Source organism: Ptychodera flava, chromosome 5, assembly GCF_041260155.1.
Source record: "Ptychodera flava strain L36383 chromosome 5, AS_Pfla_20210202, whole genome shotgun sequence".
Lineage (NCBI taxonomy): Eukaryota > Metazoa > Hemichordata > Enteropneusta > Ptychoderidae > Ptychodera > Ptychodera flava.
In genome coordinates, this window is record NC_091932.1 from 33,934,255 (window position 1) to 34,072,946 (window position 138,692).

Sequence of the window (138,692 nt, forward strand, 5' to 3'; positions counted from 1 at the left end):
TAGGATAACAAATTTATAATGCGAATTTAGCGAGTTTTGAACGATATTTCCAAAAATACCCTGACTTTCTAGATAAGTCACTACATGTAGGGAAGTTACAAAACTCTTTTTGTTACAACAATGCTGATTTACGAACAAGTCGGAAAACCAACTAAGTTGGACACATGTGATTCATTTTTTCACGTAGAATAAACTGATAAACAATTGCTGATTGGAGCACAAACCACAGGGTCCGGCGAGCAATATTCGTCTAGAAATATGAATATGATCAATAAATGTCTTGTATTAAACTATTTTTCATTGTACAAGCCTTAGCTATGTCAAGGGTGTGCCTATGACTTTACGCTAGCTATCTGTGTATAGTGTTTCAAAGAAACAAGTTTATATCTGTTAATTGCCCTCCCTAATCCCCTTCATTAATTTGTTCTGCCGATCACTGACGCGGGGGCTTATCGCCCTGACCAAATACCTCGTTAGCAGCTCAATAGGCACACACTAGACACAGTTAAGGCTTGTATAATGAAAAAAAAAGTTTAATACAAGACAATTATTGATCATATTCATAATTTCTAGACGAATATTGCTCGCCGGACCCTATCACAAACGTGCTACACACGTAATGTGCATGATAGGGTAATGTCGAAGGTTTTTTTGCGATCGTGTGTTTTATCACGTTTAATTGTTCAGTTTGTTTAATTTATAAGTCATTCGTCGTTTGTGGGCATACAAACTCAAATCAATGCTTTTATTATTGTGTCAATGTTCAAAGAAAGCCTTCATTCAGCGCGGCGCGTCCCCCGTCTTTTTAATGATACAAAGTTTGCCACAGTATAGTACATACTTCAATATGGATTTGGTAAGCGTCAAGGAGAGTGTACTGTAGTTGGATCTCATTGATGTAGTGTCGAGTCAAATAGCAACTTTTAGATTAGTATAAACACTTGCCAGGTATATGACAAAGTACATTTACATTTTGCCTTTTCAAAACCAAATTATAGTCTTGACGTAAAAGAATGGACTATGGTTATGATAACTTTAATTATACATGTTCGGTGAAACTTTAAGTCATAGGACAGCCTACCATGATGTAATGTATTGTGCATGCTCAACTCTCCATTTCTCACGAATTTCCCTATATCAACTGTGCACTTACAAGTACGAAAATACTATACTTGGCATTTAAGTAAATTACATTCTATTTGGACGATTTTTATACCTTTTACTAATCGGAAGCTCAACTTATACAGAATTCACATAATTTCTCTAATGTTGATTTGTATGAATGTTTTACATTACACATATATTCTAATCATGGTGAAAGGTACAGAAAATGACGACTTCGTAGATTCTAATGTACAAATGTTTTGCTTGATATTTTGTCGGCCCATCGCCTATCACAATGACTTGATTCGACATGAACATTTAAAGAAAGAAAGACGGAGGAACGTAAACCCGGATTTCAATTATGAACCCACATCGAGTGGAGATCGAGTGGACACATGATGGCAAAATATACATCTTGAAACATCATCACTAAAAATAACCACCTTTTCAATTGTCAACTTCATTTTTATGAGTGTCAGCATATATAGACAGTCGTTTCTCTAGTGTCTATGGGTACCAGCGACATCGTAAATATAACAAAGTTCAAATAATAGTTGCAGGAGGAACCGAATCTGAAATAACTTTCACTGCTGAAAGGAAGTAAAATATATCAATTGAGGAGTGTTTTTCGTAAGGAGTTGACGTGATGGAATGTCCTGCTACGATTTTGGCTGTAAAGGGGCGTACAGAGATTGCAAGTTGCATGTCAAAACAATCAACAGGAAACAGAAGTCAGTTGCATGTTGAACTCCGTCCACTATGCAGGTAGCACCGGAGCGTGTGGCTTACGATACACGGAACTCAGAGCTCACCTTTCAGGACAAACATAACAAATTGAAAGGCATACGTCGCAGAAGATGTTATGCTGTAGTGGCTGTAGTACTGGCTGTTGCTGTGGTTGCGGTTGGATCGGCCGTACTTGGTTACTTTCTGGCCAGCAGATCTGACGATGGTGGTAGGTGTACAAAAAGTTATTGAAGACAGATATTTGTTGCATTACTGTTACAAAGTTTCGTGAAAAGTCTCATGCTCAGAAATCTTTCAGTTCCCATGTGGCATGTACTTCAATAATATGCTTGCATTACGAGTATCATTTTGTTCGTTTTTAGATGTCGCACTCCTACAAGAATGTTTACGTTACATATGAATACAGTCGTCTTCGTATTAAAAAAAGACCTTCCGAAAACCAGTATCTGCGAGCAGTGTGCATTAAATCATGTAGAGGGAAAACGGAGAGGATAGTTAAGCATGCTTCGAAGCTGCGAAATCGCTGCCATCGACATACAAAGTCATCTCTAGAATTCAGACGTCTGTACGTGCCAATAGCACCGATCCCCATCGATCGTATATTCAGATATCAACGGAGTTTGTTTGATCAGTTACAACATAGTTTTCTGATGGAGGACTGCAAATATTTATCATAAATATGGCGAGCCGCACACAATGCGATTTCGGTACGGAGCCTGATAGAGTCTGGTTTGATGGAAAGTCACAAAATTGTGGGTCTGTTAACGTTCATTAGGGGTTATTACACGAAGTTTGGGCGATACCGCGTCGTATTCGAGTGACTGCTTTCCTACGGACGTGCCGAAATTAGCGACAAAATTAACTGAAATCGACCTTGCTTTCTACTCGCTATACTCACAAAACAAATTGGTTGCTAAGGAGTGATGACAAACGTATCACTTATTGATATTATTCTGCTGTTGGGCTATTCCACTTGAGGGGAGTGTTTATGTCACACTTTTAAACGAACAATTAGGATGTCGACACAGGTTTTCAAAATTTAAAGAAGATTTTTTTCGAGCTTAAAATGGCGGTGGGCGTAAAACATAAACTGGAGTGTGTAAACTGAGTGTGTTTTCGTGTTTTGAAACATCACCTCATCCCTTGGCGAAAGTTATTAGGCCCGCCAAAATCGGATCAAAATACCCGAACCGCGCCAGCATTCGATTTCAACGTCGATCGAGTAAGCTTATGAACAGATGATAGAGTTAGAGCAAGCAGGTCTGCGACATGAATGCACAGTGGATATAAAAGCCTTACCAGTCAGTTTATCCCTAACAATTATACATGTCCTCAGACGTCAAATATGCCGAATTTACCATCTTAGAAAGGAATTTGTGAGCGGATTAGGGAAAACGTGAAGTGAGTACACTGTAAGCTGTAGCGTCGTAACTCGATCGTGATTTTGTTGCTGTACGAATAAACATTTCAAAGGTATTTACATCGTCTGCTCGCATATTTTCGTTACTGGCTTGCCTAAATAGAACTAAACTTCTTTGAAGAACCTAAACGAAAGTTTGACTTTCCCTAGTATCTTACATTGTATCCGAAACCCGCACCGGACACGATCAAGCCCTGGGAATCTCACTGACAGGTACAAATCGGATAATATGTGCACCTTGTCTGTCGCGAGTATTTTCAGTGCGGTTGGATTTTTGTGGCTCATTTATGGCTGTAAACGATGTAATTCACCATCTAGATACTTAAACTCGTCAACAGGAAACTTGTCGTATAGCGGTTCTATCATGATGCACTGTCAAACGGGGACCGTAATCTTCAGCAGCGTAGACGACATGAAAACACTGCAGTGCACCGTATGGGACCGGCCGCGAACGATGACAGGTGTCGGCAAAACATACAAATTCGTTTGTATGTTTTTGGTACAACTGTTCTTGTACCTAAGTGCAATGCCCGTGAACTGACTGCAAACAACAAAATTTTGACCATGATCACAATGACATTTCGGAGTGTCACAAGTCTTATTCGCTCAGCTGTTTTACATGTATATGAACGTACCAACGAAGGTCACGCATACCAGCGAATGCGAAGGTCACGCGTACGGTTACAGTGAACATATAATTCGTATTTTAACATGTTAAAATTCGGGTTCATATCAATACCGTCTAAACAATAGGAGAATGGCAATACAGGCATAGCATGTATGTAAATATTTACTCCTAACGTGTACTTGACCTGTAAATATCTGTCTGTCAGTGGAAGACTATGAGTGCATCGAACAAAGCATTTTAATACTGAATTTTGCGAGAAACTCATGAAAAAAGCCTACTGACCATTTAGTGACACTTATACATGAAACACTACTGGGACTTTAGAAATATGAATCTAGCATGACGGACAATTAACATTTCTACCGAACCTGCCATAAATATTGTTACTTTACGCTTTTATGCAATTCAAATATGTCGAAACTATTCTTAATGTATGATATCTTTACATGCTTTATGTTATAGATGTTTTTCAACAGTGTATTGCAAAGCGAAAAGTTGAGTATGTATTCACAAAACTGAACTCCGTCTTTCGTGCAAATTAAGTATAAGATTCCTTAAAAATCTCTCATGAAATCTCTTTTTAGGCCATATTGCCATTTCAACTGGCCATTAGCAAAGGTAAAATGAGCGGAAGGTCAAAGCGTACATGATATCTGATTCTGATCCGGGTCTGTATTTTCTGAGGAAAAAAATTAACAAAGGGGATATAATATAAGGGCAAGTAGCGTCAGGAGAACTGGTTGTTATTCATCAATCATCCAAAATTCTCTACATACAATTATGAATAAGAATAAGTTATTGACTTTCTCATTAAATACTTATACTTATATTTACACTCAATTGCATCTCAGACTTTTTCTAGTATATTCACAACAAGTGCGTAAAGTTCGAATGGTTTGTAAATATGTTTGGTAAAAATACATTATGTAAATTGCGCCTCCGGACAAATATTTTGCTCGTGTGAATTAATTTGAATCTGGTTGAGTAAATTAAGTTTCCACCGTCTTGTTGCTGCCAAATTCGAGAATTAGATTTTTCACAATACAGTTAACACAAGATATTCTGCCATTGTGAATGTACAATGTAGGTAAATTTTACATAATTTGTTTCTTGAATTCCCAAAGTTGCATGGTGATCCTTGTGTTTTATAAATTTTGTTTGAAAAATATTGGTTTTAAGTTTCCTTAAGGAAGTTCGAGTCGGAGTAAAACTTTTAGAAAAGGTTTCGGTATTTGGGTGCATATTTCTTCAGGTAAATAGCTCACTCTTCTGAAGCATTCATTGTCTGAAGCTGTGAAATTTATTTAAGGCCTCTTTTTGGATGTTTAAAATTGTTTTGCCCTGACCAAGCTAAAGATACATTAGCTGTGGGTCCATAGCTGTGGTGTTTTCGGACGGAATTTCTGCATTTTACGGGCTGGTTTTGACTTTTACGTTTTTTCACCGCCACCAGACGTACACAAAAGTCAAAACCAGTCAGTAAAAGGCAGAAATCCCATCCAAAAACACCACAGCTATGGACCAAACAGCTAAAGATACATCAACACGATAGGAACTATTATGATGCGTGCGTAAAGTAAACAGTGACGTGTCTGCCAAAGAACACTGTGACAAAGTCTGAACGCCATAATTAGCATTAACTGAAAATTGAAAGAGCAGACACACGCACACGTGTAGAGTTTTTCTACCTTTCACGATTGTAGAAAATCAGTTCAAACTGAGTTGTTGTTAAACGTTGCCGCATTTCCTTAATAACAAAAATGAGTACTCACCTGCAAAAATTTTGAAACATTAGAGTCACGACTTCATGACAAGGATATAAATTATATAGGCCGAACTTTGCAGAAAGTGACAGCGGATTAGGTAAGGTTATTCGTAAGGATTAACTTTTAGCGTGATCAATCAGTGCTTGACTTTTTTTTGCCGGTATCCAAGATACAGGAAATCCATCAACAACTCTACAAGCATTCCTGAGATCAATCAAGTACCCTTGGACCCCTATAAACAGAGGACGTTAACAGTTTGAAGAAGGTGAGTAGTAAAGAAAGAGTGGTCAACTGTGATAAATAAGAATTTTTACACCCCATTTTATTCATTTATCTACATGAAGCGAAGGAAAAATTAACCATCCATGTAACTAAAGTATGACCCTGACCTATATACGAACTCACGCACGCGCAGCAGTGCATTGTCCTGAACTAAGCAGGGAAATTCCCTTCTGAGTCACACACAACATGTTTATACATGTACGGGAAATTCCGTGTGAGTCATCACCATCAAACTAGCCTATATAAAGGGACTTTTACACTCGTTGTCAGTCCGGCCGGCCGGTCGCGGAGTCTAGCTGATGTTGAACACGAGAGTTCCTATCGGTACGAACTAACTTTCATATCCATTCAATCCATAATATCGTAGATATCGCTCCAGAGGTGGACTAAATCCTTCTTGTTTTTGAATTTCTAGCGCCTGATGAAATATGTTCTGAATAAGTTCTGACCCCGGGGCCTCCTCGTTCCGAAGGGTTGCACCTTTTTCTTGTATTTGTGTAAGCAGCTGTTTATATTGAACATAATAATGTTTATATTTCTCTCGTCTCTTTGCTACACCAGTTTTCCCTTGTATCACATCAATAACAACACCTGGTATAGGAGTTAAGGCTAAAAGAACTGGAACTGTCGGAATTGCTGCTATGACAGCTGAACTTACAAGAATTCCCTTAGTAATATTGAGAGCCATATCAATTCGACCCATCAATTTGTAACTTCGTCGATATGCAGCGCTAGTTCTTTCGATATAGTCGGCCAATTGTTCAACGCTTTCAACAACTGAGATGTGCATTTTTACTGTATATGTAAGGGATGATAAAAAATAATTGTAGTAATATAGAAATACAATATGGCAGAAGGAGGAGAAGATATACCACTCCAGGATTTCGATGATGCAAATTTAAATGATGATGATGATGACGCTACTGCTGAAACATACTTCATAGACGATGATAATGCCCTTGCAGAAGTCGATCCTTTCCGGGATAGACCCCCAGGTGATTCGTTAATTAACCAGAGATTAAGAATTACAAAATCATTGGCTGAAGAATTCTTAGATGAGAATAATATTACTGATGAAGCAGCACGAAACGAATTAATTTTGAATGCAAATATTAGGGATGGAAAGCTGTATTATAAAAACCTCAAGCTATCAAAACTACAGGACGTGGATTTAGATCACTCGAGACAGTAAAAGAGAAGCGGGAGGATATGAATTTGTAAGTAAAGTATACAGTTTGAGGGGGAGCAGCGCAGAGCCCGAAAATGTGAGTCGTGAATTGCATTCTGAAGATGTGAAAAGGATAAAATACCGGCTGAGAAGATGACGCCAAAAGACATGGGTATATACAGAGATGAACTGACAGAGTTACGGAAAGATGCTTCTGGTAATGCAGATAAAATACGAGCTTTTGAAATAAAATCGACCAATGGAACAATCTAAACCTGAATATAGAGCTTTTGTTGATGAATTAAAGATGGCAAATATGCGTCTTGATGAGCTTTACAGTGAAAGAGAAAATCTGTTAGAGCAGACAGAACTTACACCCGAACTCAGAACAAGACTAGCTAAAATTGATGATCGAATTGAAGTACAACTTGATATGATCAGTGGGGCACGTGAAAGACTGGCGTCGACTAGGTCTCTTCGTGATGTAATTTCTGATCCAGAATTATCACTGAGACTGAAGCTGACAGATTATTTAAACGAAATGGTATAACAATCGCTGCAATACTGACTGCCCTTGGAATGACAATATCAACAATTGCCCTGGCTGTGACTAGAGGAGGAGCGGGAGCAGGGGGAGGAGGAGCAAACGCAGGAGGTTCAGGTCCGCCCAAAGTATATACAAAAGCGAAAGAAATTGTAAAGCAATTTGGCGAATGGTTAAAAACATTGGCCGCAAAAAGTGCTGCTGCAATACCAGGTTTAATCGGCTCCCTCGTCAGTTTTCTATTAAAAACAGCAGGATCGGTGGTTGGATTTGTTGGAGAACAGCTATGGATATTTTTAACTGGTTTAACATTAGTAATTATAAATAAAATTATGTATTAATATATGACACTCCCCTACGGCATCAACATGTTTGGTGAAAAGAATATTGCAAAGTTTCTTTCTAAAAATAAAGACCTGTTTGGTTTCTCCGTCGAATTGGAATGGTGCAAACTTCGGCGGGTAAATCGACATATACTTCGAGCAAATCCAGGTGTCCGACTCAAAGATGATAATCTATATCATAACATATTAGCTTTCGTGAAGGAATGTCAAAAGCTAACTTCTTTAAGCGACTAGAATTCATAGCTGTATTCCAGGATACTGAGGATGACCAAGAGGCTCATCATCTCCAAGAATATTGGGTTCTTCGATTGATTCGCGACACAGGCAATCGATTTATCTTTCAGTCAGACGGAAATATTTATGTAAAGATGTGATTTGAATTTTTTTCTTCTAAGTATTTATATACACGAAGTGAAACTTAAGATGTGATTAATTTTCTTTTCAACTGTAATTTCTTTTTTTCTTCTACTATATACATTACACGAAAATGGGGTACGATAGAACATTATCACCGACTTTCACCAACCGAATACCGAATGGAACGAAGTCAGAAAGAACTCATCACGTGATTGCTCATAATCCAAGTGAGGCAGATCCAGGCCAGACACTTATCATACGATGTCCGAAGTTAGAAAGCGGAGTACTCTTAGTTCCAGATACTTTCGACCTGGTTTTTGATCTCGAAGTAACGGGAGGTGGAACTACCCGTGTAGTACAAATGTTGCAAAAATTTTGGTGGAGAGTATGAAACTCACATTTGAGGGCCAGGCACTTTCCGATTTGAGTAAATATAACCTCATTGAATGCTATCGTGATCTCTTCAAACATAAAAAGGAGAGATCGAACATGACACTGTACGGAATTCAGAACGAAAATCTAAGAAAATTGAGAAGTGGCGCGGCCGATGCAGATGCCGCCGTCGTGGGCGATAATTTACTTTTGACACATATAAAACAAAATATGCTATTCGTCTCACTCATCCCCTCATAACAGGCCATGGAGTTGCATATCCATCAGCGTTAGGGAGTCATATTGAATGGGAAATTACGTTGGCACCCGCCCCCCAATTACTTGTCAGTAATAAACTGATTACAACCAATTATAAATTAAAAAACATTCAAATGGAATACGAGACAATTTCTGACCTCAATCTCGCGAGGTCAACTGCTGGTTATTACAACGGTGGAAAAAGTTACCTTTACGAGCATATACATTATTTTAGAACAATCCCATTCAAGAATCGGACACGGTTATCAATGAAAATATAAATGTACCACGACGTAGCATTAGAAGTATCGCTATACTCTTCACTAAAAATCAGAATCAGTCAGAACTGAACAGTGAACTTTTCTTTAACCCCTCCATTGAATCTGTGTCTGTAATGATTGAAGGCATTGCAAATAAAATATATGCTCAGAAGATGATACCAAGACAATTTTGGCGAGAGGCACGACGGTATTTTGCTGAAGATAAAGATTGGTGTGAAATTGATATAGATGAGGCCGATTATTTGAAGAATAAATTCTGTCTGTTTATCGATCTGCGTAGCTTTAAAGATATTGAGTTTCATGGAAATGGTTTAAAAGTAATGAACACAAAGGACGGAATTCAACTTGAGATCCTGAAGAAAGATACCGCGTGGGGTGGCGATGACGCTCACAATGATAATATATTTGCCCACATTTATGTTATCAGTGATGCCCTAGTCTCTATTGAAAATAGTAGATTAATGTCTTTACAATTTTAAACCGTAACCATGACCCGTCGTCCGTCCTATCGGCCATGTTTCTGCCAACCATTCGCCCGTGTCTGGATTATATAGCTGCACACGTTTGATATCATTTGGCGCCATCATAATTTTACTACGCTTTTCACTACGGATTTCTCCAGCCTTTTTCCGTACAAACTGTACAAACTGTGCCGGCTCCGGCTCCTTCCCAGTTTCAAATAGATCTTTATAATCTTCAAAGTTCAAATGTTTTCTAACACAAACATCTTTCACCCCTTTATTTTTTTTCGTCTCGGAAACGGGAGTTCGAAAAGCATACACTTTCGAGCGTATGCCGACAAAATCAAGAATAGGTTCACCATTCAACTCATCTTTAATTTACCTATCACTTTTTTATTAATCTTCGGAAAGTTGGGGGCCACCATGGGTCCACTCATCCCACTAGTATCATATATAGACTTCTCACCATTCTTTTCAACATCTTCCCGAACTATATCATTGAAAGTTACGTCCGGATCCGGGGAGGGTATTGGCACACTGTAAACAAAACTGTCAGTATCCATGTAGGCTAATCGTATTCCAGGGAACTGGGTCCGAAAGTAATTGTAATGCGTCTCATACATTAGCAGCTTAGAAAGTTCAAGCACTGCCGCGCCAATGAAAACTGGTTTTACATATCTATGCTCATCCGTTTTCAGTTCCAGTAGGGCACTGTCGCAGGAATCGCCATCCTCTTCGGAAGTTATGAAAGTTATATGTTTCATCTTTGGATTATACTTCTGAATCTTTTTACGTCCACTATCCGTGCCGTTCCAGTCCGAAACAAATTTAAAGTCTCTGTACTTTCGAACGTCTTCTATTGTCTTACCGAACATTGCATTATTCATCAGCTTATAGAAATTCTTTTCGAAATCTGTCCTCCCCTTTGCCCTCATTTTAGTGTTAAAGTCAATATATTTCGCGAGACATGGAGCTTCATCGAAAGCAAGCACCCGATAAATCTTTTTCAATCTCATTCCCATCCTAAGATAGAATTCCAGCAACTTGTAGTGTAAGACATAGGACTCTCTATCCATCACACTTGTAATCAGTCGACCGCCCTGCCTCGGAAATTCATAGTGATGCGGTGCTAATGGCAAATCGCTGTGTTCTTCATGTAATTCGGCTGGGTATTCTAAGTCTACTTCTAGAAAACTTGGTGGAAAGGTGGAACCAGGTCCCCACGCTCCGCCAGCTCGGGCCCCCACTCCGCCGGCTCCGCCTTCCCATTCCTCCCACTCTTCCATCGTCATCCAATGAAGTCCGCCCGTAGGCATTGCCTGACTCATTGCCCAGCCGTAGAGATTGTTTGCATCGAGATATTTTATTTCGGTCACCGGCTTCTCTGGATCGTAATTCCCGCCGGCGGAGCCAGCGTAAGCCGGATGATTTGTCTGTAAATAATGAATATTACACTGGCTGATACCTCCTCGTATTCCCCGTTGTACGAAAGTCATCTGCTCAGCATCTTGAATGAGCCCAAACTTATTACCCGTGTAAAGTAACATAGCATCCCATGTCAAGCCAGGCGCTGACATGTAATGGGCCGGATCTAACTTATATGCTTCTAAACATGTGTCACGGAAATTTTCAAATATATTTGCAAGAAGTAGAACGTCCGTCTCACAATAGAATTCCATATAATCACGAATCGTCTTACATCCAACTTCGTCCCATACTCTTAATGCATGTTCGTAATCAGACTCCGAAATCCCCTCTTCCGTCAATTCGCTATAAAATTCCCCCCTCTCCGGGAGCTGGTTCTCTCCCAGTCTGTCAACCGAGTCTAAATATTCGTAGGGGAAGAAACCTTTCGCCCTTTGAATGTTCGGGTACGAAAGTGGCGCCGCCGTCCACCCGTGGGTCTCCGGCACAGTTTTTGCCAACTTCGCCAATGACCCCATCATCAGCTGAGCACTGTCCATAAACTTTATAGAAAAGAAACGTCTCTTTATCTCCCTCTTCCCTCCGGCAACAACAATTGAGGCGTGAAAAATAAATGTTTTCGAGAGACCCATAATTCCTCCATTGCTCGTCTTAGCTATGATTTTAGGCTCTGGTCCGGAACCCCCTCCGGCGTCAGCATCTCCTTCGGTAACGATTTCATGTAACTTTTTCAAAATAAAAGAACCATCGTATCCCTTGAGGTTGTGAAAGTAGATAGGAATGGTTCTCGACGGCCGGCATCCTTCGCAATAGAAGGTCGCCTCCTCCTTCACTACTCGGTATCCTGCCGGCTCTCCACATGCAATACAGACTGGATCACATCCGTCGCGCCGGTAATTAGAAGGATCCCTCATCGGTATTATTTTCCAATAATACGATTTAGAATAATACTCGGCCCGTTCTTTCATATCCTTTAGAAAGTCTGTAACACAGGAGAGACCTGTGAATGTTCTTTTACCATAAACAGTGGGTGGTCGCCCGTTCCGAAGGCGCCCCACCGTTCCACCATAACATACGAAAGACAAATTGGAATGTCGACCGGTCCCCTTCTCAATAATTGCTTCAGTATCTGCATAGACGACGTAGGGGGCGGGGACCTTCTTCCGATGTCCTTCGAATTGACATACTTCCTTAGGAAAAACTGGCTGGGCGTCGTCTGTTCCACAGTACACCTGATGTATTTCTAATTCTTCTGTTGACTTAAAACCTCTTTTACAAACCATACAAATACACTTCTGTCTGGCGCTCATTCTTTCGATTAGTACGAGAATTACGAAGGCGATTTAACGCAGTAATTGGTACATAGTGGCACCTTCGGGCTTCACCGATTATCAGTAAGATATTTGCTATTTGATCCGTTCCGTCAGGGGCTCCGCTACTATATAACACAGTTTATGTCGGACGGGGGAGTGGATCATTTTCGTAGATCTGAAATACTTGAAGTTTGACCCCTGGATTTTGCTGCTCGAAGCGCCTGAATACAGTCATATCGGCGGGCGTGGGCGTGGGTATTCCCTCCCAACAGTAGTCAGCCATAAATGGGGCGTACGTATTCCATTTTCTCCTTACCTGACCACATTTCTTTTCACGAAACTCGGGGTCGGCCAACTTTAAACTTGCTACGATGGCGTATTGAAAACAGTTCTCGCTGCCCGAAGGTAGCACCAGATCGCTAACACAATGCTTATTTTTTAACCATCCGGGAAGTTGGACTGCGCCAGCCCCAGCCCCGAGTAAAACTTCTACTAGAATTACTTCAAAATTAAGTATCTCCTCGAGAACGAGACCAGAACCCTCAACATTTTCAATTGTATCAAGCGTAAGGTCGTAGCGATCTATTAATTGTTGCCCCACATCCGATCCCGATCCTCTTACATCTTTTGTGTATGTATCTTTCAATTTAACATACAATGTACGCGGTTGTGTATTACCAGTTTTCGGATCCGATAATTTGACTTCCATTTCGGTATAAACAGAGTACATCTTTCCCCCTTTGACCATACCTTCAATATCCACCAGCTCCCCGATATCCTCGACTCGCTTGACTTCAGGAAATTCTTTTCGTAAAACTGCTCCCTTGAATGCTTCATGTAATCGATGGGCCATAATAATCTTTATGATATATACTATCCTAAAATTTTTTAAAAATGAAAAATAATTATTTTATGATAGGTCATCAAAATCCACTATAATATTTTTGTCAGCATTTATTTGTTTATATATCTCACCTAATCTTTCTAAGTCGACTATTTCTTCCACATCTTGAATTTCTGGTTTATTAGGCGCAGCACAAAATATTAATCTCTCAACAGTGAAAGAAAGGGCACGTTTATTTAAGCGCGGTTTAAATGCTAAGAATTCTATCTTACTACCTTTCCGGATATTACGAGGTACAATAGCAGGATTTTCTCGGACTGGTAGTAACGGACTCACTGCTTTAAAAGCACAGTCAATTTCTTGAACCATATCAATACATGTAGCGAAATCGTGATTTCTCCCTCTCCCTCTCCCTCTTTTAAACTGAAATTTAAAATACCTCATGCCCGGCTGTGCCCCGCTCCCTCGCTTCTGATACACTTTAGATGGATTGTAAAATCCGATAGGATTCTTGGAGTGAGCGGCCAGGCTTAGAGCATAACTTTTAGCAGTAGATGCATCGAAACTTTCACCTAGGGTACGGAATATTATTAAATCAGTAAACTTTTGAAGACTCAGTTGCCAACTGACACACACCCCATCACATGTAGCTGGATCTCCTCCCGAACCGTACTTAGGTCCGATATTGAAAACCACTTCTAGCTCACTGTCTACATATATAATAGGATCTACATATTCACCAAATACTAATTTGCCTCCATCATCAATTTTGATGTTTTCTCCGGTTTCAAGTATTTTTATTGCATCTGAAATAGAAAGGATTGTCATTGTCTTATCGTATATATCTTAATAAAAAAAATTTTAAAAAAAATTTCTATGATATAGTATCCCCAAAATGTCATACATATTCATAAATGGACCAACTGGAAGTGGTAAGAGTTACGATGCAGTAAATTTGGCTGCGTCTCACGTACCAGAATTTGACACTAGTTTTTCCAGCAACATTGCCGACTTTTATAACGGGCGCCACGTTTCGATTGCCGATTTTCAGAATCAGTTTATAGAACATACTCTTAGTTTACAATGTCAGGCTGGGAGGAGGAGGGAGGGGGAGGGGGGCCTCCCTTCAGAACAATACATTATTTGTGACTCTTCCATAATTCAACATCTGACTTTTTCTCGAATCCGGGGCGTTTCCACGGAGTGGGAAGAAAAAAGATTGTTTCTAGAGCATTTGACCATTTACCCAGTTTCATTATCATATTCAAAGATATGCCCTGGGATTATTGCAGGCGGAATATTCTGACTCGAGCCAGGTCGTACGAAATCACCGGTACCGCCTTAGAAGAACTAGAAGAGATTCACAACAAGTTCAAACAGACTTTCTTAGAAATTTGCCACGACTACAGACTTCCATGTTGGTAATTCGGAACGCTCTTACCCCCCTCGTTCTCAAGAATATACTTAATCCAACAATTGATACAGAGACAGTCGGACCAGTAGAATATCCACAAGCTTTTGACTTTGGAATTGCATGGAGCGGCGGCAGCCAGGGATTTTTAATAGACGGTTTCAAGGAGGAGGAACTTGAAAAAGCGTACTTCCCACCTGGTCAAGAACAACTAGAACAACCTCGAGTCTCACTAAAGAACCTACACAAACTTCTTAACGCTTGTGAATCTGTGTGTGCTTATAATGCTTCGTTTGACCTACGAGCACTTGACATTATGAAAAGGGGGACTTTGAAGTTACTTGTCTATGGCTCATGTCAGTTGTGTACATTATACTTCAACCAGAACTTATAGATAAAGCTGAAAAAGGGGGACTCGAAAGAACGGACTATGGCAACATGAGAAGTCGTTTTGAAGATCTTGCAAACTTAATATGTTCAGGAACCGAGGGGCCCCACCTCATCCACATACGGCCGAAAAAGATGCAGTAAGTGAACATTACTTACGACAGTACATGATAAATACTTGGCCAGGTGGGGGGTGGAAGTGGGGTGGTAAACTGACACTTTCGGCTTTCAAGAAATTAAGACTTTTTCCATGGTACTTATTGAATAACTTTCGTAAATACTTACGTTAGTACTTACGTAGTACTTGACAAGTACCATGGACAGGAACTTACGTAGTACTTACGTTAGTACTTGACAAGTACCAGCACAGGAACTTACGAAGTTCTAATAACATTTTCCTCCGGCTCCCAACTATTGAAACTTTCTGGATAACCTTTCCATTTTATCAGATAATATTTCTTTCCTCTAATTTTTTTCGTCTTCAAAATTCGTTCTACTCTGTACAGCTCGTCGGCACCTTCCGAAAGGGCGCTCTGAAGTTCATCAGAATAGAAAGTGCCGAGTATTTCCTCTCCATTCAGATCTTTTATTTTGTAAACTGGTGGTGTTCCCAAGCCAGCTGCGTACACAACTTTTGAAACTACGAAAATCTCCTCTGTCCAATTTGGTAAATATCCTTTCTTAAAAGTGGTCTTGTATTTTGTAATTCGGACACGTTCTCCCGGCTTGAATTCAGGTTCCCTTGAATTCAGGGTTGGCTCCCCCGGCTGCCAACTCAGGACCGAATAGTGTATAAAATGCCTGCCAATCGTTCTCCTCTGTTACGTCCCTGGGTTTCATTTTGATACTTCCATGAACGGTGTTGTTGTAATTCTCGAGAAGTTGTGGTAGAATGGGGAGCCAGGAACGTGTCTGTTTATATGTAAAGTATTTCCACATCATCGTCTTAAGAGTCCGATTAAAACGTTCAACGACGCTAGCTTTTTTGTCACTGTAGGTGTGAAACCAATGAATTCCCGACTCCTCCAACCACCCCTGCATTTTTCGGTTCGTAAATTCCCGCCCCTCATCTGTCTGAAGTTTGTCGGGCCTTCTCCCGGATTTCTTAATCACGTCTTGTAGCGCCTGTAACGTATCATCACCGTTTTTGACTGTATCGGCCTGGCCCATGCGTATTTACTGAGCACATCGATTACTGTTAGCATGTATCGAATGTTTTTATTCTCTTTTGCGAATGATGAAGGGAATTCCACGAGATCAGCTTCCCACTGAGCGTCTATCGATGTTACGAAAACGCGCCGGCCCCTTCGGAACGCGCCACGAGTACGAGGGACCGGTTTATGAAGATTATAAGTTAGCTGAGTTTTTAACCAGTCCTGTACCTCTTTCTTAGTAACGTGGAGTCCACTGGCGCGTGCTGCGTCATACAATTTTTGTACACCTCCAAACCAGTTTTCGGGTTGTAATATAATTCTCTAAGAGTGCCTTCGGTGTTGTCACCTTCGGCTTCAGCTTCCATAATTGCTATATTATACGAAAAATTTTATGTCGTACGGATGCCGTAAATGAAATACTAGTTTACTGAATGGCCTACTTTTCAATTGTCTGACCAGGTCCGTGGCCTCCCGTTCTGACACCTCCATTCCATATTCTTTAATAATAGTTTTGTTGTCTGTCTTGCTCGGTGTGTAAAAAAGTACTAACATCTGTATGTTTTCCCTAAATGGTTTACTAATACTAGTATATTGTTGAGTCAGAACCCAGACAGATAGTCCGTCGTGTCTTGCGCTGAAACCAAGTTTGACTAAAACGTCACTGCGCTTCTTCATATCTTTGGACGCGGCGCAGTCGTCGAGTACTATTAAAGTGTTTGTACCGACCCATTCGTTCCGTACGAAGGCTAGTGTATCATCCACAGCATCGAGTCCGACTGGAAACACAAACACATTGTCATCGGTGAAAATGAATCTTTTATTATACGTTTTATTGTTCATGAATGTCGGACAAATGAAAACTATATATTCGAATTTTCCTAGGTACGGACCGGTGAGGAGATCCATTACATATTCCGTTTTGCCAGAATTTGTCGGTCCAGTTACAATCATGTTGAATGGTACAGTTGCATACATCGGATCTATATACTGTACATTAATGTAATGAATATTGCTAAAGATAACAAACCAATTTTACCATATTCATGAATAGGGTCTGCGCCGGTCACTGCTGCTGCCCGTTCCGAAGGCGCCTTCGGGGACCGAGTCGTGTCATTGTGAGGTGGTGGTCCTCCGGGCTCGTCCTGCCACTTCACAGGATCTCCCCCCTCCTCCCCTCCTCCTTCCATCTCATGTATAGCACTTTCTCGAACTTCCGTGTTTATATCACCATTCACCCGAAGGTCATAGATTCTGTTGCGTATTGCAATTCATTATTATAACCTGAGATTGCCGGGCCTGAAAGAATAACCATCTTAGACGGCAAGAGAAGTAAATTGGGCGAAACTGCCATATCAAGTTTGACACCAGTATTCATTATTGTGTCTTGATATCGCCGATAACTGATTACTTTGTCGGTATTACGAATTTCATCTTCGAGGAGAACGCCGAATTCTTTTCTTACTTGCACTGCACTGCCAGTATCGCCCACAATGGTACTGCGAATATTTGCTTGTGCGCCAAGTATGCAATATACGTAGGCTTCAAGGCTTTCATTGAGGCGAGCGAGACCGGCCTTTGTTAGTCCCGAGTCTCCCTTCAGAGGAATGAAACTATTGTATTGTCCCTCCGATCCATCATTTCGGAAGAAATAATAGTGTGGTCTGTCTTTGTCGGGCAGTACATGTTTTTTCTTTCCAAAAATGGTATGTGTATAGAAAACGCCTCCGTCGGCGGAGAGGAAAAAGTCCCGACCGTTGTATATCGCTTTTGGCTGTCGAACGGGACCACGATTAGTGTAATATTCATAACCATAACCAAGACCTGAGTTTTGTCCTTTTCGATATCGAAAGTCGGACTTCGTGGGGCTTATATTTCCAAATTCTGTACATAGAAGTTCATATTGAACGAGATTGTATGGATTGTCGCCAGCTTTGAAGGTGGGGGTATCGTCTGGAAGTGCAACGCCCATTTCATGAAGGATCCGACGTATTGTAAAGTATACATGAAAACGACAGAATGATCGTATTTGCGGCGGAAATTTCCCTTCGGAACCGAAGAGATGGGCGAATGATATACCACAACCAGTAGTGCTGCACCATACGGCGAAATTTAATTGCTGGTCCCAGTATTTCATGTTTGGCCCGCCCAGCCAGACATTACTTTCTTTAGCTGATCGATGAGTGATTACGTTATCTTTAAATATATTCCGAGGATGAAAAGTAAATTTATCTGTCGGCGTTACATATATTTCTAAGTCCATGAGAATAGGTTTTATTCCCCCATTCGGTTTGGGAGGGGGGGTATCAGCATGCTGTACTGTCGGTACGCTCGTCTTATTCAATTGAAAAGCAACTGGGAATAGGTCTGTACTCATTATTCGTGTTTCTATATACAGATAGATTTAAATGGAGGAGAATTTTCCATACTTCAGAATCGTACTAACATTCCAGACCATGTTAATATTATATTTCGGATTCAGGTTTAAACGAATTTTTTATTTTTTACTAAGAATAGATAACATACTGCAAACAATGGAGAATTTAATAAAGTCATCGGCAGCGGCAAATACGCGTTCCGAAGGGTCTTCGGTGCCTTCAGACGCTCGATCCATAATAGAAACAAAGCGTGAAAAAATACTCTGTGTCATCGCAAGTGGACAAGTAAGTTATTTTTTGGTAAGGAGATTTCAGTTGCTGACGTAGAAAAATGGGGAGATGAAACGGTGAATAAAGCATTTAAAGTCTATGAAGCGAAATACAGTTCTCTTATAAGTGATAATATCACTCAAAGTTTCATAGATCTAGGAGCCCGCGCAATAAGTCAGGTAGTTCCGATCAATGACCGAGATAACTATGCCACTGATCTTAAAAAGGATTTTATTCTAAACAGTGAAATAAAACGATTATCAGGACGGATAGCGTACACGTGGGGACCCATACTTGCTATAGTTTCCACCGGTTTAATTACAGGTAAACATTTAAATTTTAAAAAAATCGGGTTTAATATAGTACCTGAAATAAATGGATTCAACTTCGCAAACGGTTCCGACTCAGCAAACGGAAACGACCTCCACACCGCAAACGACGACCTTCCCGACTCCGTCACAGCGCAACATAGAGAAAGTTACAATGCCACCGAAGCATCCAGGGAGAGTTGCTGCGGGCAAGCGACTAGCGGAATGGAACAGGCAAAACAAGGAGAAGAAACGCCAAGCAATGGTGGGGAATGATAGCGATGTGGTAGCGGCAGACCTACCGCCTACAATGAAAGAACAGTGTGATAATAATTCACGCTGGTATAATAAATGTTATCTTGTTTTAGGAATTGTGGGAGTTTCATTGACTGCATTAGGGCTATATTGGGGGCGTGCTCGGCATACCCCCTGTCCTCCCCGGAAACCGCGGGAACCGCTTCAGAAAGCGAAAAAAACAGAGCCCGTAGCAGCTCCCTCCAGAACAGTTCCGACAGGGGTTCCGAGGGGAGGGGAGGGGGAGGGGGAGGGAGAGGGGGAGGGAGGACCCAGCTCCTCTACATTGTATGAGATGGATTAACTCCCCATATTTTTTATTTTTTTATTTTTCTATTTTATATACTAGTCAGCAATCATGGATATTAAAACAGTTGTAAACACAATGTACGATGGTATTGTAATCGCAGGACTTGCGATGGGATATCTTATGATCTCCAGCAAATTTCTGAAAATAGAGGTTGGCGATCCAAGTCGTCCAAATTTGACTCGATTGGAAAATTAGGCGGTGCGACTGCTGCCGCGGTTGCGACCAAAGATCTCCTTGAACAGAAAAATATTATTCCTGCAGAACCTTATACTTCGTAATAATAATATTCATCGAACATTTATACTTAGTAATATATACATACAACGTACAACGATGATCATTTGGATTGAAAGTCAAACAGGTGAACCTGTTACTGTTAATTTTTACCCTTGTATTGGCACGACACAGTTTACGAAGATAAGACTGCTAGAGTGCGGACTATATAATTCATGGCATAACATAACATCGACGAATAATGTAATAAAATATCAAGAAGGTGACCAACCAAAGAAGACTAAATCAATACGTCCAGGTAACTACAATATCGATACGTTAAACAAAGCAATCGGGTTGAAGCAAAAAATTAATTTGAAAAACATCTGCCGACAAACCACGTTCTTCTAACTTTGGCTAAAGATGTTAAAGTTTATTTCAATGCTACAGGTAGCTTTGCCAACGTAGTTGGTTTTTCAGATAAGCCAGAGGACAACCCAGTTATAAAAAGTACTATGAGTCCGAAGAAAGTGGATTTCTTAACAGTCACTAAATATATAGTTCATTCAGATGTAGTCGATGTTACTGGAAATTATGTTTCATTTGGTTCGGGTGCCTCCGGAGGATACATACAGGGGAAAGTATCGAACTGTTTACAAATACTTCCCATCCGGGATACGAGAGAAATAAGTGAAAAGGTTACTTACGATTTTAAAAACGGAGCAATTTCTATGCCATTGAGAAAAGGGGGAGATTACATGAATTCAATTCGTATCTGGATAACGGATCAGGATGGAAACATGATCGATTTCAATAACTGGCCAATTAGCTTTTGTATTGAATTATTGTAGTCCGAAGCGGGGCCGGTGCGTTCCGAAGGAACCCTATCGGAAGATAAACCATCCCACGACCAATCCTCCAGCAATATATATCATTTCATATTTCTTTTGCTCAGGACTGGGTTGATAATAATCTGAGAATTGAACTGCTTCGCCTTCGGAACGACCTGATGCATAGTTGGCTTGCGCCGCTGCTTCTTCAAGGATTTCTGCATCTGTATCTCTTAACTCAGCTGCAGCATGTGCGTCCTTTGCTTGATTTTCTCTTTCCCAATCAGCCTGTAGTAATCTTTTTTCTGACCAGACGTTGCGATCATGTTCAAATTTTTCTAATGCTTTATCATGTCGGACTTTCTCTTCAATAAGAGCGTCACCATTCCCGAAAGCTTTTGTCCGATAATATTTCCTCCTGTGAATGCCGTTGCATTTAATACAGCACCGAGAACTGTCATTCCTATAGCTGAAGCCATGACTGTGTATTGTATATTACAAGGTATTATTTTAATTTTCACTGTATATAGGTCCCTACGGAGTATGTCTGATCCAAGTGGCTTCGGTCTAGGTACAATTCGTATGCAAAATCTTGAGCTTGAAGATCTGAGTGATGTTAAAGTTAACAATAATACTAAGATGGCTGCTAATCATAATAAGGATTACGTCCTTCGTTATAAAGACCGCGAAAATATTTCGTTTTAGCCAATGCCGCGGCGCCACCCCACGAACATGCTGTAGAATTTTCCGAACTTAAAGACATTGATGAAACTGTAATTGACGCCACAAAGGCTTCGAATGATCCTACTCCTTTTGCTCTGACATGGGATGGGGATAGTCAGAAATTCATGCCTTATAATGTGCCGCGTAACATCTTAGATATATTGGATAGTGAAATTGCAGGAGGTGTTGCTGAACCACCAGGAACTCCGAATGTGATTTATTTTGATAGCAATGTAAACAAATATAAATTGTTAGATTTTCGTAGTTGGCTTACTCCTACAAATCCATACATTGCACTTCTTGGTATACCAATTCATCTTAAAATTAGTCCTCTTAATACAATAATGAAGGCAGATAATACACTAAGAAGGTGGATAAACGAGGGGGAGATTATTGCTCGTATACAGCTAGCGGAGTTCCAGTTAGATTATTTTGGGACACAACTTTAAAGAAACTGGGTCTTAAAAGTGTCGGTGATGAGGCAGCTGAATTAACTTTACAGACTGTAAATCAACAGATGACTGATAATATGAAAATACTTCAACATGGTACAGTTCTCATTAGATGTGTAAAGTTAGCTACTGGAGATGAATTTGACGATTTGGTTGGATATTATGCTATGAAAACAGATAACAGAACAACTTGTGATATTATCATAAGTATCGATAAAGATCGGGGAGGGGAAATGAGTATTGAATGTTTTGTTGGTGGGAATAGAATAGAGAACGACTTAGGAACTACATTTGTACGTAGAGATAAAAGAGTGAACACTTTAGATATCAGTACCATTCATCTGAAACGTCTCATATTATTTGAAGTAATGGTCTTCCGTCATATTTTAAGTTCAGAGGAATTACTAAAATTTTATCTATCGGGTGAACAAGTTCGCCCCGATAGGAACTCTCGTGTTCAACATCAGCTAGACTCCGCGACCGGCCGGACTGACAACGAGTGTAAAAGTCCCTTTATATAGGCTAGTTTGATGGTGATGACTCACACGGAATTTCCCGTACATGTATAAACATGCTGTGTGTGACTCAGAAGGGAATTTCCCTGCTTAGTTCAGGACAATGCACTGCTGCGCGTGCGTGAGTTCGTATATAGGTCAGGGTCATACTTTAGTTACATGGATGGTTAATTTTTCCTTCGCTTCATGTAGATAAATGAATAAAATGGGTGTAAAAATTCTTATTTATCACAGTTGACCACTCTTTCTTTACTACTAAGGTGTGTTTATGCCAAGTTTTACCCGATCGATCCGCGAAAGACAAACCTGAAAAGCGACCAACATGTTCAACATTTACGTTTTCGTATATTGTGTGAACATAATTACTTAATATTAGTCGTCGATATGAATCCATCTTAGGAACGACACGGTAATATCTGTACAAAGTAACAACACCCCAGATGTACTAAGGCACTTCTTTAAGCCAGCGTTAGTCGGTATGTCGCGATCCACATATTCTACTACTGTTGAGTCTCAGATTTAATACTGGATGTTTCGCACCTACACGATACTTGACCTAAACGCCAATAGATAACGATGTTTCCGTGCAGTAAACGGGCAACGATTCTTGTGACTCAAATAACAACTACGGACATCTGAAAGAGCCTGTGCAAATATTTAGCTAAAGAAGTAGGTCCGCTTGAGCTGACATAGGTCTTAGGGATGGATACTTTTTCTTTACAAGGTGATCCGAATGAAATCGTGCTTGTACATCTCGATTTGACGTATTTAGGAAGCTTTGAATTATTATGACCGGGGTTGAGGGTGGGCCGGCAAATTCTTCATGTGCATCAGTCAAAATAAGTGAACGTTCATCTTTTGCCCCCCCCCCACATTGATGGATCCCGTTTAAGAGGACGAAAATTTCATTACCCCCCCCCCCCCCCCATTTTGCTTGAGAGCGTATTGATCCAATTTTGAAAGGTAACATTGGCCATTACGGTGCACAGATACAATATAACATCAATGAAAAAGAGATGTTTTTCCAAGATGCTGCTCTTCTTCCCGATCTCCTATACATTGTATACTGTGTCTCGGAAGGTTCAAATAGTTAATGACTTGCGCTTCTACCGATTTCATGGATTACGACATCATCATCCTCTTCCCCGGAAAAAAGCTCAGAGTCTGATATGTCATTGTAACTGCACCATAATGCTACCTGAACCCGACTATATAAAATATACACATACTTATTACTTTTATCATACCTGCTATGCCTGTATTGCCATTCTCCTATTGTTTAGACGGTACTGATATGAACCCGTATTTTAACATGTTAAAATACAAATTATATTTTCACTGTAACCGAACTACTTACAGCTACGCGTACGCGTGACCTTCGCTGGTATGCATGACCTTCGTTGGTATGTTCATATACATGTAAAACAGCTGAGCGAATAAGACAAATGACAATCCGAAACGTCATTATGATTATGGTCAAAATTTGTTGTTTGCAGTCAGTTCATGGGCACTTAGGTACAAGTACAGTCGTACAAAAAACATACAAACGAACGCATTGAAAATTTGTATCATTTGTCGACACCGGCTCCTGTTATCGTTCACGGCCGGTCCCATACGGTGCAGTATTTTCATGTCATCTACGCTGCTGAAGATTAAGATACCGGTTAACAGTGCATCGTGGTAGAACCGTTTTACGACAAGTTTCCTGTTAATGAGCCTAGTATCTAGGTGGTGAATTACATCGTTTACAGCCATAAATGAGCCACAAAAATCCAACCGCACTGAAAATACTCGCGACAGACAAGGTGCACATATTATATTTCCGATTTGTACCTGTCAGTGAGATTCACAGGTCATGATCGTGTCCGGTGGCACCGGTGCGGGTTTCAGATACAATGTAAGATCTAGGGAAAGTCAAACTTTCGTTTAGGTTGTTAAAGGAAGTTTAGTTCTATTTAGGCAAGCCAGGAACGAAAATATACGAGCAGACGACGTAAATACCTTTGAAATGTTTTATTCGTACAGCAACAAAATCACGAACGAGTTACGACACTATACAGCTTACAGAGTACGCACTTCATGTTTTCTTTAATCCGCTCACAAATTCCTTTCTAAGATGGTAAATTCGGCATATTTGACGTCTGGGGACATGTATAATTCTTCAAGATAAACTGACTGGTACGGGTATTATATCCACTGTGCATTCATAGATGTCGCAGAGCTGCTTGCTCTATGCTCTCAGCTGTTCATACTCGATCGAGTTTGAAATCGAACGCTGGCGTGGCGCGAGTATTTTGACCCGATTTTGGCGGCCTCATAACTTTCACGCAGGGATGAGGTTATGTATCAAAACACGAAAACACACTCATTTTACACACTCCAGCCTATGTTTTACATCCACCGTCATTTTAAACTAAATAAATCTTCTTCAAATTGTGAAAACCTGTGTCGACATCGTAATATTTAAATTGTTCGCTTTAAAAGTGCTCCATAAACCCTCCCTTGAAGTGGAACGTGTCAATAATGTGGAATATTATAATATTACAATATCAAGACGTGTTACGGTTATCATCATTCCTTAGCAACCAGCTTTTTATAAGTACAGCGCGCAGCAAGGAGCAAGCAAGGTCGGTTTCAGTTGATTTCGTCGCTAATTTCGGAACGTCCGTAGGAAAACAATCATAACCAAAGCATGCATGTATGATAAAGGGGTTATTAACGAAGTTTGGGCGACACCGCGTCGTATTCTCGTGATGTGTCCGTATTTTGACGAGTCCCTAAATATTATTATACAATACAATAGTTATAATACAAAATATATGTTTATGTATTTCCACCTTATTGCTAATTGACATAACAAACAAAGCCATTGAAACTTTTCATCTATATTCCAGCCTTTGTGTTTATTTATCTTGATAAGTTTTGTTCATCTTTTCCCTAAAAACCGGCAGGATACTAACAATAGTGGTATGCAACAGCACAAGTCGAACCTTTCAATTTAAGCTAGGTTTCAGTTTAACATATAGCTTGCATCTACAATCATTGCCTTACCTCAGGCAAAGGTTGATAGGAATTGTTCATTTGCCCTCAGCGAGCTAAATTTACAAGAAGAGAAGCCTGAATAGAGTTGTCAATGTAATACACTATGTAAAAGACAATACATATTGTACTTTTATTCAGATAACATTGAAATGCCTTCAGAGAATAAAATCATGCAGAGAATTATTTTTATTCCCAAAATGTTTTTGTACACTGAAAATGTTTTTTGACGGGATGGATACTCATGAAGAATCAAGTAGCCCCCTCTGTGCTGTTTCAAAAATAAATGAACTCCTTTGCAGTTTTCATAGTTAAGGTGAACCCCGGATTTTGCCAGCCCCCGTGCCTTAATAACTAAAAGCTCTCTTACTGTGTTTACCGACTACCTGGATCTTTTAACGAATTTCACTGTTTTCTCTTTCAAGTCAAGTGAATATTTTTGCTCATGAAAGCGATAAATCTATATATTTGAACAATTTTAACTTTGTAGAAATGAACGGAAGTGCCAACGCTGCTTGTTATGTTGCTCCGATCTTTGTTGCCATTATCATGAGTAAAATAGTTCAAGCGAAAGGGGTTGAGCGAAAGGGAATAATATCATGGCCAGTGATTTCAATAGATCGGCTTGATATTCATTATCAACAGGAAATGCATAAACTTCTCATGCTCTGGAAATATGTTTTGTTAAAATCCATGTCAAATGCGAATAGTTTTTACTTTCCCCGCCAATTTTACCCTAAAAGTCTGTTTAATGCTATACTTACACAAAAAACACTGAAAACACCTTTTGTTAAAATTTCTATTGGCGTGTTGGCTGCCTCAAATAATAGTTAAAAGTTTCCTTGAGAAGAGTTCGAGCAAACGAGCTAGCAAAAATCTCTCAGCTTTTCGGTACATGCTACCGTAAAGTAGAAAGTTGATTTACTTTAAGCGTCCGTTATCTGAAGATGTGAGGCTACTTGTACTTTAGGCAGTTTTCAGTAAAAATGGGACTCTCCCCTTTTTGAATTTTCATAACATAAAGTTCACCCATTTCAAAATGTAAAAACTTAATATGCGTTTACGAGTTTACCAGAAACATTTGCTCACCGACTCTCATCCCTACCCTATGCTTACACCCCTTTGTTTGTGTCCCTTTTATTCGGTAATAATATGCAATTAAATTTTGTTATTTCATATTTACACTTATGCCTTACTCTTACCAAAAAGATGCTACTCTCAAAGATACCATTATGGGGCACATGTAACCTGTTTACATGTGCATTATGTATGCCCCTTTGACTCTCATAGGTAGTGAATGGATAGTTTTGGAAGAAATTCCAATATTTTTGTTTCACATATGCTCTTTTAATCTAGCTGCTCGAGCCATGTGCATTCATATCAATTGCACATGCAATTCTAACCACCCTACTCTAGTCAAGTGAATTAATTTTGATATCAGATATAAATGCACAGATATAGTTAATGTTTTATTGGAAAAATTGTGGATAGTTTTCCCCGTAAACTCCATGTCATGGTGAGTTGACATTTTTGGGTGAAATTCCAATATCACATTCGTTGGATACTAATGCCTTTCTGACAACCGTACCCTAGTCAAGAAGCCATAAATAAATTCAAAGATATAGCAAGTTTTGTATAGGTAAATGCAATTAATTTCTCCATCGACGCCTATGTATAATAAATAGACAATTTTGCCTGAAATTCCAGCCTCACACACTTTCACTAATACACTTCTAACCACCCTACTCTGGTCAAATACATTCATACAAACAATCAGGTACATATATATGCAAATATATATATAGAGTTGTGTATTTAAAATATGATTAGTTTTTCCTGTAGACAGTACAGTGAATTGACCTTGCATTTTTGATGAAATTCCAATATCACACTTGTTAAACATAAATACACATTCCTCTTTTTCCCCAGGTAAAGTGATGTATTCATTGCCCTGATAAAGTTTGTGTGCGATGTGTGGTAGCGAGTGTGTGGGTACTAGTGTTCATGAGCTCTACAGCGTGTGAAAGTTCACAGTAAGAAAATTTTTATGACAGGGATATAAATTATATAGGCTGACTTTTGCAGAAAGTGATAGCGGATTAGGTAAGGTCATTCGTAAGGAGTAACTTTTAGCGTGATCAATCAGTGCTCGACTTTTGTTTACCGGTATCTAAGATACGGAAAATCCATCAACAGCTCTACAAGCTTTCCTGAGATCAATCAAGTACCGTACCCTTGGACTCCCATAAACAGAGGACGTTAACAGTGTGAAGAAGGTGTGTTTATGCCAAGTTTTACGCGATCGATCCGCGGAGACAAACCTGAAAAGTGACCAACATGTTCAAATATACATTTACGTTTTCCCGATATTGTGTGAACATAATTACTTAATATTAGTCGTCGATATGAATCCATCTTAGGAACGACACGGTAATATGTGTACAAAGTAACAATACCCCAGATGTACTAAGGCACTTCTTTAAGCCAGCGTTAGTCGGTATGTCGCGATCCACACATTCTACTATTGTGAGTCGTAGAGTCAATACTGGAGGTTTCACACCCACACGATACTTGACCTAAATGCCAACAGAAGAACGATGTTTCCAGCAGTAAACGGCTTCTGATTCAAATAACAACTTCGGACACGTATACATCTGACAAAGCCTGTGCAAATATTCAGGTAAAGAAGTAGGTCCACTTGAGCTAACAAAGGTCTTAGGGATGTATACTTTCTCTTTACAGGGTGATCCAAATGAAATGATGCGTGTACATCTCGATTTGACGTATTCAGGAAGTGTTCAATTATTGTGGCCGGGTGAGGGTGGCCGGCAAATTCTTCATGTGCATCAGTCAAAATAAGTGAATACCTACCCTTTACTACCCAAAATTGATAAACCCTTTTAAGAGGACGAAAATTTCATGACTCCCCCCATATTGCTTGAGAGCGTATCGATCCAATTTTGAACGGTAACACTGGCCTTTAACGGTGCATAGGCACATCAGAGGAAAGGAGATTTTTTTCCAAGATTCTGCTCTTCCTCCCGATCTCCTTGTATACAGTGTCTCGGAAGGTTCAAATAGTTCATCACTTGTGCTGCTGCCAATTTCATGGACATCATCATCATCTTCCTCGGCAAATAGCTCAGAGTAAGATATGTCATTGTCATCGCACCATAACGCTACCTGAACTATAATATATAGTATATACACATAATTAATATTTATTTTAAGAGTTACAAAACAAAAATTATGTATTTCTTCTTATTGCTAATTGACGTAACAAACAAAGCCTTTGAAACTTTCATTTATATTCTGGCCTTTGTGTTATTTGTCAAGATAAGAGTTTTGTTCATCTCTTCCCTAAAACTGGTAATATATATATATATATATATATATATATATATATATATATATATATATATATATATATATATATATATATATCACTAACGCATATTACTTCAAGGACAAAGTAATAATATAATGATAACTCTTTTTATCCTTGCTTTAAGCATCGAGCACTGTAATTTCTCACGAGGACATTGCATATATATATATATATATATATATATATATATATATATATATATATATATATATATATATATATATATATATATATATATATATAATATCAAATGGACATATACGCACGCCATTTCAATGTCGTCCTAGTGACCAGGTGCATGTATTAAACCTATGAGATGCAGAAAATACAGCGTTGTTCGGATGTTTCCTTTTTTTGCATATTGAACATAGAAATGACCATTTCATCCATATCCAATTCATTCGGCGTAATCCTGCATTGCTAATTGATCTTAACGATAAAGCTGTAAGATCTTTTTTTCTTCCGTGTGATTAAATGTTGAATCAAAACTTGGTAATATGATTATCGGCCAGCGAGCGCACCGTCGTTCCTTATTTTTGTATCGCAGATATAAAAACAATTCAGGGCTTATCGTCAATATGAATCCACCTTAGGAAGGACACTTTAATATCTGAACAAGGTAATAATACCCAGGATGTACTAGGGTACACCTTTTTCAGCGGAGTTCGTCAGTTTCTCGCAATATTCGTTCTTCTTTTGCGGAGTCTCAAACTTCAATACCAGAGGTTTCACACCTACAAGATACTTGATCTGCATGCCGATAGAAGCAAGATGTTTTCCTGTAGTAAACTAACAACGATTCTTCTGACTCAAATAACGACCACGAACACTCATACTTTTGAAAAGCCTGTGCAGATATTCAATAAAAGAAGTAGGTTTCCATGGGCTGACACCTGTCACCTTTTTTTTTATCAAGATTTGACGTATTTTGCTTATTTATATCCTGTTCACGAATTACACTTCTTTTTCGTCTTCAATCAAGTGATATGTCTGCTCGTAAAAGCAACATACTAGCAATTGTTGAACAACTTTTGCATTTGTAGAACTGGACGGAAGCGCCAAACCTACTTCATATCTTGCTCCGGTAACATTGATGTCTTCATGAGCAAAGATTTTTAGAATATGCTAAGAATATGCATGTATTTTCTTTCGCAGTTACGACTCAATCGTTATTTCCCAATTTCGAGTTGGATTTTACTCTCTTGTCTTACGTTTGTTAAGACCCCAAAGGTGTCCTCACCTCAAAGGTACCCCTGACCTCAAAGGTGTCCTCGTGTTAAATGTGTAGTAAGATAGGGTGTTAAACGCAAGTCTGACAACACCCACCGCATAATCAGACGCTTTTGAAGTCATATGGACATTTTGAAGTAATAATAGCTGCCGTTTAATACTTGAAGTTGGATAAAATATATACAAAATTAGGGCTGAGGACAGAATTAACAGTGCGGAGGGCTAGTGTCGATGTCTTTATAAACATATAATATGTACATTCTCTGTAAAATGGCGCATTGAAGTCATATGGATATTTTTGAAGTCATACTAATCGCTGCTTTTAAATACAAGACTGGATATGAAAAGTGAAGGTCAAAATCAGCCCGTAAAAGACAGGAATCTTATTTGAAAACACCACAGCTATGGACCCACAGCTAATTGAACACATGATAACACCTGCTGAAACGAGAGTTTCCGCTCATTCCCTATTTTTATTTTTTGTGTACTGCCGCAGAGGTAAGGAAAAGAAATCGTACTATGTTTGTTTCAAGAAGAGTAGCCCTGGATTGTCTAAGTAAATGTCAAATACAGAAACAATTTCAATGCAAAATCCTTATTTCAATTCATTACAGAGTCAAAACCAAAGGACTTCACTCTATCGCCCGAGACAACGAGTAGAGGACCATCAGTCGCACCTCCATCGTATATAAAAGGTATAGTGCTCACTCACTTCTTCAGTCCTGGGTGTCAGCATAAAGCCTCGAGGGTCTATGGTTTCAGATGTTAAAGTGTAGGAAAATCGTTTGACTTAAAGACACCAGTTATTTATCAACTTTATCCAAGAACAAAATGATTAACTCGATAAACCTTTGAAGGGAGAGTATTCGACTAATAGTCATTTCATAGGCAATTTCAAACAGACGCTACAATAATAATAATAATAATAATAATAATTAATATAAGTATTATATAGAAATAATAACGCGAATAATAATAGGTTCAATTTCCGTGAAATTTTCCCATAGGGGTATTTTGGGTCGAAAAGACCAAATATGATATCGATTTCACTGCCCCATGTTTCCATGGTAACCATTTTAGGGGTTGAAAATTTCAGTTTTTCTAATATCCCATGAAAAGTTACTTTGATTTTATATGAAAATTATCTAGTAGGGGAGTTCGGGTCAGAGAACACAAAAACCAGAATTATTTTAATGTTTCGAGTTGCCATGGTAACTATTTTGGGATTGAAAATGTTACTTTTTCCCTAATTCCTATTAAAGAACGATTGATTGATGTAAAAATTTGATCATAAGGGTTTTTCTGGTTTGCACACCAAAAATATCACACTCATTTTAATGTGAGATGTTTCCATGGCAACCATTCAGGAGTAAAAATTACCAGTTTTTTAAAGATTTCACCTAAAATCCAGTAATCAACAGAATGTGTAATATCAAAGAGATATTTTGTGTTAGAAAGACCAAATATCAAGTGTAAAAATCCAGTAATCAACAGAAAATTATACCAAATAGTTATTTTGGGTTAGAGAGACAAAATATGATATCAATTTTTACTGCCCTGTGTTCCATAGTAACCTATTTGCATTTTAAAATTTCAATTTTTTTCCAAATTCCATTAAATGTAATCCCAGTTACTATGCAAATGCTCTCCTTAGTGTATTTATCACAGCATGAACTCCATGTACATTTTTTTTATGTTGCCTTGGTTACCATTTTGGTAACCACAGTTTTTTTATTTAAAACCATAGACCCTCGAGAGGATCTATGCTAAAACATAATTCACTGTTTTTTATTTATTTAATGGATTTCTAAGTAACAACTAAGAAATTTGTTCTATAATAATAATAATTGTAATTTCTTTGCCTTCATTCTAGGATGAATAGCAAACATAATGTATATTGGGGCCATTCTGGTCAAATTATATTTTCCGTTAATTTTAGTGTGTTAGAATTAATTGTATATAGACCAGAAATAATTTTTGAAGTATTTTTTATTTTTTTAATGCAGTCAACCAAATAGGCTAAGTGTTATATAGTACAGTACTAACTCATTATGCATTGAATTATGTTTATGCCTTCAAATTAATTTTATGTGCTTAAAATTAATTCTACTAGTATCTCAATTAATTTTATGAACCCAATCCCCTTATCACCAAGTGTACCATTATTTATCACAGGCAGTTACAGTAGCGCACAGTTTTTTATTTAAAACATAATTCACTGGTGCTTATTTATTTTATATATTATAATGAACAAGTATTAATATTCATGTTAGAATAATTTATTTTGATTTCTTTGCCTCATTCCAGGAAGAATAATGAAGACAAATTATTTCTGATTGTTTAACTAAAGTAAAATTATGACCATGTAGTGGTGCATTATTTTTGTGTGACCTGGCCTGGCCATAAACTTTATGATTAGCTAGATCTCCCCTTTCCATGGTAGCAACGGCTAAATTTGAACATGGTGCCTGTATACCTTTAAATATTTTTTTAAACCCAGCAGGCCAAGACAAGGGGGAAATATTACAAGTTAAATGTTTCATGTTTAATACTGCATCTAGTGCAAAGAAGCGATATACAAAGTTGTATGCAAATGAGAACAAGTGTAGCGAAGTGTAGCGAAGCTAAATTAACACTACAATTGAAAGCTTAATGTGTTAGAAGTGTTGGTTTATATTGTATAAAGCATTCTGTAAAATTTGAACATTCAGTTTCGTTGACGTATTGTCGAAATAAAGCTGAGAATGGCGTACTTGATTGCTTGTCATGGAAGGATATACATGTGTAAAGCGGACCTATGTTTCGCTGACTGCACACGGTCGGCGCGGTGACCGGTACTGTGGATGCAGAATGAAACCCTTGGCCTCGGCGATAACTCAACGCGGCGCCGTATAGGCTACATCGTACTCAAGCCAAGTCTCACCGTTGTAGGGTAACAGCTCTAATGATAACTTATTTGCTCGAGTTGTGAAGTCCATCCTCCCACGTAAGTACTTCTGTACTGCCAATTAAAATATGTTAGTAGCTGTGCGTGCGTGCCACGAGTCGACTGTGTGTTCAACACACCACCGCCCCTCCCTCGTGGGTGGAGGGACGGTGAACATAGCTGCAATAATTGTATCCCTTGGTTGGTGGGGATTGGGCTTCTGTCGTGCGGCTCGCGCCTTGCCCCAACCAGGGCTACAATTTCTCCCTATACCTGCTAGTGTAAAAGCTGCAGTGCGGATCTACACTGCATGGTCAAGGCACACACAGGGTCGCATTATTAGAGAATCTCGCCTTACCGTGTGCAAATTTCACTATAATCCTGCTCCCGGATAATGTTAGAGCCCTTGTAACTCCTATCGATGGTCAACTTTACTCCTTGCAGCTGAAAAATGACAGTTTAATGACTCAGGCGCGAAGTCAATTCGAACTGGACCGCCGTCGTTGAACTCTGTACCCAGCCGACTTGTACCATTACATTTTAGGGGTGGCCGACGGGTGTGAGGACTAATGAAAACGGTGGCACTAGCAGTACAGTAGCGCGCTAGTGGCAGTATAGTTGTTGTTATTTTAACGCTATCTTTTCGGAGGATTGAAAAAGGTCATAGGACTGTTTGCTCCTTTTCAATTACTGCTAGAATACCACTATCGCTGAAAGCCAAGAGACCAGTGACCATTGAAAACTTGCCATCTTTATTTCCTGAGAAGTGAAAGAGATATTCACGCCATGCAAAGTCTGTCGTCTCGTCTTTGCCATTTTATACAGATGCTGACAACAAGAGGACACCGCAATATAATTATAAAATATCCAATCGATATTTACGGCTACTATACTATACGATATAGATCTCTAAGGCTATAAAATCTTCGATATATATCGGATATTTACCCGCCTAATTAACAAACTCTAGTATCATCTAGTAGCGAAGTTCGAGCCAGACTAGCGCTTGGCCAGAGCTGTAAAGTGGTGAAATGTCTGACAAATATTCGCAACTCTTTTTAATCTTGAAGCTTATAGTGGTACATTTTCCGACTGTTTCAAATGTACTGAAATAGTTCCGATTCATAAGGGAGGCTCTAAAAGTGATGTTAACAACTATAGGCCTATCTCCCTTCTACCAGTTCTATCTAAAATACTAGAAAAACATGTTTATATTAGTTTTTACAGTTTTATGCATTTAATCTTTTTGTTACAACTCACAATCATCAGACAACATCACTCTTGTCACATTGCTTTAGTCAAGTTAACTGACCAGGGTCTATACTTTTACAGAATATAGATGAAGATAATTGTTTTTAGGTATACTTAAAGATTGTTTTCATCGTTGATCATAACATTTTGCTGAGCGAACTTTCTGTGTACATGTTTTCTGATTTGTCACTGAAGTGGTTTCGATCAGACCTTACAGGAAGAAGTCAATGTTAGCTATTTAGGTGTACACGCTCATGTTTTGTCGATTGGTGCGGTGTATCTCAGAAGTCCATTTTTGGTCCACTTCTGTTTTTGATCATGTTATGTATGTCATTTTCCCCCACACTCATCATGACATGAGTTTAATTAGTCTGGAACATTCTCAACTTTGTGTAAAAATGGGAAGCTTTAAATAGATACTACTACTACTGTGACTACTACTACTTCGGTGCTTCAAATTTTATCAGATTTATTCAAAAACTGCTGAGGTCAATATCAAAGCATGTATGTAAAACATGCTGATTACAAGGAATTTGTTACAAAAAGAAAGATGTATCCATGAAAAAGCACAGATGTGAAAATGATGTAAAGAAATCCTCATACAACCCGGCCTACTTCATTATTAAGATGTATGTTGACAGACAAGAAAATGACGAAATTTTAAATTGATAAACACTGCATTATTGAAGTAGTCATGAGCAAACGGATGGAGGAAGTCCATCTGATTAAAATCAGGTGTAGAGTACGGCGACATCTTCTTATGCGTACGCGGTATTCTCTCCCAGTCGCTGTCGCCTCTCACTACGCGACAGCGAGAGAATACCGCGTACGCATAAGAAGACGTCGCCGTACTCTACTTCTGATTTCAATCAGATTGGAGGAAGTCGTTCCTATATTAGGCTATTTCCATACTGAGTTCATCATGCACACTGTAAAGTTCACTATGGTTCGAAGCGAGACTACATAAATGTCATGTGAGAAAATTAACCTGGAATGTAATCAGCGTTTGTGTAATGAGTTAAGAAATGCTACGACCATACAAAAACAGTAAAATACCTACGTGTTGTATACAAATAGCAAAGTATTTGGCAAAGCTGCACTATAAGTAACTATAAATAAATATCGGCGATTTCACAGACCCGGCGTGCCGTGGCACAAGGCTAGTCATTGTAGTATCGTCTAGAGTCCGGAAATGCCGATAAATATTCTGTAAGTATAGGCGATTTCACAGACGCAGAGTGCTGAGTCCAGTGTCGATCGGCGATTTCACAGTAATCCCGAAATCGTCGATATGTCAAACTTTGATACTAGATGGAAAATATCCGATTTTAAAAAAAATGTTCAAAGTCACGCCGTCATGGACAAGAATGCCGTTTTGGCACCCCACTTCACACATTGTGACCTTTTTAGTCGAACAGATTTTTGCTTGGAACCACTCTTTCCACATTGAACAACAGCGGCATCTTGTAAATGTAGTTGTACCATGGAGGTGGATGGTTGAACTTAGTTGTGAAAGTTGAACTAGTTATGGAGTTTAACTTAGGCACACGCCTCTGAACAATGTGCATGGATACAAAGTTCTAACTGCTTCAAATGACCCGTTCCGTGTAGGATTATTGAACTAGTACGTAACATATTTGAGAAAGTTGGGAAGATAGAGCACAGGATTTATTGAACTAATTAAAATGCGTAGTTGAACTTCGGCAAAAGTATCTCTCTTTATTCACAAGAGTTATATATTGTCATGAAAATTACCCATCCCTTTCAATCCCATAAACTGGTCCTACGTGTATGGCAAGAGTGTCCGGCTTTGGCTCCGGAGGCAGTGAAAGGCTACCCGTAAGCATGCTCATTCAGCTCCCTCACACCTGTCGGCCACCCCTAAAATGTAATGGTACAAGTCGGCTGGGTACAGAGTTCAACGACGGGCGTCCAGTTCGAATTGACTTCGCGCCTGAGTCATTAAACTGTCATTTTTCAGCTGCAAGGAGTAAAGTTGACCATCGATAGGAGTTACAAGGGCTCTAACATTATCCGGGAGCAGGATTATAGTGAAATTTGCACACGGTAAGGCGAGATTCTCTAATAATGCGGCCCCGTGTGTGCCTTGACCATGCAGTGTAGATCCGCACTGCAGCTTTTACACTAGCAGGTATAGGGAGAAATTGTAGCCCTGGTTGGGGCAAGGCGCGAGCCGCACGACAGAAGCCAATCCCCATCAACCAAGGGCTACAATTATTGCGCTACGGTGAACACACTTACAGCCCTGCCACGCAGAGGTACGCTCGATCATATTATACTCGAATTGACTGAATTTGATATATTCATTGCACTGATTTCGGTGTATAGTCGATCATATGTGGTGTGACAGTTGTGTCAACATATGGTCATACGCTAGAACCGCGAGGATCGAAAGAGTGAACGTTGCACGAAACCGCAGGTTATTCACGGCATGGGTATATTAGCTGTGCGTGGCAGGACTGTGTTTTACCGGGGTTATACGGCCTCCCGCCGTATAACGCCGGTAAAACATTGCCCTGCTGCCACGCAGAGCTGGGGTTTTTACCCCTTTCGTCAGCTGGGGAAACCTGATGATTCACTGTATAAGTATCGCCATGCGTACAGGTCTCAGGCGTGGCGGAGGCCGTAACGCCGGGAATACAGACCTGTACGCAGGGCTACGTAGTGTACTTGCTTATAGTCACACACGTTCTTTTTTCGTGTTCGTGTCTTAGATTTTTTTCATATGTGGAACACGTACACGTACATACGTACGGGAGCTGAATTGCATTACATACGCTGGCGATTCAGTGTACTGTACAGAGATGTTTGATTAAAACGATATGGCATCAGCGGCCAGGAGGTATCATACGGATAGAGGTCACACTGTGAGATCATGGAGGTAGAAGGAGAGATTACCTCCATGGTGAGATCAAGCTTGTTCTCACGGGATCGGAAGCAGCTGTGCCGAGCCCGTATGCTTTATGTTCGGACAGTGCATGCACTGACGAAATTTTGTCAAGTAAAATGGTTTACATGCTGTACAGTATCATGGATCGTAAGCATGAGTGTGTGTTCACAGTTTCCTTACCTATACACTCATGGAGCTAGGAACAAATACACCATTTCTAGCTCCATGCTAAACTGGTGTATAAAAACTCCGGTGTGTGCATAGTTAATATTTAACTTTGCAAATTATTGCATATTTAACTTCATGGAGTCACAGATTTGATAATCATTTTCATTCTGAAGGTCTGAAAGTCCGCTCTACAATTATTGTTTACATGTAGCGTTCAGGGAAATCAATCGAACGGGACCTTGTAAACTTCCGGTTCAGGGGAAAGGCTGGCAGGTAAATGAACAGAGGCCACATATAATCCATGTAGTGCATTTGGTGAAATTCCAAAATTTAATTTCTTGTACATAAATGCCCTTATCACAGATATTTTAACAATATTAATTAATGATTAATGTAATTAATGTTATAGAAATAATGGGTGATGCTCTGACCATTATTATTCATTTATGGCCAAGGGCGAGAGGAAAGTCAAGAATTTACAAGGCTTAGCGAGCAAGCTTATTTTGGCTTTCAGTCTTGCCAAAGCCTATAGATAAACGTTAATGGTCGGGGCAGAGCCTGTTATTTCCATGATATTACCAACAAACCCTAGAAAATCATCAATATTTACAAAAATTTCCCATGTGAAAGACAACGGAGCCCCAGAACTTGTGCAATATTGCCTGAATACATGGGTTTATGTGCCAGAGAACAGGTGACAATTTGCCAGACACCAGGATGGCAAATCGTTTCCTGCTGCGAGGGCACATAAACCCATGTATTCAGGCAACAATATTTTATTACATGCCTCTGGTTATAAATGCTGTATGACATTTAGTTATATGCTGGACATTTTCAAACAGTTTTACCATTATTGACCAGCATCAAACGGATTTTAACGAAAGTCAAAATAGAAGTGTGCACATGTATATTTTACATCTATCATTCAGGGTCTACTTAGATGTCGAAAACATTGTAGGGCTTCACTGGCCTTGGTAACCATGGAACCAGTCAGTACGTCGTTCACCGACCCCCTAACTCCCCGGATGTTCCTTCAAATCAATTCATTGATTTGCACTCACATCAAGGCATGTAATAAGCAATGCACAGTCATGGCCACCCTAAAAATTTGTCAAATCTGGAGATTTTTAAAAAAATGTATAACTTGGGCCACAAGTGCTTCATTTTGTTTTTGTGATTGATTATGATCTTTGTACAATTGACAATTTACATTTTTGATGAAAAGTCACAATGTTAGCAGCATTATTTATATTCATGGACATCAAAACAAACCATTACTGTGTATTTGTGGTCAGTCACATGGTTTTGCTCCACCAATTAAATGAGATGTCTATAGCATGGTAATACATAATGAATGAGTGTATGATTTTACTGATCTTTTGACCCATATATCATAGATTCTATGATTAGAAAGTTGAGTATCCATTGTACAGACGGTGAGAAATAGGACTATCTGCAAGATTCTAATTCATTGTATTCGTTGACATTTGCCTACAGCTGTTAGTATACCTCGCGTAACCTGGTCGTAAAGCCTCAGAGGTACATGTATGTGAAACTTAGAAGGAACAAGAATCAAAAGATTGATAACTGCTCTTTGACAAAATCCTTCATCAGGTAAGATTTGATTTCAATTTCCTGCACATGTCTCGTTCGTTATCAGTTAAGCTTTCACATGCTCGGTTTTATTTGGCGGAATTGTAATACTTTCTTCAACATCAACTCCCTCAATGCTCTCTACGTAACTTTAATACATGTAAGTATTTCAGAATATGCGTCTGTAGTGTGATCTCCTTGGCAAAAAATTCAACAGGACAAATAGAGCAAGTGCAAATGAAATTCATGAAGTTCTTCTGTTTCAAACATAGCATCCTTACAGCTGAAATAATTATGGATAATTCTGCAAGCGTTTTAACCTTTAGCCTCTTTATCATTGGAGATTATTTATATTTTTATACAAATATGTGAATAATATGTATGATTGTCCCAATCATGTTTCATATTAATTTTGATGTTTCTCAGTAAACTACATGTACAAGAACTCGCAGTATAAAACTCGATGTTTTTAGGTACTTGGCTCTTCAAAGATGTATGGCTACTTTAAATGAATCGTGCATTTCCAACCCTGCCATTGACAACACTTTATCTTGTCAAAGTTTCAGATGCTTGGTCAGAATGCCATGCTTAAATTTGTACATTTTTAATGGTTTCATATAGTTTGTTGTTTGTTGTTTATTGTTTATTGTACTTCATGCATTCATATTATTATGTTTATTTTATGGAGCCTGTTAATGTGACTTGTTCCTGTTGGTCTTTCTTTGAAATAAATATATAAAGATATTGCTACTTGCTTGAATACACGTCTTGACCTACATTATGTACCTGTTTCCTTTAAAAAGGTCCACAATCACCAGTGATTACAATGGGTTTAGGGCAAAGTTATACCAGTGATGAAAGGTTTAATTAAAATTACAGAAGTCATAAACAATCAAGTTGTCTTATCTTGCATATAAAAAGCCATGTTTTAGAATGAACTGATGTAAACTAATGTCAGCAATTTGCAGGAGATAATATTTACATTGCATGATTCAAGTTAATGTTTCTTTTCACCCAATCAGATTCAAGATCCCTTGCTGAGGCAGTGCATACTGGGCAATGACAACCAGGTGAAAAGCAACATAGTGACAATACCATCCTCCATTGCAAAAGAAATACACAGTGTGTGGCTATGCAGAGAGCCAACACTGAACAGAGATGATGGTGTTGTCATCAATGCAGAGCAAAAACCTGTGGAATTGAGGGAATCTTTCATCAATATATTTATTTTCCTAAGACAATGGGTCCTTGCTGTGGCACAGGTTTGTACTTACACTGTTCAGTGTTTCCACTGGGTAAATTTTCCCTTAAACCATTCTGGCTAATTGAGACCAAAATTGATTAGCCAGAACTATAGCCATCAAAATTACATGTAATTGCATTTATGATTTTTATCCAACTGACAGTTGTATATATATACTCAGGTGGGTCCTATCAGTTGCTACAGTGGCAAGATGACATTAAACTGGTCCAATAATCATTTCTATTCAAGGTAATACATTACCAGGTCCATTGGACATTTGTGATTTAAAAATTTAAGTAGGACTCATCCTGACCGACTGATAATTAGTGGCAATGAAAATAAACAACTATTTTTTATGGAACAAACTGCTTTCTTAATAACATTCACAACAAATTTTATTTCCTGTGTGCCACACACTTATGTGACTTAATTTTGCACTTTTGTAAATGTATCAAGATGTATTACAAGTATTGCATCATTGACAGGGTAACTTCAAGATGTTTCCTTTGAAAGATCCATAGCTTCTGCCTCAATCATCAAGTGCTTTCAGTTCTCCAATCACAGAGTCTGATTATTAAACCAACTGTTCACTTAAAGAAGGTGTACTCCAAGCAGTAAATGCTTAATAGTTTCAAAATCAAACTGGGTGTATACATGTATTTTAAAATGTCCTGTTTTGCCACTTTATATGTCTTACAGAAAAAAAAAAGCTGACTCTTATTAAAACACTAGTCATGGAAATTCAACAAACTATTCCTGGTACACTTTCTTTTAGCTCCGCTGTCAGCGACGCGGAGCTTATCAAATAGGTTGATTATCCGTCGTCGTCCGTCGTCCGTCGTCCGTCGTCGTCGTCCGTCGTCCGTCGTCGTCCGTCAACAATTGCCTTCTCCTCTGAAACCACAAGTCCAATTGCTTTGAAATTTTATATGCAGTTCACTTGGGGTGACCTCACTTCAGTTTATTCAAATCATGGTGAAATTTGCATATTTGTATTTTTGGGGCATTTTTTGGTGTTTTTGGTAAAAAAATCTTCTCTGAAACCGCTTGTCCGATTGCTTTGAAATTTGATATGCAGTTTGCTTAGGGTGACTTAAATCAGATTTGTTCAAATGGTGGTGAAATTTGCATATTTGTATTTTTAAGGCAATTTTTGTCATTTTTGGTAAAAAATCTTTAAAAATCTTCTTCTTCAAAACTACTGGTCAGATAGCTTTTATATTTGGTACATATGTCCCTAGGGATGATCTATTTCAGATTTGTTCAAATTGTGCAGAAATATGCAAATTTGCATTTTTAAGGCAATTTTTGCCATTTTTGGTCAAAAAATGTATTTCTCAAAAAGTACTGGTCTGATAGATTTGAAATTTGGTATACAGGTTTCTATAGATGAACTAAGTAATATATATTGAATTTCTGATGAAATCTGTAATTTTGTATTTTTGGGGCAATTTTTGCCAGTTTTGGTCAAAAAATGTATATTTCCAAAACTACTCATCTGATAGCTTTGAAATTTGGTATACAGGTTTCTACAGATGAACTAAATGATATTTATTGAAATAATGATGAAATCTGCAATTTTGTAATTTTGGGGCAATTTTTGCCATTTTTGGTCAAAAAATGTGTTTCTCAAAAAGTACTGGTCTGATAGCTTGAAATTTGGTATACAGGTTTCTACAGATAAGCTTAGTAATATATATTGAATTTCTGATGAAATCTGTAATTTTGTATTTTTTGGGCAATTTTTGCCATTTTTGGTCAAAAAATGTGTATTTCCAAAACTACTTATCTTATAGCTTTGAAATTTGGTATACAGGTTTCCATAGATGAACTAAATGATATTTATTGAAATAATGATGACATCTGCAATTTTGAATTTTTGGGGCAATTTTTCCCATTTTTGGTCAAAAAATGCGTTTTTCAAAAAGTACAGCTTTGAAATTTGGTATACAGGTTTCTATATATGAACTAAGTGTGATATTTTGAAATTATGATGAAATCTGCAATTTTGTATTTTTGGGGCAATTGTTGCCATTTTTGGTCAGAATATTTTATTCCCAAAAAACTACTCATCAGATAGCTTTGGTTGACATGTTCTTAGGGATGATCGGATGTGATATATTCAAAGTATGATGAAATCTCAATTTTGTATTTTTGCAGCTTATTTTAGCCACTTTTTTCTGGCCACTGCATTGAGTTATCAAAGATTTCCACCTTCTTCATCAACATGTGTCAAAAATAGTTATTCTGTACATAAACACAGCGGAGCTATATCGGCCGCTAGGTCGCTTGTTTGTAACTACTACTACCCTGCAACTCTGCGGACAACCTGTGCAATTATCTTTTTTGCTTAATTGTACTCGAACACGACTTAGCATGTCGCAGTGTGCTGCTTGTTGTTCAGCGTAGTAAACATTCAACAGGACAACATCCTGGGCATATCTTCATGCAAATATTATGACCAATGCCTATCCACAATACAGTGTTACTCAGTACGTGTACACATCATGGCAGGAGGTGACCCCTGCCTATATCCACAAATACATGTACACAGTATGGAAGATAACCCGGGCCTATCCTCAATCCGAATGCATTCACATGGTATGGAAGATGGCACAGACATATATCCACAATACACATAATATATGCAATGGAGGATGGCCTAAGCCAATACACATACATGCACACAGTATGTACATGTATGATGAATCAGCTGGCCTATATAGAATACAAAATGGGAGATGACTAAGGCCTATCATTAATACAAACAGTCTGTACCTGTATCGTATTCAGGATAGGCCCAGGTCATTTTCAAAAATGTGTACCTGTATTGTATTCAGGATAGGCCTGGGTCATCTTCCGTAGCAGGTACCTGTATGTGTATTCTGGATAGTCCAGAGTCACCTGCGATGCTGAGTAATTGTTTTGTGGATAGGCCTGGGTCATTGTATTTGCATAGGTTATAACATTTGCATGAAGTTTGGCTCAGGACGTCATCCAATTGACAGTTTACCACACTGTGCTCATTAATAGCTGCCTCTGAGTTTGCTGCAGTAGTGTCCTACGGTGACGTTTTTGAAACACTGGTTTCATTTTATTCACCACCCTTGCTGTCATTGGCTGCTGTTGTCTGCTTAGTTTTTGAAAATACACTGCAATCAGTATTTCCTGACTATGTTAAAGCATTGTTTACAAAGCACTTGTCATAAAATAACAAGGTCATTGCATGCAGCCATCTGAAAGCATGGCATATAACTTCATAAGTTACTGATTATAATAGTTTTCTGAGACTGCACACTAAAGCAAGGAAAGAATGACCAGCCAGGGATGTTGAAAAATCTCTCTGCCTTTTAAAGGTGGAGCCTCCCTTTAAAAGGACGCAAAGCTATAGCAGCGTTCATTGTGTTAGTGGACAGCAAACAGTCAACACAAGGTTACACGCTCCAGAAAATGCCACTTTTTAGTTTTCCCCGGCCACAAGAAGGCAGACAGACTGCCAAGCGGTGAGCGTGAAGTTGCTGCCGATCGGACTCTGTGGTTATATTAAAAGTCTAACGCGACTAGAAGACAATTTTTTAGGAAATTCGAGTGTTTGTTGTGACTGTTGGCGATTTAAACTGACCGTCAATCAAACGCTTGTATAAACTCTGTTTGCAGGATTAGCAAAGGTGATAAAAGGTTGAGATCAGTTTGTGTAATTAATGTTATAGAAATCAACATCGTACTGGCCAAGTGTTTGACTTGGAGAAGAACTCCACTAATGCGAGAACCTGGGATTGAAAAGTGCGGCTTTAACTGCACTCTCGATCAGCCCCCTGAAAAATAGCACAGACCAGTTTGGCGAAGGATAGTTGAAAAATATTTCCCAATCTGCAGACATTTCATTTGCCATTCACGCTCTTGCGAATGGCAGCGGAAACACTGCTGTTGTCATACACATTTGTAGTTCTTTTTTAAAATACCCTCTTGAGTAGATCAAATGTATTACACCTCTACCATACTATTTAATCAGTAACTTTGTTGTGATAATCATTGCTTACACATTTTGGTAAAGTTATTTTCTCTTATTTAGCTGAATTTGCTAAAAAATTTTCTTGCCACTTGGCACTCTATGAATTGCCTAGTGAAATGCAGATGATATGATAAATGCACATGACTAGACATTCAATACATGTAGCTTCATTCGTAGGATCCATAAACTGTTATGATGAAGTATATTCCAATGAGAGAATACATCTGGTATGCACACGTGATTTAGAATGTTTACATGTGTCTAATGCTTATCATCATTAGGGTTAAGGACATACAGAGTGTTTGCAATTCATTGTAGTACATCCCATCACCAAATGTATTTAATCATTCCGGTTATCATTGTTATTTAAAGAGTTATAAGTAATCACGAGTCTATGTGTTTACAATTCAGGATCAGCAGTGCATGCTGCGCAATATCAAGGATGAGAAATACCATTGACCTTGACAAAGAGCATTAAAGACAAAGTGGAAGGCTTGATTGGACTTGGATCATGACATTATTACGAAAGATGAATGGAAATGATCAAACAACAGGTAAATTTCCATTTTAGTCCTTGCACCACAGTATATATACACAAGTGGCTGTTGCAAAGATGTGCTGGAACTGGTATCTTGTAACTTGCACAAAGTGTTTTATGTTAGTTGTCTTTATAGCTATACACATGTTTAGCATGTTTACAATTACAAGAATACTATTTAGAATCACAGGTTCACAAAAATATTAGTGATACATTTCTGTATTTTAATTGACATTGCCAGCTGCAACTATGTAGGTACATCAGTTTACACTAATTCATCCTGAATTATACACAACATGCATGTGACAGCAATCCTCATTCTTAAACTGTGCAGGACATTGGTTGTTGCCAATCTACATTGTATTACATATGACATGAGCAAGAAGGAAAAAGTATGGTTTAGATGTCTAGGTTAGAGAAACATGCATATAGCGGAGAGAAAAATAAATTTATTTGTTCTTTTTACACAAGAATTTGGATATGTGACACACAAATAAACTAACTTTTTGTGAAGAGAAATTATTATCTTCCATGATTTGTCCATGATTATCTTCCATGAGTTTATTATTATTACTATGTTAGGGAACAGGTGTGTATATCCATGCAGAAGAGGAAGCAGGATAAATCCAAAACCGACTATAAGGCAGCATTTTACCATTCAAAGAAAGGAACCAACCACCAGGGACAGTTGTCTCAAGATGAAGACAGTGGGATTGCACCTCCATTTGGTAGAGGATTTCCTATTAGTCAGTATGGTGGAGAGACGTGCACCCTTACACTGCTCAGCACACAGATTTGTGTATGTTAGGATCAGAGGCTCCTAAACCATAGCACCTACCACAGATAAAGAGTGGGCAACTTAACAGACAAAACCCTCAATACTAAGCATCATCAGATACAGCTAGTACAGAACTGTTGAAGGTATATAATTATATACCTGGATATATAATTATATATCCAGCTCATAGAGAGGAAAAATTCAACTTTCAGAGCACTGAGAAAAGACAATTATTATTTCATGCCTCCCCTCAGTATCATGGTGATCTCTGTAGTATAGTAACGGACCTGTAGCTAGTTGTCACTTGTGATGATTGTTTATAAACATTCCATTATAACTTCTTTTTCTGCTCCAGAGGGTGTACATGTCAATCAGGACCCAGATTTACATATACTTGTCAATAACATTGCAATGTGCACATGTATGATACACTTTGTTTCCCAATGAGCTTCCAGAAGAAGAACAAAAAACTGGAGTTGATATCAAAAGAAATTGTGAAAAATTCATCAAAAAATTACAGCAACTGGAGCCCAAATTTCATGGGGAGCTGTCATTATTTACGGAGTACAGGTCGGAGAGGAGATGTTGGAGGAATTTCGTCGGAAACTCTAAATTTTGAGTACCCCCAAACCATGATGAATTTGAGTAACCCCCCCCTCCCTTACATGGAAATTTTGACTGACCCCCACACTCAATTTTGCAAAGTTAAATTTCAATACATGTATTTCTACAATTTACATAAATACAGCAATAGGAAAGACCATTCAAATCCTTGTGTACCCTGCTAGATAATCATTGGTTATCTCATGACGGTTGAACAAGGTGAAACCAACAAAATGAAATTCAAAGTCACAACAAAACATAGATGTCAAAGGTCACACTATAACCAGTATACAACCACATACAGTTTTGTTGTATGTATGGGTATCATAACAGGGTCCTCATTAGGATATCCGACAGGGTAGACTTTGAAAGTACAGATTGAAGAACATGCAGGGCTGATGGGGAAAGTGTCCGCTTGGCTTGCTCCCCTCCCTTGCATGGAAAAGTTTGAGAAATTGTAGTGTGCATTGGTGCAGTTTGGTGTAATCTAAGAGGTATTTTCAATGTGTAATTTTACTGAGTAAAAATTTGTAGAAATTGATGTGTGAAGTAGGCAATCTGAGAGGTGTTTCATACATTTGCACCAAAATTGAATAACCCCCCTTCTTTCTCTCAACATTTTGAATAACCCCCCTTATAGCTTTCAATATTTTGAGTGACCCCCTTCACATTCCTCTGCCCCAGGCTGTAAATAATGATGGCTCCCTAGGAGATATATCTTCAAGCTTGTGCGATATGGATTTCAGGCAATGTCAACTTGTGGACAAAAGGATACAGAGAATGTTGCAGATTATTGCAAATGGGACTAACTTATGAATACAGCACACCAAGTCACATTCCATCATCAAGAAAAAAAGCTCAAAACTACATCTGAAGTTGGCTTTGGAGATAAAAACTATTGCTTGCAATCATCGACCCTCATTACTCGCAACGCGCTATGCCAGAGCAAAGTGTACATATTCAGAACATCAGTTTGATCGTTCATGAGATTCAATGTTAAGTACCAAGTATTGTTGTTGGGGACCGCTTGGCAAATAAGCTTAATATATTTCAATATTACTAAGATTACACAAAGAAATCACAGCAGTTGCCTGTCCCATTTTCTCGAAGGTGTATGTTGCAATAAGTGAAAATATTTCAACAAAATTCACCTTTAGCAGTCAGACAAGCTATGAAAAATAGAGATTTATATATGTAATCGAATCATCACTTGTTTATTTGTATTCTAATGGATATAACTTTAAAAGAACAGACAGGGAATCAAACTGTTTTCTATTTTAGCTCTGCAGTTAGTGTGAATGAGCCTATCTTGTGTACCCTGGTAGGTGTGTGTTGTTGTTGGTCATCCGTCAACTTTTAGCATTTTTGGGGGTGAATTTGCTTTTAAGCTTCACTATCAGCAAAGCAGAGCTAATCTAATGAGTGGATATGTATTGTTGTTTGTCAGCCTTTTAGCTCTGCTGTCAGCAATGCGGAGCTTATCAAATGGGCTGATTTTACGTCATTGCCCATCTCTCCCTCCGTCCATCATCCGTCCGTCCGTCATCCATCACAATTGCGCTCTTCTCTGAAATCACATAAATTGTCTGGTTGCTTTGAAATTTGATACTCGTGCAGAATTTGCATATTTCTATATTTTAGGTATTTTTTGCTGTTTTTGGTCACAAAATCTATTTCTCTGAAGTTGCTTATCTGATTGCTTTGAAATTTTATATGCATTTCACTTGGGGTGACCTCAGTTAGGTTAATTGTTCAAATTTAGTGAAATATGCAAATTTGTATTTTGAGCAATTCTTGTCATTTTTTAGTCCCATGGACACCGTCCGGGGGACTTATAGGTTTGGCCATGTCCGTGCATCCGTCTGTCCATGCATGCGTGCGTCCATTCACGCAGATATCTCAGAGATGCCTGGAGCGATTTCACTCACACTTGGTACAAGGATTACTTCATAAATCATACATATGCAAATTGATTTGTTTTGTGATATGATCCAATATGGCTGCCATGCGGCCATTTTGTTACGATTTTTCATGTGCAGAGCCATAACTCAGGCACATCTCAACCGATTTTATTCAAAGTTGGTACAAGGACATTGACCTATATCATACATATGCACGTCAATTTGTTTCACGAAATGATCCAATATGCCGGCATGACAGCCATTTTGTTATTGGACACCGTGGTGCGAAGCACCAAAGGTGTCCTATGTTGCCACAATGTCTGTGTGTGTGTCCGTCTGTCCGTCCATCCGTCTGTCCGTCCGTCTGTCCGTCCGTCCGTCCGTCCGTCCGTCCGTCCGTAGACAGATTTTGTTCCACTCATAACTTAAGAACCCTTAGGTCCAATGTCATGCAATTTGGTATTTGGTATTATCATGATGAGACTTAGATCTGATTAGATTTTGGTGGGTGTGGCTTATTAATTAATTGCTCATTTGCATATTTTATGACTTTTTTCGTTCACGCAGATATCTCAGAGACGCCTGGAGCGATTTCGTTCAAACTTGGTAAAAGGATAGTACTCTACCTCATACAGATGCACGTTGATTTGTTTCACAATGCGATCAATTTGGCCGTGTTAGAGGACTTTTTAGTTTTCACCTCCATAGACTCCCATGTATAAGGCAGTCCATAGACTCCCATGTTTAAGGCAGTCCATAGACTCCCATGTATACGGCAGTCCATAGACTCCCATGTATAAGGAAGTCCATAGACTCCCATGTATAAGGCAGTCCATAGACTCCCATGTATAAGGCAGTCCATAGACTCCCATGTATAAGGCAGTCCATAGACTCCCATGTATAAGGCCAAGAAAAATAAAATTTAGTTTCTCATCGTATTCATATTGCAAAAAGGATGCAGTGACACAGTTTTTAGTCCCCACAGATAAAGTCCAGGGGGCTCATAGATTGGGTCATGTCAGTCCGTTAGTCCATCCATGTGAGTCCATCCGTTCATGCAGATATCTCAGACGCTTTGACAAAATGTCACGTGACCTTTGACCTCAAATATACATATTTGTCCATAACTCGGTAACCACAAGTGCTAAACCTTTCATATATGGTATGATGGGACACCTTATGACGCCACATATTGTTCCTCATTAATTATGCACATATCTAATTTTGAGCGAGCCAATAGAGCTAGAGGTCTGATTTTGGTATGTAGGGATAACTTCGCAATACAATTTTTTGAAAAAATGTCACGTGACCTCAATGACCTTTGACCTCAAAATATACATATTTGTCCATAACTCAGGAACCACAAGTGCTACACCCTTCATATTTGGTATGATGGGACACCTTATGACGCCACATATTGTACCTCATTAATTATGTGCATATCTAATTTTGAGCAAGCCAATAGAGGTAAATGTATGATTTTTAGTATATAGGGACAGACTATAGGATAGAAATTTTTGACAAAATGTCATGTGTCCTCGATAACCTTTTACCTAAAATACACGATTATGTCAATAAATAAGTAACCACAAGTGCTATGTCCTTTATATGTAGTAGGATGGGAGACCTTATGACAACACATGCTTTACCTCATTAATTATGCCCATATATAATTGTGGGCAAGCCAATAGAGCTAGAGGTCTGAATTTTGGCATATATGGATTAATTAGCAATACAATGGTTTTTTTTCGCAAAATGTCACGTGACCTTGATGACCTTTGACCTTGAATATGCATATATATGCATAACTCAGTAACCACAAGTTCTTTACGCTTCAATTTTGATAGGATAGTAGACCTTAAGATGTCACATCTTGTACCTCATTTATTATGCACATATGTATTTCTTGGCAGGCCAATACAGCTAGAGGTCTGATCTTTTTTCCCGATTTAGAACCATAACTTAGACATGCCTCTTGTTTCAAAATGGGAACAATGACATAGACCTATGTGTCCATAGATCTGAACATATACACTCCAGTGATACTTCTTAATGACCTCATTTCCCTGCCCCATCAAGACTAATACTCCTATTTCAAGTGGGGACTATGTCATTGTCAATGACTTGTTACTTCTAGAATATACAGAATATTATCTCACATAGTGAGTGTCTGAATATTATTCTGAATTGTATTCCAAAGCACATTCTGAAAGGACTCTTCTGGAATATACAGAATATTATCTCACATAGTGAGTGTCTGAATGTTATTCTGAATTGTATTCCTAAGCACATTCTGAAAGTAACTCTTCTGAAAATTTCACATTCTTTGCCACTGCACCATCTCCCTAATACATACTGATGACCCACGGTGTCCACTCAAGTCTCACTTTGATTATAATTATTTCATGTACGGAGCCAAAAATCGGGCACTTTCAACATCAATTTTATTCAAAGTTGGTACAAGGACATTGACCTATATCACACATATGCACATCAATTTGTGTTACAATATGATCCAATATTGCCGCATGGCGACCATTTTGTTACAATTTTTTCATGTCCTTAGCCATGACTCAAACATGTATTATTTGGGGCCGTTTTTGCCATTTTTTGTGAAAAACTTTGTTTCTCAAAAACTGCTCATCTGATAGCTAGACATGTTCTTACGGATGATCTTATTGTGACATTGTGTATTTTTACAGCTGTCCTGAAATGAGCTAGCAAAGATTTCCACCCTCTTCATCAATAAGTGTCAGAAATAGTCTCTACACTCTACATAACACAGCTGAGCTCTATCCACTGCCATTTCACTTGCTTACAAATGAGAATGTTTAATGCTACCAATATGTCACAAACCATTAAAAGAGAGTTTCCATGTTGTTTAGAAATGAATGTATTCATGACATCAATTGTCAATTGGAAAAAGCCCTCCACTATTATGCCTGTAAAAATATATGCAGCCAAGTATTAAAGCTGTGTATTGTGAAATTCTCTTGTTACACAGTAAAGACTTTTATCACAATACTTAATGCTGATTTACATGGGATAATGATCTCATCCCCAATTGGCAGATTGACATTGTATCAGCTGTACACTGATGTATACTTGAAACTTCCTCACATATGTAAGATTTAATTGATTCCTCCAGTAGTTCAAATTACATTGCATTTGTAACCTTTGTAATTGTGGAAAATATATGTTAGTATTTTCCAAGGCCTGCATATGTAAGAACACTTGGTTGATTGTGTATCACTCTTTTACAATGTAATACAGATATTTAATGGTAAATAAAACCTCCTAACAAGCTTTTATACAGCATAACATGTATTTCTGTCTCTATCATATCGTAGGATGGATGATCTACCGGGTATGTGTGTCTCTAGTGTTTTTAAAATGTATTGAAATATATTCAAATAGATGTAAGCCATCTTGAATATCACATTCATACACTGTGCCAAATGGCAAGTTGATCAATCTTGAATCCCACCAATTTCAATGTGTCAGAGATATTATGCGTATTTTATCATAGAAAGCATTAATGTTTTCAAGAAAAATTTAAGTAAACGTTTACGTGTCATGAAAATGTATATTCTCCAAAAAAAATATCAGTTATCTTTCTATGTACAGTAAAACTGTATTTTCTATATGATATTTTTCCAAAGAAATATCACATATTAGAGGTCTTGTTGCATTGTGTACACACATTAGTCCCACGGAGGTAAGTTCAGAGAGGGACTTATGGTTGCATGAGTCTGTGCATTTGTGCATGCAGGTATCTCAGACGTGCCTGAGCCAATTCTTTTCATACTTGGTACAAGGACATAAAACTATAAAATACATATGCAAAACCATTGTTTTTGGCGTGGCGTGAATAATTAGTACTAAATTGCATGATTAGTGAATTTTGAAAAAGCTAGGTTTCTAGAAAGATGGTGACGAAATTTAGTACTGGTGTTTCTCACACAATTCTGATAACAGACAAAGATTTTACATCAGTATTTTGTCAATTAATTGCTAATTTGCATATTTAATGAATATTTATGATAAGTTTAATGTAAGGAATCCTGCATCAAATTTGACTAATGTGGTACAGATGTTGATCTCCCAGGACTACCATAGTGTGCAATGGCATTTAGCAGTGTTAAGTCAATTACTTGCTAATTTGCATATTTGATGAATTTTCATAATTAAGATGATGTGTTTAGAAATTCTGCAAAGTTTACAAAATCTAGTCCTGTAATAGTGTTCAAAGACATTTACCGGTATCATAATAATTAAGGTCTAATTTGCATATTTAATGAAATTTACTTATAAGCGTAATTAGTTAAGAAATACTGCATCAAATTTGATAACACGTCGTAGCATAGTTCCTAAAAAATGATGTACAGATGTAGATCTTTCAGTGTGGAATTTCACTTGTTGAATTTTTCAATGAAAACAGGCAAATTTGTTGCAATTTTTCTAAGATTTTCAGGTTTTTTTAAATTCAAAAAGCCATGGTTTTCAGGAAACAGAAACATTTTTACCTCACATTTGGTATATATATAAAATCAATGAGAGGCTATCTTATAAAGATGAATCAGTTCATTTGCATATCTGTGTATGTATGTATGTCTGTCTGTATGTGTGTTTGTGTGCGTGTGTGTGTGTGCGTGTGTGTGTGTGTGGTGTGTGTGTGTGTGTATGTATGTCAATTAAGATTAGAAACTCCTAAACCGCAGCACCTACCTCTTAGCATTTCACGTACAGGTGCACCAAGGGGTGTAGTTGAGATCATGTTCAAATGTCAGTGCCAAAAATATGCAAATTAGGGGAATAAAGGAAAAATGCGGCAGCTTGCTAAAACTCTGTAACCTTAGGTCATATTGGGTTGAAACGTGGTGTACGCAGGTTCCTTTAGGTATACTAAGTAAGTTACAGAGTAAGGAGTGTACAAATTGAGGTGAAACATGTATGTTTGCATTTTTGGGGTTATTAGTCCCCACGGACGAAGTCCGGGGGGACTTATAGATTGGGTCATGTCTGTCTGTCAGTGCGTCCGTCCGTGCATCTGTGCATCAGTCCGTTAACGCAGATATCTCAGACATGCCGTGGTCAATTTCTTTCACACTTTGCACAAGGACAGTACCCTACCCCATACAGATGCACGTTGATTTGTTTCACAATGCGATCATTTTTGGCCGTGTTAGAGGACTTTTTAGTTTACAACTCCATAGACTCCCATGTATAAGGCAGCTCTCCATAGACTCTCATGTATAAAGCAGTTCTACATGGACTCCCATGTATAAGGCATAGAAAAATAAAAATTTAGTTTCTCATCGTATTCATATTGCAAAAAGGATGGAGTGACACAGTTTTTAGTCCCCCCGGATGAAGTCAAGGGGGCTTATAGATTGGGTCATGTCAGTCCGTTCGTCCATCTGTTCGTCCATCCGTTCACGCAGATATCTCAGATATTTAGACAAAATGTCACGTGACCTCAGTGACCTTTGACCTGAAATATACATATTTGTCCATAACTTAGTAACCACAAGTGCTACATCCTTCATATATGGTGTGATGGGACACCTTATGACGCCACATATTGTACCTCATTAATTATGCGCATATCTAATTTTGAGCGAGCCAATAGAGCTTGATGTCTGATTTTTGGTAAAAAGGGATAACTTAGCAATACAATTTTTTTGACAAAATGTCATGTGACCTGAATGACCTTTGACCTCAAATATACATATTTGTCCATAACTCAGTAACCACAAGTGGTACACCCTTCATATTTGGTATGATGGGAGACCTTATGACGCACATACTGTACCTCATTAATTATGCACATATCTAATTTTGGGCAAGCAAATAGAGCTAGAGGTCTGATTTTTGTTATGTAGGGATTAATTAGGCCAGAGAAAAAAAAAATCTTGTTCATCGGATTTTTTGGACCAAGTTCCAGGAGCGGCGAGCGAAAATTTTTTTTATTTTTTTTTAGGCCGAAGGTAAACGCGGTTCTCTGGCATTTTTGCACAGATGCAGACAAGGCAAGATAATTGTTTCCCTTTTTACCAGAAATATCTCAGACAAGAAACACTGATACTGGTAACTGAATTCAATACTATATTTCCCAACAATAACATAGTGTTTGCACAACATATTCTGAGTATTTCAACATTCTCTCAGAATAAAACTGAAATGTACAGCAAATCACTGAAATCCAACAATTCAGTATTGTCCTTTAATATTGTCCTGGTGGGACCTAGCATCTGAGTTTTTACATTTTACTTTGACCCCATGTTTTGGCCTCTTTACCACTGTCTCTACACTACACATTTTACACAATGGTCTAACAACACTGTACTGTGATCGGAGTGAAGTTATATAGTCATCATTCAGAAGGCTGTCTTGTACTCCACAATAGAAACAGCAAGCTTCAAATGATACTTTAACATCGACGCAACCATGTGTTTTGTCATTGCCGTAAATTTTTATACTTTCGATGCAATTTTCATTCAATCGGATGCACCGTATGCTGTCACGATCTTGTTGAACAAATCGCCGAACGTAATATCAGGACAAACACTGAATAGCGTCTTTGGAACTAACTGTTGGCCATCACGTCGAATGTTGGCGATCAAATTAATACTCATGATGTGACATGTACTAACCTTTACAAAACGAGGAAATTTCTGGCCAAATCGACCCATTTTGCGCCCTGATTCGCCAAATTCAGACGTCTTAACAACGTGTTGGCGGTCAAATATTAAAGTCAAAACACATTCAAAATCCCGTGCCCGCGAAAACCCAACAAAGTGTAGGGCGCCACCAGCGGTAGTACTAAAAATATTTGTAATGCGGAAGTAAGAATTTGCCGCGATCAAAAAAAAAAAAATTTCCAAATATGCCAAAGTAGAAGCGGCGATTCCGATGAACAATTTATTTTTTCTTCCTGGCCTTAGCAATACAATTTTTTTTGAAAATGTCACGTGACCTCGATGACCTTTGACCTTGGTTATACATACACACACACACACACACACACATATATATATATATATATATATATATATATATATATATATATATATATATATATATATATATATATATATATATATATATATATGCATAACTCAGTAACTGCAAGTTCTATACCCTCCAATTTTGATAGGATGTTAGACCTTCAGATGTCACATCTTGTACCTCATTTATTATGCACATATGTATTTCTTGGTTGGCCAATACAGCTAGAGGTCTTATCTTTTTCCCGATTTAGAACCACAACTTAGACATGCCTCATGTATTTCAAATTGGAACAACGAATAGACCTATGTGCCACTAGATCTCAGCATATACACCACAGTGATACTTCTTAATGACCCCATTCCCCTGCCCTATCAAGACTAATACTCCTTTTACAAGTGGGGACTATGTCATTGTCAATGACTTTTTTTTTCAGTGTTTAGTCAAAAAATTTTCCCTGAGACGGCTTGTCCGATTGCTTTGAAAGTTGGTATCCATGTTCCATGGGATGACTATAGTCAAGTTTATCAAAATTGTAGTGAAATTCTCTTGTTGGTAATATTCGGGGATTTTCTCCAAATTTTGGGTCAAAAAACTACTCATATGATATCTTTGATATTTGTATAACGGTTCATAAGCTTTATCGAAATGTGATGTATTGAAAGTCTGATGATATCCACAATTTTGTATTTTGGGGAAAATTTTTGTCATTTTTGGTTTAAATAATTGTTTCTCAAAAAGTACTCGTCTGATAACTTTGATATTCAGTAGACATATTCCCATGGATGATCTTAATTTAATATGTCAAAATTATGATGACATATGTAATCAAGTATTTTTGCAGCTATTTTTGCTATTTTTGGTCAGGCTAGCCTGCAATGGTTGTCAAAGATGTCCTCCTCCATCAACACATATGTCACAAAAGTTCTCTATATAACATAAGAGGCTCTATCTTCTGAGAAATATCTTCAATTTTGTGTTTTTGTGAAGTTTTTTTCGGAATTTTTGACGGGAAAAAATACAGAAATAGTTCGTTGTATTGATTGGAAATTAGGTTTGCAAATCCCTACAAATGTTCTCATACATACATTGCATGTTAGAATGAGATAAACAATTCTGATATTTTTATTATTTTTCTTTGTCGATCTTGGTAAAAATATCCCTACAACAATCACTTCCGATGCTGGTTGAAATTTGGCATGAAAGTTCCATTGAGTCAGTACCATTATATATTCAGATTGTGATGACGTGAACAAAATTAATAAATACTGTGAAAAAAATTGTTCTTATTTTATACCTTCAGGAACATAGAGTATACAATGGTTATTTAGTAAGCATTTTATATGGTAATTTAAAACTGTATTTGGTATTGAAATAGCAAAGCTGAAGGTGATTTTAGCAGGTTTGGTCTCCAAGAAGTATATTCCATAGGTTTTTCGATTCTCTCTCTCTCTCTCTCTCTCTCTCTCTCTCTCTCTCTCTCTCTCTCTCAGGGATGACGAGATCGATGTTTAGGTGTATAAAGGTTGTAAATAGTTTACATATTTTACATTTTCTGCCATTTGAAATCATAATTTACATCAGAGACTTCCGAGTGCAAAGATAAGGAAAATACAAAATTTGACTTTATTAATATAAATACGAAAGTTAACAATAACAAATGAAATCTAATCGAAGCCTTTTTTCTTAAACTTATCTGTAACTGCGCTTTGAACTGTGACAAACTTTCGGTATTCCTATATAGATGAAGGAATACTATATCCGATTGTAGAAGTACGTTATACAAACTACATATCTTGCTGCTGTCTGAAAAGTTGGAATGTACAAATCAGCGTTGCCAGAACTCCGAGTATTGAAGTGATACATCTAAAAACGTGGAAACTGTAAATAATCACGTGAAAAATCATTCATTATTTTTAATGTTGAACAGCGACAAAATAATTAATAAGTAAATCCATACATAGCCCATTGACGTGAAAGAAGGAAGCGAGAAGAAACCGTAACATGTACTACCAATATAACCCTCCCAGCTCTCTTCTCAAGTTTGTATAACAGTCGTTTATTTCCCATACTGTAATAGTACACAACAATAAGTAAGTACAGTAGGAAATTAAAAGTTCCATTATTCCATCTTTCACCTATTCCTCTTCTGTAAAAAGAATAATCTCAAGTGAGGTTCCATGAAAGGAAATAGACGCATTTCATTCTATAAATAAACCCATTGAGTCCTGACAGTTGAACAGATGAATGAAAACTCGTTGCTTGAGCCAACGTTACAGAAACATTGACGCTTTTATGAGCGAAAACATTGGGGCTATATCCTCCAACTTGAATAAACGCAAGAAACGAAATATTATATTCGCCTTATCCCTTACACACAATGCGTATCTGAGGGTGTAAATCTTACATGAAAAAACGGAACAAAAGCCGTTTTATTGTACAAGTAAAATAGCAAGGTTGCTTGTCAACTCGAAAGAACGGAGACCATACTTCGTTTTTCTAACCCACTGACGACGCTCGGCTAAACGCATGACTAGACTCTGAGTGTATAGGTTTGAAAACCATTTAAAAGTGCAAATGGAAATTGTAACGGCCGGTTTACTGTGTATTGTGTTAAACGAAAGAAAGAAAAAGGGCAAGCGCGCCGAGTATCGAATCCGTGGAACTTTGCAGTCAGTTCATTTTCTAATGTAGCTATTCAATTAAAAAAAATAAAATGAAGGGTAATTATCAAAATTTGATTTAAAATATTTTAGGCGAGCAGATGAAGAGCATTTCAGCCTTTTTCTAAATATATTAAATTTTGCCACAAGTTAAAGTGTGAGAAATAGGGAGGATGGTACATTGCGGCAAATCAGAATTTTGCTTGGAAAACTTCATTCAATATTTGAAAATCATATCTTTTTCAAAATGCTGCTTAGCTAACACCTGATTATTTTCTTACTTTCCAAAAGTCAACCATATCCTAATTTCTATTAGAGTTTAGGCGTGGTCTATATTCCCTCCGGAACGTAAATAATGGACACCTCGAAACAGCCAATCAGATTGAACCAAACAGTGACGTTGACATATATCACTAATAATATCAACCAGTGTGGTGGCTATCAGGTGTGCTTGGATCTAGTGTGGTGTCATCCGTTTTGACTACAAGTCTGACCTCCCGCAAGTCAATGAATGTTTCAACTTTCGCAGACTTGATTTTTTGGTGGATATTACCGCTCAGTAGATGATAACAGCGGAGTGTTGGCATCTCAATTTCGACAGCCAACGGTTCAACGTAAACCGGGAGGAGCAGCAGGAACTCAGTCAAGGTGAACATCTTTACAGTCCGATGTTAAATATCTTGACCGTCATGGCATTTCAAGATAGGAAAACTTCCTGTGGCTGAATAAAATTATTTAAATTAATGTTCTTGGAAACGGTAGCCGACCTGGTTTTGTGTGAGGCCTAGCAGCTAGGCAATGTTGCCGTGAGTGTGTGGGGGTTCGAATCCCATTTGGGTTATAGTAAAAAATATATTTCTAAAATATGTACAATTTATTAGTTCCCTCATCACAGTAATAGGGTACGAAAGGAGCGCTAGTATTTTAACGAAATGATAGACGGCGGCCCGTTGATCAACTTCATATATTAGGGACTGGACACAAATTACAGGGGGGGGGGTGGGCCGGTGTTTTTTGGGGGTGGGTCGCCATTTTTCGCGCAAGCATTTTTGAAGGGTCATAAAATTTTGTGCAAGCCTATGGGGGAGGGTCACCTTTTTTCATGCATCAAAGCTGAAATTGCATGTGCACGTTATGGAATACTGAAAAAAGAAAAAATACCTCCTGGCATTTTCATTTTCTGCCATTACCATTTTCGGCACGCCCTTCGGGCGCAAATTTCAGGTATAATAAACAATGTATTGATGATCCAAACAGCCACATTGATTTAAGTTGTCATGATTTCTACTTATTCAACACTATTGTGCATAACTGTCCCCTATAATGACTCTTCCCATAACAATTTGGGAGATTACTTATTTGACATCATTCTCCCATTGACAATACATTGGGTATAGGTCGGTGTCAAACGTTCATGTCGCTGTATGTACATTTTTTAATTTTTTGAGGACATTGACAGAATACAAACTGTTCAGAATAGTGCATAGTGTCATCAATAACAACTGGAAGCTTCAGGTCGAACAACTTTTGAATAACAATTTAGGATCAGATAACCTATGAGTTATTTGTAGTTTCCTCATAGCCTACAATGTATAGTGAATCAACATTTTGGTGAAATTCCAAAATCAAATTTCTTGCACAACAATTGACTTGAAACCACTCTAGCCTAATCATGAATATTAATACTAATAATTAGGTGTACATAAATGCACAGGTTTACCAAGTTTTGTATTGGAAAAAAATTATTCATAGTTTCATCATAGACTGCCATGTATAGTGAATGGACATTTCAGTGAAATTCCAAAATCAAATTTCTTGCACACCCATTGACTTGAAACTACTCTAGTCTAATCATGAACATTAATACCAATAATCAAGTGTACATAAATACACAGATTTTCCTATTTTTGTATTGGAAAAAAATTATTCATAGTTTCATCATAGACTGCCATGTATAGTAAATCGACATTTAAGTGATATGCCAAAATCAAATTTCTTGCACAACCATTGACTTGAAACCACTCTAGTCTAATCATGAATATTAATACTAATAATTAGGTGTACATAAATGCACAGGTTTACCAAGTTTTGTATTGGAAAAAAATTATTCATAGTTTCAACATAGACTGCCATGTATAGTGAATGGACATTTCAGTGAAATTCCAAAATCAAATTTCTTGCACACCCATTGACTTGAAACTACTCTAGTCTAATCATGAACATTAATACCAATAATCAAGTGTACATAAATACACAGATTTTCCTATTTTTGTATTGGAAAAAAATTATTCATAGTTTCATCATAGACTGCCATGTATAGTAAATCGACATTTAAGTGATATGCCAAAATCAAATTTCTTGCACAACCATTGACTTGAAACCACTCTAGTCTAATCATGAATATTTATACTAATAATTAGGTGTACATAAATGCACAGGTTTACCAAGTTTTGTATTGGAAAAAAATTATTCATAGTTTCATCATAGACTGCCATGTATAGTGAATGGACATTTCAGTGAAATTCCAAAATCAAATTTCTTGCACACCCATTGTCTTGAAACTACTCTAGTCTAATCATGAACATTAATACCAATAATCAAGTGTACATAAATGCACAGATTTTCCTATTTTTGTATTGGAAAAAAATATTCACAGTTTCATCATAGACTGCCACACAGTAAATCGACATTTAAGTGACATGCCAAAATCAAATTTCTTGCACAACCATTGACTTGAAACCACTCTAGTCTAATCATGAACATTAGTACCAATAATTGAGTGTACATAGATGCACAGATTTACCTACTTTTGTATTGGAAAAAAATTATTCATAGTTTCACCATAGACTGCCATGTATAGTGAATCAACATTTCGGTGAAATTCCAAAATCAAATTTCTTGCACACACATGGACTTGTAACCACTCTAGTCTAATCAAGAACATAAATATCAATAATCAAGCACACATAAATACACAGATTTGCCAAGTTTTGTATTTAAAAAAATTATTCATAGTTTCTTCATAGACTACAATGTATAATGGATCCACATTTCACTGAGTGAAATTCCAAAAACAAAGTTATTGTACACAGATGCATGTGTTACCACCCTCTTCTAATCAAGCAAATTATGTCAATTATTCAGGGTCATATATACACAAATAGTGCATATTTTTAATTCTGAAATTTTTTTTTACAGTTTTGTCATAGACTCCCATGTATAGTGGATCAACATTTTATGCGAAATTCCAAAAACAAAGTTATTGTACACAGATGCATATTTTACCACCCTCTTCTAATCAAGCACAATTATGTCAATTATTCAGGGTCCATATATGCACAAATAGTGCAAATTTTAATTCTGAAAATCTTTTGACAGTTTTGTCATAGACTCCCATGTATAGTTTTGTCATAGACTCCCATGTATAGTGAATCAACATTTTGACAGAAATTCCAAAATCAAATATCTTGTTCACATGTGCACTTGTAAACAACCCATGCTAATCAAGTATATCTATATCAGTTATTAAACATCTGTATATGAACAGATATAGCTAGTTTTATACTGGAAAATACGCGTTCGTAGTTTTCTTATAGTCGACTACATGTATAGTGAATCAACATTATCGATAAAATCTAAAAATTACATTTTTTGTACAGGCATGCACTTTTTACCTGCCACTTCAAGCAAAGTACATTTACATGAATAACACACATATGATTTGATATATTTTGGACAACGCATTATATCGGCCACATTTTGCCTTCCTTTCGGGAGGGCGACTTAAAAGTATAGTCAGAAGGGGGTCTTTAACACATTGCAGGTTTTTTTGGGGGGTATTGAGTAACAGGGGAGGGTCACTTATTTTCATGCACGGATAAGGGGGAGGGTCACTAATTTTTGTGCATGAACTTTTGAAGGGTCACTATTTTTTACGCAGCGGTTTTTCGAAAAACACCGGCCCACCCCCCCCTGTAATTTATGTCCAGTCCCTTAATTTTGCACCGGAGAAGTTGCATGAGCATACCGGTGGCGAAAATGAACAATTCAATCATGTCAATCCTTTCATTTATATCGGATATACTTCCAAATATGTACACTGTCGGGAATAGGCTGATTCATAATCAGGTGTCGAAGAGCCAGGAATGTACAGTGAAACATTCATGAAATTGTGATTAGCTTAATCGTAATATTCGCGGGAATGCTTAGACATCAATCTAGTTGTCATGATAACTCGTCTCGTGCTCCGCCTCTTCTTAGCATAGACCACGCCTAAACTCAAATAGGAAGTCGGAAAATGGCAAATTGGAAATAAGGTCCCACCTGCAGTTTTGAAAGGTGATCGGCATCACACAAAGTTATCTAACATCAATGAAAATAGGCACTTTTCTAAGATAACTATCATTTACAATGACATTTGTATATGAAAATACTGACTGTCCGCAAAGTACCATCTTCACAAGAGTTTTTACCAATTCTCTCGTTTCACCGGCGTTGAAAACTTGTTCATTTCGAAAAGGGCCAAAGCGCGCTTCATCAACGTGAAGAAACGTTTGAAAATTGATGATTAGCCTAATTCTAATTTCTATTTGTATAGATTATATCGCCTTTCTACGACAAATGCGACATTGCAGACGCTCGACAGCATGACTCATTATCAAAGAAGCTGGTCAACCATATAACTTACCGGTCGATCGGTTAATCAATGAATGCTACCCGAGGTGTGAAAGCTGTCATCTCACATATATTTCAATCTGTTTATGAAATGGTTATTTCAGAGGCCGAACATCGCCCTAGTCGTAGAACGGAGTCATATTCGGCACACCACGGGTATTCCTGTTCCTATCCCTTCCATTCCTCATTTGACATGGTCAACCCACCTTTATAATTTCAAGTTGTACGGAATTGAGTATGTTTTCAGCCCCTTTCAGGATCAAACTAAATTTTTTGGACACCAAAAGATGAAAATGCTGTTTGCAACGACAGTTTGTTCATACGACATTAAGACTACAGCGAAAATACTTTCTTATTTCAGAATTTTTTATTACTATTAGGATTATGTTTGTACAATTGCCTATTAGTTATGTCATCAACTTGGTTCAGCAAACTAGCACAACAACAACATAAAAACAAATGACAAAATTTTAAAGTCATAGAGCGATCACTCCCTACGTTTATTTGTATACCAATTGATCAACTTGGCTTTTCCTTAAACAACTTAGGTTTGCCACCCAGTAAGGCTATATTTTGGGAAAATGTAAACAAATCTTGTGGCTTTTTTTATTAATTCTTTTCTTGTTCGAACTCAATTTCATATTTCTTGAGCCATAACATTAATATCTCAGAAAAACTGTCATAGACCAAACCTGCATGTACACTTTAAAATTAAATTTCAAGCTATTGAGTGCTGTTGTTTCAGAGAAAACAGACACTGAGCAGGTAAGGAAACACTGAACAGCTAATACCGATCCGTGTACCACCTTCCGCAATCATCTTTTGGTGCATGGCACTCTGATCTGAGGCTTCTTGATGTTTTCGTTGTTTTACTGCAAAACAGCTGTACATGTATTTTCCTAATTTGTTCAGTGTCTGTCTCTCTGTCCATCGTCGATGTTGCATTCTCATTGTCATTGTTTGAGTAAATTGCAAATGAAATATATATTGGAGAGCCGATTCATGACGTATGAGTGGTATTTAGGAAATTTAAAGCGCAGTGGTCGTCGCGCTGCCCGTGCGCGTTTTTTTTGTTTGATAAACATAAATGTTTGTAAACATAAGTCTTGCCAACTTCAATTGGAGTGAGATGGGGCGGTCCCTCACTTTGTTAACGCCTTTGTAAGACTCAACATCATGCACTAGTAAAATATTAAGATCGGAAACGAACTTCAGTGGTGTATTTCTATCTATAAACTCATGTAAGGCTACGAACATTGAGAGACTCTGCACATTATGTCGCCGAGTTTACTGCACGCAGTCACAGTGAACAAATGGGTTTGATCACGCGGTCACGCTGGTTGTACACAATGCTATGTACAGCACGGTAAAAATACATCACTAAAATGATCAACACTGTATATATATGAAGACCAGGAACAAGCACAATGCCTAAACACAAAAATTAGACTCAAGACCATGATCGGCAAGCCAGAGCAGCACAAGGGAGGTGTTGTTGCTTCGATAATGGAGAAGGTCACCGCGTTGACGTTTACTCAGCTCCATGGCTCGAGCGAGGCCCATTCAACTGATTCAAGGAAATCATGATCAAATGTGATCTCAATCCAGCGTGTAATTACTGTTCAATATTCAGAAGATATTTAACTTAGATTAATTGACCTTTATTGCGTGTTAGATTTGGAAAGGTGGTATGCTTGTGACAAATCAGCCGCCATATTATCGACAATATCGCAAACATACCAATCAACCCGTAACCTCATGCGGCATTCTCGGATATGATGTCAACGGGGGGGGGGGGGGGGGGGGGGGGACCCCTCAGGAGCATGCGCAGTGCGACGACCACTGCGCTTTAATTCAGTTCCACTTGTTGTTCTTGATAAAGATGCCATTTCTTTAAATACGCGGTTTACTTTGATGATTTTATCCTCTTCAAGTTAATCACTGTCACAGAGCAATAATACAATAATATCCTTTTCAAAAGCTGCTCTATGTCACAAATTTTGATGAAACTATCAGTGTTTTCTGACAAAATATGCCTTATTGAAAATGCTCTTCCTGATAATATAAGGGCATCGATACTTAAGAACCAATTTATGCACTACTGTCGGAAGGCTATCTGTTTCACAATTTACCGATGTATAAGTTAGTTGCTGTGTTTATATTTGCGTACTATATGAAGTGTTTTGTTAATAATTACGCATGTGCGAGTGCTTGGTGAGCTTCACAGTGCCATGCCTTCGCGAGGTTAAATAGCTCCGTACGAAGGTTACAGAATTTACCTAGGATCGAGGGTTTTGATCGAAGAAGAAAGAATGACGTTTTGGGGAATTTTCTGTTATTTGAATAATCTAAAAAAGGTTCTATATAGAGGCTACAGGGCACTATACAAGTGACAATTTTTCAAATTAAATATGTTCGAGTAATTTTGTAAACATTTTTAACAACACTCTGTAACTTTTTGTTGTATTACTTGAATTAACATCATGCAAACGCAGCTACATTCTTAAACCCCCTTCTCCAATTTTCAAGAAAATTAAATTCTCCACACTTGGTTAAACTTTGCTAAAAAGTGACCATCTTACAGCCCCTTACACCTCGCTACACTTCGTTACGCTCGCTACACCCCTTTCTCCAATTTTCACAAAATTTTACTCCTAGACTTGGTTACACCTCGCTACATGTTCTTAACTACGCTACAAGATTGGTGTCTCTCTGGCGAGTAAAAAGTGACCATCTTACAGCCCCTTACACCTCGCTACACTTCGTTACGCTCGCTACACCCCCTTCTCCAATTTTCACAAAATTTTACTCCTAGACTTGGTTACACCTCGCTACATGTTCTTAACTACGCTACAAGATTGGTGTCTCTCTGGCGAGTAAAAAGTGACCATCTTACAGCCCCTTACACCTCGCTACACTTCGTTACGCTCGCTACACCTCCTTCTCCAATTTTCACAAAATTTTACTCCTAGACTTGGTTACACCTCGCTACATGTTCTTAACTACGCTACAAGATTGGTGTCTCTCTGGCGAGTAAAAAGTGACCATCTTACAGCCCCTTACACCTCGCTACACTTCGTTACGCTCGCTACACCCCTTCTCCAATTTTCACAAAATTTTACTCCTAGACTTGGTTACACCTCGCTACATGTTCTTAACTACGCTACAAGATTGGTGTCTCTCTGGCGAGTAAAAAGTGACCATCTTACAGCCCCTTACACCTCGCTACACTTCGTTACGCTCGCTACACCCCTTCTCCAATTTTCACAAAATTTTACTCCTAGACTTGGTTACACCTCGCTACATGTTCTTAACTGCGCTACAAGATTGGTGTCTCTCTGGCGAGTAAAAAGTGACCATCTTACAGCCCCTTACACCTCGCTACACTTCGTTACGCTCGCTACACCCCCTTCTCCAATTTTCACAAATTTTACTCCTGGACTTGGTTACACCTCGCTACATGTTCTTAACTACGCTACAAGATTGGTGTCTCTCTGGCGAGTAAAAAGTGACCATCTTACAGCCCCTTACACCTCGCTACACTTCGTTACGCTCGCTACACCCCCTTCTCCAATTTTCACAAAATTTTACTCCTAGACTTGGTTACACCTCGCTACATGTTCTTAACTACGCTACAAGATTGGTGTCTCTCTGGCGAGTAAAAAGTGACCATCTTACAGCCCCTTACACCTCGCTACACTTCGTTACGCTCGCTACACCCCTTCTCCATTTTCACAAAATTTTACTCCTAGACTTGGTTACACCTCGCTACATGTTCTTAACTACGCTACAAGATTGGTGTCTCTCTGGCGAGTAAAAAGTGACCATCATTACAGCCCCTTACACCTCGCTACACTTCGTTACGCTCGCTACACCCCCTTCTCCAATTTTCACAAAATTTTACTCCTAGACTTGGTTACACCTCGCTACATGTTCTTAACTACGCTACAAGATTGGTGTCTCTCTGGCGAGTAAAAAGTGACCATCTTACAGCCCCTTACACCTCGCTACACTTCGTTACGCTCGCTACACCTCCTTCTCCAATTTTCACAAAATTTTACTCCTAGACTTGGTTACACCTCGCTACATGTTCTTAACTACGCTACAAGATTGGTGTCTCTCTGGCGAGTAAAAAGTGACCATCTTACAGCCCCTTACACCTCGCTACACTTCGTTACGCTCGCTACACCCCCTTCTCCAATTTTCACAAAATTTTACTCCTAGACTTGGTTACACCTCGCTACATGTTCTTAACTACGCTACAAGATTGGTGTCTCTCTGGCGAGTAAAAAGTGACCATCTTACAGCCCCTTACACCTCGCTACACTTCGTTACGCTCGCTACACCCCCTTCTCCAATTTTCACAAAATTTTACTCCTAGACTTGGTTACACCTCGCTACATGTTCTTAACTACGCTACAAGATTGGTGTCTCTCTGGCGAGTAAAAAGTGACCATCTTACAGCCCCTTACACCTCGCTACACTTCGTTACGCTCGCTACACCCCCTTCTCCAATTTTCACAAAATTTTACTCCTAGACTTGGTTACACCTCGCTACATGTTCTTAACTACGCTACAAGATTGGTGTCTCTCTGGCGAGTAAAAGTGACCATCTTACAGCCCCTTACACCTCGCTACACTTCGTTACGCTCGCTACACCCCCTTCTCCAATTTTCACAAAATTTTACTCCTAGACTTGGTTACACCTCGCTACATGTTCTTAACTACGCTACAAGATTGGTGTCTCTCTGGCGAGTAAAAAGTGACCATCTTACAGCCCCTTACACCTCGCTACACTTCGTTACGCTCGCTACACCTCCTTCTCCAATTTTCACAAAATTTTACTCCTAGACTTGGTTACACCTCGCTACATGTTCTTAACTACGCTACAAGATTGGTGTCTCTCTGGCGAGTAAAAAGTGACCATCTTACAGCCCCTTACACCTCGCTACACTTCGTTACGCTCGCTACACCCCCTTCTCCAATTTTCACAAAATTTTACTCCTAGACTTGGTTACACTTTGCTACACGTTCTTAACTACGCTACAAAATTGGTATCTTTTTGGCGAGTAATGACGCGACTGCTCTTTTACAACTTTACTGCTGTATTCCATACTGAATATCTACATACATCACCTCAACATATCTTGAAACTTATCATGTTTAAGCTTTCATCCATCGCCAACGTACCCTAGTATAGTTTTTATATTATTCGTAGGGGTCACTGGTCCTTCAAACAAAGTTCAGGTGACCCTCTCTCTTTCGCTACTCTAAACTTTCTTTCTCTTATGAAAGGAATAATTATTCACGATATGTAAATCGATGGGAAGATCGAACTGTTCCATACAAGACACCCTATGTGAAAATAATCCCATCTTAAACAGGCTGCGCATTGATATATTTCTCTGTAATTAGACTTCTTTTCTAGCCTTCGCTACACTCGCAACACTTAAATACGTAGCGAGGGGGTAGTCTATAAAAAGTTTGCACCTCGGATCTTGCAGTGTATACAGTGACAGTGGATTGTAGCCCATGCATTTTTAGATCAGGGGTATTTTTTTCGTTAACCAGACAAAAAAAAGGCTATTTTTCAAGATTCTGCCTATGAAGTGAATTTTCTAGTCTTTTGATGTGTATACTTGCACACCTTTAATACCCAAGGAAACAGGTATAATGGACGACAGTGGGACTCCAAAGTTTTGTGACCCATTAACAACCCGTTCAACCCTCAGAGTTGTATGCAAATTTTAAAAGTCGCCATGACAACCTGACAACAACATGGCCTTTTCAGCACTAAGACATAGTGTAGCAGGGCTACAAATAGGCCATGGCCCTTCTGTCAGGAGGAGGCATAATTTCTGTGTCATTGTGATTGATACATTATTATCAAAATGCTACGAGAATGCGTTTTTATTGGCCATCGTTTCCTGTGTCTGTCATTCAAGTATGCCAGTTCAGATATTGAAACTTTGTTGCAAAGTTCCACCGCACGGCCGGTTGTCTTCGTAATTTCCAGAACAAAGTCATATTATGGCAAATTTTGTGCCCAGCCTGGTTTGACTGCATTTATCTAGCTCGTCCCAAAGTGACGGACGCATCTTTCAACCTTTCAGCTCGGTGAAAAACGCATTTATTCATTCGCCAAAGGCCTGTGGATTCGCATATTTTTGCACAAGTGCTACATGGACATAGGAAAAAGTTCGACTCACCCTAGCCCTCTCGATTGTTGAATAAAACCACGGTCCATGAGTTCTCGAAAACTGTAGTGTAGCATTCCAAAGTCTTTCACCCTGTTTTTTTCAAAGTTTGGAGAGGGCGGCATTTCCATCTGAATGATTGAACGACGTGAAACGCAAAATTCTATCGCATATCTTCCGGCAATATGTACAGTACCGTCAGTAGAAATACTGTATACGCTGCAGTGCTGAGTTACGTAAGCTTATAAGCTTATACTCCACAAAATGGCTACAGGCGGCGTGAACTTTCTGAAAGGATTTCCTAAACGTCCTTCTTGTTACCTTAGACACTCAAATGTGATATCCTGAAAAGTAATTCCAGTTTCTGTCAACATTCCAACGACACGATAGCGCGAGATCGGAGACGTTCTAATGTCACGCCACGCACTCCCAATAGCGCATGCTCTGATATTCGCGTCGCGTCTCTGAAGGGCGCGCGCGTGTTCCGACAGAGAAGAACGCGAATCGCAGGGTCTCTGCCAGATTACACTGCCAGGGCGAAACATGCGAAATGCAGAAAAATGTTTATTCTGCAATGCCAATATGACGCTTACGAAGTAAGTCTGAATAAGTTTTAAATATACAACAGAATGAATCCATTGTACATTGGTACATTGATACGTACAGGATACGTTAGGTTAGAGTTGGGTGGGGGTGGGGAATATTCGTTCGGTGGTCGCAGCATAGCACTGCAGAGAGAGAGAGAGAGAGAGAGAGAGAGAGAGAGGAGAGAGAGAGGAGAGAGAGAGAGAGATTGTTAATTTATATCGGAAATCTTTTTCATAGTCGTGACTTTTGATGGAAGAAAACTAAAAACAAAATTAAATTGAACCGATTGAACGTGTATCCGTAAAGTTCGCACAAAAGTTAAAAGTCTAGGCCTGCTGGTATCGCGTAAACTGCTTAGTGTCACTTTTCCGACAAGCATTTAATTACCCCTTGGCTTAATGATATCCCCCTCTCTCCGTTCAGTATAATGTATAATTTTGCGCTGCACGTAAAACAATTGGAAGTCACCCCTATTGACAAAATTAAAATATACAACACTTCTTTTTCAGAATTCCTACACAGCTTCAATGAACTGTTATTAGATTTCTATATAATACTTATAGCCCCTAAACTTGTAATAATAATAATAATAATAATAATAATAATAATAATAATAATAATAATAATAATAATAATAATAATATAATTTATTGCACCGCACCCTTAAGTGGAGCTCTGGACAGAGAACATATTTAAAGAAAACGGAGAGCATAAAGTAATTAGAGAACTGGGGATTGACCTCGGTGTGAACATGCTCATCTTAATACATATGGTTTTGTATTTTGTTGACTGTTCATCATAATTGTTTTTTACATCGATATTTTAGTCAGCTTATTTAATCTTTTCGAAAAAATCGATAAATAATTATTTGAACGATAGATTCATATCCGCCCATGTTAGTGTGAATCAAATGAACAGGGTGGCATGTGATCATTGTGCAACAATATGAAGAACAACGTTAAATGTCGTCTTGACGACATTATGCACGCTTTTCGAACACCTATCTATTGACTTTGAAGGGACAACTGGATGGCTTACATGGGGGCAATGGTCTTCCTGTGACGTCACATGTGGTGGAGGAAGTCGCGTACGTTCCCGTACCTGCTATTCAGCGGACGGATCAAACACGTGTATAGGAGCTTCCATGCAAACAAGGCAGTGCAATGACTGGAATTGTCCAGGTTGGTTTTTTCCCCAAATTGTATTTCACCCACTTGGGATTATGGTACAGATAGCATGCTAATATGGCATTTTGCTGTCGTCCAACGCTGAGATGTACTGTATTTTACTCTTTTACAATTCAAACAAAGATTGACCGATAAATAATTGTTGAATTACTGTAACGCGTGGTCTTCATATAAAAGGACACTGTCTTTTGACTAAAATTCTTTGTCGCTACACAAAAGCGAACATTCGTCTCTCTTGAACTTTTTGTCATCGCTTGAAAATGTAGAATCATATCACCCTAAAATTATCACAAAGACCTTATACTGAGCAAACAGAAACCTCATCGAAAGAGTTAAGAATGTTGCTCAATGACTGTAATGCACATCCGACAATCAAGTTTCTACTTTATTAATCACCAGTTATATATACGTGTATTAACCGGTGCATTGCTATTTTCTTACCAGACTGCTCCAAGTCTTGCGGATCCGGGACACTAGACTCTCAGTGTGTCCACTGTGTTTGTCAAGGTGACGTTATAGCCGGAATAGTCAAAGATGTCGCCGGGAAGCCTCTATCAGATGTATCTGTGTACAATGCCGATCTACCGATATCTCCCCTCACTACCACAGACCAGGATGGTTATTTCGAGCTGCTGGACTACTGCGCTGATGATCTCTCGCTGCTTTTCAGGAAAGACAAATTTGTCGATGCTGAATGGAAAAGTGACACTACAACGAGAAGGAGAAGAGATGTGGATGGACAGAAGTTTAATATCACGCTGCAACGTTTACGTAGGAGTTTTAGACTATAAACATAGAATAGGGGACGCGAATCTGATGAAAACCAGCTGTTGAGCTAAATAAGGCCTGCCTTTACCTTTGCTTTCCTCGTTCTGTTGCTGCCGAATCAGCAAGAGCACAAGACACAGCAAAGGTAAAGATAGGGCTCTTCGTTAATGTGTTCACATAGAACGTGTCTCTAAATTGAAAAATTATACTTTTGCCCAAAGCTTCCGTAAGGACACTTTTACTAATTCGCATTAAAATCATGAGTCAGAATCATACGTTATCATGCAAAATTTGGTATTACAGAAACAAAGTACCCCATTACCGATTCTTAAAATTGAAAATGGCCGCCATCCCTGTGTTAACTATACAAAGAAAAACAATGAAATTTTCGATCTTTACAAACTTAAGCCGGTGAAAAATTTAGTTACTCCATTGGCTTCAAAATGAGCCCCACCAGAGGTAGACCAAAAAGAGTCGTACACGTCTGAGAGTATTGTATCTCCCTGACCTTGAGCAAGACGCAGAAGTTTGTTTTAAGATTTCACGTAAAGTACGACAACTTTCTCGGTTTAATTTATTTCGTGATATTTATAATATATTTCATGCAAATGTTGTCGAAATGGCCACTTGTGAAAGGGCTTTGAAATTTCAATGACTATTTGCAATAATGGAACGTTTTAACATGATCTTCACTGATCTCAAAATACAATCTGAATTTCAGACGATTGGACGCTTTTTGAGATTTATTCTGTGGCTATAACAGTAAACACTTCAGAACCCACTGTTCAGGTTCAGCAAATTTATTGTACTTCAAGTCACTTTTCATTGTGTTCAATGTATTTCAGAGCCACCTACTATGCTGGAACATCCACAGAACAAGATTCGACTTTCTGGTCAAACTGTAACACTGTGTTGCAATGCCAGGGCCAAGCCACCTGTACATGACTATGAATGGTAAGATTTAGAATTGTAAGACAGAACTCGGGAAATAGAGAGTGATTTATGATTTGTGTTTATGGCCATGCAGTACTCTCTTTATGAGAACCTGCGCGTTTGTTTGTTGTCAACTACAATCTTCGCCCATCGTGTTTGACTTCATCGTCTTCCATGTAATGTAATACGCACCACTTCACGGTGATCGAGCCATGAAAATTTTACACACAAGCTTTTCCGTCATGAAAGCTAAATTAGAGAGAAAAATGAATGGCAAAAACGATATGGGTCACCAGAGTAGTATTCTAGTTATAAAGTGTTCAAACATTATCACTTTCCATTTGATAATTTTATTTAGCTTGATAAAATAGGGTCCCATGTGCTCTATGTACTGTAGTTGAAATGAAATAGAGTGAAATCATTCGTCATCATATTTGTTTATAAAAAATCTACAACCTGTAGTCCATCATAAATAATTCATAAACCAACCGTACCCTATCATCTGGACAAAAACCTAAATACTTGAAATAAATTAGCATTTGAATTAACACTCTGAAATTGATAATATTTTGTCACAAACTGTTAACGTTTTGTATTCCTCGACAAAATACTGCTTTCCACTATAGTATATATTGATTCTCATTTGTTTTGTAGTTATGATAAAACTACCTTCTGCATAATATGAAGAAGTTTCCATCAAAATAGTTAAATGTTATGTTACTATATATTCCTGAACAACACTGACACTCTTTTATCTGTAGGTTTCACAATGATATCATACTAGACCGGGACATCTACAACTACAACAACACTTTGACCTTAAACGGACTGACGACTACTGATGGTGGCATATATACGTGCAGAGCGAATGGTGAAACTGGTTCTCAATACTCTTTGCCAGCGACACTGACTGTGTTAGGTGACGAGAAATACTCTATGGATTTACAAAAAAAAACTATAAACAAAAACAACAACAACAACAAAAACAACAAAAAAGACAAAAAAACACCGATGAAATGTATTTCAACTACTGCCGACAGTTGTCATAGTAGACCAGCATCCTTTTCGGTTCCATAGAGTTACATGCAGTCTAATGACAATCCTCGGCCGTCGTGTCACATGCAAAAATTCTCAAAAAGAAAAAAAATCACAATTTGGCAATGGCCGAGGATTGTCATAGTATACCAACATGCTTTTCGAGGAAGGAGATCCACAATGTTTTTGTTTTTCCTTTCCAAAAAAACCAAAAAAATATTTTTTTTCAATTTACTTTCTTGTCATATTTGCAATAGTTTTTCGTTTTTGCTTCGATATTAGGTGCTCCATTTAACACGAATTCTTTTGTTAAAAATCACTTTAAAATAATATTTACTATAAAACAAAATACATATAATTTTGACGTATTTTATCGGTGACAACTCCAGACCAAATTAAACATCGTGAAAGCTAACAAATATAAGTTTACATAATTTGCATGAGTGTACAAATGTAATATTACAGAAGCAATAGCATTTGACTTCAGAAATAAACAAGTAATAGCATACAAATCTCTATAAGTATAAAGAGTCCCATGTTAACATACACTGCGCATTGATATAAGTTTTGCTGTAATTACACTCCTTTGAATAGCCTTCGCTACACTGGCTACAATCGGATAAGAAATGTTTGACGTTGCAGATGATTAAATTTTGTAGCGTAGTTAACAACGTGTTGCGAAGTATAGCCGAATGTAGAAGTTAATTTTGTGGAAATTGGAGGAGGTGTAGCAGCTAGGTGTTGGATGGCACTTTTACTCACTAAAGAAAGACTGGTAGCGTTGTTAACAATATCATAGAGAAACATAGATAGAGTGGCAACGGGTATTGTTTAAGGTGTGAAGCGGTTACGTAACCCATCCATGTTCGCCTCGCCTCAGGTTGCTCTCGCCTCTCCTTTCCGAAGAGTGCCGACCATGAATCCTTCGGTAATTTTCGGATTTTCGCCAATTGTTAAGCAAAAGTATGTTCGGCAAAGTTTGTGTTGTTGTTGTCGTGTGGTGCTGAGCAGAATTGACGTGCTGGCGAAAACGGGAGTGTTTTGAGCTTCAGGAAAATGAGTTTTACCGTTTTAAAAATTCCTCTCATATTTTTATGAATATATAATGAGTGTGTTTGAACCAAATTTGAAAGTCTTTTATCGATACTGTCTGGTTTTACTCAATGGTTCACGGTCTGTCATACCCTCTTTACACGTGCGTCAAGGAAGGACATGTTTATGAAACTGCTGGCATGTTATGTTTTGATTGGCGTGAAGCAGTGTTTCTGGCCTGAGAGCTCACAAAGTAACTATGGTTGCTACGCGACTAGCAGTACGATGCCATCTCGTCGTATTTTTCGCATAATCTCGTGTAATTATCAACCACAAACAAAGCCTCCAAAAAGTTTAACACCTTTGGAGCTCATTTTAATATGAAAAGCCAATAGTCTACCGAGACGACCATGGAACAAAAGGCATGCAAGCGTTGCGACTCTGTCTATGTTACTCTGTGATAATATCTAGCAACATTCCTAATGCATTATTTTTAGCTCCGCTGTCAACGACGCGGAGCTTATCAAATAGGTTGATTTTCCGTCGTTGTCCGTCGTCCGTCGTCCGTTGTCGTCCGTCGTCCGTCGAGCGTCCGTCAACAATTGCCTTCTCCTCTGAAACCGCAAGTCCGATACACTGTAGAAGTTAAATTTTGTGGAAATTGGAGGTGTAGCAGCCGTAGCAGGCTGTAGCTAGGTGTTGGATGGCACTTTTACTCACTTAAGAAAGACTGGTAGCGTTGTTAACAATATGTACCGACATTCCTAATGCATTATTTTTAGCTCCGCTGTCAACGACGCGGAGCATATCAAATAGGTTGATTTCCGTTGTTGTCTGTCATCCGTCATCCGTTGTCGTCCGTGGTCCGTCGAGCGTCCATCAACAATTGCCTTCTCCTCTGAAACCGCAAGTCCGATTGCTTTGAAATTTTATATGCAGTTCACTTGGGGTAACCTCACTTAAGTTTGTTCAAATCGTGGTGAAATTTGCATATTTGTATTTTTGGGGCATTTTTTACTGTTTTGGTAAAAAAATCTTCTTCTCTGAAACCGCTTGTCCGATTGCTTTGAAATTTGATATGCAGTTTACTTAGGGTGACCTCAGTTAGATTTGTTCAAATCGTGGTGAAATTTGCATATTTGTATTTTTAAGGCAATTTTTGTCGTTTTTGGTAAAAAAATCTTTAAAAATCTTCTTCAAAACTACCGGTCAGATAGCTTTGATATTTGGTACATAGGTCCCTAGGGATGATCTATTTCAGATTTCTTCAAATTGTGCAGAAACATGCAAATTTGCATTTTTAAGGCAATTTTTGCCATTTTTGGTCAAAAATGTGTTCCTCAAAAAGTACTGGTCTGATAGCTTTGAAATTTGGTATACAGGTTTCTATAGATGAACTAAGTAATATATATTGAATTTCTGATGAAATCTGTAATTTTGTATTTTTGGGGAAATTTTTGCCATTTTTGGTCAAAAAATGTGTATTTCCAAAACTACTCATCTGATAGCTTTGAAATTTGGTACACAGGTTTCAACAGATGATCTAAATGACATTTATTTAAATTATGATGAAAACTGCAATTTTGTATTTTGGGGCAATTTTTGCCATTTTTGGTCAAAAAATGTGTTTCTCAAAAAGTACTGGTCTGACAGCTTTGAAATTTGATATGCAGGTTCCTACAGATGAACTAAATGTGATATATTGAAATTATGGTGAAATCTGCAATTTTGTATTTTTGGGGCAATTTTTGCCATTTTTGGTCAAATAATGTGTTTCTCAAAAACTGCAAGTCGATAGCTTTGATATTTGGTATACAGGTTCCAAGGGATTATTTTAATATATGATATATTGAAATTATGGTGAAATCTGCAATTTTTATTTTTGGGGGCAATTTTTGCCATATTTGGTCAGAAAATTTCATTCTCAAAAACTACTCGTCAGATAGCTTTGGTTGACATGTTCTTAGGGATGATCCAATGTGATATATTCAAATTATGATGAAATCTTCAATTGTGCATTTTTGCAGCTATTTTAGCCACTTTTTTCTGGCCACTGAAATGAGCTATCAAAGATTTCCACCTTCTTCATCAACATGTGTCAAAAATAGTTATTCTCTACATAAACACAGCGGAGCTATATCGGCCGTTAGGTCGCTTGTTGATAACTGTGATAGCGAAACATAATATTAAAAATAGGTCCGCTTTACACAGGCGTATCCTTCCATGGCAAGCACTCAAGTAAGCTATACTTTACTTATTTTGACAAACATATCAATGAAACTGAAAGCACAAACTTCACACAATGCGTTCTTCAATATAAATGAACACGTCTAATGCAATAAGCTTTATTTGTAGCATAAATTTAGCTTCGTTACTCTTTTTTAAATACAACTTCCCACCTCGCTTCTTGTATTAGGTGAAAATTGTGCAAACCACGTGATTTCCTGGCTGCTTTTTCTCCCGTTTTGAACAGTCTACGTCAAATTTTGTGAAATTTCACTATATAACAGAACGAAAATTTTGTTTGGTAAGAAAGTTCTTAAATTGTGAAGTAAAGTCGTTTCAAGAAAGTTCTTAACTTGTGAAGTATAGTCCTTTCAATTTTGCTTACCATGATTTTAATCACATTCTTTAAACCCTTGCCATTAAAGATTTAGATGGACAATGCAAAACAATACTGTCGTTCGTTTTTACATATACTGTAGTTTCATATGAGACATTACCTTTCATAAAAAAGTATCGAGTCCTTGACTTACATTAGTTTTATCATAAATACCAAATTTGCGTCTTTCTGCCCAAAATATATACCCCTTCATCTTTCATTCAGGTCAACTATTGCTATCTTATTAAATTTAAGATTCTCCATTGAAAAAAATGTACAGTATGATTGGGGAGGAATTATTGCTTTGAAAAAAGTGTGTTGGTTAAGTCACGACACCAGTAAGGAACAACCATGGAAATATTCCATCAAGACTGGTCTAGTCCAAGACCCCTAATTTGACTTTGAATCACTCATTCTACATTATTACTGTCTTTTAGAAGATGAAGTTTTAATTATTCTTTGATTTTCTTAGATTCTATGGACATGGCATGCAGTGCCACTCCCGAACAACATTTGCTGAAGCTTCCAGAAGGTTGCCAAGGTAACTCTAACGCCGGACCAAATTATCACGATATTGGAAAGTGCGCCCAAACAAAATGTCCACTGTCAACCGTTGATGGCAGTGTTTGCACAGACGCGCAGGAGCAGTGTTGTAGCCCTGTGTCATATGAGACGCAGGACATCGCTTGTGATACTTTCAACATATCCGTCCAAGTTGTTTCTTCATGCGGTTGTGCTAATTGTGGAAAAGGAACAATCACTGTGAGAGGGCGTGCTTCTGGACTCGACGAGGTTCCCTTGCCATTAGGTGAGCTGTATATGGAAGGAGAACTGCTGACCACCACTTCAGCAGCAGGTGATTTTACTTTTGAGGTAGTCAAGGGCAAAAAGCGATTGGCAGTCACTTTTCGTGATAAATTTAACCTGTTTGTGAGCGTGACGAAAATTCTCACTATAGGCGATGATACTAGCATTTTCCATCAAGTTTATCTCCAACGACTCCCGTCACCCGTAACAATCGACGCTTCAGATGTATCTGTCATACCACTCGGCGGTCAAAGTGCAAATGAGAGCAGTGTTGCTGAGTTAGAAATACCAGCAGAGGCATTCCGTAATGAAGATGGGACTCTCTACACGGGTGATGTTAAAGCTACACTGGCATTCTCTGATCCGGCTGATTCATCTGCATTTAATTTGTTATCAGGTGAACTTTCAACTCGCGATGTTGAAGGGAATCCACAAGCATTGAAGACATATGGCATGTTTTCGATGGATTTTCAAGATGACAGTGGCAATCCGCTCAGATTAGACGCCCCGATGAAGCTGTATCTAGATGTTGAGGTAGCTAATGTAGATGTGTCCTCATTGGATGACGAGGCAAACCCAAGACCTCACCTATGGTTCTTGAATGAAGTTAGTGGTGAATGGGAAGATATTGGGGGACTTGAGGTTGTTCAGGAAAAGAGGAAGAAAAGGCAGACAGAAACATTTCTAGTTGGGAACATTGAGGTAGTCGGATACAACCTGAATAGATTACCATATTGTAACATTGACAGAATTGAAACTTGGAGACGGCATTGCTATCTGAAAGTCAGAGCCTATGGTGATGAATCAATGGAACAGCCTTTAGCTGGTGTTCAAGTGACAGCATTGACCAATGACCTTGTCGAACGAGACAGGGTAGCGAATCAATATGATGGACGATTAAGTTTCTTCCAAAAGACAACAACGGGCCAAGACGGCAGTGCGTGCCTGTGGACTTTTTGTGCTAGGGATGACTCTCTGTTTTCAGTAAACGTACGAGCTGAAGGTGGGGTAGATGTCTTATCTCCGGTTCATCCAGACAGTGTGCCAGATAACAAACACCCAGGAGAGTGGCCAGAAGATTTACTGCAGACTTTCACTCTTCCAGAGCCAGCCGATGAGTCAGGATTTATGACAATGAGAGCTCTCACTCCACAAATGGCTTTCGAGTACCCTTGGTATGACAGATATTATGATCAGTATGACTATGAGAGATATGACGACCGAGACTTGGGTCCATTCTACTGGTTATGGCATTACACATATGGAGCACGGTCTACTTGTATGAATGCCGACCAGGCTGATAATCACCTTGTCTTTGTAAAGAAAGACAAAGGGCTCGAAGAAGTTGAATTTGAAGACTACGACTTTGATGACCCGACGCATCTGGAGAGAGATCGGACTGAGATGTCATGGTTCCCATATGAAGGTGACCAGAAAAGGGCTTGCTTTATTAAGATACTGGTTGACAGTGTAAGCAGCGAGCGCTTTATCATGAAAAGCAAAGGTGGTGACCATCCGGCAGTCAAGGATCAAGAATACGGTTTACGAATAGACAACTCCAAACCTAACCCTCCAGTCCCAGCATTGTCTAGTAAGACGGCAGCCTGTATTGAATTCAAATGTAGTGGTTCAATTCGGCGGGGTCATCCTGAGATCAACATACCAGCCATCGGTGAAATAGTAGGCAGCCCTGACACCACTTTGCTGGAAATAGCACCAACATCTGGGTCATCGTCATGTCGACTCAAAGCTGGGGATGATGGCGTCAATCCGGGACTGGTGTCTTTTGTGACAGCAAATGGTCTGGCAAGTAGCATCGATGATGATAATCCGACCTATGCTTTCAAAGTCCCAGCTGGCAACGTAAATGGGCCAAATACCGGTGTGTATGTAGGTCAGGGGCCGGGAAGAGATTGCTACGACATTGGCTATCACAACTGTATGTCTGGCGATGACAACGGATATGCACAAAGTTCTCCAGATAACCCAGATGTCGGCTGGGCCCTCCAGTACGAATGTCCATAGAGATCGAGATCTCTTGCCGTCATGACATGATCGAGATACCCTTATTGAGTAAATTGTATGCCGTCCATGTATACGTGCTGTACTCTGGGAAGAAAATATGATTATTTAATCGGGATGTACTGAAAATATGTGAACATGCGACTTAAAAAATAAGCAAATCTTATTTAATCTTGCCTTTTATCGCATTGCTTCCCAAATAATACAAGCTTAACTAACTCTTTTATCCATGTTATTCAGAGCAGACACTGTATATCATTCTGAATTTTTTCAGATCGTTCGTGTAACTTTGTCAAACACTATTGCAGGGAAGTCTATGGGAAATAAAATAAATAAAAATATATATAACATTGACATCAAGCATTCTTCAATAGATCGTACGCAGATCTTTTCATGCTGTCCTTAAAGCTGTGCCCCAGCCCGTGATTTTTTTTCAGACAAACGATAAAAATATGAACATTTCGTCCTTTGTAAGTCTCTTTTTCAATATTTTTGTGGGTTTTTTTTTTCAATTTTAATGTAACGTGTTACTTTTGTGGCTTTCTTGTACACTTTTCTTGTGATGCGGTGACTTTTTGTTTCACAGATCCGTTAGTGGATTTGTCCGTTGATCTATGTACCAAATAAAATAAAATAAAATAAAATTGTAATTCTCTTTTCCAGTTTTCCACTACGTGATGATTGGAAGAAGAATGTGCCAATTTTTCACGAAACGACGTTTACGATTTTAATTGGAAAGATATTTCTTAGTGATTCAACCCATAACGTACATTTAGTCATATCATATTTGCCAAAGACGTTCGATATTGTAGAACTGCCGAACGATATTTCTATTCATTGGAAATACTTTGGCATTGTCAACACTGACATTTACGGTATTGGCTAAGTGGATAACCAATAAAATGTCATTTTTACCCACAACCAAAGTCCCTATGCCATGAAGTGTTCAGCAAGTATTTTTCTAAACCGGCCAAGCCGAGAGATCCTATTTCTGCGCAAGTCGGTTTGCACGTAATCATCCTGAGGTGATCACGAAATACCACGTGTTAAATACCTTTCAATTTTAGTACACGGACAAGCAATCAACAGTGCATAAAGGAATATTGAACTTTCTCGTGTAAAAAAATTTTTCCAAAATCGCAGAGTGACTCATCGTTTGTAAACAAATGACTTTAGAAATAGGTGCGAACAAAATTTCTCATAGTGTTTCTTTACAGTCGATAAAAAGCAAAAGCAAACCGCACAAATATTATATATATACCTCAAGACAATCCACACTTTCTCTTGACTTTGCGAAAGCACGCACAGCCTAGGCTGCCATCAGACCTTATCATTTCCATGCAACTGCTAACCACTACAACTTAAGGTAGGAATTTACCAGTCAATCAGACGAAAACCATAGAGAAGACGCAACAAAGAGGTTTTTCGCGTGAAAGGTTTACGAAAGCAGTTTCTTGGCGAGCGGAAAAGTGGTGTTCTCTCGTGCCAGCAGACGGGTAACGGACAGGCAGGTACGTTTTAATCATCTTCGGGCGAGGGGGGGGGGGCGAAACGTTCATACTCAGACAAACTAAGAAGAAAGACCAGAGGATTGGACAGGGAATAGGATTTGTTTAATGTTGTTTCAGGCTTCATCAAGGGGGTTGGGCAGAATTATATGGCGGGGATAGGAAAGTGGGGACGTGTATCAGGGAGGGGAAATTTTTTTATTTGGGATTTTCAGAAAAAAGAAGACTGCAAAACCTTCATTTACTCCAAGAGATTAAACATAAACAACAGAATTAGTAAAACAGAAAATACTTGTATAAGCTTGAGATTCCGAATGTATGCCGCAAAGGCGCATCCTGCCTTAAAATCTTTCCTTTTTGTGACGTGTACAGCGTGAGTCTTTTTCTGCAGTGACATATGAACTATTTCGCTCTGACCGTTCTTTCATCACAATAGAGGGCGTTTTGTATCTTGTAAACTCAAATGATGGTCATCATTTGCACAAAGACTCGACATAATGGCCTAATGTCCGCCATCTTTTATTTCCATCTTGTTACTGGAAGGAATAAAAGAGGGAGTTGTTCAGAGCGACGAAATCTTTGAGTTTAACTTTTCTATTTTCCTTCACCGAATTTAGTAAATGTCGCATTTTCGTCCGACTGAAAAGTGCGACTCTGCAGTTTGATCTCTATTGGAGTCATCTTAAAGTCAAATTACAGTCATCTCTATTGATTAACACATCAGAACCTTGTCGAAATATCTTTCTCACAGGAACTGAGTCCTTGCAGGTCCGATGATCAAGTCTAAATTGAAGAAGCTGATCGAAGGGAGCACAGGAGTAGAGTTGAGATCTTGTGCATCAACTCTCTGAAAAATCCCCGACAAGTGATTGAGGTAGGTTACTTGACATAATTCTCTAAGGGGCCGTGGATAAGTAACACACGTGCACAGTAAAAACACAACTTCTGTGTTTAGTGGGTTGGCTGTATTTCGATTACCGTGCGCAAAAATCGCACTATAAGTTTTCCTATTGCAACATCTCGCTACACGTTTTTCTGTATCGCAAAATATCGGGCTACATTGTTTGGCGTGTACCGGGCCATGGCCAGTATAGTACGGCACCCGCGCTACAACAGCATTCTTTTGACATACATGTGAATCAGTGCACGAGTAAAATAACATAACAATCACTTTGGATACAGTTTAATTTCATTCTATTGATTGCGTCACTGTTGAGTTGGCACTGAACAGAGATTGATTTTAGAGGGAGTATGCGGGGGGGGGGGGGGCTGTCGGTAGCGTATGCGTGATTTTATAGCGACGTAATCACCGATTGTTGGATGCAGATACAGAATTAGGCTTGGTTGGATTTTCTCACTTCCATAACTTTCGTTAAGGGGAAGGGGTTGAGGACAAACGCACTTAGTTCGTTTACCGTGCGCATGTTTTAATTATCCACGGCCCCTAACACTAGGCCTTTGAGCTGACTTCCTATAGATATACCATCAACAGCTTTGTGTACGTCGTAAAATGGCCTCTCTCAGAAGCAGGAACACACCCTATTATAATTGTTGTGAGAGAAAATGCAGAGATAGCTCATGTCAAAAGCGTACACCCGCAACCGATGAATGTGTGCGCATGAACAATCGTTAGCTGTTTATATCTTGTAGAATGTGTAAGTGTGTGGATTTTACTGTTCAATTTGAGTTCTTTTTCAGGGTTAAAAATCAAACAAAACTCACCAAAATTCAACAGTTTTGGATGTACCAAATCAACTATATCTGCTTACTACGGCTGGAGGTAACAATCTGATCGGCCATTCTCGAGATATCACGCCGACAGACAGACAATAGTACATCATTTACATAAGAAAAAACACAAAGAAAGTCATAATATCCCGTGTGATTACGTTCAATAAACTTGATCAGGATATCAACCAAATTGCTGCGAAAACGAGCCCTGCCACTCCTTGACGTGTTCAACCACTCCAATGACCAACCTACCCGAGTGGCAGAGGCTACGGATTCGCATCAGGATATCAACCAAATTGAACCGAGAAGTATTTAAATCTACTGCGCTCATTTCAGACAACGCGCAGTTGTCTGTGATCTGTACCCTATGTGTTTGAAACTATTTTGCTAGGCAGTTTTTGCTTACCTTAGTTATAGTTTCACGGAGGAAATTTGAATTTTCTTTTACTCAGACTCTACTTATACCAATTTTACCACAGTCTACATATGCCGAGATAGTTTCATATCGAGTAATACGTCTGTATTTGACGTGTCATATGTATTCCACGCCAGACATCTCATTACTTTGCTCTTTTAATTTACTTTGGACCCAGGGACTAGATTAGTTCATGTAGAAGTACCTCCCTGGTCCGCATCAGATGTTCATTTTAGTGCTGTTAAATTCTGTCAGTCGGAGATCTACTTATTTTATATGCGGCTATTTTTCTGTGTTTGCAGTATACTGATCTCGTTTCTTTCTTCTGAAATAAAGATTTATCACGACAAAAGAGTGCACCTCTTCAAAGCGGCCTTCCAGATTTGAAGTAATACACAAACCCTACAATTCTCCTGCTTCTATAGATGCTGACGGCTCCTTCATTATCAATCTTACGCATGAAAAGGTTCTTGAGTCAGAGCCCGCCTCTTGTTGAGCAATATTGACTCGCTATTATTAGCTTGAGAGGTTTGTGATGAGAGGTGACATATGTCAACTGAATCTTCACCAATCACGTAAAGTATTTTCTCGTCTGTCATTTAGGACGTCTCTTGTAAAAACGCATAGGGGTGTTGAGCTGAAGAGGTATTTTTATTTTGTCATTTCGGCTCTCGCTGCCATGAAGGTGGTACCAGAGGACGCTCCGGAGAATTCTTCTCCAACTCAAGAAGCAGATAAACATAACACCTCGAAAGGCATTTGCCGAAGAAGATGGCTTGCCGTGTTTTGCGTGGTGTTAGTTATTACAGCATTTGCTGTTGGATCGGCTATACTTGGTTATTTTCTGGCCAGCAAACCTGACGACGGTAGGTGAAGAAAATTGATTTAACGATTATTTAGCGCTCTTTATACCGCTCTCTCTGCTGTAAAACTGTTGGAGGAAAGTGACTTGACCACAGTTTACCGTAGATAAAGGTAAAATGTTTGTTTTCATACTCATCGTAACATTTTAAATAGAAGACAAGATAAGGGCAGTGATCTGAAAATATAAAGCTGTGTTGGTTCAAGAGCTGTGCATCATTAACAACATTATTGCCGCGCGCGTTGATCAGTTCATCTGGTTTGGCCAAGCGACAACGGAGAAAAATAAATGCAGTCGCAACGCAAATTTGTGCCAAATGGCAAAATTTTCAGAATTCTTTACAGTAACGATTATACAATAAATGTACAACTGAGCGTAGGGCGAGATCAAAGGATATTATACACATTTTTACAAAGATGAATTCGAAAGAATGAAAAGTACAGTAACTGGCAAGAAAATAGAACACAAAACAGGAAAAACTGCGTCTTATGTTTGGATAAACTCCATAACTAGACTTTTACGCAGGTAAAGCTGTAAGGTTACGAATCTTGTGAAGTATATCCTCGAAATCATGAAGCATTTAATAATCATAATAAACAGAGCCAGCATACAAAGTCACAGAGATCTGTGTTATTACATCAAGTCATCCTGCACCACAGCGAGAGAAAACATGAAAAATTCACGCATTTCATCATAAACTATGATCAGCGAATAAAATCTGTGTATGAATAACATTTTATACTTAACAATTAGCCGCATAGTTCGCTAGTGTTTCAGATGTCGACAAACATGACGAAACTAACACCCTCTTTGAAGAGGAGTTTGTTCCTACAACTTAGCAAATCTATTTGACACCGCGCGTGTCACTTTAGAGTCTTCTTACCCTACTGTAAGCAATATTAATATCAAATATCATTGCAGTCATTTTATTTTAAAAGCTGCTCTAACCTTCAAGCTACGATGTGTTGTTTAAATTTGCGGTAGAGGTATCTGTCAGTAAAGTTTTTCGATAATGCGTATTAAAAACCAACCTCGAACTCATTGTGTGTCTCTTTTGGTGAAGCATTTGGCAGGACTTGTGTTTCTTTTGGTAGCCTTTGACTATTTCATCGTGGCACGAAAGCTACATAAAAAACTATTTGGTTCGGAAACGCAATTATGTCGTTTCATGATATAGCTTGACGAATATGAATGTGTTTCTCTTGACAACCTAACGGACAGTAAAACTTCGCCAGCGTCGTACTCTTTTATACATCAAGAATAAGACAGCGATGGACTATTCCAGAACACAAAAGCTTTGTGTTCACAATAATACAGGGAGTCACGATTTCGTGAAATATAAAAGCCTTCAACGATGTGATGACTTTAAAGACATTGTTAGGGTTTAGAAGTCTCCTTTTCAATAGAAATGACCGATAGTTAACTGCAAGAGCCAGTCAGAAATAGATCTTACAGTCGTGACTGTGTACAAAGATATGATGACATCACTATGTGTTGTTCTTTTTACATATCCATCCAATCTCTTCAAGAGTCCAATGAGACTACAAGTAGTGACACCCCGATAGCGCCACCACCGTATCTAAGAGGTAATGTATACATTCTGAATGTAATTTTCCATGATTATACACATTATAGTTTGTCTCTTATCCCGGTATCGCTTCTCCAGAATGAAGACACATTTATTAGTAAAAACGGGCACGCAACCGTATAAATTCGGGAATGTTACATTTATGTTCGCGGATGACATACTGATATAACGGCATCAAATCGAACGAAGACACGTTTATTAGTAAAAACGGGGCTCGCAACCCTACAAATTCGGCAATGTCGCATTTATGCTTGTGGATGACATACAGATGTAAAGGCACCAAGTCGAGAAAATCTTGAGTCGGTGTCCCTGACATGTGTACCAGTCTACGGTAAACACGATTGGAACTAATTTGGGATAATCGGATCTTCATATTTTTCAAATTTCTCATTAGTGATAGGTGCTATATAGTAGAATATTGCAATATTACAAATTTCTGATAAAAAAAGTGTGTAACTTTAAAGAAAAGCAGATGAGCTTACATTTGCGGGTCAAAACGACATTACTTCACCATCCAATTATCCCAAATTAGTTCCAATCATGTTAGTATCATTATTTGATTACACAGAATAATTGATATTCTCTACTATACCAATATTTGATTGATTTCCACAACCAGGGACTACTGGATGGCTGACCTGGGGTCAATGGTCAAACTGTGACGTCACATGTGGTGGAGGAAGTCGGATTCGTTCCCGAACCTGTTACTCTCTGGAAGAATACTTGGATGAACCCATGGCCTGCATTGGAGACTTGACTCAAGCAAACCAATGTGCAAATTGGCAATGTCCAGGTTTGTGTTTAAAACAAAATCAATAATGTACAGTTTTCGAATGACCTCGTTTGTCGTATCGTAGAAAACGAGGGTCACATATTCCTTCCTTAATTTTTGGTTCCTTAATTTTTGGAACGGCAGACTGATGATGATAGCTGCTCGTGAAAGTGCGTTAATGCTGTGTCCCTCCCAAGAGTCCTGTACCGTAAAGTGCCTGAACACGTAAATTGTAGCATATAATAACATACGTAAAAATCAACTCAGATGTGACAAACAGGGTTGTGTTGTGTGATTTCTCAACATGACCACAAGGAAAATGTGTTGTCTCTCTTGAAAACCTGAGTGACCTTGAATGTAACCATTTGAACATTTCTCCATCTGAGCATTTCATTTTTCATTCTGCACTCTTGCAAAATACTAGTAACCGCTGATTAAATGTTTTGGACGACAATGCCGTCTACCGGGCTAGTCAAAGCTCGTATGTTTTCTCTGAACGTCGCATCGATATCCATGGATCGGATACTTATTTTTCTTCTTTGAAGCTTCTCACATCAAGGGTAGTCAATTATCTTCTTACACACAGAGATTTTGCAGTTTCTTTATACTTGTTGAATTAACAAATAGTTCTCACAAACGATTGTGCTACGTTGTTCGTCGATCTCTCGAATCATGAATGCATGAGTTAAGAATACTGTATACTGACCACTCATCCTTTCTTGAAAAAGACTGTTCCAGGACATGCCCATCCGGTATACTCGATTCGCAATGCATATTTTGCATCTGTGAAGGTGAAGTTACAGCCGGAAAGGTGACAGATATCGCCGGCAAGTCTTTACCAGGTGTAAACGTCTACAATGCCAATCTTCCCGTATCGTCTCTTACGACCACTGACCAAGATGGTTATTTCGAATTACTGGACTACTGCGTAGACGACCTGTCGTTGCTCTTTAGAAAGAGCAAATTTGTGGACGCTGCATGGAAAAGCTCTGACGTTTCAAATAGAAAGAAGAGAGCTATAGGTGGCCATATCTTTAATATATCCCTTGAACGTGTTGGTGAGTATTTCATTACATGCCTCCTTCTGGACAGTCGCTCAATGCATTGGAACCTATGATGGAACATATCAATAGATATACCTAAAGTATATCTATGCAGAACAAGAGTATACGTGACACAAATCTTTGCCGACCAAATGTACACTGTACTTGTGCATTTTATTCATATACTTACGTAATATTTAACGTATTTGACAAATGTACAGATTGAGTATACGTGTGTAGATTGTCGTATATCAAGCATCTTGCCTAGTGAGATTGATTGATTGAAGAAGAAATAATGTATCATGTAGAATCATATGATAGAAATGATATCGTATTCAGTGCCGAAACATCTTTTTCTTCGAAAATCGGCTTAGCTTCTTTCATCTTGGACCCCAGGTTTTGGTACATCAAACATATTTCTTTCGATTTCAGAGCCACCTGCCATGTTGGAGCACCCACAGAACAAGGTTCGCCTCACTGGTCAAAGTGTAACACTATGTTGCAATGCAAGGGCAAGGCCACAAGTGGATTATTATGAATGGTAAGCTGTCAATGAAGGGGAAGGGAAGGGTGCGCATTCAGTTCTTTGTGGCATATACAATCAAAAGTTCACTTCATAAGGGGTCATGGACGGGGTAGCCATTTGCAATCATTTGCGCACGATGAAATTAAACCCTACCGTCATTGTGTATAGGGACAAACAAGAAAACATTGCGCCCTTGTTGTCAGGGCATTGTGTGATGACTAAACCGATATTTTCTTAGCATCATTCACGAACATGACTTATTCGTCATGTTATGGTATGATGAACATTTATCGTAAGTTCCCATAAGAAACATAAATTATGCTATTGTCTCCTTTATTTGTCGAGTCTGTGAGTGGAAACTCATCGACTACTCTCTTAGCACGTTTCAAGTTCGAACAGTCTACGATTTCCTGGACTTATGTATGTGACACTAACTTACCATAATTGCAGCAAAAGTTAAAAGACCAAGAATTACAAATCTCCAAGTAGCTAACCTTGTAAAATAGTTGTCTCAAACAAACCGCACATAAATTTAAATAAAAACTGATAAAATGAAGTTCATATTTACCGAAAATATAATGGATATCTATAATACTAATCTGTGCCCATGTTTATTTAAGTCATGAAGATTTTGTTTTGCAATCCTGTATTTAACCATTTGATTTAGCAACTTAAAACACTTCTAAAGCACCATTGGATTACCATTGTGGTTGAATGTAAAAGCACGGACAACCACGACGTATCTAATATGATTCCAAGGCTAATCTGGTGATAATCCTTATAGTAAGGAGCAATTATCTTGAAAAGTTTTAATCATTAAACACGAACAACTTTACCAAATACGTCCATCTAACGTGAAGATGTGCAACTATATCTCTAGGTTCCATAATGACATCATATTGGACCAAAGAATCCACAATTACAACAACACGTTGACCATCCACTGGTTGAAGGCTACTGATGGCGGGGTGTACACTTGCAGAGCAAATAGTGAAACTGGGTCTCAATACTCTTTTCCCGCTACATTGACCGTTTCAGGTAGGTTGATATGCTAAGGGAGCGTTCAGTTATCAAGGCCGGGGTGGGCAGGCAAAATCCAGGGGGGTCACCTTAAATTTGAAAACTGCGAAGGGGGAGTCATGTTTTTTCCCCAAACAGCACAGAGGTCGGGATCACTTAATTTTCATAAGTATCCGTCCCGTCAAAAAGCAGTTTCCATGTTCAAAAATATTCTGGGAAATAAAAATGATTCGCTACATTATTTCATTCTCTGACGTTATTTAACTGTAAATCAGGATAAAAGTATAAATATCTGTCACATGAACATCTTGCCGTGGCAACTATGAGGCTTGTCTTCTTGTAAATCGAGCTTACTGAGGGCAATGAACAATTCCTGTTACTTACATATTAGAGATATAGCAAGTTTTGTCAGGGAAAATATTTAACAGTTACCTGTAGACTACAATGAAAAGTGAAATGATACCTTTAGGTGAAATTCCAATATCATAATTGTTGTCCACATCTGAACTTTCAAATACCCTGTTTGAATCGAGTACATTTGTATCAATTGTCAAACAGCTATAAAAGCACACACTGATTTAGTTTTTTAGCATTGTACAAAAATTATTCCTAGTTTTCTCATAGAATCCAAAGTATAATGAATTAACATTTCGGTGAAATTCCAAAATCAAGTTCTTCCGCGCACATCAACTTGTAACCACTCTTGTCTAATCAAGAACTTTGAAATGAATTATCAAACGTCTATAAATATACAGATTTACAGACTTTTATATCGAAAAAAACATTCATAGTTTCCTCATATACTGCCATGCATAGTGAATCAACATTTAAATGAAATTCCAAAATCAAACTTCTAGCGCACACATTCACTTGCAACCACCCCAGTCTAACCAAGCACACTAAAATGAATTATTAAACGTTCTATAAATTCACCGATTTAACTAATTTTATATCAGAAAAAAATATTCATAGCGTTCTAATAGAGTCTCATGAATAGTGGACGAACATTTTTGGTGAAATTCCGAAATCCAATTTCTTGTACACATAATATGCACTTGTAACCATCATATTCTAATCACGCACAATTATGTTAATTATCCAACGTCTATATATGCACAAGTATAGCAACTTTTTTATTGAAAAAAACTATTCACAGTTTTATCATAGACTTCCATGTATAGTGGATGAACATTTTCCAAAATCGAATATTTTGTACACATACGAGTTATTGAGCCAATCTTTTTGAGATTGGGGATTTTGCCGAGCGGTTATGTTTGTGTCTTCTCCGCTGGTGATTGGGTATCGTACGTTGTGAGTTCGAACCCGATTGAAACCATATATTGTAACCGCCCTATTCCATCATATGCATTTATGTCGATTATCAAGTGTCTATAAATGCATAGATATTGAAAAGGTATTATATAGTTAACTCATAGACTACCCATGTAAAGTGAATCAACATTATCAATTAAATCCAAATGTCAAATGTTTGTACACACATGAACTTTTTACCTGCCACTGCAAGCAAAGTACATTTACATGAATCAGCAAACATGTGTAAGTGTACAGATATAGATTGCTTTTTATGGGAAAATCTTAATATAACTGTTTGTCCAATACACTCAAATGTATTATGATTTGACATTTTAGGACGAAGCACATCGGCCACATTTTGCCTTCTTATAACTGCGCAACAATGGCGGAACTTCCCAAAAGACATGCACTAAATTTCATTGCTCGTCAAAAATGCTCACGGAAAAACATTGTGAACACCTGTAATTTCTGTTCAATCCCTTAGAGGGGGATTTCAAAATTATAGAAATTCAGAAGGGGAGATTTGAATGTTAACACATTGCGAATTTGTTATTATGGTAATTTGAAAAAAATCTTAGAATCTTTTTTGGATTCTATCGCAACCCCTCCAGAGGTATTTGTGTGTGGGGGAGGGGGGTCATGAAATTTTTGTCATCTTAAAAAAGATCATCAATTTTTTAATGGGTAGGGTGTTCATCATTTGACTGATTCACAGGAAGAATTTGCCGGTCCAACCTCGGCCACAATAACTGAACGCTCCCTAAATAACAAAATAACACAATAACATTGGGTCGAAATACTCATGGCTGGTCTTTTTGCTCGCATTACTTTCTGTTACAGAGTAAACTTTAGAAGGTGAGACTTTCTAAAACGGAAAATTCACGAAAAGATCAGCTTTTAAAGATTAAGGTCGACTGTTTCCAAATACAGATGTTAACACATTTATGGCAGGATTAGAATGAAATATTTTGTGGTTGCGAGGGGTACATTGCTATACACCTTGTTCGACCGCATTCTGGTATAGTTGAACAAATCAAGAAGGGGCGATACTTTCTTCGATGGTTTGCTTATTTTGTGAAATACTTGTAGGAGTCCGTTTAACTTATAGACTGAAGCAAAAACAATGTTTGTTTGACCGAATTAAGAGACACTACATCATATATTTTCCTGCGACATCATTTTGTATATTATCTATAGATTCTTTGGAGACTATGTGCAGTGAAATTCCTGAAGAAAATCTCCTCAAACTTCCGGAAGGATGTCAAGGTAACTCTAAAGCCGGACCAAACTTTCATAACATTGGTAAGTGCACTCAAACTAAGTGCCCAATGTTGGCCGCTGATGGCAGTGTTTGCACAGACTCTGAGCAGCAATGTTGTAGCCCTGTGGTATATAAGACGGATACCATTGTTTGTGACACGTTCGAGATTTCCGTGCAAGTAGTGACTGTATGCGGGTGTAAAGATTGCGGAAAAGGAACAATCACCGTGAGAGGGCGTGCTTCCGGACTCGATGGTGCCCCGCTGCCTTTGGCTGAGCTGTATATGGAAGGAGAACTGCTAACCACCACTTCAGCAGCGGGTGATTTCACTTTTGAGGTATCAAAGGGCAAAACGCGATTGGCAGTCACATTTCGTGATAAATTCAACATTTTCGTGAGTGCTACGAAGATTATCAATATTGGAGACGATACTAGCATTTTCCATCAAGTTTATCTCCAACGACTCCCGTCACCCGTAACAATCGACGCTTCTGATGTATCTGTCATACCACTCGGAGGTCACAGTGTAAATGAGAGCAGTGTTGCTGAATTAGAAATACCGGCAGAGGCATTCCGTAATGAAGATGGGACTCTCTACACGGGTGATGTTAAAGCTACACTGGCATTCTCTGATCCGGCTGATTCATCTGCGTTCAATTTGTTATCAGGTGAACTTTCAACTCGTGATGTTGAAGGAAATCCACAAGCATTGAAGACATATGGCATGTTTTCGATGGATTTTCAAGATGACAGTGGCAATCCGCTCAGATTAGACGCCCCGATGAAGCTGTATTTGGATGTTGAGGTAGCTAACGTAGATGTATCTTCATTGGATGACGAGGCAAACCCAAGACCTCACCTGTGGTTCTTGAATGAAGTTAGTGGTGAATGGGAAGATATTGGGGGACTTGAGGTTGTACAGGAAAAGAGGAAGAAAAGACAGACAGAAACATTTCTAGTCGGGAACATTGAGGTAGTCGGATACAACCTGAATAGATTACCATATTGTAATATTGACAGAATTGAAACTTGGAGACGGCATTGCTATCTGAAAGTCAGAGCCTATGGTGATGAATCAATGGAACAGCCTTTAGCTGGTGTTCAAGTGACAGCATTGACCAATGATCTCGTCGAACGAGACAGGGTAGCGAATCAATATGATGGACGATTAAGTTTCTTCCAAAAGACAACAACGGGCCAAGACGGCAGTGCGTGCCTGTGGACTTTTTGTGCAAGGGATGAATCTCTGTTTTCAGTAAACGTACGAGCTGAACATGGAGAAGATGTTCTGTCTCCGGTTCATCCGGACAGTGTGCCAGATGGTAAACACCCGGGCCAGTGGCCTGAAGATTTACTGCAGACATTCACTCTTCCAGAGCCAGCAGATGAGTCAGGATTTATGACAATGAGAGCTCTCACTCCACAAATGGCTTTCGAGTACCCTTGGTATGACAGATATTATGATCAGTATGACTACGAGAGATATGACGACCGAGACTTGGGTCCATTCTACTGGTTATGGTATTACACGTATGAAGCAAGGAGAAGCTGTGTAAATGCTCCCGTAGATGAAAATCACCTCGTATTTATCAAGAAAGAAAAAGGAGTGGTAGAAATTGAGAATGAGGACTATGATATAGATGATCAGAATCACATTGAGAGAGATCGAACGGAACTTTCCTGGTTCCCCTATGAAGGTGACCAGAAGAAGGCGTGTTTCATTAAGGTACTGGTCGACAGTATGGTCAGCGAACGCTTCATCGTGGAAAGCAGAGGCGGTGGCCACCCATCTGTTGGAGACCAGCAGTATGGTTTGCGAATTGACAACTCCAAACCCAATCCACCAGTTCCAGCATTGTCGAGTAAGACGGCAGCCTGTATTGAATTCAAATGCAGTGGTTCGATTCGGCGGGGTCACCCCAAGATCAATACACTGCCCCTCGGGCAAACTATAGGCAGCCCTGACACAACTTTGCTGAACATAGCACCGACGGCTGGTTCCCAGACATGTCTATTGAAGTCAGGAAATGATGGTGTCAATCCAGATTTAGTGTCCTTTATTGAGTCACATGGTCTACAAAACAGCATCGAGAACAACAATGAGACTTATAGTTTCAAAGTACCAACTGGAAATATAAACGGGCGTACAACTGGCATGTACATCGGTCAAGGACCTGGTAGAACGTGCTATGATATCGGCTATAAGAATTGTATGTCCGGTGATGACGACGGATTTGCTCAGAATGCTCCAGATAACCCGGATGTCGGTTGGGCGTTGCAGTATGACTGTCTGTAAATACGAAGTTTGAATACTGTCATACAAAACAGAACGGTGTCTGTTCATTAGTGAGGCGGACACCTATCTACATTCACTTACTCAAGAAACGATACCTAACCTATCGTAACGAAGGTAGTTTATCTCTCACACAAAGGTTAATGCACCAGGTGATCAACGGCACCCGTAAAATTATTAATTACAACAACAAGATATCAATTATAAGTTGGTTGGCGTACAATCCGGATGCATCATATTGGTGGCAAATGCACAAAGACGCTATTTACCTTTTATGAAAATATTTTCAAAGTTTTAATGCAACATAAGTATGGATGATATTGAACTAATGAAAATACTTAATGAACATGAGAATCTCACGTTATGTGTTTTCAGCGTGTCAAAGTGACTCTTAAAATCATTTCTGACATGTACATTGAAGACCAAGAGCTGTATTGATATTTGTAATTGGGTGTGTATTGTTTATCTTTAGTTCATATCTATCATGTGATCAAAATCACGCTTTTTGTAAAAACACACTATTTCGATTATATCGAGAGGAGGAGCACAAGCACGGAGGGAGAGGGGCTCCGTTACCTTTATCTCTGACGACATGCAACTTCTACACGCATGAAATGAACGGGTGTTGACTAACTCTCACATGGCAGTATCCCGAGGAAAGTCAAGTGTGAATTGTTAGTAATACTATAAACACATAATAGATATATTTGCACAGTTCACAGAAATTGGTAAAATATTGCATTAAATTTTTGTGTAAATAATTACAGCAGTCAAAGGGTTAAACAAGCTATTTCTGTTATTTCAAAGTTAAAAGTATATTTCTTTGACATGAACAAATGATTTTTGAGAGGCAATGATTCGCTTGGCACTTCGTTAATTTGCATACATCCAATAGGGCGGCCAATATACCTACAAATTCATGTATTGAACGATCTACTTCAACCATTTTGAAGATTAAATATATTTCTTAAACATGAAGAAACATCTTTTGCGGTTCAATGTTTTTAAAAGACACTTTGATAAGTTTCAGAAATTAAATATGGCTGCCAAATTAATGACCAAATCGCTTCTTATATAAATAAGGTTCTGTAGAGATTTTAGCAACCGGAATATCAAGAAAAAACTGTTAAGAGGGCACTGCACCCAGTGCAGCATATTTTGCTCAAAATAATTTTTTGGCAAATATTCATCCAATCTGATTAAGGTTCCAAGACAAGAAATTGACCATTTTAAACTAACAATTCTCTAGTGTTTAATAAGCTCAGAACCCCCGTAAATTATATATTTTCAGAAAGCGTAGATATAGGGAAACATTTTGACTACCATAGTGTCAACATTGTTGACATAGCTATCACGTGACAGGTAATTTGCATAACCTTTCAAAAATCGGTTTTCCCTATGTTTTGTTTCAATGCTTTGAGATATGTGGCTGAAATTTGTGTGAGTGCAAGCTGTTCTAATGGTCTTTAAAAGTGTGTCTCAGAATTTTTTTAAACCTTCTTAAACAGTTTTTATGCCAGAAAAACTTCCAGAGCAGTGAATTTAACCGTAGTTGATTTCTTTAAAATTGTGCTCCAAAAAAACTAAGCAAGATATAAAAAATCTGAGACACACTTTGAAAGAGCGTTGTGACAGCTTGCATTCCAGCAAGTTTGAGTCAGATATTTTGAAGTATTGAGACAAAACATAGGGAAAACCAATTTTTGAAAGGTTATGCAAATTACCTTGTCACGTGATAGTTATGTAAACAATGGTGACACTGTGGTTACCAAAATGTTCCTGTATATCTAGGCTTTCAGAAAATGTATACATTAGGGGGGTTCTGAGCTTATTAAGTGTTAGAGAATTGTTAGATTAAAAAGGTCAAATTTCTTGTCTTGGAACCGTTAACCCAAATTAAAAATTGGTTAGGCTCACCTTTTAGCTTGGCAAGCAGTCGTAAGTTGCATGATATAGAGGGCAATTTATGCAAATTTATGCAAATCAGCCGATTTTCTGCTTCCCTTTAATCCGAATTTCAAGATTTGCAAAGAATATAACTCTAGTCTGGCTGGGTCAAATTTTCTGAAATTTTCACACTGTTTTTTAAATGCTATATAACAAACAACTATTTTGTTTTGCAATAAAATTCTGATGCAAAAAATATCAGACTCAAAAAAACTTGATCAACACATAAACTCACAAAAAATTGAAATTGCATGCTTAGGAAAGGCTTAAAATTAATTCAAACAACTCATCAGCCAAACAGAATCCAACTGATACACGATACAAGCATGTACATCTGGAAAAATGACACTTGGAAAAATGACTCAAGATGTACTTGTTTGTATTGTGTAATAGTTGGATTCTGTTTTCGGATTAATTGTAAGCCTTTGCTAAAGCATGCAGTTTTCAGATTTTTTTGAGTCTGTGTCCATAATGTTTTTATGAATCTGACATTGTTTGCAAAGTTTCAATTTGTGTGTATTATGGCATTTCTTATTTTGGTCAAATCATGTTTTCTGTTTTTTAGCTTTGTTGTGTTTATTGTATTTTTGCTGTTATGTGTGATGACTTCTTGCCTATCATCTAGGGGATCTTATAAAGATGCACCCATCCATAAGAAGGGGGTTCAGTCTAAATTAAAAACTAAAGATTTTGAACACATCTTTTTTTAACAGTAAACATTACAGATTACATGTTTTGACACTGTACAGTGTTAAACATCCATACAAATTACGAAAATGCCGTACACAGACGAATCCAATGATATATTCAGAAAGAGAATATATTATTCAAAGACTAACAATCATTAACAGTCGTCATATATAGAAAAATTAAAATTTTAAAAATACCGCAATTACACGGTGTTGCTCAAATTTGATCAGAATTGGTACATACCAAGATCAACAATAAGTGTTGTTTCTATCTGTTCAGTGCAGGAAAATTCTACGTTGATGTTATGACAATGATTTCTGCACAACCAGAAAAACAACAAGAAATATTTAAACCAGAGAAACAAGAATGACAAAAGTAAATAACGTCTGAAACTTTAGGTACTGGAGGTCAACTTTAGCAACATGCATAGCAGAGAATGTTTTAATATATATAAGGGTTTTGTATAGTGTTCAGCACTAGGAAACTATCAAGCAGGTCTTTTAATATGTCACAGTTCATAAACAATCACAGGAAATGAATAATAAGCTGTTCCAGTTACTGCCACCACTCCCGCACATAATAGGTACCCTGAATACAAAAGGTTAAAGGTCAAAAACCTCTTACTCAGATGTGTGCGCTGTTTCAGTTATTGCCACCACTCTTGCACATTTGCAGGATTTCCCCTTTTTCTGACCTCATTTGCATATTTTTGACACTGAAACAACGTCACATCTCAACCCCTGCATCTACCTGTACACAAAATACTGAGATGGTAGCTTGGCGGTATGGGAGCCTTTGCGTGTGACGTACATACATCCGCACATACATACCTACATACAGACTTACAGACGCCATAAACTCACCATATAAGCTCTTTTTGGTATTTATATCAATACCAAACATGAGCTAAAGATGAATGTCGAAGGACTTAACAGTTTCTTCTTGATAGTTTCCTAGTGCTGAACACTATACAAAACCCTTATATATATTAGAAGCTATTAAGCCATGGGGCATTAATATGGCAGCCATATTTAATTTATGCAAATTATCAAAGTTTTTTTGTAAAAATTGAACCACTATAAGTGTTTCCTTATACCCAAGAAAAATATTAAAAGTTTAAAATCACTGAAATAGCTTGTTCAATGTGTGGTATATGACCGACAATGTCCTTTGTAGGAATGTTGGCCTCCATATTGGATATATGCAAATTAACAAATTACCTATGCAAATCATTACATCTCGAAAATCATATGTCCATGCCAAAGAAATGTACTTTTAACTTTAAAATCACGGAAATAGCTTGTTTAATAAGTGGTATATGACCGAAAATGTCTTTTGTAGGAATGTTGGCCGCCATATTGGAATTATGCAAATTAATGAAGTGCCTATATGAAACATTATACCTCCAAAATGATTCCCTGAGCCAAATAACTAGTGTCAGACTTTGAAATCACTGAAATAGCTTGTTTAACATGTGATATATGGCCAATTATGTTATTTTGTCGGATGGTTGGCCGCCATATTTGATTTATGCAAATTAGTCATATTTCCCCAAGGTGGATTCGAGTAAACTTTTAATATGTTGTTCTGGGTACCTCTCTGAAATGCATTCTGAAGAAAAAAATTCTGTTGCAATTTGTGGTGGGTCTAACCCTATTTTGACTGGACTATATGTCCAATAAGCACTGGAGGTTATACGATCTCAAGGTAGTACGCACATTCAAAGTGAAAGACTGAAAGTGTTGCTCAAAATTTCCTAAATAAAACTTTCAACCATTCTCTCGCCAAATTAAAAATAAAAATCAGGGGTCACGATGCAAAGTTTGGTACTAGAGAAACAAATTACCTAACATTTACTGATATTTCAAATTCAAAATGTCCGCCATCACTGGGGGAGTAACATTTTCAATTTTCGAATAACTAAGAGGGTGAAAACTTTTCTTACTCAAAGAACTTTAAAATGAGCCTCTGCAAATGGCAGATCAGAAATTAATTTAGCAATTCGAGAGTTCGAGGCGCATTCTACCTTATACAGCGATATCAGTCAAAAACCAGGAACGGTAATGGATACCCATTGTGAATATGTATTCTAATGCATAGATTCGCAATATCTAATCGTGTTCACACACGAAGTAATACGAGTTTCCACAGCCAACGTCATTCCATCCATAGTTGAAACCAGTCCTACAACGGAAAGGAATTAAAAAACTTTATCTCAACAGCTTGTCATGTAAATTGACTTTTTTTTATTTCTCCGTTTAACTTTGAAGTTGACGATTCAATCACTTTGTAATAATTCAAGTTTTCGATAAAAATTGCTCAGACTAGTTATAACGGTTGTTTTTAGAAACGGTCTAAGAGTTCTTTTGTACTCAGATCAAAGTAGTGTAATTTACCACTTTTGTTTTGTCTTGTATTGCTTCAAGTTACCTTTTGGCCATGCCTTCTGTCATACCTTTTCATTTTGCATATTAAACGCTTATCTACGTCTGGTTTTACTTTTCCGTTGTCTGTTTTTACCATTTCTACCAGCTTTCATTCCAAAGAAGGCAAAATGTGAGTTGCCGAAACGTCGCTGTTTTATCAATGAATTATGGGGTTTGAACTCCCGGTTTCTGCCACCTTTCTCGTTACATGTATTACATCAGTAATGCAATTTATCATTCTTGATCACAGGGAGGAACAAAGAAATTGCAGTCCCCCCTTGCGGACACTTGTGTGTTTGTTGCAAATGTCTTCGTCTATGAGGTTATTATTCACATAGAGGGAGATTATTGACACTGCATTGCAGCACATTAATTCCAGTGTCTCAAGTTTGGTCGGTAAAACAACATGTTACTGGGTCTGTTATTCAGACACGATATTTCTGTGGAGGACGTGGACTCAAGTCGTGAGACGTCGCCCCTGCAACTGGTGATTATTTATTTCCAACTTATGTATGTACTTGCTCTGTCTTGAAATCTTCAATGCAGGAAAGTACTACATTCCTACGAATTCTTCAACATAATGAATGAGCAATAGAATTTTTTCGACCGACATGTCTTTCCTCATAGACTTGGTTCAAGTCTGTGATTTGTGAATGTTTGAGTTGGGTCACGGTGAACACGATGAGTGGGTGTATGCGATACAGATGAGTTTTTCCCGGAAGCGAGACCTCTGTTCATCGCCGAAAACGTAATTGAACCAGCCTTCCACTACGCACGTCATATCAACTTTCTGATCGCTGATGTACACGTCTTTCAGTCCTCTTTCATTCAACTTCTAGGCTTGCTAGTTCATTAGAGCAATATGTGGGAGATATTTTTATCAGTACACTTTTGTCCGAAGCGATGAAAATCAGAAAAATGATGAGCAACTTCGTACGTCAGTGATTTACCGCTGCCAGTTGGTGTGTGGACGAACACATAATTTCCCCGACTATAACTTACGACAACTTTTCTCTGGTAGCCTAATCTCGCATGATTTGCGATGGTCAAGCGATCAGTTTTAAAACGCGGCCCATGTGCGAACTTTATGCCGTATTTGCTAAGCGTGCAATGTACTCGCGATGTCGAAGTGGATGCGTTCTCCTTATCGGCCAGAATAACAGGGGGAGGGCCGTCAATCATTTTGTAGTTGCTTTACATCACTATACACAGTCCGTCTAGCCACCTGTACTGTGCAAGGAGTCCAAGCCGGTGAATCCGGCAGAAACTAACTCACTACTGCGCAGACTCAAAGGTAACGCGTTCAATCTCTGGGAAACCTGGCCTGGGCTGCCAAATTCCAAATAGGTTTGCACGAAATAGGAGAGAGACCCGAAAAACTATTACAAATAATTTTATTTCTTTTTAAATTCACCGACTTGAACCAAGTCTACTTTCCTCACTGCATAATGGTATCAGAACAAGTTAATTCATGGAAATTTGACAGTAATGTAAATCGATGTCTCCGGACTGTTCTAATGCCCAAATTATTTTCACATTCAGAACCCACGTTTTCTCTAACATGTGATGTAGTGTAGAATTTGTTTGGTTATTAGCATCGATAAAGGGGCATGATTTTCACCATGCGAATACATGGTTCAGAGACACTTACGATAACTCGACACAGTCTTCATCGCCTGAAGAATCATTAGGTTCACCAGGATGCCAATTAGAATATCCATTCGACCAGGGACTTGTTCCATCGGCGAAGTAAAACCAGCCCTCGGTAACACGATCATTCAGACTTATCCACCACCCACCTGAAAGAGTGTATTTGACAGTGTGTCCAGAAACTGCATAAATCCCCGCCAATGTCTATGTACCCAATGTTTAATGTGCTTACCGAAGAGTTTGTACCTGGTGACTAGTACGGCGTGGAACAATTCGAATGATGTCAAAATACACGTGTTAGCATCAACAAACATGATTTAAAGTGGCTGCCGTGTGAAGTAAAAATTGAGCCCCCTTTTAAGTGTCTACAATTTCAACAGTTCGACACACGCACCAGTTTTAAAATGAAAATGCTGTCTAATATTGTAGGCTACTTAAAGATTGAAAAATAAAAAAATGATATTGCCAGCATCCTTCCAATATTTGACAACAAATAGTAAACCGATCGGAAAACGTTAAAGTTGCAGGCCATCTATATAGGGGTACCAAAGGTACCAGAAAGTCGGGTCTTAAAGGGTTAATGAGATAACGCTCAGACCTGGATATTCTATCGAGATCAGAGAGAAAATTTACCGGCGTAATTGAATCTGTAAAATCATTTAATGTTAGGGTTCCCGTCGTATTGGTACGCACGGCATTACAGCACAATTTGTGATGGCTGTTCGTCCTCACTGACAAGGCTCTTTCAAAAGAAATAGGAAGATTACAGTGATATTTTACTTAGGCTTTACATTTTATGGACGATGTCTATCAGTATATATCGATGTGATCACGCCAGTTCATGAAGATTGTGAGAATGTCTTTTTTACTAGGTCCTTTGCAATTCTTTGGATGTACGTTGATACGATCATCTGGTGTCAAAGAGATGTGTTATTTGTTTTCTTTCGAACGGCGTCCTATGAAATTGATAACCTACCCGTGTTTGATTGTTGTCCGGATTGTAATATGAGTCCGACGATATAATTTTGTTCATCATAGTTGTGGATGTTAGCGAGGTGTGCTCCTGACTTAGAGAGGTAATATGAACAGTGGAAAGAAGCGCTGGTCCATGTCTTATATTGATAGACCAATTCGAACCTTCCTCGCTCTATAAAAAAACATTTGATTACATGTATGAATATAAAATATACATTTTGTCTGATCGAAAACCTTTCTATAATTCTCGGCGCTGTTCGGGTGTCTCCATTCAACTTCGGATTTCATCCAGCTTAAGACTTAAACCTGAATGTTTGAACTTCAAGACATCGATGGAGCACAATCTGTAGTAATGGTATCACTCTTACAGACATAGTGAGTATTAACTGAACAACGACATTCATTCAATTGATCTAACAAAAACTAAACATCTTGGATACATGTGCATACCTGGCGCAAAGATCTGCACTTCGCATAGGGTTAAATACTGATGAGTGTTCGGTATCGACACAGTGACATATCTACCGATATTTGCTGACCCACAATGAAATAAGAGGGTTTCCTCCTGGGCCATTAAATCATTGACCGTTGAACCACACTGCGTTGTTCTGTAGCCGTCACTAAGTGACACCATTGCATTCTTAAGCCTTTCCGCTTCAAAGAAAATAATAAAAAAAAATACAAAGAGTGTTATATCACTGCTTTGCAACTTTTTGGATCTCTTGAGGCCTGCTTACGTTTAAAATTTTACATGGCTTGGATATAGAGACAGCATGATATGCTCGTAAAAACGTTAAATGTTACCGTCATTAAGCGAGAATCCACCTTGGGGACAACTATTCGGACTCTGAAATTTCTGAAATACCTTTTAATCTACTACTTGTGTGGACCCATTTTGAAGCTTATAGGAGATAAATTAAATTTCGTCTTGGTTTTGTGTCAATCAAAAATTTATTTCTCCCGATGAAATTAACGGGGTGGGGGAGGGGTAGCGACGATTCGAAATTAAAATGAGGTAAATTTAATATGTAATTTATCTCTGTTATACAAAAATTTGCACGATAACCCATGATATGTTTTTTGATCTCCGAAAGGGTATGGTTTGGGCAAATGTTCAGTCTTTTATATTTTGAGACGCATGCTACCTTGATGTTTGTTTAATCATTTTCGTGTGCGCATGTTCATATTTGTTTTTGAACAAGCAGGAAAACTTTTAGTGCACTCAACTCATTTCGTCAGCTCTATGCCAGAAATGCCTATTGTGGAAAGTATTATGGGTATTTCTGTGAAGCAAACTTTGTTGCAGATGATTTATTTCGCTCTGTGTTGCTATACCAATGTTCGCGAACTCTTTGCATACTTACGGCAGCAATCTTGTCTATTGGTGATGACTATCTCGGATATGCAATGGAGCTTGCCGAGGTCCACTCTCCACCATGGCTGGTAATTGTGATATGTCATTGAACAGCTGTAGCCATAGTAATTTGAGTTAGTATTTCCGTCGATAGCCCTTTTGGGAGCCGAAGACGAACTACTTTGCGAAGCTAGCTTGCCGAGGGCGACGTTTACCACTCCTAGAAATAAGAAATGAATAATAAGTGGTTGAATAATCACGTCACATGAGGGTGTCATTGCAACCATAATCAGTCAAGGCGGTCCATGGAAGAGTCAGTATTCATTCTGTAAAACAAAACTTGAAGTGAGCATCTTTACCATCTGGCGCTTTTCACGTCACTGCTATTGTCAGGTATACAGTCACCTGTAATCTAGATATGCCCATATATGGTCAAAGGGGCGTTCCTTGGTATTCAAAATGCCCATGTGAGGGTGCTGTTTTTAAAAAGCGGCCACCCGCTTAAAATCTGTGATTGGTTAGATTTTCTCTTTCCATGGTAACTGTGGCATAATTGGAACAGGTGACAGTATACCTTTAACTTTTATTGTTTATAGTGTCCTCATTTCTCATGACCGATGGCTTTTTGATCGTCAAAATAAACCTGCCGCGTTTTCAAACTTTCTGTCGTTTTCTAAAGTTAACATCAATCCTTAAAGTAAGTACATCTGTCAGTGATCATCTAATCTGCACACAAAACAGACACAAACTGATGGGAAATAGCGCTGTAAACACTGATGTGCACGCGGTCTGGTTGGTTCAAAATGAGAGAGATTAAATATGCAACAGGAAGAAAACTATAGAGTAAGCACATGACCACTTTCATTTTTCAATAACAGCTTGCGATATATAACAATAATTTCAGTATTATTCGTTGATTGATATGACAAATAAGGCCTTCTTTCAAGTATTCTTTCTGTTATGTTGGATGAACGTTTTATCTACATAAATGACTTTCAACCTACCTTGGTCGCAGTCGCAAGAATACGAGTTAATTCCGTCGATGCATGATCCACCATGGCAAGGATCACCGGATGGGCAGTCGTTGATATCTAAAAACGCATGACATAAGAAGGCAGTCTGCCTTAAGCACTTGATCACAAGCTGTACATACATAAGTGCGTTTCATATATACGTTCGGGACCATGATTTTCATATTATCATGGTAGACTTTCACATGAGCGCCAGATTTTTGGCGAGCGAGTAAACCCATATTAGGTATATCCTTTTTATTGGACTTAAGTCCTTTTCATTTTGTATATAAAACGAATGCATGCACAAGTCTTTCTTTGTAAAGAGCGTTTTGCAAATGCAAGAGCCCAAATAGTTTTTATTCCCCATAATAGATTATCTCAAGAAGTTCAATTGGTATTGAATTCATACATCAAAAATAAATAAAATACATTTATACGAAAGTGTGATTGGTAAATATTTTATGCGGGTACTATGCAACTTTTACTGGTAATGAAAAACTCATACTGATGAAGGCAAACACCTTTTTGAGCCTCCGAGCAATTTCAAAAATACGGTTGGTACACTGACCAAAAAATATGAATTTTATGTAGAATTCTGTTTCAAGTTTTCCGTTTCAGTCTTGGGAGAAATATGGTAGTATAAGGCAAAGTCAGTCGCCGTTGCCAATACTTGGGTTACGTCTACAGTGGTATAAGGCCACGAAAATAAATTTCACGTGCCTAAACTTTGATGATCCTTGCTTGATATATCATAATACTGGTATTCTTTGGATTACTACATTTTCTAATTTTTTGGAGCGATTCAAGTGAAAAATCTGTACTTACTTATCTCACAGTGAAATCCAAGTGTGCCAACAGGACAGTCACATGTGTAGCTATTGATTCCATCCACACACTGCCCAGTATTCGTACAGAGTGTATGATTGCAATCATCGTAATCTATAAAACGAAAAAAAAACGACGTCATTTCGATCGTTATTGAAATAAAACCTTAAAGGTATACAGTCACCTATAATCTAAATGTCCATATATGGTCAAAGGGGCGTTCCTTGGTATTCAAAATGCCCATGTGAGGGCGCTGTTTTTAAAAAGCCGCCACCCGCTTAACATCTGTAATAGGTGAGATTATCTCTTTCCATGGTAACTGTGGCAAAATTGGAACACGTGACAGTATACCTTTAATACGTGCATTTCTTCGTTTATACATTTGTGACATCTCGCAACACTGATATTTTACCACATGGATGCACGGCTTTCGTCATTTATTATATCAGAGTGTATTATTTAGATGTTACTCTCTACCTATCGGACATTTGAATATATTGGCTAAATGTTTGCACGATAAAGGGCGCCACATGGTTTCCAGTGTTGTACTCGGTAACTGATGTTTAGCGTGCAGAATTTCATTCTTATACTTCTGACAAATTCCTTGAATGGCGTTGACTTTTGGCGGCGGATGATGGGCATTGATCCAAATTAGCTCAGACATACCGCTCTTAGATCCAATTTACTTTCAAGAAGCCCGAGCTGAAGTAAAGTGATATGATGTCCCAGCCTTAAAAGTGATGTCAGTGCGTGTAATATTATCATGCTCCACTTACTTATTTCACAGTGGAATCCCTCCGTACCAACGGGACAGTCGCATGTGTATTCATTGATCCCATCAACACAAATCCCAGTGTTTTGACACAACGAGTGATTACAGTCGTCGATGTCTGGTGTTACGAATGAACCGAAGTCAAAAGGAAATGATCGGTTTAAGAGACACAAATGGAAAGATTAAAGAATGTCACTTTAACCATGGACAATCAGATAATTCTGTCCCTGGAAGAGAGAGCGTTGTCGTTTCTCACTGATCAAAATATCAGTAAAAATGTGTTTAAAGCAGCAGTTAATTTTGTATCATTAATGAGACTCATTCGATGTACTTAACACGTTTTGCATTTGAAGATGACTTAATAATGGTTCCTAATGTAAATCTTTTAAAATGATACTAATTGTAACGCTGAATCCTTAAACAAGATGCAGCAAACTTACTTAGTTCACAATCGGTTCCTTCGAATCCAAGGGTACAGTTGCATACGTATTGGTTTATGTAATCACTGCAGGTTGAATTGTGTTGGCAAGGATTGGACAAACATTCATCAATGTCTGTAAGTCGAAAAAGTCAAAACATAAGTAACAAAAGTTCATGTCATTCATACCAATCGAAGGTGACTGGTGATCCATGATCGATCAGCCTGGGTAAAAAAGGGGAAATCTGCAAGTTCTATGCAGGTAGTGCATGGCAGACTGACTAGAAGGCATGGTCAGTCAGGTATGACCACTAACTACATGCAGAAGATATCAACTATTATTACATATGTACTGCAGATTATTCTATTGTGCCCCACAACATAAAGTTGGTATTGAATCTCAGTAATGTGCATATGAGAAAAATAGTTCCTTTTCAAAATTCGGTTTTTGGCAGGATAAATTGCATATCATATTGACCACACAGTTGCTTCCTACACTTTATTAATTTTATCATAATAATACAAAATGTTAACAATAAACTCCTTGTCAAACAGTTAAAAACGTACTTACAGATTGAAGGAGAATGTCACAAGCCATCAAATAACTATGCAAATTAGCAGGGTTCTCAAAAATTTTTGAAGTAGGCGGAAAATTCAGAAAAGTAGGCGGTTAGCTTCTGTGTGCAACCAGGTTCCCTGGGCGGGGGGGGGGGCGGGGGGGGACAGTTCTGAGCAATTTCATGCATTCTTATACAGTGTATAAAAAGGCTATTCCAACATACACACAGGGGGGCAAGAAATTTTTAAAATTTGAAGACATTTTGCAGTAATTTCATGCATTATTGTACTGTATGAAAGACCATTTCAGCATAAGAGTGTTAAGGATTATTTTTAAATTTGAAGACATTTCTGAGCAATTTCATGCATTCTTATACAGTGTATAAAAGGCTATTTCAACATACACAAAGGGGGAGGGTTTCTGGGACGGGGTCCCCGTCCCTGTGGGCAAGAAATTTTTAAATTTTGAAGATATTTTGGAGTAATTTTATGCATTCTTGTACAATATTAAAGACCATTTCAGCATACAGAATAATGATTATCATTGCCAATTACAACATGTTTTCAAGGGATAAAGTTTAAAACAAAGTCAGAAAAATTAATTTGATATCACTCGGGCCTGTCAACTGCATTCAGTTGACAAGGATAGCAAAATTTCACCAGACTGTTGTGTAGAATTATGTTTAGCTCATGACTTGAACAAACATTTTGAAATACAACATAGAATGGGGCGTAGGGTTTTCACAACCCAGATAACGATCCGCTAGAATCCTGACCAGTCTGGCTGTACAAAGTGTTTTACTGGTTTAAATAAACTTGATTGAAGATACAGTAAAATCAAACAGTTTATTCAATTCAATGAATTATAGGAACACAATTTTCAGTGATTTTAATTCACTGTACTAATTTCACAATAAAACGAATCCGCGAGCTGATTATTGATTTTTTGCTGATGTTGAATATAAAAATTGAAAAAGAGAGCTAAATTCCAGTGTTCATGTTTGATAAAACCTCAAACTAACGACACTGAACGCCAGCCTGTACTACACCGTGTACAAAGCACCAGTAGTCAATTGTAACACAGTACACACAACGCGATATCGGTCGACCTGAAATTTGACACCGTGATCGACGTAGCGTTTCAAAAGTACGAAAAGTGAGACCAAGTAGTTTTTGTTTATTTAGATTTAATCTAAACCTCCCAAAACCAACAGACAAAGTCAGAAAATCAAAGTTTTCAAGCGTCGACTTTCTCTTCCGCGATGCACACAAGCACGGCCCCTCCACAAAACGCGATGTCGATCGACTTGAGTTGAATATTGACATCGTGATCGACCATGCATGGATTGACGTGGCGTTTCGAAAGTATGAAAAATGAGACTCAGTAACTTGTGGTCGCTTTAGATTTGATCAAAAACCTACCAAACCCATCAGACTAGGCCCTACTCTTACGCAGAAAACCAAAGCTCTCAAGCGTCAACTTTCTCTTCCGCGTTTGAGCGAAACAAAAGTCGGCTTCATTCGGAAATGGTCGGCTATTCGCGGGCATAACGTAATTGTATGTTAGTCCAATTTTTGGCTATACCCGATGTGAACGTCGGAATAATTCGGGCTGTGATCGGGCGAGCAAGGTTGACCTTGAGAGCGATTCCCAGTGTATAGTACAACACGTTCGCTGATCGCAGTACTAGTACTACAGTGATAGCAACAAGTTCACCGCGTAAATTGCTAGACTACATAGCCACATCGGCACTTCTGAAATATTATCTGCGGCTTGCAAGACCACCAAAAAAAATCTAATTATTGTTATCAAAACCAGAATTTCCGGGCCAGAGAGCGAAACAGTGCTGAAAAGTAGCCGGCCAAAATACGAAAGTAGCTGGTCAATTTGGCCGGCATCCGGCTAAAAATGAACACGCTGATTAGTCACGTGCCCATTCAATAAATTTTCGGTATTTTCACGCTAAATTATGCAAATGAGTATCAAATTTGGCGGACTACTTTATACTTCGGTAAAAACTGTCGTCTGTTGTATATTGAAACCAGCTCGATTGAGGACCAGCATTACGACTGGAAAAATTGCGAATATGTTGATCATTTTGAAATTGAATTTTATTACGGAGACACAATGGAAACACCTTGTGACACGGAGAAACAAGTACAGTATTTTTTAATGACAACGCGACGCGACGGTAGCGTCGTTGACAGTGCCGTCTGGGACTGCGAGCACAGGGAGATGTGCCCGTGTCACAGGCGCTCCTTAGCTGGTTAGTCTGCTAAGTAGATCGATTTTCGGCTCGATTTATCGATCCCGTAGTCGATATGCCCGCCACTGCAACCTTAGGTTGCAGTGGCGGGCATATCGACTACGGGATCGATAAATCGAACCAAAAATCGATCTACTTAGCAGACTATACCAGCTAAGGAGCGCCTGTGGCCCGTGTCAACACAGCTGATGTCGACGTCCAAGTTAGAGCGCAGAAAAACCAAAACACGAAAATGAAAACAAAACGCGAAGTGGCAGTTTTCAAGGAATGGCTTCACACTATGACAGAAGAAACTTGCGAAGTTCTGAATATTCCACCACCTGAGTTAGATCAATTGCTAGCCCGTTTTTTTCTGAGCGACGGGACTCACTGACAAATTGAGTAATCACAGCTCGTAAAGCCTGCGTACAACGACTGCTCGATGCCGGCGTTACACCAACTGTGCCTTCACAACTAAGCTAAGCGGGCACAAAAACTCAACCGTATCTGTGGCCAGTGCAGACCAGCAGCGTCAGATGAGCAACATACTCGCCGGTACACACCTGCATCGACGACCGACCGCGACCGGAAGTACAACAAGCCTGACGCCGGCCGAACATACACCGCGACCGGTGGCCGGTCTTTCGTATACTAATATCGAGGTCCCTTGTCGTCAATGCATCAAAATGCCCTCCATCAGTTGCCGCAACTACCAGGGATGTTCTCAAATGCACACATCAGTGGTGGATCGTTCAACTTTACCTTCAACATCACCGGAAATAATTCCCTATCTAAACAGTCTTCACCTGTATACCACGTTGCATCGCCTCCAAACGTCGCCAACCTGCAGTGATCTACTCCGATTCCAACTCAGATTGAATTATTCAACCGATAACATAATAGACTTTCTCGTTTTGAAGTTTTACTCATTGTTCTTGTTCCAGTGTACATGAATTTCGATTATAATGATATAAAATACGAACGGTTTCGCTTGAAAACATTTTGTAGAGTCATACGTGTGAGTGACGCTGTTTGAGTGTACCAGCTGAGGGGCGAATAACTCTATTGGTTAAGTAATATCCATCCGCTGACCCGAAGAATTTACTTGCTCGACGAAGTTACCAACGTGTGTAATTTGGGAACATATGTAATAATAACAGAACTCCATGACCTTGCCTTGAAGTTTGTGTGGTACGAAAGTTATTTTCACTCGTGATGCGGTGTATCCTTGCTGTATTTTCACTCGCTTCGCTCGTAAAAATACGGCCGCAGGATACACCGCATCACTCGTGAAAATAACTTCCGTACCACACAAACTTCAAGGCAAGGTCATGGAGTTCTGTCATATTATCGGATGTAAACAAACTATTTTACTGTGAGTTATAGACATAATAACAACTTCCGCCAAAATGTATTCGTAGTATAAGGTTTAAAACACGCTAAACACAAAACTGAATCTAAATGCAATTGATTTTTATTTTAAAAAACTAATTAAATTGAAAACATTCAGTGAAGTTTGCTTGTATTGCACTGGAAATTAATTGGCTTCCTGCCAACGCAACAATCGCGCGCGTTCAACTCATATCGCGCTTGCCGCATCCCTCAAAATTTACCTCTGCTACCTCCATGTTTATACGGACGATTAATGGAGGGAGGTGTATAATAATAGAGTTATACACAAAATACGGCCCTGTATGGACGCGGGCTCAGTGAGTGACGTATTGGACTCGCCTTCAGCTCGTCCAATACGTCACTCACTGAGCCCTCGTCCAAACAGGGCCGTATTTTGTGAATAACCCTATATGATATCATGCCAGTATATAATTATGGCGCAAATGCAGCGATCTGATTGGTCGAGACGTGAAAACAACTGTGGTGTATTCGCGATATACTACGGCTGGCACACGCGCGAGCTTTCTTCGGCAAGAGCAAAAATGTCTTTTTGTCGTTCCATGCCAGAATTTCAATATGCTGTTATAATAGCAATACATCACACCAAGCGATGGTATACCACTTGGTTTTGATTAGTTCATTTCATATGCACTCGCTGTCGCTCGCGCAAACATGCCGTGAACAGGTCAAAATTTCGTGGTATACTGTCCCTTGGTGTGCTTTAAATGTACCACAGTCGGTGTGTACCCTTTTGTATCCACACAATGACGACTGAAAAAGTAATTTCTTCGTACATGAAGAAACTTGGGTATAGACTACATGGCAATAAACCCATGTATCAGTCCTAGTGCTGTGTTGTAAATTTTGATGTAACTTCAGCAAGGTCAAATGCAATAGCTCTTCAAAAAGGCAAACCTCAATTGGCAGCATGTCCTACAGCTGCCCACTACTGTTAGATAGAAAATGAGAATAGCATATAACCTGCTGAAAGTTTTTATTCAAAACTCCTACTTTTGAAAGAAAAATGACCCAGCGTGTTTAATAGTCAGCTGCATTGACTCACAAACAAATAAAATCAAATAATAATGATGATGATATAATAAATCATAGCATGATTTAATTGAAACAGCCTATGGTCAGCGAATCGCACTCTTTTCCGGTAGGTATTCAAGTTTGACACGAGTTACTTACTGCTGTGAAGTAGTTGCCCCCTCCCAACATAGTGTACTTACTTATTTCACAGTGAAATCCTTCCGTACCAATTGGACAGTCGCATGTGTATTCATTGATCCCATCAACGCAAATCCCAGTGTTTTGACACAATGAATGGTTACAGTCGTCGATGTCTGGTTGTGAGGGAAATAAGTAGGAACTCACTGTCACAAGTCACGTCAGATGAATTCCGCCTTAATAAATCACAAACGTCTACGGTATTAATAACAACAACTTTCCTAATTGAAGGTACGCCAGCTGTAACATATTGATAATATGGGCACCTTTGTTTTACAAAACAAATGGAGTTTTCTTGTTGTTTTCATTTTGTGCTCAAATACAAAGCAATAGCCCGCCTGACATATTGCATTGTGCACAATATTCTATTTATTATTGAAAAGTCAGTTCTGTTCCGAACTAACATCATGTTTTCAACAGTAACGTCGGACGCAGCACACGTGTACACATACTGACTGGCCATGAGGGTAACAGCATACGTTTGTACCCCGAGTGGCTGTGAGTCACCCCCAAAAGTAGACAGTTTGGCCGAGGGAAACTGTCTGTTTTTGGGGGTGACTCACAGGCCTTAGGGGGTAAAAGACGTATACTGTGCCCCCATGGCCAGTCAGTGGTTGTTTTATACCACACCTCATCCTCAGTCATGCATAAGAACGAACCATACACGAAACTTGTAGCATAAAAGTATGTTAGAGTAGTTCGGCAAAAACGAAGTTTTTCCCGACAGCGTAGTCGTTTTCCTCCGTTTCGAGTCCTTGTTGGAAACTAGAGTATTCAGTTCTTCTTCAGAAAGTTGGATAAACCGATAAATTTCGCGACTATCGCTTGGCTCGCCGCAGACGACATCTTTTGTTTACATTCCCGTTCGCGCTTGCGCAAATGTCGTGTTTGAAGTTAGCGGGCATCAGTTGTCGGAACTGATGCCTGGCAGTCAGCAGTTCCGACAACTGATGCCTGATAACGTCGTTTAAGTGGATCAGCACAAAAAAAAACGCATCCCACATGGCTATCATTTGACGAATCAGAACATAGACTGCGGATGAGGTGTGTTATAATTCAAACAGTTGCTTAATTGACGACTTTGTCATTTCGACATGACTTTTGGAGTAGAACAAGAAACCATATGTTGCAGACAGAACAAAAATAGTATAAAAAACACACCAAAAGTTACAGCTAAAGGTGGTTTAAAAGTCCTCCTAAATCACGACATATTTAACGAAAAAAATGCCGAATGAAATATAAACTATTTACGGTTGGATGGTGTGGTTTGGCTTCATCGTCATGTTTTAATAAAAATAGCAGATATCTGTGACTCACTTATTTCACAATTTCTTCCCTCGAACCCAAGGGTACAATGGCACGTGTATTCATTGATGTCATCAAGACAGGTGGAATTGTGCTGACAAGGAGCTGACAAACACTCATCAATATCTGTATAGAGATAAGCACGGATAGAGAAATCAATGGCTGTGGATAACTTTGCATTCTAACAAAGGCTTCGCTACTTTTACTATGATACTTCAAATGTTTCAACAAAGGAGGACCTTGACAGACCCGAATAGAAAATTCCGACTATTCTCAGTCCCGGGGATCGCTTGATTTATGCGATGAGAAGGTATATGTTTCTTATCTTCCATGGAAATAGAAATCTGTAGCATAGATTTGCTTACACATAAATGTGATAAGGACACAGACCATTGAAATTTGAATAAAAAATACATCCTAAATGGATATGCATAAATTCTGATCAAAAGTTAATCTAAACATTAAACACGATTGCAACTAATTTGGAATAATTGTATACTGTAATAATGTTGATTTAAACTGCAAATGTAAGCTCATCTGCTTTTCCTTTTCCGCAATACATTTCTTCTTATGAGTAAACAACCTAAAGTTCTATTGCACCAAACACTTTTGATAAATTTGAAAAATTAATACAGCCAATTTTCCCAAATAAGTTCCAATCGTGTTATTAAAGTAAAACGCATCTTAAACCATATTTATTTAAAGACTTGTTGGTATCCATGGCGACCCTAATCGAGCTACACAATCAGACACTGATCGTTCAAGATATGTCTCCCTCAGCGTTGTCTCTGTCTTGCCACTAAACCTTTTTATGGTCTTCGACTTTGGCTAAAGAAACGAGTACGGTCATAAGAATGCTGAAATCTCATAAACTTTGGAATGTGTACCAAATGAGTGGCGTACTGGGGTCGGTTTGAGGGCAGGTAGCGTAGGAAAATAGCTTGGAGTTACAAGGACAACCGTCTCGATCACATATACCGTATTTCTACATTAGGTTTGCTAAAAGTTTACATACTTATCTCGCAGTGAAATCCAAGTGTACCAAGAGGACAGTCACATGTGTAGTTGTTGATTCCATCAATACATATACCAGTGTTAAGACACAGCGAGTGGTTGCAGTCATCTATGTCTAAGTACCAGGAGGACAAGAAAAAAAATGTCCTGTTAAACTACTGAAACACAGGTTTAGTTTTATCATAGACCCTATCTTCTCTACAGTCCATGTTTTTATACAAGTTACTTGGATATTTCACCCCATGCTTCACTGCAATAAACACTTATTGTGTAACTTACCTATTTCACAGTCTCTCCCTTCAAATCCAACGGTACAATTGCATTCATACCTACTTATGTAATCAACACAGGTTGAGTTGTTTTCACAAGGATCCGACAAGCATTCGTCAATGTCTGGGGAAAAATATTGAAAATAACACAAATTAGGTTCAGACCATTTAGCAACGTTGACTGTTGGCCAGGAAAGGGTGAATCGCTCCTAGGCTGCTGGATTTTGTGGTCCTTTGAAGAGCCAGTAGTTTGACTCACCCCTAAACTTGTTAATTTTGGCCTTGATTACGCGCAATAGTCTAGATTATCTGACGCTTCTGTGAAGAGGTAATGACTTAAGGTAGCCTAATTACTTAACGCACCTCGGGGACAGAAATTCCGGCCTTCAAATTTTATCAATTTTCTTCTGACCTACCACTTGTGGGGGCTCATTTTGAAGCTCTCGGCGAAGGAAAAGTTTTCATGGTCTTAGTTTTTCGAAAATCGAAAATTTTATTTTTTCCCGTAGAGTTAACACAGGGATGGCGGCCATTTTGGATTTCAAATATCGAGAAATCGCAAGTTATTTGTCTCTCTAGTACCAAAGTTTGCACGGTGACCCCTGATTTTTATTCTTGCTTTGGTAAAAGAATGGTTGAAAGTTTCACTGAGGAAAATCTGAGCAAAAGTTTAAGTCTTTCACTTTCGAGGTGCATATTAGCCTACCTTAACGGGCTACTTACTTATTTCACAGTGAAATCCCTCCGTACCAATTGGACAATCGCATGTGTATTCATTGATTCCGTCCACACAAATCCCAGTGTTTTGACACAATGTGTGGTTACAATCGTCAATATCTGGTCGAGGACAGATTGGAGAGAAACTGTCGTATTATTTGATGGACAGTGAGGGTAATGACTCAATTATTCTCATGCTAGCGATAGTGACGTTTCACTTGAACTTCTTTTAATATCGGAAATTTAAAGTCTCGATTTTCAAACACTAGAACGCTATTATTGATGTTATACAAAGTAGATATCAAACTGCAAAACAAACAGATTCGATGTTTACCGATTTGCAAGTGAGTTACAGCTTGTCTTCAGAGTGACATGAATATTTTCAGAAGACAAAAATTTGAATAAAATTATGAGTGAGACCAGACTCACTGCTTTCACAGTTCATCCCTTCAAATCCACTGGTACAGTTGCATTCATATCTGTTGATGTGATCAAAACAGGAACCATTGTGTCGGCATGGATTTGAAAAACATTCGTCTACATCTGTAAAAAATGATGAAACATTTATCGTCAGTCATCTGTGAAAAATTCATTGCAACCGGCACACTTTACTTATCCGAGCTTATTTGCGGTAAGAAAAAAAACGTGGTTAAAACAGTGACCTTAGTTAAAAGGTTGATTTCGAAAAAGACATGTTGTGAAACACGGCTCTATTTACATATGTACATGCTCATATTTACCATTCTGTGTCAGTTTGGTATTTTATGGATTGAAAAGAACGAGATATATGCAGAGGAAGTTTTGGCTATATGCAGCATTGAAGGTATGTGTCACACAGAGGTTAGCTTGTAGGCATGGATAGTGAAACCCATAGATAGTATTGTTATACATGCGAAACCGGTGCACTACTTGACCGTACTAAGAGCGGTTCAGTGCAGCAGGCACAGCCAGTAATCACAAGTTAACAGGTCGATGTACAACCAATTGGTTGCAAGTACAAGTGTATTAATGTCTTAATTAGTAGGCCATCGCTACATGACGCCGCCTATCGGAAGCTACAAGTGAAGGCTCGGCAAATGGTTGTCACCTGACTTGGATCTTTGATTCTTACATTGAAATATTATAGCAGATTTTATTTTATCTTCAGTATGGATCGTAAGGAGAATAGCAGTGTTCATTTTATAATAAGGTGAGTATGCACTATAAACACCTGCTCATGTATTTTGAATGTTGCTTATTTAGTTTTTGCTGAGTCATCGCAGTCAAAAATCAATTATCAGAGGAAAAGGATGAAAATACATAGTAATGCGGGCACTGCACCTACCAATAAATCACGCAAATATACCGTTGAAACGTTAATGTACATTCTTCTTGTTTTTAATCAAACGTAAACGTAAAATGACTCAGCAAAATTAAATGAGCGAAACCCAAAATACATGAGCGAGTGTTTATATTACTAATTAGAGCTTCAGCTTACTTATCGCAGGTTTTGATTTGTTCGATGTTATTTGTGGTGAAATCAGCTGAGACAACAAAAGCTTGCCTATTTCATTATGATCAAAATCCAGTCTTAATAATATTGTACATGGAGAGGAATTTTGAACGTTGCTTCGTGATGTTAGGCACTTTGAAAGAGACTCTGGGTACGAAAAGGTGGCTAATATTGTAGAGCGCCGTTTGGTCGGAACACTAGAATTGCATCACACCGCTTCCTGACCCGTTCTCGTGATTGGCCCATGTACAGTCACGTTTTACTTGTCATTTTGGCGCTGATCCATTCAAAGAATGAATTGTAGGTTAATATGTTTCGAAACTGAAAAGTGACCGATGAACAACTCGCTCGGACAAGCGCCGTCTACGCGTGCGCACATTCTTAAAAACCGTGAAGATGGGGTGTCGTCTGCGACTGAGACGAATAGCCATGTCTCGATTTTCAGTGAGTAAAATCAATTGGATGGGGTGTCTCACAAGACACCTGTTGACTGGCCACAGTCAGATACATGTATAAACATACACTTGTCACCCCAAGCCTGTTAGTACAACCGATAATGTAGTAACTAAGCGAAAAATTTACGGCGTCAAACAGTCCTTCCTCAGCATATGGTCTCGTGAAAAGACTATGTTAGGCGACTCTCAGGCCCTCGGAAAAACTAATGCGTGTTACCCACATGCATATGCACATTCGACATTTGTACAATGCTCTCCGAAGACATCATGACCATATGTTGGGCACTGAAAAATCATAGTCAACAGCGTAAACCACAGAAAATTTGTTAAATTTGACCCGACCCTATTTTTTTTTATTTAAATGTATATTTATTTCGTCTTTCATAAGTCTTGACAGTTCATAATGACATAATTACATTCTTTGAAAAATACTAAGCAGATTGTCTAACCCGACCCTATGTATTGAAAGTAGAGTCCTCAATCCGTGGTTCATGTATTAGTCTCTGTGACATAGTTATAGTAAATTCTTTTCCCGTTATATTTTAAAGACTTATAACAAATTTACCTTTCATGAAGTATCGTCGCAAGCTCATAAGTCTGACCCAAGGAGAAGAAATATACTTACGGTCGTACTCGCCCTATTGTGAACTCTATGCACGGATTAAGAGAATTAGCATAAGCTATATATGCATATGTGTGGTCGGAATGACAGTAGGAAAGCTAACAAAAGTTTATTTACCTTGTTCACACATTTCTCCATCATATCCAGGAAGACATAGACATTCAAACTGGTCGGGTTGATTAGTGCAAGTTCCTCCATGACGACATGGATTGGATGTACAGCTGGCAACGTCTGCGCCATTAAACATTAAATTTCGTCGTCAGCTACTTTCAAGTAGGCCTAAACAATCTAAATAGCGTGTACAAAAATACCTGATTTGGAATTTCTACGTCGTCAATGGTAAATGAGTCAAAAGATTAGTTACAACTGATTATGAATATACTTTTAAGTAAAACATACAGTATTCACACGATCTGCCGTCATATTCTTCATGGCAATGACAGGTAAATTCTCGAAACCCATCTACGCATGTGCCACCATTCTGGCACGGATTGGGTGCACAGTCATCGGGGTCTGAAGAACAAGGAAAAGTAAATTTTTAAAGCTTTGTAAAAATTTGTGTAGAACAATCATGATGCATATTATTGTTTATAGCTTAATCAATTCTAAGGATACTAAAAGACCAAAACAAATGTAGGGAAAAAGCAAAGAAACCAATGTAGAAAAACTTTGTGTGATCGAACTTCCACGGGTTATTGTGATGTACTACCAAACTCAGTCTCTGCTGCTTTTGTCTCTTTCTTTTGCATTGAAAGTGTCCTTTTCCGCGAGTCCATATTGGCATATTTTGAATTATTACAGAGCCATTGCTCGGATGAGCAACTTTAACGGTTTTTGTCAAGTTTGGTAACTGTGTTCTGGTAACTTGGAGATACGCTGTCACGACCGTACTGGTGTTGATTTATTGACCCATCACTGTATTGACTACCATCTTATGGTGTGAGATAAATATTTACTTCGATTATATCATTTGATAAACATGCGCTGACCCTGGAGGTCAGCGCCTGTTTTTGAATATCTGAAATATGTGAAAGTCTCTTGGCAACTGGTTTTCAAGATACAGTAACCAGCAACTGCAGGACTAGTTCGTTGGAATGCGGTCTGTATAGTTCGCAATCGATCCATGAACTGGCAGCTTGCATGTACCGATGACAAGCTGTGTTGTCGTGAGAGTATTATGTACTTACCTCTGGTCAGTAAAAGCCCCAATAAGACAGCAATCAATGCGGATAAAGATAGACCACCGACCAGTATTGCCACGCGTAAACGTTTTCCTTGTAATAATTTACTTTCTTTCCCCTGAACGATAGAGTAGTACGAAAGTGGCAGGGGTCTTAACCTACTTTGGGCCCCTGTGCTTAATGAAATTTCAAACTTTGATGTATAAAAATGGCATTATCGGATAATATCAATGCTACTGAACAGGACGAGTTACTGATAATTCATCGCTCTTGTTGGCTAATGAATTTCACCACTTTTTTGCCATTTTAGATCAGGCAGTTATGAACAGTCATTCATTTCATTGTTCGATATTATCACAGACAGAAATACTGTTGGAAATAATTTGAAACAAATAAAACCGATACACTTGAGTAACGCGGGCCAGAAAGTGAACAAGACATGCCCGTCGATTCTCTGTGAATAATTTATGGAACTGAATGATCAGTCTCTCCGTAAATAGAATGCAATGCTTGCCAGGCACTATTATCCTAATGTTGCGGATTAAAGCGACCTGGTCTCTTTTGCTTTGCTAAAAATGTGTTTATATATGTCCCTGCCTGTTTGTCAAGATGTTCACACCTTTGAATAGTGTCCTTACTTCTCCCTGCCCCCCCCTCCCCGAAAGTTTGCTAATCCGGCGAGCAAGTCAAACAAGCCCAGCCACAACTGAAATCAGTGTTACAAATTTCATCTGAAAAAGCGTTTCCATTTATACAACATGATTTAGGTAGAGTATGGGCACCTCAAACATGTTGACGAAACGTCTCCTGTCGTGTTCAGTTTCGTTGAAATAGGTTCATTTCAAAGGGCACAAATATTAGTTTGGCCAGAAAAAATTATTGGTCCTCTGATTTTTTGGCAAAGCCGCATAGCTGAGCTAAACATAGTTTTTACGAACCAGCAAAATCTCCCGCTAGTTACATTGTTACTGATGACTTGGAGTCTAAATTTTACAGACTGTCAACAATATTAGGGGCATAAGTTTAAAATTAAATTGTCATCGCATCAGTAGGTTCTATAATTGTGCTCCGCTATAGAAACAGCAAGGTTCAAATTAATTTGAAATAATTGCAATGCGGAAGTATGTAATTGCCGGAATTTCAAAAAAAAACAAACAAACAAAAAACAAAAAACAAATTGCTAAAGTAGAAGCTGCGGTTCCAAGGAACAATTTAATATTTTTTCCGGGCCCCAGAGAATTATTTTGTAGGCAACATTTTATAACCTTTCGGATTTTGAAAGCGTTGGAAAGTGATGATATCCACTTATAATCAGGGTGTATGTACAGAAAATCTTGCACCGTTCAAAGGTACAAATTATCAACTTTTTATTTTCTTTTTTGCCATTCACAAGTAAATTCTCCTTGGGAAAGGGACAGACAGTGTTACATTCGATAATATTTTCATTACTGTTTATTGAAAACGAGTATTTTGTTTTATCCTTTTCTCAAAAGTATGCAGAATGTTATTGTTGACAAATAATTTCCAATCCGGAAAAACATTCACGCGGCTGTCACCGATAACGTTTAACATTCAATATGAACCAGCAGTATTAACGTGTTTGTACCTTGACGTGATTTATGGATTAAAACTAGTCAATGTATTTTACTGACAGAGCGAAATTAATAGAAAATACACTAAAGTTATGGCTGGTTGAGCTTTGGAGTATGAGTGTCAAATAAACTCTGACAGCATCGTGTCAAACGATACTTCACATTTCATCGACTGTAGGGATGAACAACAAGACTGCGAAATTATTTTACTCATTGGTGACAAAGTCTCTTTTAAGTAAATTAATGGCAAAGGGCAAAGGGCCCATAAATATTTCTTAGATTGATGATAGAAATTTCTGTAAAATTTTATATTTATGTAGGTGAAAATGAACCAAAGATCTGAATTTGTCGATTTTGCGTTCGTTGGTAGTATCACTTAGTATGTTTAATTACAATTGTCAAAAGAAACTGGAATACCTATTACGGTATTGTCCAAATCTAGGAAACAATGGCCTTTTGTCTGATTTAAAGTTGAACAGTTTCAAAATACTGCAAAATTCTCATAGAGTGAATTTTTTCCCCACATTTAACATTCCCATGCTAATGATGATATAGATATTAAGGTTACCTTCATCTAGGTTCACCGTTTGAAATTAAATCAAAAGCCGTTTAGGAAACTATAAACACAAAGCCAACTTTAACATTATGACACTGTGATGTGTTTTTGTCAATTTGAAAGTACTATTATCCTTCATCGGATATTCGGACAAGTTTATAGAGGATGGTTTACTATTATTGAAATTTAGATGTAAAAACAGTGAATACCAATTTCTGAATGACGTTTTTCAAAACTGTCACCCACCAAAAATTGTCGTCGAAAATATATTTACTGCTGGGATTCGTTACTCTCTGTATGTCAATAGTAAGTTCTCACCATTAGCTGAAAGGTTTGTTTTACGTATGTTTAAGGTACATATATCGAGATAAGAAAAGGGCTGAGATCCAAATGTAAGAGTTACTGGTTTAATTGACATTTCAATTTAGCTACTCTGTGGTATACAAGCGCTAGCAAAGATATATTGATTATCAGACGGACAGTTTTCAGAAGCTAGATTTTACATTAATAAGATATTAAATATAATGCTTACAGCGAACGTCAAAATGAACCGGAGATCAACTTTGATAAGCCCCTATCAATTTCCCTCGTAATCTTCCAATATCCCTTGGAAAACACCGAGGTACTTTGGTTAGTGTTGCCGATAAACAGGCCAATAAACATACAAGGCGCCTGCTGTGTTACTGCCATTCGATCTCCCTTCTATTTCTGGCTCCCTTTCCGGAAGAAACCATTTTGAAGCCCAAAGTGGTTGACAAGAAATGAAATAAAGCGTGCGATTTTAAGACCTTTAATTGTAATAATAATTTCAAACTCGATTTTTCACAGAACTTGTTTTGCATTGTTACGTGCGTCGATCCTGTTATCGTGAAGTATTTCCCGTATGCAGTCATGTCACACGACATACTTTACCCAAATTGAATAGTAAATTCCATGAGCTTGCAAAGTAAACAACTGTCAGTGTGAGAGCCCGATAAAATTAGAAACATTCACATGGATAAAATTAGAAACATTCACATGGAACGACTGAAATACAGCCAGTTAGTATATCTAGTGAAAGACAATGTCGTTGTACTGAGCGAGGCCCTGATTTGACTCTCGGCTGGCCGTGAACTTCTACTCGTGGAAATGCCCAGTTCTACGGTATTTATTATGACATCGTTCACAGTGCTGAGCAATGCATTTCTGTGTCGATACTAGTTTGGGAAACGCCTGTCAACCATTTTTCTATGATGCTCTTTCTTGCCTAAAATTCCATTGCAAGGCAAATCGATGTCGACAGAAAAAAAAATATGCTCACGATTTTATGAACTGGCATACCTTTACTACATCAGGGTCTCTCTATACAGGCCCTAATGTAGTGCACATACTGATCGACAACAATAGAAAAAAGACAGCAAAACTCAGCCGTAATTTCCAAGATTAACTGACACAGTGTTTTATATCGCTGTTTTAAATCAAACTGATTACACAATCTCTGGATACAGAAATGGCATTAGGTGAAATTTCAGCATTAAAAAATCCCAAAACTTGACATGAGGACGTCATGTGCCAATCAACAGCATAGTGCATGTGTGAACTGGCATTTATTGACTCATGGACTGTAGACTAGCTAGAGTGTAGAGAAACTGTCTATGATTGACTGCACGGAAAAGCAGTCTGCATCTTGTGAAAACAACAACATAGCAGTAAAACGTGTAATAGTCACCAGTAAAACTCTTCCCAGATGAAAGGATAATTGCTTCAAACTAATAAACTTCATGTTCAGAGGATGAACATTAACATCGCTGTGGTCCGTGAGTGAAAATAAACAATGGCGGACGTAACTGTGTAATGAACTATACTATTAAGGTGACGGGGTGGGCAGGGTCAAAAGATCAAGAAAGTACTGGGAAAACGTGTCATTTCCCAACGATACTGTCTCGGGATCTCCAGCGTCCCATTGTTTTGTAATATATAACAAGTATGCCATGAGCTCGTTGAATACACTGATATCAAACAGCCATAGCTGTAAACTGGCGCAAAATGGTTTGATCCATGCTGAAGCTTGCATAGGGAGATCGAATGGAGATAGCACAGCAGGCGCAGTGTATGTTTACTGACCAAGGTACCTCGGTGTTTTCAAAGGGGTATTGGAAGATTGCCAGGGAAATTGATAGGGGCTTATCAAAGTTGATCTCCGGTTCATTTTGACGTTCGCTGTAAAAAGTTGCCGGTGAATTAACTCACCGTCCACGCTAACTTCGATACTTTAACACCATCGTTTCGATCATCAATTGCCAGTGGTTCCACTTTGTTGCTCATCTTGCCTTCGTTAGATTTCCAGGTTTCAGAAGACGTTTGCGATGCAAGGTTAACGGTAGGGTGCGCACAATTTCCGAAGGCAACGCCAATTGTGGTTATCGGGTTGTTATAACCACCGTGTCCCAAGAAACGCGATCAGTCGAGTCAGCTCTCAACAATTGCATCGTGTGATATATCACAGGCTTGACTAAGGCGTTTATTACACCTTTGGTTGCATATACAATAGGATGGTATAAAATAAAGAAAGGGATAAGTTTTACGAGACTATGTTTCCCGGGAAACAATCGCGTTACTGAACACAGCGTTAGAGTTTTACAACACCAAGTTTTCATTCAAGAATATCCGACAAATGTTGTGTTACCATGGTCACAAGGCTCTTGAAGGACACCCAGACTCTCATTTTGATGAAAGTCGCAAGTTCTCCTTTTGGTGAATAACGTTTAAAATGAAACGAAGAGTAATGAAACTTATACAAGTTTTCATGTTGCAAAGGAACGGACAAACATGTCAAAAATTCTGTTCATTATCGACATTGCGCCACAGTAGTTGGCACATTGCCTGTCAGTCTTTGTACAACTTAAAGTTGATAAATCACGAGAGTTTGTGAACTGGACATCGATCGATTTGAAATTTACAACGCGGCAACACTCAAACTTAATTGTTAAGATAGAAAACATTTTGTTTGCACCAAGAAGATCTATCTGACGCTTTGTTTACACCATTATTTGGCGTACTTCACTTATCACCTCACGCCTCACCTACATTTTACAAAGTAGAGACAATAGTGTCTATTGTTTGATATCACAGGTAATAGCTTGTATGCATTTCAAAATAAAGTGAATGGTTCAGAATAGGCATCTTTCATGATCCTTAGCTTGGCATATAGTACTGTACATTACATTTCTTGTTACATACACGTTTTCAGGTCTCAATTGGGAAGGAAAAAAATGAGCACAAAAATAGGAACAAAAAAACGCAGTAAACAAGTCTTGATCGTTTCACTGCAGAAAATCACAAATACCGGAGGCTACAGCAGTGAACGCAGAATAGATCACTCAGTCAACGATCAACATATATCGATCACAAACTTGATTTTAACTTTATTCAGACAACAACATAATAACAATTGCAGGATTCGGGGCACAATTTTTTTTTCGCCGAGGTCTCCGCTACGTATCGATCGGTATCGGGGGTAGCGGAGACCAAATAATCTTGAAATAAATAGATAACAAGCCGTAATGATGTATTAGTACGCTGGTACAAGTTTTAACGATTGTATTACATAATAGAAAAGCCGGACTTTTTTCTCTATCTTACACTTGACATTATTGACAGCCGGAACTTTTTTATAAATGAGCACCTACTTTCAAAGTGTCTATAAAACCTGTAAAATGAAATTTGCAGCGTTTGTAATCAAATAAATAAATCAAATTGGTGTCGGTTACGACGCATAAATTATAGGGATGCTCTTGGTTGACCGGAGATTCAAATTAGTACAAGTAAGAAATCTTAAATCGTTTGTTTTTTATTTTTCCTAAACGATCGCAACTTTGCCCAAAATTTTTAAAATAATATAATTACATTTACAGATTTATTGAGCATTATGAGATAGCGGACATTTTTCCCATTCCCAGAATATGCTCAAAATCGGTAGCCCATAGGAGACAAGGTAGCGGAGGGTAGCGACGGGTAGCAAAAAGTTTCAGACTTCATGATTGTCACAAAAAGATTGTTTGGAGGAGTCAAAATCGGTAGCCCATAGGAGACAAGGTAGCGGAGGGTAGCGGACATTTTTCCCCATCCAGAATATGCTCAAAATCGGTAGCCAATAGAACACAAGGTAGCGGAGGGTAGCGACGGGTAGCGGACAAGTTTCAGACTTTATTGTCACTAAAAGATTGTTTGGAGGAGTCAAAATCGGTAGCCCATAGGAGACAAGGTAGCGGAGGGTAGCGGACATTTTTTCCCATCCAGAGTATGCTCAAAATCGGTAGCCCATAGGAGACAGGTAGCGGAGGGTAGCGGACATTTTTCCCCATCCAGAATATGCTCAAAATCGGTAGCCCATAGAAAGCCAGGTAGCGGAGGGTAGCGACGGGTAGCGGACAAGTTTCAGACTTTATTTTCACTAAAAGATTGTTTGGAGGAGTCAAAATCGGTAGCCCATAGGAGACAAGGTAGCGGAGGGTAGCGGACATTTTTTCTCATTCAGAATATGCTCAAAATCGGTAGCCCATAGGAGACAAGGTAGCGGAGGGTAGCGGACATTTTTCCCCATCCAGAATATGCTCAAAATCGGTAGCCCATAGAACACAAGGTAGCGGAGGGTAGCGACGGGTAGCGGACAAGTTTCAGACTTTATTGTCACTAAACGATTGTTTGGAGGAGTCAAAATCGGTAGCCCATAGGAGACAAGGTAGCGGAGGGTAGCGGACATTTTTCCCCATCCAGAATATGCTCAAAATCGGTAGCCCATAGAACACAAGGTAGCGGAGGGTAGCGACGGGTAGCGGACAAGTTTCAGACTTTATTGTCACTAAACGATTGTTTGGAGGAGTCAAAATCGGTAGCCCATAGGAGACAAGGTAGCGGAGGGTAGCGGACATTTTTCTCATTCAGAATATGCTCAAAATCGGTAGCCCATAGAAACCAGGTAGCGGAGGGTAGCGACGGGTAGCGGACAAGTTTCAGACTTTATTGTTCACTAAAAGATTGTTTGGAGGAGTCAAAATCGGTAGCCCATAGGAGACAAGGTAGCGGAGGGTAGCGGACATTTTTTCTCATTCAGAATATGCTCAAAATCGGTAGCCCATAGGAACAAGGTAGCGGAGGGTAGCGGACATTTTTCCCCATCCAGAATATGCTCAAAATCGGTAGCCCATAGAAGAGGTAGCGACGGGTAGCGGACAAGTTTCAGACTTTATTGTCACTAAAAGATTGTTTGGAGGAGTCAAAATCGGTAGCCCATAGGAGACAAGGTAGCGGAGGGTAGCGGACATTTTTCCCATTCAGAATATGCTCAAAATCGGTAGCCCATAGGAGACAAGGTAGCGGAGGGTAGCGGACATTTTTCCCCATCCAGAATATGCTCAAATCGGTAGCCCATAGAACACAAGGTAGCGGAGGGTAGCGACGGGTAGCGGACAAGTTTCAGACTTTATTGTCACTAAAAGATTGTTTGGAGGAGTCAAAATCGTAGCCCATAGGAGACAAGGTAGCGGAGGGTAGCGGACATTTTTTCCCATCCAGAATATGCTCAAATCGGTAGCCCATAGGAACAAGGTAGCGGAGGTAGCGGACATTGTTTCCCATTCAGAATATGCTCAAAATCGGTAGCCCATAGGAGACAAGGTAGCGGAGGGTAGCGGACATTTTTTCCCATTCAGAATATGCTCATAATCGATAGCCCACAAGACACAAGGTAGTGGAGGGTAGCCGACGTGTAGCCGACATTTTGTTCGTGCAAATTTTGTGTGAAACAGTAGCCCTAAGGATCCAAGGTAGTCTAGGATAGAGTAAGGGTAGAGCACATTTGGCCAACATATTTTCCATCATGAATGTGACCATAAGCGGTATCCTTTACAACACATGGTGCGGGCGGGAGCCGACATTAGTTCCTACATAGCTTAAGACTTAACACAAATGGTAACCCATAATAGACACAACACTTTACATTCCGTTCATTGCCACGGCCCTATAGAATTTATTACGCATGTATTACATTTCAGACCCACCTTCCTTGAGTGATTTTGGTCATTTTTTGTTTTATGGTAAATTTTGAATCTGTCTAATATGGCCTTTGGGTGGACGATAAGTTTGAAACCATAACATACTCGGAAATGAGTTAGATTTTAACAAAAATGAGCATTGTAGGCCAGTTCGCGTGCCGTGTTTTTCTTGTGTCTTAACGGTTTCCAGATTAGTCAAGGCTATCTCAAGAGCATAAGTAGATTACGCTAATTACGTCCGGAGGAGTGCGCATGCGTCAGTCCTCTTCCCAGCTGCCGGCAGGAAGTATGTCGTGGCTACTGAACATGCTGAAGCTTAGTAGCCGTCGATTGCAAAAGCATGGTCCACAAAAGCGAAATATCAAGCATATGGCTGGGAATGAGAGAACAGTTAAAATTGTCAGAGTTACAGTCAGGCTTAAAACTCCAGTTTCTGATGCGTTGAAAAGGTGTCAACTGGAAATGGTCGCAAGCGAGGAATGTAACGCAGAACGCTTACTCATTCAACACTAAACCACGGTCCGGACCGTGACTAAACTGAGCTTCGAACAAAACTGGTGATACATCTTGCGCACAACAGAGAGGCTGCTCATTGTAGTTTACGTAATTTTTACTTCGTTTTCCTATAACACGTATTTAATAAAACTGTTCCCGTACAAAACAATAACGGCCGAAAATCCAAATAGTAGGTCATTGTCTTTACGTGTTTGCTAAATAAAGTCCAGCATTCAAAATTAATCGCCGCCGAAAACATAAACGTACATTTGTGCCCGCTAACAAATGACGTGGACTCAATGAAAAGTATGGTCTGACATTCAAAACTGACCCCGCCCCAATCAAACCAGGCTACTCCAAAAATCCAAAAATTACGTCTTTTTCTGATAACAGTATACATGTTGGTCTGCACCTTATATGAAGGCCGACATTCAAAATTAATCCCGCTCCGAACTAATTGCGACTGATGATAAAAATGTCAGATGATTTTTAACGTCTGCAAATGCCCAGTGAAGTCCGGCAACCAAAATTGTTACCGCTACGTTACGGTTTACACGTAAAGCATGCAATGAAGATTACGTTCCTGTACGTCACCACAAGTTTTCTATCTTTTTTGTGAAAATGGTTGCGACGTCTTTTTGTTTCGACAGTCGGGCGAGCAACATTCCTCTCAGCAGAAATTAGAAATATGCCAACAGTTCGAAATTTTATATTAACGAGAAAATCGCGCCTGTGTCTGCTCTGCCCGGTTTGGAAACGTGAGCTTATTGTTTTGTAAATTCTATGCGGACACAGAGGGAACGTGATGCGGGTAATGCACGTAGAGTTTAGAATGCCGTGATTTACAATGTAAACGCAATGTTGACATAGCATTTGCTTTCAATTTGTACCGGAGCTAATCATAGAGCATATATAATTTGTCTCGATCAACTGAACTTTTATTGGCGGACTGCTCATGAAGTGAGTCGAAGTCCAGGGTCGAAATCAATCTCGATTGAAAAGTATGCGATATTCACAGCACAAATTCATGTCGGTATAGCTTTAAAATCATTCGCGATTGAATTGTTATTAGGTAATTATAAACTTATGCAATAAATTTAAAGAAGCCAAAATTGAAAATGAGAGAATACTTTCCATGAATTTGAGAAAAAAATAAACAACCGTGAACGTGCTTTTTTTTGAATCAGCAACTACTTTTTCCTGTGGATAAACTCAATCACGCTGAAAAACAGCGTGCTGCTGGCCTGTCTATCGTCGCTATTATAGTCAACGGACAGTCGCCACCGGAGAACGACGAATGCTCGTTTCCACACATCAGCCAACGCGATATTCAACTGTTTGATTGAAGTTCACGCATTTCATTACTTGTACAAAATTCGACCGTCGCGGTTTTAGAATGACGCATTCAGTTTAATATCAGCGTGGTCAGAGATTCACATCTGTTTTAGGTACTCGCCTCCATGACACTCGCGAAGCCAAAACAAGTTGCTTTTAAAATTGTTCAAGTTTCGTGTCAGATTCAATTTATTTCAGTTTTTCGCCAACTTTTTATCTTTCTATCAGGAAATCGTTTTAGATACCAGATATTGCCAGGTGTTATATTTAGTTTAGCCTAACGATGGGTTCTAACATGGCACAACACAAAGTTAGCCCGGCACTCGTGCTTCTGAGGTCGGAAACCGCGTTCATGTAGCTGTCCGTTTTTAGCTCCATGCCATGTTCAAGGCGGACTGTGGTCGTACTTCAACATGCAGTACGGAACGTAAAAGCTAACGTACGCAACACGGCGTCTGAATGAATTCGTCTTTGTCGGTATGTACCACATTGTAAATTCATGGTCACGTGTCTCTCTCCAGGCAGGAAGCTGAAAACGCCGTGACGGTTGCGCAACCAAAAGAGAGGAAAACACGATGTCATCGGACTTGGCATGCAAACTCACATAGTTTACGAAGTATATATGCAGCCAGCCATTTCTTCGCTTGATAATCAAATTTTAACCGGTACACTACAGTGCACAGTTAATACGCTAGTTTGTATTTAGCTAGAAGATTATCCCCAGATTTAGCTCGGAATGACAGTTGTGTAAATAAAGCCTAACGCTTACGCCGCGAACTGGCCGTTTCAGTGTTCATTTTCTTCCAATTTTCACGTCATGTATATTTCATTCATACCACAAATTCAGACAATTGTGTAAAAAGTCCTGTACTTCATTATGGGCTGGGAATTTCCACCGAAAATGTGAGCGAACCGGAATTTTAGCTGACTTTGTGCGACTCGAAGGGTCGCATACACATTTCTGCGATTTACTCCGTTCCGTTTCTGGCAATGTATCGCAACTTCTGGAGAGTGTAACTTGGCGCCGCGTTGACGGATTAGCCTTATCTTTGCACAGGTTGTAGTTAGTGACTGTTTCTACAAAACATGTCTCAGAATTCCGATAATGTTCCGAAAACAAAGATATCGTGACAAACGTGGACAAAAGCCGTTAATTTATTCAGAATCCACCACTTCTCACTTTCAAGGCTAATTGTGCAAAAACAAAGCGGAGTATCAAAATTCCAAGACACGGTTTTTTACACACCTTACCCTGCTATCGATTGCAGTAAACGGCTTACCAATGGCCATCACCCTCTCGTACTTACACTTTTTTAAGTGAAAAACTCAAAAACACACATTTTTGAGCAAAACAAAGACACGCAAACAGGTTTTGAAATATTCTCACAATTTTTATAATCTTCAACTGTCGACCTACCCAAACATATACTACATGTTGGGTTAAAGATTCATTTTAATGGTGAAAAATCAGGTTAAAGAAATGTACCCCTCCCAGCTTATAATGGACGAAAGCAAAATTTGCACAACAAGGCGGAGCCGAGTACATGATGGAGCGCAAAGTTTGCTTGATGAGTCAATGTGGGAGGACGGGGATATATTAATGCTGTTATTTTATAGTTTTTGAGATGTCACTGACTTTGAAGATGTACAAAACATCTTTGATAGCAAAGATGGATGATTGGATACATTATCAGTACGTATCTGAGGGTATGAGGTCACAAAATTCACTGGTATTGACAAAGCTATAATAATATTACACCTCAACTACAGTACTGATCTCGTGATTGGATGCAACTCCGCAACGTGACATTCCAAAAAACTGTGATATAACGTGGTTTGAATTGCTATTGCCCTCTTGCCGGCAAGCCGTCCGAACGCCATTGGTAGCGCACATACGCACAGTACAAATACTGTATTTTGTGATGATTTCAAATTGTCGGTGCAATAAAGTTAACAACACATGCCCTCAGGCTGGTGCTCTTGACCAAAATATTGATTATACTCTTGGTAGAAACAACAGTGATCCGGAGCGATCCACGCAAGAGATCTACGCCTATTCCCGGTCATCCCATAGAGCATTTCCTTGGTCGTGTCAAACTCTGTAGGTATATGTACAGTAAACAACCAAATTATGAGATTTTATGTTGTACAACGTATTGGCGTACAAGACTGGTATATATCAATGAAACTCAAAATGAATGTTGTATTTCATAATTCGGCCACGAAAATATTTGTCAGGGTGAAACCTTTAATTGACTTTATTAGAATTATGAACGTTCACTGTGCGCAATGCACCACGGAACCTTATAAGAACTTTCAGGCCGATCTGGGACTAGTATACCTAAGGGAGCCGTCATTATTACGGCCTGGGGATCGTAAGCCTGTGAGGGACTAACTCAAAAATTGAAAACTTCAAGGGGGTTGCTCAAAATGTGGAGAGGAAGAAGGGGGTTACTCAATTTTTTAAGCAAAATAAATTGAAACACCTCTCAAATTGCACCATGGTTGCACCCATCAATTTCTCAAAATTTTCGATGCGAGAGGGGGACACCCCTCCCGTGCTCTTCCCTTAGGGCGTTCTAACAGTTTTACTAGTTAAAAACAAATTAAAAAAACACTTTGAGGCTTTCAGATTGCACCAGGCTGCACCATTGAACAAATCAATTTCTCAAAGTTTTCCACGCAAGATAGTGAATATCCCCTCTGACACTTCCCCCTCAGCCTCGCACATGTTATTCCCCTTTTACTTTCAAACTCTGCCCAGTCATATTAGTGAAAACCCAGTCATGATACCCATCCGAATTAAACAGTACTATGTGGTTAGATACTGGTTATAGCGTGAGCTTTAATATCTATATTTCGTTGTCACTTTGAATTTCATTTAGTTTGTTTCACCTTTTTCAACCGTCATTAGATAACCGATAATAATAAAGCAGGGTAAATCAGGATTTGAAAGGTCTTTACTATCGCTGTATTTTTGTAAATTTTACAAGTACGTGTATTGGTATTTAGCTCTTCTAAGAGAGGGGGGTCAGTCAAAATTTCTGAGTTAGAGAGGGGGTTACTCAAATTCATCATGGTTTGCAAGGGGTACTCGAAATTTCGGAGTTTCCGATGAAATTACTCCAACCCACCCCCCCCCCCCCCCCCCCGCCAGACCGTAAATAATGACGGCTACCTAACAGTCGCATGGTCGAGTTACACGAGGCACCTCGGTAGGCAACGCGACGAGCAACGCGGTAGGCAATTCGAGTTGCCCGTGGAGTTGCCTCGTTTGTATGATATCGTCGCGTCGTCCGATGAGGTCAGGCGACGCCGCGTGGAAAACCGACACGTTGGTTTTTCAGGCGACAAGTCAATCATCATCATCATCATCATCATCGTCATCATCGTCATCATTATTTTATTGCCATATTTAATATTCAAGAAATATAATACAATTCAAATTCCGCAGAATACATTGACAATAAGAAGCTACGAATATAGTCTTGTGCTAGTCGAGCCTAGCCTGTTAACTTATATGTACATTGTATTGAAAATGTATTGATGTATATATATTGATACATGTAATTTTGTGAAGAGAAGATGGTAACTGTGACAGTAAAAAATCCCACAAAGTTAGATGATTCAGCTAGAATTCGTTTTACCTTCGTACATGTACTTAAGCACATTAACATAGAGCAAGACATTCTCATAAAAGATAGCTTTTGTGAACTTACACATAGAAGTTTGATTTTTAACAAAATTCAACAATATGTTCTATATTTGTGCACCTGTGTAAGATATTGAAGATTGACCTGCAGATGTATACATGTGCGGCATACGCATTTAATAGTGTGCTAAATTGCGTAATGGCTGTAGGGCCCCTATGCATGCGTAATTTCACTTCCGCACTCGATGGGTGGAATGAAAACTGACTACAAAATACGATGAGCCGTTCAATAAATCTACACTACCAATTCGGATTGTACGATGTACATGTAACATTATTTTAATGTAAACAAGTTCGACGAACAACTTGAACAACTGGGCTGTGTTTCAAACATGCTGAAACGTAACAGCGAAGGGTATACATGCGGCCGTCAAAACACATCGGGCAACCCAAAGGTTAGAGGTATTGCAGCTAATTCAGGCACTAGCAGTGTTCGAAATGTAAACATTTATATTTATACATCAAAACGTAACTATGGATATTCAGTCTTGCACTGCTCTTGGTAGCCTGCGTGGGGTTGTGGATTGAATTTTTTGGTAACCGGTGCATTATCATCACGGCTTCACTTTGGCGCTGATCCCCTGTTGTTGTATCGGCGACAACAGGACAATACGTCGTGGATTCCGACATGGGTTCAATTTAACTCCGCTTCTCCGTGTTCTCCATGTTGGGTTGCCCAGAAGTGTCTTTCGATTGATCCTCTGAATCATTTTTTCACGGACTCTTTGATCAAATTTGGGGACAGCGAGATGCGATCATCATGAACGGTTGGCATTTAATTTGTTGCAACATTTCTGTCAGTCACTCACTTTGCGTCATAAGTTTCAGAAACTATCGCTCGCCTGAAAATGGTCAACGTATACGTAGTTCATAGACACAGTTGATATGATAACGTGCCTTTTAACTACGATGCCAATTTTTCAGACAACGCCCAGAGAATCCGAAAATTTCCACACGAATGAGTGATTGACAGAAACGTTGCAACAAATTTAATGACAAGCGGGCACTAATATCCTCTGGTTCTCACAAGAGCTCAGTCACAGGGAGTGCTTTCGGAAACATTTTACTGTTTTCCTTTGCGAATAGAAAACGCATAACAATGAAGAAATGCGTAGAGAGAGAGTCAATTCCAATGCGTGAATACGCATTTTTTGTGCATGTAAACGCGAACACTCTTGATAATATGAAAATAATATGATAAGTAGTAAGGAACATTTTGACGGAGCAAATCAAACATAAAAGTACAGATTTAGCAACTTGCAGAGCTTATGAACATCCTGAATACGTAGATTTTGGATCAAAGGTGAAGATGGCTCTCTAAATTCAGAGAATATTATACTGCGCATACACATTTTCTGTGCGATATGAATTGGATTTAGATACGATGAAAATGTATTCCCCCATACTTCTAAGCCATATGTTACATGGGTTGAATAATGATATATAGTGCAAAATGAGAATACTTTGTGGTACAGCGTGTCTTAATTTAAATAATATTCCGGCCTTCTTTCTTATCATCGCGTTTACCTTTGTAATGTGTTGTTTCCATGTAAGGTGCTTATTAATAATTACCCCGACAAATGATGCTTGGTGAATCTGAACTAGAGGTTGATTTTTCACACACAGATAACCATGTAAATACACCGCTCTACGTTTTTGATGGAAAATACATAGTTTGTCTCATTTATGTTTAAGGTGAGCCTATTAGCGTCAAACCAACGTGTTACATTTCTCAAAAGATTTTCTACTGGTGAAAGATCAAAGTGCCATTAGAATATGTATGAAAAAGGGTTGAGTCTGCAAATAGACGAAAGTCGAAGTAATCGCATGAATTAGGAAGATCATTAATGTAAAGAAAAAAGAGTGTAGGACCAAGTATTGATCCCTGTCTCCACATGCGACAGGTAATTGTCATGAACTGAATTAATACAATCTACAGACACATGTTGATATCTCTGATAGTAAAGGATTTCCCCTTTCACACCATAATATAGGACCTTTACTAAGAGGATTTCATTGTCAATGGTATCAAAATCCTTCGAAAAATCTGGGAAGATTCTTATTGTACTATTTTCCTGGTCAATTTGTGATGTCAGGTGCCTCAGTAAATTTATAAGAGACAACTCTGCACTATGGTTCTTACGAAAACCATACTGATGCTTATAAAAAGTCATGATTGTTAGAATAATTTACAAGCCGATTATTGACAGTCTTGTCCAAAATTTTGCTAATAAGAGGTAACGCTGAAATAGGGAAATATTTTGCAGGAATCTCTTTTGGACCTTTTTAAAGATGGGTACTACTCTATCAACTTTAAGAGCATCTGAAAATTTACATTTGCAAAAGAAAAATTGAAAATATGACAAAATGGAGCTGCAATATGTTCGGCTGCATTGACTAAAAGCTTCGCAGAAATGTTGTCATACCAAGCATGGTGTGGGATCGCCTATTGGTATAACCAATATAGTCAATGGGCCATCACAGTCTATTGTCTCCCAAATACCATCTTCTCCTAGGCACTTCCCATCACTATGTTTTCCAGTGAGCTAGGATATTCGGTTATCATAATATGCTTGTTTGTCATTAATCTGGCGGTGGGTATGAGTGTTGGTCCTCTTGCCATGACACTGCAATAGCTAAAATCTGACATCTCCGAAAATACCATGACACTAAAGGTATATGTATTTGTTGGTATTTGAAGCTGGCAAGTTAATTGCTATCGCAATATAGGTCATTGAAGGTCATGGTCATACCTACTTAGGGTCGTTGCCAAGGCAGTGCCCTGTCGAAAAAAACTTTTTTAGGGAAAAGGAGGAAAAGCTTTATGGCTTATATCATATACCTTTGGAATGAAAATGCACAAAACACAATCTAATTATCTACAAAATTAGGCCATCTATGCAATGCTTGAGCAATACAGCGCTGTAATTTTTCAAAGTCAAAGTGCAATTTAAACCTGCAGAAATTGATATTTAAAGTCACTTTCCACAGGTAGAGCAGCACTCTTTACATAGCATGTTTAAGCCTGTATTACGCTATATTGAACTTTGCCGGAACACAACTCCCCCGATATACGAACACACAATACTATCAGAAAGCTGAGTATCTGACCTTATTTCTCAGTGCAGTTGCAAGCTGAAACTCCTGAATGAGGTTTTGATCTCCGATAACTTTATGACATCATCATGTTTCTTTTCAAAGATGAATCTAGCTCTTTCCATGTAAGTCCTTAGTTTTATTTTCGGAGATATTATCACTACCAAAGTGTGATTTATCATTCTTCTGTGGCAGCAGAGAGGTTACCAAACAAAATTACATGGCCGTAGCCTGCAAGGGGTTGGGACGAAGGGGGACAGCTGCCCCGCCCCCTCTTGAATTTTGTAAGCAGGCAAATTTTTCGAATACACAGAGAGCTTATAAAACACTTATATTTCCGGGGCGATTCCCAGCACGCGTGCTTTGGATTGATGAATTTATACTAATCTCCAGTGTCGCTATACCTACACTGACTCGTCGCTGCAATTTCTATTGTTTCTATGGTTTATTGTACGCTTGGTTAACTGAGTAAAGTGTTTCACCTAAATAAAGTATGTTGTCATTTACACGTTAGTCACTTCGGGTCACGTGTTCATAACAACTTTGGCAAACCCAAAATGTCCAAGTTACTTTGTAATTATTAAAAAAATCACTCTGTGCATGTTACTATGTCATTATTTGTGATTTACTGACTGATACGCATAGGCCAGGACGGGATTAATCGATATAGCTGTCGGACATTTCTGTCAAAACTATAAATGGTACCCCTCCCGGACAATAATTTAATCGGCTTCATATCAGACATTATTTGTGCAGTTTCTTTTCCTTCACTATGGCCCGGGACGGGGGCAGTATGAATTAATGGGGCAGTATTGAATTAATAATAATTGTTAGAAAATCATAATTAACACTTTATTTGTATATGTACCGGCATTAAAATCGGGACGAATGGGGTCATTAATTTAGGGCAAGGCCACTATTTTTCATGCAAAAGATTGGGGAAGGTCTCACTATTTTCAACGCAACCAGAGTTGTGCCTCGTGTAACACGGTGCAAAAGTTATACATCAAATATCTGTCCCCATTCTTATTCCATTCGAATAAACCTCGAGTATAACCAAAACCCTTTTGTAATATGCCAAGGTGGATCTGTAAGCCGCGAATGAGATCTGCAGACTGGTCAAGCCAAATATACTGACGTCTTCGAAGTCACCATGACCGAGAGGACAGACTGACAAAAATGAGATTGCGACTGTGACTGACAAAATCACTGCTACAGTGATATGACGGATCACGTTATTACACAGGCATAAAAAAATCACCACAGATGACGCCCCGACGAAACAAATTGTAGTCCACGATTAAGGACGAGAAACACTAAGCGTTGAATTATGCCACGATAAAAAAGCGAGCTGTAACACATGAAAAGAAGAGACAAGTACATGAGCAATGAGGTATTTCAGTGTTTCAGTGTCGCTGAGAGGAAACGGCCCCCTTTCACACTAAGAATCTCTGATAAATAATTACCTAGAAACGCATATGAACCATTTAATATTCGAAAGCTTAGATATTAACCAAACCAACCGCGCTTATGTTGTATCAAGTGCTTACTCAAGTATCATGTTACGGAAAATTTAAATAATCTTTAAAAATCCTTTGTGACAATGCAACAATATTCCCGGTAAAAAATTGTACACCAAATATCAAAACTATCAGACAAGTACTTTTTATGCAAACATTTTTTGACCAAAAATGACAAAAAGTGCCCCCAAACTCTAAAATTGTAGATTACGTTATAATTTGAATATCTCACATTTTGCCCATCCCTTTGAACCTGTATACCAAATACAAAAGCTGTCAGACAAGTGATTTTGGTGAAAAATTTTTTTACCAAAATTGACAAAATTTACCTTAAAGGGACATTAGCTGTAACTTTTGACTAATTTTTCACTACTCTGTTTCAATGTATCAACTACAGAATTTTACTATAATCCGATCATCATGACCAATACTCGGTGTCCTGGTTGCCAACACGGCTTGTATATGTGAAATGACCATTGCTATTGTTGATAAATGAATTGTAATCCGGATCTAGCTGAATACACAATTTAAACAATAACAATGCAGATATCGGTTATACTCATATAGGGTATATTTATGAGCTAAATATTAGGAATTTCCCATGGTTTAGGGATTCAAACCAGAAACTGCAGATGATACACAGAACAAACAAAATTTAAAAAATGACCAAAGTTACAGCTAATGAGTCGTTAAAGTCTAATGTGGTGTTCCGTATACTTTCATATATGTATATATACAAGAACGTATATCGAGTATATTTTACCCAGTGAAAGTACGATGAGGTAGGTAGAATACTACTACAGGATTTCCCTTTTTCTACGTCATTTGCATATATTTGATACTGACATGTTCATGTCAACAAATTCACATCTCCACCCTCGCGTGCACCTGTACACCAAGTAATAAGATGGTAGGTGCTGTGGTTTTGGAGTTTTTGATGTAGATGCACACACATCCGCACATACTATAATACATACATACATACATACATACATACATACATACATACATACATACATACATACATACATACAGTAATATAGTTCAAAGTAAGACCTTGCAAGAAAAGTTGTATTTAACTAAGGACTAAAGGAAAAAAGAGATACTTCAAGAGGATTTACACTTTGCAATTGATTGAAGAAAGCATACTCTGAGATAAGTCATACAAGTAGAATTTTTTCAAACTTGCTCTTCTTACTCAGCTCGCTCTTGTGCTGACAAATAAAGGGCAAGCACTGCTGATATTTCAGGCGAAATTTCCTACGTTCACAAAGTATCATGTTGAGTACTTTTCAATTGTTGAGTGCAGCATCGATTGCTTGCACAATAAGAACCAGTGCTAAATTCAACCATCCCCTCTAAAGTGAATTCAGTATTAATTGTGATTGTTGGCCATGATTTTCAGTAATTTTGTTTCAGTGTTTCAAGTTTGGATTTCTATTTCCTACTGCACTATGAAAAACCTATTCTTTAGTATCCCAACACAGCGACCATTTTCGCAATAACCTTTTTTTATTGTTGTCAAATTCAAGTCCACATTTCAATTCATTTGTAGTGATACCAGTGCTGATTGTACACACTGTGTCGTGAAGACAAATTCTCCGGATTTCATTATCTTGAGGGAATTGAAAAAGACACAGTGACTGTATTTGTTACAAGGAATAAAAATGCTAAAAATAGTCCAAAGTTCATGATATCAGGGTTTTTTTATTTAAGAAATTACACGTACAGATGAACAAGTTGTTAAATACATTTGCTTTACTTGAAAAAAATCCAAAAGTAACAGAATTAACCATGCTGTTTCACACGATTTG

At 38.6% G+C, this 138,692-nt stretch overlaps 3 protein-coding genes and 3 long non-coding RNA genes across 9 annotated transcripts; 3 read left to right on the top strand and 3 right to left on the bottom strand.

Annotated features, from left to right (window-relative positions):
- The first annotated feature begins 1,944 nt into the window (after positions 1-1,944).
- Positions 1,945-79,897, top strand: LOC139133632 (cartilage intermediate layer protein 1-like). Its single transcript, XM_070700381.1, has 7 exons — positions 1,945-2,059; positions 30,828-30,908; positions 70,290-70,451; positions 70,902-71,228; positions 72,071-72,179; positions 72,920-73,077; positions 77,300-79,897. The coding sequence occupies exons 3-7, from the start codon at positions 70,415-70,417 to the stop codon at positions 79,657-79,659; spliced, it is 2,991 nt and encodes a 996-aa protein (XP_070556482.1). The 5' UTR covers positions 1,945-2,059; positions 30,828-30,908; positions 70,290-70,414; the 3' UTR covers positions 79,660-79,897.
- On the top strand, positions 33,047-51,458 carry LOC139133627 (uncharacterized). Of its 4 annotated transcripts, none has more exons than XR_011552625.1 (5): positions 33,047-33,199; positions 38,967-39,083; positions 40,085-40,324; positions 44,729-44,871; positions 45,438-51,458. It is a non-coding gene; the product is annotated as an uncharacterized lncRNA (long non-coding RNA). The 4 variants fall into 4 exon arrangements; XR_011552628.1 differs by lacking the exon at positions 33,047-33,199 and adding an exon at positions 36,316-36,457; XR_011552627.1 differs by lacking the exon at positions 33,047-33,199 and adding an exon at positions 36,622-36,669.
- A 4,092-nt stretch (positions 79,898-83,989) lies between the features above and the next one.
- On the top strand, positions 83,990-93,992 carry LOC139133656 (cartilage intermediate layer protein 1-like). The gene is made up of 7 exons (XM_070700408.1): positions 83,990-84,176; positions 85,702-85,758; positions 86,380-86,553; positions 87,324-87,590; positions 88,008-88,116; positions 88,982-89,139; positions 91,633-93,992. The coding sequence occupies exons 1-7, from the start codon at positions 83,990-83,992 to the stop codon at positions 93,990-93,992; spliced, it is 3,312 nt and encodes a 1,103-aa protein (XP_070556509.1).
- Positions 93,993-98,708: 4,716 nt separating this feature from the next.
- Positions 98,709-105,306, bottom strand: LOC139133657 (uncharacterized). The gene is made up of 8 exons (XM_070700409.1): positions 105,282-105,306; positions 104,870-104,983; positions 104,036-104,122; positions 103,042-103,251; positions 102,128-102,331; positions 101,679-101,849; positions 100,704-100,851; positions 98,709-98,810 (listed from the first exon to the last, which is right to left on the bottom strand). Exons 1-8 carry the CDS (start codon positions 105,304-105,306, stop codon positions 98,738-98,740), a joined length of 1,032 nt encoding a protein of 343 aa, XP_070556510.1. The 3' UTR covers positions 98,709-98,737.
- A 7,496-nt stretch (positions 105,307-112,802) lies between these two features.
- LOC139132579 (uncharacterized) lies at positions 112,803-114,904 on the bottom strand. Its single transcript, XR_011552360.1, has 4 exons — positions 114,797-114,904; positions 114,084-114,197; positions 113,806-113,919; positions 112,803-112,916 (listed from the first exon to the last, which is right to left on the bottom strand). It is a non-coding gene; the product is annotated as an uncharacterized lncRNA (long non-coding RNA).
- Positions 114,905-115,219: 315 nt separating this feature from the next.
- On the bottom strand, positions 115,220-117,869 carry LOC139132580 (uncharacterized). The gene is made up of 3 exons (XR_011552361.1): positions 117,759-117,869; positions 117,477-117,590; positions 115,220-115,333 (listed from the first exon to the last, which is right to left on the bottom strand). It is a non-coding gene; the product is annotated as an uncharacterized lncRNA (long non-coding RNA).
- Positions 117,870-138,692: the final 20,823 nt, after the last annotated feature.

Coding starts and splice junctions, on each gene's coding strand:
- LOC139133657 (XM_070700409.1), bottom strand. CDS start 105,306: ATGACGAAAGCCGTGCATCCATGTG. Junction 103,252..104,035: donor TTCTTGCGACTGCGACCAAG/GTAGGTTGAAAG, acceptor TCTTATTTCTAG/GAGTGGTAAACGTCGCCCTC. Junction 100,852..101,678: donor CGGACAACAATCAAACACGG/GTAGGTTATCAA, acceptor ACACTCTTTCAG/GTGGGTGGTGGATAAGTCTG.
- LOC139133632 (XM_070700381.1), top strand. CDS start 70,415: ATGCAAACAAGGCAGTGCAATGACTGGAATTGTCCAG. Junction 70,452..70,901: donor CAATGACTGGAATTGTCCAG/GTTGGTTTTTTC, acceptor TTTTCTTACCAG/ACTGCTCCAAGTCTTGCGGA. Junction 71,229..72,070: donor TATCACGCTGCAACGTTTAC/GTAGGAGTTTTA, acceptor AATGTATTTCAG/AGCCACCTACTATGCTGGAA.
- LOC139133656 (XM_070700408.1), top strand. CDS start 83,990: ATGAAGGTGGTACCAGAGGACGCTCCGGAGAATTCTTCTCCAACTCAA. Junction 84,177..85,701: donor GGCCAGCAAACCTGACGACG/GTAGGTGAAGAA, acceptor AATCTCTTCAAG/AGTCCAATGAGACTACAAGT. Junction 87,591..88,007: donor TATATCCCTTGAACGTGTTG/GTGAGTATTTCA, acceptor TTTCGATTTCAG/AGCCACCTGCCATGTTGGAG.